The sequence below is a fragment of the Nicotiana tomentosiformis genome, chromosome 4 (genome assembly GCF_000390325.3).
Source record: "Nicotiana tomentosiformis chromosome 4, ASM39032v3, whole genome shotgun sequence".
NCBI classification, from domain to species: Eukaryota; Viridiplantae; Streptophyta; class Magnoliopsida; order Solanales; family Solanaceae; genus Nicotiana; species Nicotiana tomentosiformis.
Genome location: NC_090815.1, coordinates 134,655,978 through 134,795,769, shown reverse-complemented (window position 1 = coordinate 134,795,769; position 139,792 = coordinate 134,655,978). Strand labels below are relative to the sequence as shown.

Below are 139,792 nucleotides of genomic sequence, written 5' to 3'. Positions count from 1 at the left end.
CCGGTCACTCAATCCTCACGGTCACTCAGTCCTCACAGTTACTCAATCCTCCTAATCACTCGGCACTCGCACTCATTAGGTACCTGCGCTCACTGGGTTATGTGCAGACTCCGGAGGGGCTTCTTCAGCCCAAGCGCTATAATCTGCACAGACAACTCACGTGCTATAATATCAACATCTGGATCCGCACGGACAACTCACATGCTGCACGGACAACTCAGGTGCTATAGTATCAATATCTGGATCCGCACGGACAATTCACGTGCTGCAAGGACAACTTATGTGCTATAGTATCAATATCTGAATCCGCACGGACAAATCACGTGCTATAATAAGCCAATCTGGCCTGCTGCGGCGTGCAGCCTGATCCCATAATTATCCTCACAATCAGGCCCTCGGCCTCACTCAATCATCAATCTCTCCAGTCTCTCGGGCTCACAATGTCATGAAAGCTAGCCCAAAATGATGATATGATATATCAATAAATAACAGCAGAGACTGAGATATGATATGCAATGAATGAATATGACTGAGTGAAATTACAGTTTAAACATATAATTCGAAAGTAGAAATGACCTCAGTGGGTCCCAATAATATCAACATTTGCCTAAGCATTATTTCTAACATGAGTCACAGCTCAGTTTCTCTAACACATAAAAATACATGGAAGAATACAAGTTAATTGACTAAACAGCTCTACGGAATCAATTGAGTCTCAATTTCTATGGTGCACGCCCATACGCCCGTCATCTAGCATGTGCGTCACCTCCAAACAATTCACATAACACGTATAATCAGGGTTCATACCCTCAGCTCTAAGATTAGAGATGTTATTTACCTCGAACAAGCAGAATCCAATGTCGTTCAAGCTAAACAACGCTCCAGAAATTTCATTCTACGCGTATCAACTTCCGAACGGCTCGAATCTAGTCACAATTATTTCAATTCAGTCAACACAAATTGTAGGAATTAATTCCATATCAAAATACTAATTTTTTCAAAAATCTAAAATTACACTCAAAAATCGCTCGTAGCGCCCACGTCTTGGAACCTCACAAAATTTACAAAATATGAATGCCCATTAAACCACGAGTCCAATCATACCAATTTTATCAAATTCGGACATCAACTCGACCTTCAAATCCTTAAATTAAACTAAGACGGTTTTCTAAATTTTCCAACTTAATTCACCAATTAAATGTTAAAAACAACCATGAATTAGGGTAATTTGACCGATATTGAGTTAAGAACACTTATCCCGATGTTTTTCTTAAACTTTTCCCGAAAATCGCCTCTTCCCGAGCTCCAATTCGTCAAAAATGGAAAATGAACAATCCCTCGATATTAAATTTTGTTTTACCCAGTTATTCTGCCTCGTTTCATGTGCCAAAAAATCCCTAAACTCTCTTTTGATGCCTCCAATAGATGTTTTGTGAAATTTCAGTCACGTTAGGCTTTTGAATCACCCAATTTGGCTTGAAAATGAGGGAGATATGATATTTTGAAGATTTAAATGAAGTTTGAAAATTTAAGGGATAAAGAAATGATATTTTCGTAATTATTTTACACCAGAAAATCAGCAACGAAAGAATATTTGTTTTAGCACCCAAAACTCATTCGGAATCTCCCGGACACAAACCATATATGCGTTTCAATCATTAAACATGCTACGAACCTGCTCGCGCACTCAAAACACCGAAAAGAGGTGTCATCTTCACCCGATATTGACCATGTTCAAACTCCAAATCTTTAACTTAACTAGTTTCTCAACCAGTGATCTAAAACATACCCGAGCCCCTCGGGACCCCATTCAATCATACCAATAAGTCTTAAAACACGATATGAACTTAGTCGAAACCTCAAATCATATCAAACAACGCTAAAACCATGAATCATACCCCAATTCAAGCTTAACGAAACTAAGAAATTCCAACTTCTACATTCGATGCCGAAACCTATCAAATCAAGTCCGATTGCTCTCAAATTTTGCACACAAGTCATAAATGACATAACGGGCTTATGAAAATTTTCAGAACTAGATTCCGACCCCGATATCAAAAAGTCAACTCCCAGGTCAAACTTTCAAACTTAAATTTTTATTTTAGCCATTTCAAGCCTAATTTAACTACGGACTTCCAAATAATTTTTTGAATACGCTCCTATGTCCACTATACGGAGCTATTGGAATCATCAAAACTCTGTTCCTAGGTCAAATTCACAAAAGTCAAACTTGATCAACTTTTCCAACTTAAAGCTTCCTAGTTGAAAATCGTTCTTCCAAATCAATTCCAAATAACCTGAAAACCAAAATCGATGATTCACACAAGTCATAATATATCATACAGAGCTACTTATGCCCTCAAACTACCGAGCGAAGTGCAAATGCTCAAAACGACTGGTTAGGTCATTACACTGAAGAAATAAGGAGTTTGAAGGAACTTCTTAATCAAAAGGAGGTTTATGCGGGAGAGTTGGTTCAAACACTTACTCAAACTTAGGAAGATCTCCGTGCCTCTACGGATAAGATTCAGTTCTTGAAAAGTTCACTTGCTCTTTTGAAGACAACTTATGATGCCTCTGAAGCTGAGAATGAAGAGCTGAGAGCCGAGATTGACCAGTGGAAGAAGGATTATGAGATTCTCGAGCATAAGCTAACATTAGATGTGAGTTGGGCTTTCCTGAACACACGCCTTGAGACTCTAGTTGAGGCCAACTAGGAGAGTTTTGACCTTAATGCTGAAATCGCCAAGGCTAAAGAAGCAATTGAGAAAACTCAGCAACGTCAAAGCTTTTCCTCACCTGAAGTCGAAGACCTCGGAGGTGATGGAAATGGACTCGTTCCTGGTGGAGCTGATGTTCAAGCCTCCTCTTCTCAAATTAATCCATCTTCTCCCGTTGATGATGTTCCCGTGGATGATACCCCCATAGATAATGCTCCTTAGTTTTTCCTGCTTTTTATTTTGTTGTTTTGTTCACAACTTTTTGGTAGAAAGTTTTTGGGAAGGTTGTTTTTACCGTTTATTTTGCTCTTTGATATTTAAGCCTTTTCTTTGCATTTAAAAATGCTTAAACAGTCTGTGACTTTAATAAACATAATTTTTTATTTAAAAAATGCCCTTTTATATTAACGACACTAATGAAGATGACGTCTCATATTTATATTGGTGTAGATATATGAAAGAAAAAGTAGACATGAAAAAGAAATAATTTTAGGAAGTTTTATGCTTTGAACTTTCGAATTTCGTACATCATTTTCATTTATGCATATAACACTTGTACATCAATTATGCATACAACACTTTCATAATTGCTTTCTTTATAACAGATTTTTAAAATACAAAATCGGGTCTATTATCCCGTGACTAATTTTTGGCCTTAATTTAAAACTCGTAACACGTGTCCTTTTTGCAAGTTTATGCCTTTCCAATTTTTCTTCAAGGTTTTTGATTCAGGCTTCTATATGCATACTCTCCCCAGTGTTGGAGCTTTGAAGTATGAAATCTCGAACACTGGATTACTCCTTATTTGTGGTCCATTTCCTGAAAAGAAAAATACAAACTGGACTCGGATATATATAAATTTAGATGATGATTGCATAACCTCTTTTTTCATCAGAAAGGTTGTAACCTTATCCGAGAATTATTTAGTATTCCGCGTGTCTTTCGGGTCTAATATCATCATTTGGTACAGGCTACCTTTTTGCCTATCATCTAAAATTGTTAGTATAATTCAAAAGAACAAAATAAATTTGTAACTGAGTGATACCTGCCCATGGGTACTTTCTTCATCTAAAAGTAATACTTCTTCAGATGAACAACATTCCAATTTGATTCAGGCTTCTATATGCATACTCTCCCCAGTGTTGGAGTTTTGAAGTATGAAATCTAGAACACTGGATTACTCCTTGCTTGTGGTCTATTTTCTGAAAAGGAAAATACAAATTGGACTCAGATATATATAAATTTAGATGATGATTACATAACCCCTTTTCCATCAGAAAGGTTGTAACCTTGTCCGGGAATTATTTAGTATTCTGCGTGTCTTTCGGGTCTAATATCATCATTTGGTACGGGATAGCTTTTTGTCTATCATCTAAAATTATTAGTATAATTCAAAAGAACAAAATAAATTTGTAACTAAGTGATACCTGCCCATGGGTACTTTCTTCATCTAAAAGTAATACTTCTTCAGATGAATAACATTCCAATTTGATGGTAGTATCTCGCCATCCATGATTTCCAACTCATATGCTCCTTTTCTAGTGATGCCTCGAACCCTATAGGGGCCTTCCCAATTTGGACTCAATTTTCCTGTATTAGCCGCTTTTGTTGATTGAAACACCTTTTTGAGGACGAAGTCCCCAATGTTGAAGTATCTCAGTTTAGCTTTCCTGTTATAATATCTATAACAACCCGGCCGGTCGTTTTGAGTATTATATTTCTGTTCCCCCATTTACTGCTCAAGTTATGCTTTAAAGTTATTTTATGACTTACCGGGTTAGTTGGTTAGGGTCCGGAAGGATTTCGGAGTGAAATGAGACGCTTAGTCTCAAAATTAAAAACCTAAGTTGGAAAAGTTGATCGGATATTGACTTATGTATAAACGACCTCGAATTTAAATTCTGGTGATTTCCAATAGCTCCGTATTGTAATTTTGGACTTAAGAGCGTGTCCGACATATTATTTGGAGGTCCGCACTGGAATTAGTCTTGAAATAACGAAAGTCGAATTTTAGGAAGTTTGACCGGGGGTTGACTTTTTGATATCGGGGTCGGAATCCGATTCTAGAAATTTGAATAGGTCCGTTATGTCATTTATGACTTGTGTGCAAAATTTGAGGTCAATCGGACGTGATTTGATAGGTTCTGGCGTCGTTTGTAGAAATTGGAAGTTTTAAAGTTCATTAGGCTTGAATCTATGTGTGATTCATGTTTTTAGTGTTGTTTGATGTGATTTGAAGACTCGACTAAGTTTGTATGATATTTTAGGTCTTGTTGGTATATTTGGTTGAGGTCCCGTAGGCCTCGGGTGAGTTTCGGGTGGTTAACGAATCAAATTCGGACTTAGAAAAAAGCTGAAGTTTCTGCTTTCTGGTGCAATAGCACTTGCAGAACTTGGCTCGCAGGTGCAAGCTCGCAGAAGCGCTATGGGCATCGCAGGTGCGCAAGGTCCGCAGAAGCGGACGGAAACTCGCAGAAGCGAGTCTGCAGAAGTGACTCAAAAGTCGCAGAAGCGAAGGTGAGGGGAGCTGGGCAAGACCGCAGAAGCGGACAAAGCTCCGCAGAAGCGTAATTAGCCGCAGAAGCGGCAGATTGGTCACAGAAGCGTGTACCACAGAAGCGGCTTAATGAGCCTCAGGTGCGAAAGCACTAGGCAGTGTACAAAACAGAAGGGTCCGAGAAATTTTGTCATTTTTGACATTTCCAAAAGCGGGTAAGGCAATGTTTGAGCGAGAAATCACGGGAAATCTTGAGGTAAGTCACTTGTGATCATTTTTACTTCATAATGTTGAATTATCATCTAATAATCCGACTAGATTACATATTTTTTAGGTGTAAATCGGGGATTTGAACTTAGGGATTTGAAAATAAGATTTGAAGATTTGGATGTCGAGTTGAGGTCGGATTTTAATAAAATTGGCATGGTTAGACTCGTGGTTGAATGGGCTTTTGGATTTTGTAAATTTTTTTGGGTTCCGAGACGTGGGCCCCACAGGCAATATTTGAGCTAAATTTCGGATTTTGTTGGAAATTAGTATTTTCTTATGAAATTAATTCTAATAAATTTTATTGACTGAATCAAATTATATGTGGCTAGATTCGAGGTGTTTGGAGGCCAATTCACAAGGCAAAGGCATAACGGAATAAAGAATTACACGGTTTGAGGTAAGTAGCTGTTCTAAATTTGGTCCTGAGAGTATGAAATCCCGGATTATGTATTATGTGATTGGTTTTGAGGTGACACACATGCTAGGTGACGGGCGTGCACAGTAAGAATTGTGACTTGGTAAAATTCCATAGAACTGTGTAGTTAAATATCTGTTGATATCCGTACATTCTCTACGTGTTAGAGAAAATTGAGTTGAGACTCGTATTTAAAATTATGCTTAGACATATGCTGTTATTATTGGTACCCACTAGGTCATTTATGTGGTTGAATTATATGTTCAAATTGTAATTTCACACTTAGTCATGTTCATTCATTTCATATCATATCTCAGTCTCTATTGTTATTTATTGATACATCATATTATCATTTTTGGGCTGATTTTCATGACATCTTGAGCCGAGAGACTGGAGAGGTTGATGACTGAGTGAGGCCGAGGGCATAATTGTGAGGATATTTATGGGATCGAGCTGCGCGCCGCAACATGTTTCATTGTTATATGCCATGATTGGCTTGATATAGCGCTTGGGCTGAAGGAGCCCCTCCGGAGTCTGTACACACTCCCAGTAAGTGCATGTACCTACTGAGTGCGAGTGCCGAGTGCCGAGTGCTGAGTGATTGAGAGGAATGAGTGACTGTGAGCAAAGAGTGACTGTGAGGTTGGAGTGAATGGGTGGACTGAATGACTGTTACTCTGAGAGGATGCATTGATTTCATTATTGCTGCACTTCAGCTGTCATATATCACTATTTTGGAAATTTCGGAAAAGCATTATTTTCTGTTTCAGTCAAGTTTGATATGAAATTACTGTGGAGTTTTAAATGTTGAACTTGAAAGCATGCCTATCCTTTTATGTTGGAAAGTATTGTATTTGGACTTAGTTGAGAAGCTCGTCACTACTTTTAGTTCCTTATTTATTATTATTACTTGCTGAGTTGGTTGTACTCATACTACACCCTGCACTTCGTGTGCAGATCCAGGTGATCCCGGACACAAAGGGTGTTGATTCTTTCACAAAGTTGATTTTCGAGAGATTCAGAGGTAGCTGTCATGTTTCGCAGACCTTGTCTCTCCTTCCCTATCCTCTTATTTATTGTATTTGGTCTCAGATCATTATAGACCATGTTTTCCAGACGTGTAATGTATTGATGCTCATGTACTCAGTGACACCAGGTTTTGGGAGTGTTTGTATCGGTATTTGCGAGATTTTTGGATTGTGTTTAAACATTATATTTTCAAACTTAAAGGAAATCGTGGGTTATTGATAGTGTCAGCTTGCCTAGTATTGAGATAGGCGCCGTCACGACAGGTTAGGATTTTGGGTCATGACAATATTGCTCGATCATTTGTTTCTGAGCCGCCATCCTTATTAGCGCCGCTTCTCTCCTTTCCTCCGGTAAATCCAAATTCATTCGCATCTCTTCTTCATTTAACTCCTCAGTTGCATGTGTATACCTCGTACTTGGTTCACCTATCTCAACTGGGATTAAGGCTTCAGCTCCATAGACAAGTGAAAACGGAGTCTCTCATGTGCTTGTTTTTGTTGTCGTTCGATGAGCCCATAAAACTCTTGGTAACACTTCGGGCCATTTTCCTTTTGACTCTTCTAATCTTTTCTTTAAGTTATTTATAATAACTTTGTTTGTTGACTCAGCCTACCCATTGGCTACAAGATGATAAGGTGCGGACGTTATTCGTTTAATCTGCCAACTTTGAAAAAATTCTGTAATTTTTGTGCCTATGAACTGTGGGCCATTATCACACACGATTTATTTTGGAACTCTGAACTGACAGATAATGTTTCGCCAAATAAAGTCCGTGACTTCTTTTTCTCGCACCTGTTTAAAAGCTCCTGCTTCTACCCATTTTGAAAAATAATCTGTCAAAACTAATAGAAATCGTACCTTTCCTTTAGCTTGAGGTAAGGGGCCCACGATATCCATGCTCCACTTCATAAAAGGCCACGGCGAAATAACTGAATGTAACAGCTCCGATGGGCGATGCATATTGTTGCCATATCATTGGCACTTATCACATTTGGCTACAAAACTTTTCGCATCTTCTTCTATTTTGGCCAATAATACCTTGCTCTAATTAGAGTTTTCACCAATGATCTTCCTCCAACGTGATTGCCACAATGCCCCTCATGTACTTCTCTCATCACATATTCCATTTGCGAAGGTCCGAGACATCGTGCTAAAGGTCCTCCGAACATCTTTCGGTATAGATTTCCACGACTTAAAACAATACAGGGCAGCTTTTCGGCGAAGTAACTGAGACTTTTTCTTGTCTTCAGGTAAAATTTTGTACTGCAAAAAGTTAACAAATTCGTTCCTCCAATCCCAAGTCAAATTGTTAAACTTTACCTCATTTTTATCTTGGTCGAGAGCCGAATGAAACAAATGTATTACTATAGCATTTTCTGCATTTGTTATTTCCGCAACAGACGCAAGATTAGCTAACGTATCAGCTTCTGCATTTTCCTCCCTGGGTATTTGCACAACCTTCCATAACTGAAACTGTTTGATCAATTCCCGTGCCTTTTTCAAATATTGTTGTATTCATGCCTCTCTTGCTATGTAAGTCCCCTGCATCTGGTTAACCACTAGTTGAGAATTACTTTTGATTATAATCTATTCTATACCAAGTTCTCGTGCTAGTTCCAAACCTGTAATCACAGCTTCGTACTCCGCTTCATTGTTAGTGATGGGATAACATTTTATTGCTCGTCTTATGATTTCACCTGAAGGTGGGATTAGTACAATACCTAAACCCGCTCAGGAACTATATTTGTGCTGAAATCCGCCACAAAATCTGCTAAAAACCTGCAATTTTATTGCAGTTCTAGGCTGATATATGATATCATATTCACTTAGTTCTATTTACCATTTAGCTAACCTATCGGATAGTTCTTGTTTATGCAATATATTTCTTAGAGAAAAAGCAGTTATTACAGAGATAGGATGACATTGAAAATAAGGTCTCAACTTTCTAGATGCCATAATTAATGCTAAAGTAAGTTTTTCTAAGTGAGGATATCGTGTTTCAACATCCAGCAAAGATTTGCTAACATAATAAATTGGAGATTGTTTACCTTTATCTTCTCGCACCAATACTGCGCTTACCGCCATTTCTGATACGGCGAGATAAATGAGTAGTTTTTCTCCGTCTTTCGGTTTGGCCAGTAAGGGCGGATTTGACAAATATGTTTTTAGATCTTTGAGGGCTTGGTGGAATTCGTCAGTCCACTCAAATTGGTTTTGCTATTTCAATACTGAAAAGAATTTAAAACTTTTTTCTGAAGACTTTGAAATAAATCTTCCCAAGGCTGTTATCCTCCATGTTAACCTCTGCACCTCTTTTCTGCTTGTGAGTATATCTAGTATCTCCTCAATGGCTTTGATCTGTGCAGGATTCACTTCAATACCCCTGTTAGAAATAAGAAAACCTAAAAACTTACCTGAAGCCACGCCAAAAGCGCATTTTTCTAGATTTAGCTTCATATTGTACTTGCGGAGAATTTTGAAAGTGCTTGATAGGTGCTGAAAATGATCCCTTGCTTGTGTTGACTTGACTAACATATCGTCAATATAGACTTCCATTGTCTTTCCCAGGTGTTCTTGGAATATTTTAGTCACCAATCTTTGATACGTGGCTCTAGCATTTTTTAGACCAAAGGGCATGACTTTGTAACAATAAGTCCCCATGTCTGTAATAAATGAAGTTTTTTCTTCATCTAGAGGATCCATCTTTATTTGATTATAACCTGAATATGCATCTAGAAAACTTAACAGCTTATGACCTGCGGTAGAATCAATCAATTGATCTATATGCGGTAACGAAAACGAATCTTTAGGGCAAGATTTATTTAGATCAGTATAATCTATGCAAACACGCCATTTTCCATTCTTTTTTGGAACTACCACAGTATTAGCTAACCAGTTTGGGTACTTTACCTCTCGTATAGATCTAATTTTTAAAAGCTTTTGTACCTCATCCTCAATCACTTGATTTTTGAAAGACCCTTGCTTCCTTTTCTTTTGCTTGATTGGTGGGTACGATGGATCCTCATTCAGTTTGTGGGTCATCACCTCTGGTGGTATACCTGTCATATTTGAATGCGACCAAGCAAAGCAATCTGTGTTAACTTCTAAAAATTTGACTAATTTACCTCTAATTTCTGGGCTCAGTTTTGCTCCAATGTAAACTTTTCTATCTGTCCAGTGCTTGAATAGCATGATAGCTTCGAGTTCTTCAGTTGTTGTTTTGATGTTTTCATTCTCTTCTGGCTCTTGAATAACATCAGGTCTTGAATTTACATCTGTCTGTCCTGAAATGCTTTCAGTTGAGTTTTGTATTATTATTTCCTCAACTGAATTCTGTAGTTGTTATTTCTCATCTGCCACATTATTCGCTGTGCTTGAATCCACCACTGAATTGATACTTTTAGAGGCCTGCTGATCTCCACGGATTTGTTGAATCCCCCATTGTGAAGGAAACTTAATAACTTGATGCAATGTAGACGGTACAACGTCCATATCATGAATCCATGACCTTCCAAGAATCATATTATAGGCCATGTCAGCATCAATCACGTGGAATTTTGTATCCTTGATAACTCCCTCTGCAAATGTGGTAAGCACTATTTCCCCTTTTGTGATAACACTTGAGTTATCAAATCCTGACAAAGATCATGCCTTTGGTACCACCTTATCGCTAGCTTGCATTTCATTCACCACCCTTAGCAGAATGATATTTATGGAGCTACCTGGATCAATCAAAACTCGGTTTACATTAGTATCGTGTACAAGTAAAGATATTACTAGCGCATCATTGTGAGGAATTAACAAGCCATCCGTATCTGCATCATCAAATGTTATATTGTCTTCATCCAAAACGTGGCGAACTAGCTTTCTATGAGTGACCGTGACTTTTGACGTCTTTTTTGCAGCTGTATATGTCACACCATTGACCTCATCTCCCCCATTTATCACATTGATTGTTCTCTTTGGAGACGGAGGTTTCGGAGGCTCTTGTCTATTCTTCATATATGATTGCCTACCTTTCTCACTGAACAAGTCAGTTAAATAACCCTGCTTCAAAAAATGCTCAACTTCACCTTGTAATAACCTACAATCTGTTGTTTTATAGCCATGATCGTTGTGAAATTCACACCAGAAATCTGGATTTCTTTTGCTCGGGTTTGATCTCATTTCTTTAGGCCACCGCACCTTATCTCCCATACTTCTTAAACTAGCTACTAACTCGGAAGTACTAACATTAAAACTGTAATCTCCATTCCTTGCATCTGTATTGGAATCAATGCTTGGCGCATCCCGTCCTTTTCTAAACTTGGATGATGAACACTCCTCTCTGTGCCTTGATCTGGAGTCAGATCGTATGTTTTCTTATTTAGACTGTGAATCTCGTCCTGCAGGTCCCATGTAAGGTTCATTCCTATTTTTTCTGGACCTTTTTCAGATTCTGAACGTCTCAAACTTGCTCTTTCATCAACCCTTGGTTGTGTAACCGTATCTTCTTCTATCTGCAGCTTAGTATTGTACCTGTTGTACATATCATTCCATGTTGTAGCAGGAAACTCTCGCAAACTTTCCTTCAGTCTCCTCATAGCTTCTGAACTTTTCTCGTTTAAATTGCTCGCGAATGCCATAGCTGGACAATTATCAGGTACTCGTGGTAGAATCATCCTTTCTCGTTGGAATCTATCCACAAATTCCCTGAGTAATTCTGTATCTCCTTGTTTTATCTTAAAGATGTCTTCCATCCCTTTTTCAACCTTCTGAGCTCCCGAATGTGCTTTTATGAATGAATCTGCATGCTGAGCAAAAGAATCAATAGAGTTTTCAGGTAAAAGAGAATATCATGTTAATGCCCCTTTCGTGAGTGTTTCTCCAAATGTTTTAACCAAAACTGATTCGATTTCCTGCTTAGTTAAATCATTGCCCTTCACGCCGGTTGTAAACACAGTTACGTGATTTTAAGGGTCGGTTGTTCCATCATATTTTGGAATATCAGGTATTTTGAACTTTTTAGGAATTGGCAGAGGAGTCGCACTTGGCTTCCAAGGTTGCTACGAATACTTATCAACATCCACACCTTTTATTACGAGAGGTACGCCAGGTATTTGCTCTATGCGATCGTTTTGCTCTTTCAATTGTTTCTGCAAAGCTAGTACCAAACTTTGTAAATCTGAGTTATTAGGAGTACCTGACTTCCCATCACGAGATTCATTGGGAACTCCTCCACTACCAAAGTTATCGAGCCCCGAGCGTGAGTTTTCTAAAGTCGCCGTATTGGCTGGTAGAGGAGTTTGTGGCGCGTTCGGCAACCCCCTAACAAATGCTTGAAGAGCATTATTCACGTGCTCTGCAATCAATTGCTTTAAAACGTCTTGTTCTACGGTTTGTTCATCCCCTTATTGATCATTAGCGTGTGATGTGGATCTCTCAGGTGATCCTTCACGGGACTGACGAGGATATTCTGTTGGAGAGTGATGTGGTGATGTTTCCTCTTGTGGGTTCAGTTGGTTATTGTTGTTACCAGTTGACATAGTTTAGTTATGAGAAAGAAGAATTTGAAAAGTAAAAAGATTATCAGTTTTTCCGATAACGGAACCAATTTGTTTAACCAAAAATAGAATTTTCAGTCAAAGTCTATATTTAGAAGAAATTGGGTTAGTGATAACCAAATGATACTTTACTTCTTCAACAATCCGTTTGAAAAGAGAGAAATAAAAATAACAATATAAATTAGCAAAAAGAAATAAGAAATGACAGTTAATCCCTCAAATTAAGTAGAAGGCTTTGGTAAAGCAAGAAATTGTAAGTATATTTCAGTAATGCTTAGAACTTGTCCTTACAAGCGATATTCTCTATCCTTATATAGGAATGTCTAATCATAACGTTTTCCCCTATTTATGACGAATTCATTATGAGCATTAATGGTATTGATTGCTCGTTATTGTTGATAACCATAACTGACGTATTCGTAGCTATAAATACCTTATAACGATTCCGATTCCCTTTCCTTATTTATTACTGGTTCATGAATCTTTCCTCCTTTTTGGCCTTGATTCATTCCATTCGTGCCTCTTCTTTGATAGTTGTTTAGGCTCGGTCATCTGTTCTTTACTATCTCGTGGGTGTTTGATCCATATCTTCCTGGCATTCTTAATTTCACTTATTGAGTATGCAAGTTGTCACTTCACCATTGTTCCACGTGTCATGCTTTGTCAGCTCAGTAAGGTTCCACGTGTGACATCTTTTTCCACCAGTACATCTATTGCGGGATATTTCGACGCAAATCTAAATTTGATCGGATCCTAATACGAATATCGAATAGGAGTTAGGAAACCAAAAAAAACAATGTGGGGATAAATTGTTAAAAATCTACAAAGAATGTTTGGACTTATAGAAGTATTTTTGTATTTTCTAAATAAATATTTGAAGACATGAGTCTGTTTTTTCTTTTACTTTTAATTATTTGAAGTGGGTATGGTGGGCTTGTGAATTAAGGAGACAGTAGGAGAAAGGAGCCTTATAATGGATTCGAACATAAAAAACACTTACATGCGCTCAATATTTTGCACCACCAAAATAATATAATGAATGATATGTCTTGCACAATTAAATTTGATCAATTAATTATGAAAATTATTGTGTATTTTCTCTCAATATGCATCAAACTAACAAATAAAAGATACAATTTTTACATACAATTTATCACTTAATTATGATTAATTAATATGTATTCTTTCTTAATTTGTGTTTAATGCTCTTATCGTAGTTAACTTGATTTGGTGCACACACTGACACCATACACGGACAATCCTTTCCCAGATTAGAACCTTTACGCGAAACATGCTTGGCTACTTGTCGTTTTTATTACTACATTTTGTTATTTTCCCAATTCATTAAAACAAAAAGAAGAAGAAATTGCCTCAACAAGGTTGCATACAATTGATAAAATCTCAGTTAGGACCTGAAAAGAACATACGGGCAGAGAGCTGGGTTTTCAATTTTCGTTTGAGGTCTACACCTTGTCCCAAAAAATAAAATAGAAAAAATAGTGTATTTAATAGTACGTCGCATTTTGTTTGGGCGACATAGTTGTTTATGGCATATTACCATAAAACTAACCCATTTGTACAAGGAGTTAATTTTTTCCTTACAACGAATTCGTAATAGATTATGATCATTTTCTTGGAACCTGTTTAATTCTGATAATGAATTAATTATGTTCTCTAACAGCAAGACTTTGGCAAGTCCCAATTTCTATACTTTACTACATTACAAAAGCTCTATTTCTTGCCCCGTTTAAGATAGAAGTTTGTGAAGCATTAACCCAAATAGCCGTCAACCCAACCACTTAAACTAAAAATAACTGATGAAGGTATAAGATATGCATAATTTATGTATTATATGTGTATAATTATGTATAATCAATGTATAAATTATGTATATGACTAGAAAAAGTAAACAATGAATATAGATGGCTATTTACGTAAAGATGCAAAAGTTTGTTAGTGGGCATATTGCTAGCTTTATTGCCTGTTTGGTCAAGCTTATGAAAGGCAAAACATATTTATTTTTTAAAAATGTATTATTTTTGGAAATTTGAGGTGTTTAGTCACCCAAACAAGCGCTCCGCATCTTGGATCATGACCCACTATTAATGATTTGATACGTTTGACCCATAGACGGATTTAGAATTTCTAGTACATCGATGCACTACTAATATATATATATATATATATATATATATATATATATATATATATATATATATATATATATATTAAGTGAGAATTGATCCCTCTTCCTTATAAATAACTCAACTTTCAATCAAGTGCATCATTTAACAATTTTGGAGCATGGATGCCAACAGTTAATATTATACCAATTTTAGAAAATATGTCCATACAATATTTAATTTTGCGAAAAGACCATGAGTTCACGTGCTCCGCATTTTACCCTATGAATCCGCCCCTGGTTTGACCCGAAAAAAGTTGATCCAACTCGCTCATTTGCCACATATAGAGGTTACCAACATAAACCGGACCTTCTTCGTACGATTAACAGTAATGCTCTCTCTGCCCTTACTGAAACCATCTGGTTAATGCCTTACCAGTAAATTTGCTGGATAGTGTAAATGCATTCATATCCTAACTTCGCGTACAAATTCTGTGCCAAATCGTTAAAACTGTTCAAATGGCAATCACATTCACCTAATGAAATGTATAAAAGACTCTGTTTACCCTTAGAAACGGATAACAAATGAATTTATACGCGACTTTAAGGATATGTGGATTAATTCAATACAAGTGATCAATAACGTTAGATTAAGCAAATAAAAGACGTAATGAATGGCCAAACCAATGATAAGAGTGAGTCCGAGCTCGATTATGGCTTAACGAGGAACCCGCCTTCGGTTCCGAGCTTGCACTTATGAAGAACTTATGAACAAAAACAAGAATTTTGAATAACTTTTAGAAACAAAGAGAATAGAAATATATTGCCTCGGTATGCATGTTATAGTGTCCCTAATTAATAATCAGCTTCCCCTTTATATAGTAGGGGAGTTTTACCCTAGGTACAATTTTCAGAAAGGTAAAATCTTCCTTTTCGCTAATTACTGATTTTTTGCCGATATAGGTCGAGATTCAAGTCGTGATATCCGATTGGGCACGGACATCACGACCCTTTGTTAGTCAGGTGTGGTTGTTTGGTAATGCTTTCTGATGTCTTGGGACTCAAACCGGAACCGGAGGATATGGTCCTGATGGCTCCGAGGGCAGGTGTTTTGCTCGGGCCCTGATACGAGAGGCTCCTCACTGTGATTCTGATTCCTGACATCCACGTCCCTTCTTCGTTTGTCTACCCGAAAAATCGGGGTGCTCACTAGGCTCGGTTTCACCCGTATACAGATAGTCCCCTCGTTTCTCAGAGAGTAGGCTTGCCGAAATGATGGGAAATGACAGATGTTCTCCGGTTCCTTCCTTCGTACGTTACGACGAGGGAGCCGAAACGTCCCATCGATCGCGTCGTTCTGACTTCGGGCACGTGTTGCTCATCGGCTGGTTGCCCCCGAATGCGAAGCGTCGCCTGTTTCCCTATAAAAGTCTCCATCATTTGTTTTTTTTTTTACTTTTTGACCAAGCTATTACCTTCGAGCTTTCCGGCTATCACCAAACATCATCCAAACCTTCATATATTCATCCTTGTTCTTCAATTTTCATAGTGATTTCCAAGTTTTTACCCAAATGTTCTTCAAATCTTCATACTTTGTTCTTTATCTTCAAAATCCGTTTTTCCAAAACTTTGTATTTTTTCTTCAAATTTTCAAACCTCTCTGAGATAACAATGACCAAAATATCAAAATCAGTTCCTCACCAAGTTGCCTCTTCATTTTATCAACCGGCCGCCGGTACTGAGGCGGTTGCCCCTGAAATAGTTTCCCTCGAAACGGCTTCTCCCTATGTGGCTGCTAACGAACCGGCCCCCGAGCCTTCCTTGAAAGTATTCATTCTCGTGGGCTGCTCAATTGCAGACGACTTTAAGGTCGAGAAACCCTCACGCAAATAGGACAGGGGTGAAGGAGCATCAAGGTACATATGCTCCGTGACTGAAGACGTTTTTCCCATGGTCCGATAGGACTGCAATTGGGAGGGCAAAGATGTAGTAGTCTCCAGGCTCGAGGACGCCATTACTACCCATATGGAGGGGTACTTAAGTGTTTACACTTACCCATTTATGCTGGACCCGGTTGTTCTAGACTTTTGCAAGAGGTACGAGGTATGCCTTAGGCAAATCTATCCATCGTTATGGAGGATCGTGATCCTCCTCCGTTACTTCGTGAACAAGATCGAGTCTCGTCGGTTCACGATCGATCATTTACTTCAATTATACAGTCCCCGAATTTTTCGAGGGGGATTGATCAAGCTTACTCGCGGGCCATCAGGGCCCTTTTTTCGAGTATTGACGAAGATCGAGACAGGGGCTGGAAGGGACGCTTCGTTTGGGTGAAGACCGAAGTCTCGATTCCCCCTGAGTATATGCCATTCTCTGAGAAGTGGAACGCATCTCGTAAGTGCAATCTCTCTTCAAGCGTCAACGATTTTCTTTTCCTTCAAATTCTTTCTTCTCATTCATGCTTCTGGTTGTGCAGATGTCGCCCGGGTTCCGAATGCGGTTCCCCGGCTAAAAGAATGGATCGAGGGCATCTGTACTCAAATGTCGTACTTCGAGCGCACATGGTGCAGACTCTCAAAGGGCCGATGGGAGGCCCGTTCTCATGGTAAGGCCGCTTTCTGAATAGTTAATACCATGTTTCTATCTTTCATTACAATAACTTCTCTTTCCCTTTGTTTTTACAGTTTTGCCTAAGACCACCGAACTTAGGCCTTTGGAAGGGGACGAGGACGTGCCCCCGTCCGTTGATCCCTCTATTGCAGGGCAGCCCGGGGCTGCCATGGAGGAAAAGAAGAAAAAGAAGAGAAAACCTTTGGGCTCCCCGGGCTCCGAGGTGAACAAACCAAAGAAAGTTGTGGCCAGCAAGACTATGAGAGGCTCTAGCTCCCGGGTGCCGGATTCTGACTCTCTTCTCCGGCTTAGGGACGAGCCGGAGGATGAGCTTATTTTTGTTACCCAAGGGACGACCTTTCCCGGGGAGCAGGAGGCATCTGAGGGGGAGACTCGTGAGGTCGACCTCCCTCAGATTCAAGAAATCGATGTGGATACCCAGGGTAAGACGTTGCTCCGCTCCAAAGGAAGCGTCCGGTATAATTGATATTTTGGGGATGCCCTTCTACACTGAATCCATGCTCGAGGAAGCTTAAGAAAGAAAGGAGAAGTCCAATGAAGGAGTCCACGGAGATGATCCCCTTTATTCCTTTTTCGACAGTGTGGACTCGTCCGCTTTGGAAGATTTCTCCGGGCTGGGCGACCTAGAAGTTCCGAAGAAAGACACATCCTCAGAAGCTGGCTAGCCGAGTTTGAGCCCGAAATTGATCAACAAGTTCCCTTCTCCAAGTGTGGACCCTGGTCGCAAAAGATCGATTATTCTGACCATCCCGGAGGATGCCTAAGTTTTGGCTGCTCCCGAGGAGATTGCTAGCTATCTCCGATTCCTGGTGACCGAGGAGGACCAGGCAATAATGAATGAGGTGAATGTGTCGTACCTTTTCAATGAGGCGCAACAGGCGTTGAATCGGGTAAGGCATCATCATCTTCCTTCGAACTTTTTCTTATGTTTTGATATTTCTCACGTTTTCACCTTTTTTAGGTCAACCAGATCGAGCATGAGGTTAAGGAGCTTGCCTAGAAAAGGGATATGTACAAGCTTCTCAACGAGCAACAAGAAGGGGTCATTAAGAACCTTCAGGCCAAGCTAGATGGGGCTTAGAAAGAAGTATCGGACCTAAGACGGGAGCACGCCGACTTGGTTGAAAAGGTGAAGATCTTTGAAGTAAGAAATGAGGAACCGATTACAATGGCTAACGACAATACCTCGCAAGTCCAGCAAAAGATCGACCAACTCTGAAAGGAGATTGATGAAATCCAAGTAATGGCCGACGAGTGAAAAAGCAAGATGGATCTGCTGGCCTGATAAGTTGAGATTTTGACTACTTATTAGCGCTCTTTCAGCTTTTATTTTAGTCTAAAAATAGTGAATTGTGTTCCCGAAACTAATAAAATGTGCAAAACTACAAGAATATTTGAAGTTGTACTCCCGAGATGAAATTCGACTAAAAAAGGAGTAATCTAAACACAAGGCAATAAAAGGCATATAAGCTTACAAAGGATGGACCGCAAAATTCCATCTGCGGGCGCAAACAATGAAGGAAATCCCAGCAGACTTTCTAGCAAATTGCGGACCGCACAGGAATGGTGTAGCCGTAAAAGAAGAGCTTGAGATCAACTTCCTAGGATGTGCAAATTTCCAAGTTCCAAGTCCCTCAGAATTGCGGACCGCACAAGAATTGTGTGGCCGCAGAAGTAAAGATGCGGATCGCAGAAGACTAGGTAGCGACCGCAGTGCTAAATCTGTGGACCGCAAAAATATTGCTATGCAGTCGCAGAACCCCAGCTCTTACAAGATGAAGAATTGTGCGGCCGCAGAACCTCCCGAAGTGCAGTTTTGTTAGAAATTTCCAGGTTTGTATAAATAGACGAATTTCATAAAATTAGATCAAATTTTGACATCAACAAGTTCTGTAGCTATTTTTCTTTGCCTTTTATTGGAAGTTTTCTATCTTTTAGAGTATTTTACTATAGATTTTATCATTGTAACTTTACAATATGAGTTTAATTAGTATTTCTTCTTCTATTTCTTCAATTTTCAAGCATGAGTATCTAGATGTTTACTAGGGTTGTGACCCAACCCTAGCGTGTAAACCTTATGGGTATCTAATTTAGTTCTTGTTTATGATTGAGTATTTATTATTTAGCCTTGTTTATGATTTAATTTATAAAATTAATGGCCGCAAACATTAGTTCATGCCTATTTGACTTAGTCTCTACTTGAGGAAGAGAGACTTAGTTTGGGAAAACTTGGCTAATAATAAATTGGGTCAATCAAAAGATTGATTAACCCAATTAAAGGGTTCAACCTAGAGATAGTAATAACCCGACTTGAGCTTTTATCAACCGTTTTGTGTGATACCCATTTGGACTTGAGAAAACCAAATTGGTCACAACCACTCTCTGATCGAGAGGTATTGAGTGGATATTTGAGAGTTGATAGCTATAATATATCCCGATCAGCAAAACAAGCATTAAGATTTTTATCCCATTAGGCGAACACCTAGGTGATGGTCATAGCCCTAGGATGTTTACAAACTTGAAAAACAACAAAAACAATTATCCTAGTTTTATTTCCTTACTTTGCAATCTTTAGTATTAAAATAGAAATAGCAACAAAACCATTTTGTGGAAGTGCAAATTAAGATAGTTCAAATTCACACATTAGAATATATATACTCCTAACTCCTATCTAGCTCCATGTGGATTCGATCCCGACTCTTCGTTGGGTTACCATAATTGCAATCTACCATTTCATACCTTGTTTTGAGGTGTACATTGTGCGCGACAGTCAATTTTTGGCGCCGTTGCCGGGGAGTTACAAACGGTGTTAGCTATATATTTGGGTGTGTTTTTGGAATATCTTCTTTTCCTTCCGTATTTTTAACGTGTTGGAAAATTGTAGGTTCAACCATGGCAAGCAATGAGATCGAAAATATTACTTTAGGGGATGTGGACATTGATGATGAGCAAGTGGATGAGGTTCCTATTAAACCTCAAGCCAATAGGAGAGGCCGAGTGCCTCATGAAAATGTGCCCGCTCCACCCCCACCTCCACCATGAACGGATCCACACCGGGTGTTGCCGAATGAAGGCTATGCAAGTGCAATAGTCCTTCCCCGTAATAGGGTGTGCAACTTTTAAATAACCAATGTGATGCTAACCTTGCTTGAGCAACGAGGGTTCTTCACCGGTGCTCCGGGTCAAAATTCATACAAACATTTGAAGGGGTTCATGGATACGTGTTGGGGGAGTAAACAAACAAATGTCTCCGAGGATGTTTTGAGGCTAAGGCTTTTTCCCTTCTCTCTACGGGGGAAAGCTTTAGATTGGTTGGAACGTTTTCCAAACCATTCCATTCATACTTGGGATGAATTGGCGAAGAAATTTATTTTTAAGTACTTCTCTCCCGGACACATGACTATACTTCGTGATGAAATTCTAGCATTCAAGCAAGATCCCAATGAACAACTACACGAGATATGTGAACGATATAGAACAATGGTTAAAGAGTGTCCCGACAATGATATGACGGAGAACATGATTCAACAAACTTTCTATCGGGGGATCAACACAACCAACCAATGTGTAGTGAATCAACTGGCCGGTGGGAACTTCATGACTATGCCTTATGTGAAGGCGTGTGATATTTTGGATGAAATGACAGATACTTTATCGGCGTGGAAATCCCAGGCTAATGTTCCACAAGGTGATCCCAATGTGATTCACCTTCACAATGAGTTGCATGACCACGGGCAAGCCATAGACGAATTGACTACCACCATGAACCAATTGGCAAAAGTTCAACTTCAACAAGTGCAAAATCCGAGGCAGGTCAATGCAATGGAGGGGGTAAGCATGATGGTGAACAAACGGAGAACAAAGAGTTCACAAGTGCAACAAAGAGTGGATAATTTTGTCCAAGAAGATAGTGGGTTTGATAAATATGACTCTTATAATGACCAAGAAGAAGAGGTCCAATATGTGAATAACTTTCAAGGGCAAAGAAACAACTTTCAAGGCCCGAGCCAACAATAATGGCGACCTTAAAACAATCAAGGAAATTGGAGTAGTGGAAACAATCAAAGTATTTGGAATAACAATAACAATCAAGGAAATTGGAGTGGTGGCAATAATCAAGGGAATTGGCATAACAACAATAACAAAGGCAATTGGGGAGGTAACAATCAAGGCTGATGCAATAATAATCAAGGCAATCGGGGGTCGGGTTTTCAAAGGCCCCCGATGTATCAACAACCGAGCAACCCGCCTCCTTATCCTTCCCATGGTCCTAGTTCTTCCAACAATGAAATGTGACGTATTGAGAATATGTTCAAGAAAATGATGGAGAAGAATGATGATTCCGATGCCCAACTTGCCTCACACAACACATCGATCCGCAACTTAGAAGTAAAAATGGGGAAAATCTCTCAAGCTCTAAATTCTCGTCCTCAAGGGGCACTACCAAGTGAAATGGCGGTGAACCCAAAGGGTGGGAACAACACGGGAAATGCCATGGCCATTACTACAAGAAGTGGAAAAGGTGGGAATGCACCCACCTCAAGTCAAACATAACTTGTGGATGATAAGAAAGTAGTAAAAGAAGAAGAGATCCCGAACAATGTAGTACAAGCAAATGATGAAGTGCGGATTTATATTAATGACAACATGGAAGAGACTCAAGAGGAAGTGAACTCGTCTAGGGATCATATTGATGACATACTGGAACTGGTAGTGCAAACGGCTAAGGCACCATTGCCTAAGCCTACTCCTCTATATCCTCAAAGGCTTTCCAATCAAAATGGAGAGAATCAATTCAAAAGGTTTATTAACACGATGAAGAGTCTCTCGATCAATGTGCCATTAGTTGAAGCTTTGGAGCAAATGCGCGGTTATGCAAAGTTTATGAAGGATTTGGTGACAAAGAAGCGGTCGATGAATTTTGAAACTATCAAAGTCACTCATCAAGTGAGTGCAATTATGCATTCAATGGCTCCAAAATTGGAAGATCCCGACACTTTCACAATCCCTTGTACCATTGGAAGTGCCGAGTTTGCTAAAGCTCTTTGTGATCTTGGGGCAAGTATCAATTTGATGCCCTATTCGATTTTCAAGACTTCGAGAATTGGGCAACCAAGACCTACATATATGAGATTACAAATGGCCGATCGTACCATGAAGAGACTGTTGGGAGTGATTGAAGATGTATTGGTTCGTGTTGATAAATTCATTCTTCCGACAAATTTTGTCATTCTTGATTGTGAAGTGGACTATGAGGTACCGATTATTCTTGGAAGACCTTTCCTTGCTACGGGGAAGGCTCTTGTTGATGTGGAAGCCAGAGAACTCACTTTTCGGGTGGGTAATGAAAATGTGATATTCCACGTGTGCAAATCTACGCGGCAACCTAATAGCAATAAAGTGTGTTCTTTTGTGGACTTGGTAACCGATGTAATTGTTGATAATACAAGTGCCATGATCAATATAGGTGATATGTTGGAGGCCGTCTTGCTCAACTTTGATGATGACGAGATGGATGGCTTTATGGAATGTGTGAATTCTTTGCAAGGAATGGGGTCGTACAACTATGCACCCCAAAAACTCTCCTTGGATCTTGAAAATAGGAAAACTCCTCCTACAAAGCCTTCAAATGAAGAGCTTCTGACCTTGGAGTTGAAGTCATTGCCTCCACATCTTCGGTATGAGTTTCTTGGCCTTTGTTCTACTTTACCGGTTATTCTTTCCTCTTATTTGACTAACGTGCAGGTTGACTCCACATTGGCGGTGCTACATAAGAGGAGGAAGGCTATTGGATCGATATTGGAAGATATTCGAGGAATAAGCCCCACATTTTTCATGAACAAGATCAACTTGGAGGAAGACGCCAAACCATCTATTGAACATCAAAAGAGACTCAATGAGGCAATGCAAGAAGTTATCAAAAAGGAGATTATCAAGTGGTTGGATGTCGGGGTTGTCTACCCTATTTCCGATAGTTCGTGGACTTCTGCAGTGCAATGTGTCCCAAAGAAGGGTGACATGAAGGTGGTCACCAATGATAAGAATGAGTTGATTCCTACAAGAACGGTGACGGGTGGAGAGTGTGTATGGACTATCGCAAGCTCAACAAAGTCACAAGGAAGAATCATTTTCCACTTCCCTTCCTTGATCAAATGCTTGATAGGTTGGACGGCCGTGCTTTCTATTGCTTTCTAGATAGATATTCGGGTTACAACCAAATCCTCATTGCTCCAAAATATCAAGAGAAAACAAATTTTACATATCCCTTGATGGTAGGCTTGAAACTAGTGTTTTAACTGTAGTTTGCACTCTAATTACTATACTTTACTGGTGTTTAAGCTTAAATGATGGTGATTTGCACTTATTACATGTTTTATGCCTTGCAGGAAATGATTCCGAGCTAAGAAGATAATTTAGATCTAAATCAAATAATTTGGAGCTTTGAAATCTGAGTAGAAGTCCAAGGAATTAACCCGGGATTGAGTTCGGGACCGAAAACTGAGTATATATGAAAAATAGAAGAAAATTGCTCAAGGTCATAAAAATTAGCCTATCACAGTGTGGCTCAGCGACTGATGATTACGTGCCTTAGAGAATATGCAATTAAATTGCAAATATCCACTTTATGAATGGTTTAATATAGTATTGTTGTCATGCACTATGAAAGGCAACAAAAGAAAGGCAAATAAAGTATTAAAACAATAAGTTTCAGAGGAATTCCATTAGCGCGACGCACGGTCCGTCACCCAGTGCGGCGCGTCAGTGCAAAATATGGCCAGAAATAATTTTGCAACATGTTCTGGAATTTTCCACAAGTGCGCCGCATGCCGCGACGCGACATGCGACGTGGGAGCACAAAAATGTTAGAGTATCTTTCCATTTCCGCAAAAAGGGTAGTTTAGTCCGGGGTTTATTGGGGGATGGCTTAAATACACGGGAAAATACCATTTTCGGGATATTTGGATAGATTTCGATCTAAGGAGGCTAAGGAGGAGTTGGAAGAATACAAGCACAAGTATTTCATAATTCCCTCCTCACTCAAGATCCAAGTTTGGATTGAACTTATGTTTTCCTATACTTTATTTACATTTGTGAAGAACTTCTCCATGTTTATGGAGTAGATCCTTTTGGGGTTTGATGGATTTGGTGTATTGATGATTATTTATGGATTATAACTCTATTTTTATGTATTTGAATCGTTTTTGAAAGATTTAATTGTTGCATCTATATTCATTTGTTCTTGTAATCGAAAGAGGCATAACTTATGATATCTTTGCACTATATTATTTGTTGAGTTCATGGATTCTTTTAAGTAATTGAAAGATGCTAGTTGAATCATTGATTAAATCTAGTTAAGAGAATAATCGAAAGAGATTCTCCTAAAGACCGATCCACTACGCATTCTTGCATAGCTTCGAGTTTAAATTAGTTCATATTGTGAGGTTGAAACTTAATCGAGAGAGGAGTTTCTACTAAATATTTGTACTGATAATTAAGTAAATTCGAGAGACTCTCTTGAAAATTAGAAGTGAATTATCTAGAGTTAATTCCCAGACAATTATCTTGCACTTATTCCGTCAAAACCCTATTTTCTTCCATTGATAACTTCCTTGCTTACTTTTGTTGCGATTGTCATTAGTCAATAGCTGTAGATTTTAGATTATTAATTATATAAATCTCAACTGTTGATCCTCCTAGATAGAAATCTACCTACAAACTACGAGAACACTGTTTAAATCTAATCCATGTAGGCATGATAATTATATTTACTACATTTGACTAGCGGGCACAATTTAAGTATGTGTTTTGCGCTCGTCATCCCTATAGTACTTTCGCATTCAAGCAGATGTCATTCGGTTTGTGTAATGCACCAACGACTTTTCAAAGGTGTATGATGGCTATATTCACGAACATGGTGAGGACTACCTTGAATTTTTCATGGATGACTTCTCCGTGGTTGGGGATTCCTTTGATGATTGCTTGGCAAATTTGAATAAAGTATTGGCAAGATGTGAAAAAACGAATTTGGTGCTAAATTGGGAGAAGTGTCATTTCATGGTCAAGGAAGGCATTGTCCTTGGCCACAAGATCTCTAAGAATGGCATTGAAGTCGACAAGGCAAAGACTGAGGTGATTGCTAAACTTCCACCTCCAACTTCGGTGAAAAGCGTGCGGAGTTTCTTAGGCCACACGAGGTTTTACTAACGTTTCATCAAGGATTTCTCTAAAGTGGTGAACCCGTTGTGCAAGCTTTTAGAGAAAGATGCTAAGTTTCACTTCAATGATGATTTCATGAGAGCCTTTGAATTGTTAAAGTTCAAGTTGACAACCACTCCCATTATTACCGCTTCTAATTGGAGTATCTCTTTTGAGCTCATGTGTGATGCTAGTGATGTAGCGGTTTGAGCTGTTTTGGGAAAACAAATCAACAAGATTTTTCATCCGGTCTACTATGCTAGTAAGATCATGAATGGTGCCCAATTCAACTACACTGCTACGGAGAAAGAGCTCATTGCCATTGTGTTCGCAATTGAGAAGTTCTGCCCGTACTAATGGGTGCGAAAGTTATTGTTCACACGGATCATGCGACACTTTGTTATATTATGAGGAATAAAGATTCCAAAGCTTGTTTGATGAGATGAGTGCTTTTGTTGCCAGAGTTTGATATTGACATCCAAGATCGAAGAGGGAGTGAAAATCAAGTGGCAGGCCACTTGTCTCGTTTGGAGGAGGAGGGGAGGCCGCATGGTGACCTTGAAATAAACGACTCCTTCCCCGATGAGCAAATCTTGGCTATTTCAATTAAGGATGTGCCATGGTTCACGGATCTAGCAAATTTAATTGTGTGTGGAATTATCCCAGATGAGTTCTCTTCAAACCAAAGGAAGAAGCTCTAACGGGATTGTCAAGATTATTATTGGGATGAGTCATACCTTTTCCGAATTTGTACGGATGGGGTAATTAGAAGATGTATACCGGAATAAGAGCAAAGTGATATTCTTGGGGCTTGTCATTCTTCGCCATATGGTGGTCACCATGGTGGAGAAATAACGGCAGCCAAAGTACTAAGTTGTAGTTTCTATTGGCCCACTCATTACAAGGATGAAAGTGTTTTGGTGAAAAGATGGGATGAATGTCAAAGGGCCGGTGGAATCTTGAAGAAAAATTAAATGCCTCTCACTACTATTTTAGAGATTGATATCTTTGATGTGTGGGGTATTGATTTCATGGGTCCTTTTATGAGTTCTTGTAGAAATACCTACATCTCGGTAGCGGTTGATTATGTGTCTAAATGGGTTGAGGCTATTGCTCTACCCAACAATGAAGCGATAAGTGTGGTGGCGTTCTTGAAGAAGAATATTTTCTCAAGGTTTGGTACTCTGTGGGCTATCATAAGCGATGGGGGGGTCGCATTTTTACAACAAGGCTTTTGACACTTTACTTAGCAAGTATGGTGTTACTCATAAAGTTAAAACTCCATATCATCCACACGTTAGCGGTCAGGTGGAAGTCTCCAACCGGGAGATAAAGAGTATCTTGTCCAAAACAGTGAATGCTAACTGGACGGATTGGTCCAAGAAGCTCAATGATGCATTATGGGCTTATCAGACGACTTACAAAATACCTATCGGAATGTCTCTATACCGGTTGGTGTTCAGAAAAGCTTGTCATCTCCCGGTGGAACTTGAGCAGAAAGCCATGTGGGCTCTAAAAAAGTTGAATCTTGATTGGGATGTAACCGCTAATTTGAGGGTTGCTCATTTGAATAAATTGGATGAATTCCGGTACCATGCTATTCAAGTTCGTCCTTGTACAAAGAAAAGATGAAATATCTGCATGACAAATACATTTGGAACAAAGAGTTCAAAGAGGGTGATCTTATTCTGTTGTTCAACTCACGGTTGAGGGTGTATCGCTAAAAGCTAAAGTCTAAATGGAGTGGTCCCTTCGAAATTGTGGGTGTGACGCCTTTTGGTGCATTGGACTTGAAGAGAAAAAATAATGAGGTATTCCGAGTCAATGGTCACCGGGTGAAGCACTATTTGGGAAAAGTTGGTGATGGCCACGTTGTGGCAGTGATTCAATTCAAATGATGGTAATTTGTGTCGTGCCGCAACGTTAAATTAGGCGCTTCTCGGGAGGCAACCCATGCTTCTTTTTCATTTCTTTTCTTCTTTTGTAGTTAGGTATTTTTTTTGTGCTAACTGGATTTGAAGTGCGTTGCAGGGATGAGTGTACTTTACAGAAATTGTGCCCAGAAAATTGCTTAAGTTTGGAAAGAATTATGAACCGCAATTGTATGGTGCGGACCACACAATTATGGTTGCTACAGCAAAAGGTGCTCTACGGCCGCACAAATTGAAGGTGGAAAATTACAACTTTCTGAAGTTGGTCTGTTAGAAAAATGGCCAATTTGCGGCTGCAAGACAAATTCTGCAGTCTGCAACAAAATCAGCGACCATACACCAAATTCTATGGACCACAAAATGCAAGGGCAACTGGGCCCTCGGGTAACAGAGTGCGGACCGCAATTAAAATTTTACGGCCGCACTCACGTCTCATTCCCTTGGCAGAAACCGTTTGGTATAAATAGAGAGGCGAGGGCACTGTTCCCCTTTTCCCTCTCTGAGCTCACAAATTGCACTAACTTGAAATTTCTTGTTAAATTCTCTTCTCACAAGCGTAGCAACTATTGATCACCCATCTCTTGCACTCATTCACATCTGGTATGCTTCATCATGTTGTTAATTTCTTTTAATTTTTAGATTTTTAGTGAAAATTTACACCATTTGTCTGTTGAATCTATTTGAACAATCATGTGGGGTAAATATGTAGTGGGTAGACTGGAAAAGTACTCTAAGGGGAATGGGTAAATCGATTTTTAAGCTTAGATGTTGTTTCCATGACAAAATTGTGCACAATTTTCAAGCCCTAGTAAAAAATGACCGTTTGTTCGCAATTGGCATGGCCCTGCGGCCGCAATGAAAAATGTGCGGACCGCAGAAATCCCATTGCGGCCGCAGAACAAGTTAATTCATGTGATCAGAGAGTTGTCAAAGTGGTGACTCTCAAGTGCGGCCACAAGACAATTTGTGCAGACCGCAGAAAATTGGTTGCGGCCGCAAAACAGCCAATTCTCTGTTATCAGATAGTTGGCATATTGGTGGTATCTGAATTGCGGTTGCAATGAAAAATGTGCAAACCGCAATCCAATTCTGCAGCCACAAAGGAAAATTGTGCGGTCCGCAAAGCCCATTCTGCGGCCGCAATGAAAATTCTGTGGACCGCAACTCCCTATCCTACAAGCATGTTTCTACTGTGTTTCTTAATGTATCTTCTGGTGTATCCCTACATTCATTCTGTGTCTGAACTTGAATTCTGAACTTGAATTGCAACTAGCAATCGCCTTTGCTTGGCACGGAACATGGTTCGATCTAGAGGCAAAGGCGACACTTCAAAAGGAAGGGGTGACCCCTTTCGGGATGAGGGAAGAGACCCTTACCTAGTGCCCAACATCTTGAAATCAGAAAGAAGACAGCATCCGGCAGAGGGAGAGGTGCAGACCTCTTGGAGACCGGTTCTTATCTCCCGTCTAGGGACGTATCAGAGAGCAACTCAGCCTCTGTACATAAGCAGTCGGCCGTCCAATCAAGGCCTCCAAGGAGATATCAGCTCAGGGATGAGCCGTCATCATCACATAGCACCTATGAGGGTTCGGAGAGTGCCAGTCAGGCTTCTGAGCCTTCCACTACACCTCTTCCCCAGGCACCAGAGACATCCGTTCAGGACATCCCTGATGATGGGAGAAGGGGAGATGTTATAGCTGCCGGCCTTGAGCGGTCGAAGAAGAAAGAGGTGTGGGATTATCCTTTCATTAGTTTGGATACTTTCTCTAGCTTCCGTGAGTGGTGGCCAGTTAGGTCGCTCACTCTTGAGCGACATTTCTAGTTGAAAGATCTAGAAAAGTATAACCCTACAGTTTTGAGGCAGTTTCGAGAGTGCAAGGGGTAGATGTGGTTTACCCAGAGCGTGGTGGATGCGAAGGAATACCTTGTGCGGAAATTCTACGCCAATGTGGCGCATATAAAGAAAGGGGCAAAGGTGACTAAAGTGAGGAACCTCAAGGTGCAATTTGATTAACAGATATTAAACACTGACTTGGGTTTTGATGATGTCGATCCCACAAAGTACTTAGAGAAATGTGCACTTGGGGATACAGCTCGACCTTGGCTAGCTGAGATTTTAGCAGTTCCTGGGCTACCACCACCATGGATCACCAAGCTCTGATCTGAACCTTGATGCTTGCTAGCTGTAGGTGCTAGTTCATTCTTCTACGGCTTCTTCTTAGCAAAACGGGAAATGTGAAGCTCGTAACTTCAGTTATGTCTTGAGTAGTCCATATCCTTTCCATCTGCTTTTGCATTTGGATTCACTTCTTTTCCTTTTCTTTTCTTTATTCTGGATTAAGACTTTTTCTTTTGTTCATCTCGAACACTGTGCCTCGAGGTAAAACCTGCTCAGACATCACAACAAAAAACGAACGAAATTTTTCTGCCCCAGTTTTCACTAGGAAAATTTCGTGAGTCATTGTAACAAAATTATAAACTACTTCTTTATTGAAAGCAAATAAAAAAAGTAATGGTGTAACCTGAAAAGGTCATGATAATTTTTTTTATTGTCCCAAAAGAATGTATCAACTAAGGATTTGTGTACCTTATGTTGGAAAACTGTGGTCAGAGAATGAGATACCCTATATTGGCAATGATACCAGGGAGTGGTGTATCCTGCTTTTAAAATCAAATCAACTAGGGAGTGGTGTACCATATGTTGGAGAACACAACAAGGGATTGGTGTACCCTATACTGGTAAGGAAATGTAATCAGGGGATGGCGCCCTGTATTACTGAAAAGGAAATATAACCAGGGGTTGGTGCCCTGTAGTACTGAGAAGGAAATGTAACCAGGGGTTGGCGCCCTGTATTACTGAAAAGCAAATGTAACCAGGGGTTGGCGCCCTATATTACTAAAAAGAAATTGTAATCAGGGGTTGGTGCCCTGTATTACTGAAAAGAAAATGTAACCAGGGGGTTGGTGCCCTGTATTACTGAGAAAAAGAATGTTGAATCCCCTTGGTGAAAAAGTTCTACCTGGGTTAAACTATAAAAAACAAAACTGGACAAATAGTACTTCTACCTGGAAATATAAGCTGGATCCCCTTAGGCAAACTACCTAGGTTAAGCTACGAAAAGCAACCTGAGCGAATAGTACTTCTACTCGGAACTATGAGCTGGATCCCCCTAGGCGAAAAAGTTCTACCTGGGTTAAACTATGAAAAGCAAGCTTAGGCGAAGAGTACTTCTACCCGGAAAATATGAGCTGGATCCCCCTAAGCGAAAATGTTCTACCTGGGTTAAGCTACAAAAAACAGCCTGAGCGAAGAGTACTTCTACCCGGAACTATGTGCTGGATCCCCCTAGGCGAAAAAGTTCTACCTGGGTTAAGCGACGAAAAGCAAGCCTGGGCAAATAGTACTTATACCCGAAAATATAAGCTGGATCCCCTTAGGCAAAAAAAGGTTCTACCTAGGTTAAGCTACGAAAAGCAACCTGAGCGAATAGTACTTCTATTCGGAACTATGAGCTGGATCCCCTAGGCGAAAAGGTTCTACCTGGGTTAAGCTATGAAAAGCAAGCTTAGGCGAAGAGTACTTCTACCCGAAAATATGAGCTGGATCCCCCTAAGCGAAAATGTTCTACCTGGGTTAAGCTACAAAAAACAGCCTGAGCGAAGAGTACTTCTACTCGGAACTATGTGCTAGATCCCCCTAGGCGAAAAAGTTCTACCTGGGTTAAGCGACGAAAAGCAAGCCTGGGCAAATAGTACTTCTACCCGAAAATATAAGCTGGATCCCTTTAGGCGAAAAGGTTCTACCTAGGTTAAGATACATAAAACATCCTGAGCGAAGAGTACTTCTACCCGGAACTGTGAGCTGGATCCCCCTAGGCAAAAAGGTTCTACCTGGGTTAAACTATGTAAAACATCCTGAGCGAAGAGTACTTCTACCCGGACCTATGAGTTGTATCCCCCTAGGTGACAAGTTTCTACCCGGGTTAAACTATGAAAAGTAAACCTGGGCGAAGAGTACTTCTACTCGAAACTATGAGATGGATCCCCTAGGCGAAAAAGGTTCTACCTGGGTCAAGCTACGTAAAACAGCTTGAGCAAAAGTACTTCTACCTGAAACTATGAACTGGATCGCCCTAGCCAAATGGTTCTACCTCGGTTATGCTACGTAAAACAACCTGAGCAAAGAGTATTTCTATCCGGAACTATGAGTTGGATCCCCCTAGGTGAAAAGGTTCTACCTGGGTTAAGCTACAAAAACATTCTGAGCGAATAATACTTTTACCTGGAACTATGAGTTGGATCCCCCTAGGCGAAAAGGCTCTACCTGGGTTAAGCTACGAAAAACAACCTGGGCGAAGAGTACTTCTACCCAGAACTGTGAGCTGGATCCCCCTAGGCAAAAAGGTTCTACCTGGGTTAAGCAACGAAAAATAACCTGAGCGAAGAGTACTTCTACCCGGAACTATGAGCCGGATCCCCCTAGGTGAAAAGGTTCTACTTGGGTTAAGCTACAAAAACCAATCTTGGGCGAATATTATTTCTACCCGGAAATATGAGCTGGATCCTCCCTAGGCAAAAATGTTCTACCTGGGTTAAGCTACCTAAAACATCTTGGGCGAAAAGTACTTCTACCCGGAAATATGAGCTGGATCCCCCTAGGCGAAAAGGTTCTACCTGGGTTAAGCTATGATTAAAAACTTGAGCAAAAAGTACTTCTACCCGCAAATATGAGCTGGATCCCCCTAGGCGAAAAGGTTCTACCTAGGTTAAGCTATGATTAAAAACTTGAGCAAAAAGTACTTCTACCCGCAAATATGAGCTGGATCCCCCTAGGCAAAATGGTTCTACCTGGGTTAAGCTATGTAAAACAACCTGGGCGAAGAGTACTTCTACCCGGAACATGTGCTGGATCCCCCTAGGTGAAAAGGTTCTACCTGAGTTAAGCTATGTAAAACATCCTGAGCGAAGAGTACTTCTACCCGAAAATATGAGCTGGATCCCCCTAGGCGAAAATATTCTACCTGGGTTAAGCTACATAAAACATCCTGAGCGAAGAGTACTTCTACCTGGAACTATGAGCTAGATCCCCCTAGGCGAAAAGTTTCTACCTGGGTTAAGCTACGAAAAACAACCTGGGCGAAGAGTACTTCTACCCGGAACTATGAGCTGGATCCCCCAAGGCGAAAGGGTTCTACCTGGGTTAAGCTACCAAAATGATATGTATGAACAATAGTGATGCATGCTGAAAATAAAAGAAAATGGAGATTTTGCGAAAACTTACCTTTGGTAACATTCGTCCTTTAGGAATCGACATTCTGCACTGCTTTGTTCTTGCTGCAAACAAAGAAAAAATGTGAGTTTAAAAAAGTGGTGGTCGATTTGTGGCCTTGATGTCTTTGGCAGCTTGGCTTTGTGCCCATCTTTATTATGATGACTTCCTGAATACCACGGTTAGCCGCGTGGGACTTAACTTTCTCAACTTTATTTTTACTTTGTGGCATTTCACTATCGACTTCTTTCCTCAACACTTTCAATTTCAGAGCATTGGGGGAACCTTTGGCTTTTCAAACTTTGCCAAAAGGTTAGCCACTTGAGACTTAACCTTTTCAACTTCATTTTGCCCTTGTAGGCACTTTTAATTTGATTTCATCCTTACAAGAGTTTTTGATTTCGAAGCATCGGCCGCCATGGCCAGTCGGGGTCAACTTGATACCCATGCCGAGTCTGGGTGCCTTTTTTTGCATATTAGCTTGTATCAAACCGGAGTCCTGTAAATCAGTCTTGCTATCCCTTCTTTGCCTTAGTTTCAAAACAGAGTTAGACCAAAAGGGATTCAAGAAAAAACAAACAGTAGAATGTAGAATGAATTTAGACAAGAGGTATCCCTTTCGGGGAAAGGAAAGAAGGACTTATCTGGAGTACATGCATATTTCAATGAACATGACATACTTTTTGGACTAGATGCATGATCTGTGTAAACTGTCTGACTCTCAGAAATTCATCAAAACTTTTGCCTCGAAACCGAGAAACAATGCCCAGGACTGTCAATACTAATGGCTGTGAAGATCCTCTTTTTGATCAGTAGTGCCCTTTGCGGGTTTTCACCAGCTAATCTCTCTCATTTCTCTTCTCACCATCTCCTTATAGTGCCCTTTGCGGGGTTTTCACTAACAAGACTCTCTCATTTTTATTTTCTCTGCTCTGTAACGCCCTACGATGGCCGTGAGGATTTTCACCAATAAGACTCTCTTATTTTATTTCTCTCATTTGGTTGTATCAGATCCAAGTAACTGTATCCTCCAATTCTTGAACATTCTCGTTGATTGATCGGAAGGACTTGAAAAGAATTTGGGTAAAAAAGATTTGGATTGAATTACAACTTTGGAACCTTTAAAGCGAAACCATCTTCGACCATCTGTAACAACTGCCCTAGTTTCATTTTCTTTTCTTTTTTTTTTTTTTTTTTTTGGAAATGTTGATTTTTATTTTGGTGTGACTGAACCCCAGAGAGAGGCTGCCTACGTATCCTTTCGGAATCAAGTCGAACGTAGTTCAATTAATATGAACTTGTTTGATTTTTTTTTTGTTTTTTTTTAATTTGTTTTTCTTCTTCTTCTTTTTTTTATTTTTTTAAAATAACATTTTCAGGTTCCAAATAGGGTAATCAAAGAAAGGTAACCGGCTCAAAAGGGTTAGCAAAGAGTTGATGGTGTTTGGATAGCGAGAATGAAAGCCTTCGTCATCACAATCAAAGAGCATTAAAGGTGCGTGAAGGGTCAAACATAGTACCTTTTTGACTGCATCAATTTGGAGCCAATTTCCTTTAGCTTCTTCATGATGCGGGAGGATACATCTCAGAACGAGTTGTCCCATTTAAAATTTTTCGGGTCGCACTTTCTTGTTGTAGGCACTAGCCATTCTTTGTTGGTACAATTGCCCGTGGTAAATTGCGGCCAATCATTTTTCATCCATCAGTGTCAATTATTTCAATCGGTTCTTGACCCAATCTTTATCCTCAATCCCGGCTTCAACAATGACCCGAAGAGAGGGAATCTCAACTTCGTTCCAATTTTCTATTTATTTTCTTACAAGCCTTGTCTTCAAAATATTTTGTTTCTTGATCTATTATTTCGGGGTCTGACAACGTTTTAGGATCTGAGCATGAAGTCCGCAAGCATGTCATGTCATTAAAATCTGCATTAACAGAACTAAAAAGAGAATAAGAAAAGTGATAAGATTAAGAAAAGAAACATTCCCCGACAATGAAATATTAATTTCATTTGATTTTTTTTTTAAAGTTTTTAAGATAGAAGGGTTTACATCAGAAAGCAAAGCAATGAAGTAAAAATATTCGGATTAGATCCTGAAATAATTCGGACGCAGAAAAGATAGCAAGGCCGGCTACCGAGACTCCCATATGACAGAGAACTTTTCAGGTTTGGCGCCCGTTTTTAGGTTTCTCTTCTGTCTCGGCAATGGCTGCAATGGCCTTCAGTGCCAGATCAAATTCCTCATCTTCACAGATCATTCCGATTACTGGCCCATTGGTGTGAATAGGCAGAGAATTGTTCATCATATTAGGGGCCTCTTCATCCCTAAGCACTATTCCCTTGATATTGATGAGGTCTTCCACTGCTCTCTTAAGAGTCTAACAGTCTTCTGTATCATGTCTGACTACTCCAGAGTGGTTTTCACATCTAGCATTAGCCTGGTGCGAATGAGACTCAGGGTTTGGCCGGTTCGGGGCTACTGGCCACAGTAGACCTAGCCTGACTAGCTTTTGGAACAAGATCGAGTATGATTCACCAACAGGGGTAATCCATCTCGGGAGGCTCTCTCTCTTCTTCTTCTTTTTATTTTTTTTGATTTTTTTTTTCCATATCTTGATTTTTTTCTCTTTTTGTTGTTGTTCGCTCTTTGTTTTTCTCTGTTATTTTTTGTCACTTTCTCTTCTTTTTTTTCACTCAATGTTTTTTCGCTTTTTTTTTTTACTCAATTTGTTTATGGCTATGATAGAATCCGATGGGGATTGCCTACGTATCATGACGCCGCATGAATCAGATCATTACGTAGTTCAGGAAGATTAGAAATAAAGTAAATAAACTAAAAAAAATTTCACATACAAAACAGACCACAAAAGCTCCTAACAAGGAAAATATTTTGGATTTTTCTTTATTTTGTATTTTTTTTTTAAAGAAAACTTCTAAACAAAGATTTTTTTTATTTTGCTTTTTTTGGAATCTTCGAAAGAAAGATTCTTTTTAAAACAATAAAGAAAATATTTTGGATTTTCATTTTTTTTGTAAATTTAAAAAGTCAGCAAATATTATTTTTGGATTTTTTTTTTTTTGGGTGAGAGACATTTTTTTTAAAGAAGAAAATATTTTTGGATTTGACATCAAATAAAGACTTCTAAAGAAACAATTAAAGAAAAAATATTTTTTTGGATTTTTGAAAATTGGGGGTCGAAACCGATGAGATTTGCCTACGTATCTCACATCCGTTGAGAATCACATCGGGAATAAAGTACATAAGCAAGCTCTTTTTTTTTTTTTTTACTTTGGGAATTTTTGAAAAGAAGATTTCTTAAAGGAGAAGGGAAATATGTTTTGGATTTTGATTGAATATGTTTTTTTTTCTTATTTGTTTTATCAAATGAAAGACTTCGGAAAAGAAGAAAAAATATTTTTGGATTTAGTTTTTTTTTTTAATGTTCTAAGAAAATAATTTTAAAGAGGGAATTAAGGAAAGGGAAAATATATTTGGATTTTTTTAAAAAAATAAAAATTGGGGCCGGAATCGATGAGGTTTGCCTACGTATCTCACATCCGGTGAGAATCAGACCCGCATAGTTTGGTGGATCAGAAATAAAATAGATAAACTAACTCTTTTTTATGTACAATTAATCCGACAAAATTTCCTAGCAAAGAAAATATTTTTAAAAATTTTTTTGATTGTTTTTTTTTTTTTGGAATTGGTGAAAGAAAAACCTCTACTGTAGAAAATAATATATATATATATATATATATTTTTTTTTTGGATTTTGGGAGAAAGACTTTTTTTTTAAAAAAGGAAGAAAATATTTTTGGATTTTTTTTTTAAAATTGGGGGCCGAAACCGATAAGGTTTGCCTACGTATCTCACATCCGGTGAGAATTAGACCCGCGTAGTTCGGTCAAAATTGACTATGTTCTTCTTCTTTTTTTATTATGAAAATTAATCTTTAAAAACCATATGCACTAAACCACATCATTGTTTCTCTCTTTGTTCAACCGATATATGCTAAAGTCGGTCGATATGCAAGCCTCCCAAATAATGCAACAAGCAGCACATAACATGACATAATAGTCTCAACCAGGTACTTGTCCTAAAACAGAACTCGGCCCATGAGTCGACTGCTGTTAAGTCAAATGCACATGATGCAAATAAAGCGTAGCCTACTAGGGGTATTCATTGCATGTGGCTTGTTCTTCTAAGTTTATAAATCCTAAAGAAGATGGTATCTAGACCTGGCTTACCCGGGCGGACAACCCGAGCCGAGGAGCGTCAAGCATTACCAGTAGTAGAACAGCACTGGCTAGCTAACGGCTCTCCCGCCTAAACATGTGTGACTAAATCCTTCACCAGAAGCTGGTAGGCTAACTGGCTTTATCTCAAGACAGAAATTTTGTGATGCTGGTAGGCAAACACAACTTAACTAATTATCAGAAGACTCAGAGGGATGCGAGAGAAGATACAATTTATATGTACAGTTCAACAATATCAAAACGGTAAAAACTAGACAAGTAACACATTAGACTCAAATAAATCACAATATATACAAAAATTAATAAAGCCAAATAAAGTCAATGTACAAAAGATATATATGTGTTATGTGGATTGTGGGTTAAAGGGTTTTTCCAATTAAAGTGACATTTTGAAATAGGGATTATTTTGTTATTCAGAGTCGCCACTTGGAATTGATTTTTGGTGTTCCAAGTCACCTTTTATTTGAATCCCTAGTCAAAGGAAGGTTTGACTCTTTTATTACTGGTCTGCGAAAACAAAGTCCGGATAAGGAATTCTATTGATCGAGGAGAAGGTGTAAGGCATTCCCCGAGTCCCGTGGTTCTAGCACGGTCACTTTATTGACTTAAACTTGGCTTGAATATCTGAATTATTACATGTTTAAAACTTTGTATGCGTTACCGCTTTAGATTAAATTGTAACCGTTTTTAGTGTTTATGGAATTTGTTTGAACAAGTCGCGATGTCACAACTCGTCTGTTTTTGTATACACATTGCGAATGACGTCACGTGAAACACACCCACGATTTACGTATCGTGACCATGCCACGAGAGTCGGGCCCATAGTCACGATAATTTATTAATTGTGTCTAAAGCAAGTTACGATATTCCTGAGTTGTTGTCCTAAACTAATTTGAGAATTGTTGTGAGGTCTATGAATTATGGGAATCATTTGTGGATGAAGTATGAGACTTGAGTGAAACAAAACAATTGTGTTAGAATCTTAACGGGGAATCTTTATGTATTTGAAAGTTGTTCATTACAATAGCATGTTAAATTAACGTTAGTATATAGGAAACAACTTGCTAGTTTTTCACAGTTATTAAACTAATCCATGAGTCCAAAAAAAATGTGCTGGCACTACTTTTACACCATTTACAACCCAACTAGTAGAAAATTACCATAAATAGTTGAACTACACCATAACAGGAGCCTAAATCCAACATTAAATTAATGAGGGAAGCTAGGTGATTCAATTATACAACTCAAACATAAGTACATGAGATTATGTGTGCATCCAGTGTTCAAAACAAGCTGAAAAGACCAATTAAAAGACTCTCAAATGAAGTGTTGGAGCTCAACAGTGGAATAGCAGTAACGACAACAACCAAAGATTGAATCAAACTTTGCAAACCCAGAAATGATAACTTTGTAATTATTCACAATTTCTCAACAGCCCTCTATGGTTTTCTTTTCCAATCCTTGCGTCATTTGGCCCAGATCCATCCTTTAACTACTTAGTGAACTCATCTAATGACTTAAAGAGGCAAGATACAGAACAAATATTTTTTTTTAAAAAAAAACCATTTTTAGCTCATGAACTCAATTATCAATGAGGAGAATTCCATATTAGACTTATGTCAAACACATGAAGTTATTAATTACCAATTACATCAAGCATTTTAACATCAAATTGCAACTACACAGTTAACAAATAAAATGACTCAACAAACGCCGAAGTAAACACATGGATACAAATTTCATAACACTAACGCTAGAAATAATTATATTATTTTAGACTAAAAATCATACCTCGACAGTAACAATACAGCTCAAAATTATCCAAATGAAACCAAAATGGAAGGTATAAGCTCGAAGGCACAACGAAACGAGTAGAAACCAGAAGTAACTTGACTCGATTTTCTGCCTCTAAGCTTTAAACTTTTGATTGCTTTCCTTTGTTCAGAGTTTTTTTAATTCCAAAAAGTTTGCTATTTAGTGGGTGGGAGTCAGTGCTCCGAGAGGTGTGAGGATGCGGTTGTTACTTCTCTCTTGAAGATGAGAGAATGAGTGAGAGCTCCCCTTTTTCTGGAAAAACGCGGCTAGGTTTTTGTTTTTAGGGAGGGGGGTCTGCCATGTTCTTCTCCTTTCTTTGTGTGTTTTATAGCTGAAAATGGGGTATTGGGTTTGTGATAGGGGAAAAATATGGGAGACAAGAAGTGGGGAACAATGGATAGAGTAGGGAGCAAAGTGTGGGGGAGACAAAGCATGTGGGACAAGCATGGGGGACATAGAAAATTGAGTAGGGACACGCCTGGGAAAGCGGAAAATATTCAAGCACGGTCAAAAATTAGGTACTCACAAAGTCAAATAATACATCACAGAGAACACATGGATTTACATATTACGAAAAAATAAAATAATCAAAGGCAAGTGCAGTCATAGAGAAATATCAACAAAAGGGCACTCCTGAGGTACCGCCTCGTAGTCCCAAATCATAAATATAAACAACAACAATGCCCCAAGGCCATCACAAGTCATCACAAATCAATCCTCGACATAGCTCACCTAGTCTCGCCACGTGCACAATAATAAAGTAAATGCTCGCCTTGTCTCGCCCCATGCGCATAATAATATTCCTACCTTGTCTCCCCACATGCGCAAACTAATATATATAGCCCGCCTTGTCATGCCACATGTGCATATATCAATAGTAACAACTGCACGACAGGAACCTCGTGCAAAAACGCGAACAAACCTCTCAACAATATCACGCTCCAATATCACAACATCTCATAAATTGCACCTCAAGTGCTCAATTATCACAACATATCATAGAAATAAATAATACATTAATTTCCACAATAAGGAGCCCATGCCTCGACCATAATATGTACAAATCGTAACAAAAATGTCCGGGAATGAACAACTCACCAGAATAATATTTCACAATTTAATGCTTTACCTCAATATGATTTACGGCCTTTATAACTCAATACTAATTTCCATAACATGAACTGAAAAATATTTGCCTCCTTTAAAAAATTTGGCAACGCCTTCTTTAATCCAAAATTTTGGCAATTAGATTAATGCCTCCTTTAAAAATTATTTAATAAAATATTTGCAAGTGAATATTCCATAATGAAATTATCTCCAAGAAATATCAACTCAAGAAAAACACAGGATTCACATAAGAATCAAGGTGGCAATCACACCAAATTATCATATAAAAACAAATTCAACAAACAAGGATTTACTATGTTCCAACAATTTTTTAATTTAATACATAAGGGTGCCTACGAATTTCAACCAATGTAATTTGCACATATAAACCAAGTACGTATTAGTCAACTCGCGTACATAGTTTTCAATTACACAATTTTCACATAATACTCAATGTCTAAGGGGTAATTTCCACCACTCAAGGTTAGGCAAGATACTTACCTCAAACAGTGAAATTCTTTACTCTGTTGTGCCTTTGCCTCGCGGATTAGCCTCCAAAAGTCTCGTATCTAGTCACAATTAATTCGATTCAGTCAATACAAATTACTGAAATTTATTCCATATGAAAATACTAATTTTCCAATAAAATCTTAAATTTAACTCAAAAATTGCTTGTGGGGCCCACGTCTCGAAACCCGACAAAAGTTATAAAATATGAACGCCCATTCAACCACGAGTCCAACCTTATAAATTTTACCAAATTCCGATATCAATTCGACCCTCAAATATTCAATTTAAACCAAGAGGGTTTTCACAATTTTTCCAACTTAAAAAATAACCATGGATTCGAGTACGTAAACCTAAATTGAGTTAAGAACACTTACCCCGATATTTCCCTTGAAAAATCACCTACAAATCGCCTCACCCGAGCTATTTAAATCCAAAAATGGGTAAAAATGGCCAACCCCCGAGTTATATGTTATGTGCAGGGCTTTTCGCACCTGCGACTGAATTAGCCCCATCTGCGGTCTCGCAGGTGCGGCCCAAAATTTCGCACTTGCGATGCCCGGCCTCCTCTTCATTTTTGCTTATGCGCTCTTCCCTTCGCACCTGCGACCTCGCAGGTGCAGAAAAATGCTCGCACCTGCGCACTCTGCCTCACAGTTCCTGCTCGCTTCTGCACTTTCCAAGCTCGCTTATGCGGGCTCGCACGTGCGAGCCAATTTTCGCAGGTGCGATTGCATCAGTAGGCAGCAGCAAGCTTCAATTATTCTAAGTCCAAATTTGATCTGTTAACCATCTGAAACTCATCTAAGGCCCCCGGGACCTCAACCAAATACACCATCAAGTCCTAAAACACCATACGAACGTAGTCGAGCTCAAATCACATCAAACAATGCTAAAACCACGAATCATTCCCCAATTCAAGCTAAATAAAACTTAAGAATTTTCAACTTCTACATTCGATGCTGAAACCTATAAAATCAAGTCTGATTGACCTCAAATTTTGCACACAAGTCATAAATGACATAACAAGCCTATTCAAATTTTCAGAATCGGATTCCGACCCCGATATCAAAAAGTCAACTCCCCGGTCAAACTTCCAAACTTAAGTTTCTATTTTAGCCATTTCAAGCCTAATTGAACTACGAACTTCCAAATAATTTTTCGAACATGCTCCTAAGTCCAAAATCACCATACTGAGCTATTGGAATCATCAAAACTCTATTCCAGGGTCGTTTACACATAAGTCAACTCCGGTCAACTCTTTTTTTTTTAAGATTCAAAAATAAGAATTGTTCTTTCAATTAAATCCTGAATCATCCGAAAACCAAACTCGACCACACACGCAAGTTATAATACACATCACAAAGTTGCTCATGACCTTAAGTCGCTGAATGAGACGCTAATTCTTAAAACGACAAGTCGGGTCGTTACAGGCGAGCCTCAACAACTGGATAGATAGCCACTACAAATTGTCTGACTTATCCAATATTGTTGCAGCACAATCCTATATGTCGGCACCTCAGATGCCCCCATCAGTGGAAGACAATCTGAAGAAGCTCCTGGAAAACTAGAACATTATCATGGCTACATTGGTACAACATGGGTCAGTGATCGAGATCCAGAGACATATTACTAAGCTTACGGGAGCGGGAGATATTCCATTTGATATAGTGATTGACCCACAACATCCAGACCCAGATCCTATAGAACCAGTTGGCCAGTCTGAGGAGCCAAACTCTACTGCTGACATTGCTGAGGCAGTGCGTCAGATGTTCACCAACCCAGTCACTCCCAGAGTTGAGGATGATGAGATCCAGTTGGAGGAGACTGAGAGTGGTGACGCTGCTGTGGACACAGAGATGGTCAAGGAGCCATAGGGAGTTTTCTTCACTCTTACCCTTCATTTACTCTTATTTTGTTAAGCATTGGGGACAATGCTTATTTTTATTCAGGGGGAGGGGGGTGTCATTTATTTGATCTGGTTTGATGATTCTGAGACAATTGGTTTGTAATAACTTGACAGTATTTTCTTCTTTTTCCTTATTCTGTATATATTCTCTCTTTTCTTCTCTCATTATGTATATGTCTTCTCTCATTATGTATATCCGTCATGCTTTCGATAGTTTTTGTTTTGTAGCTTTTTATGTTTATTTTCTTATTAGTTAGTTTTTAAATTAGTAGCTTCTTTTTATGTTTTAGTAGATAATAAGCCTTTGGTTTTCTTAATGCCACGGTTCTTTCCAAAGGTAGTTGTTGTGTGAACCGGGTGACTCTTCCCAACGATAGATAGCGCGACAACCTTTTTAAGGGACTGAGTCCATTTTTGGTGTTTAGATAATAATAGTAGTAGTAGTGAATAAAAAGACCTAATTAAGTCATGCTCGAAGAGTCAAACATGCTTCACTTGGTACCAACACACTTAACTACGTGCTTATGGTTAGAAACAAGGTTTTTGAAAGAAATAGCTCTAGTTAGTGACTTTGTGACTCTTGTGTTGACTTAGGCAATCATCGAGTGGTTTAATTGAACCATAGTGATTTTCAATCTTGAATGTGGTCATTGTGGGTCCTCGACTCTATCCTCTTTAACAATATAGTTGTGTGAGGGGTGAGATATTTTGTTGCTAGTCCAAGTACCCATGCGAATGGTCTAGAACTTGCCCCGAATGTATTTTAAAGCGAAATCTTAAGTTATGTTTGGCTTGAGAAGTGATTGTAGGATTTTCTTGACCCGTTTGAATTTTCCATTGCCTACCAATGTCGTTATCCCTAGTCAACCCATTTGAGCCTAGAGCCTTTCTCATTTGATAACCATGTTACAAGCCTTTATCCATTTTGTTGTGACCCTCTCTTGACACCCGATTTTTCCTTAACACTCTTGTAAAACAATTGGCTAAAAACACATAAGTTTGGGGGGAGAGACGAAGAACTTGAAAGAGGTATCAAGGCACAAAAATAGAAAATAAATGATGAGAAGGAAAGGCAAGAAAAGGAAAGAACAAAAAGAAAAATGCAAAAGAAAGTGAATAAGTGGAAGAGTTGATGGGATTCAAAGAAAGGTAATGATCCAAAACATGGAGAAATCAAAGAGGGAGAAAATAAATGTCATGATCAAGATAGAGTGATGTTAAGTCTCTTTAGTTCCCTAAGAAAAAGAAAGTGCCTCAATGAATTGGCAAGGTGTAAGGAAAGGTGTAACCACTCAACCACATTGTATCCAACCCTAACCCAAAAGCCTTTATTACATCCCGAAAGAAGTCCTACCTAATTTCAAGCCGAGTAATCTTACATTAGCGGTGATCTACATGAAGGGAAAGCCTGTGGTACTTGAAGTTATACTTACGACATTCTCATGAGAGAGATGAGTGATTCTTTAATTAAGCCTTTGGATTGATTGCTAAAATTCTTAAGTGAGCTATGCAGACGGAGAGTAGAGGAGGTAGAGTTTGGGATCCACAATGACCTACATGAGAGAGCGAGTTTCCTTGATGAAAAAGTCAACCCTTGATGCTCAAGTGTCACATTAGAACTATATGTGCATAAATGTTTAACTTGTCGCCTTGTTGATAATACATAAGTAGTGTGGGTAATTACTGGTCCCAACTCATATGTGAATGCCTCACCTTTGAATGGCTGAAATGACCCTCAACTTGTGGAGGTGGGAACTACTTTGTTTATTTGAGGACAAGCAAAGACTTAAATTTGGGGAAGTTGATAAGTGGGGATTTTGACTACTTATTGGAGCCCTTTCAGCTTTTATTTTAGTCTAAAAGCAGTGAATTGTGTTCCCGAAACTAATGAAATGTGCAAAACTGCAGGAATGTTGGAAGTTGGACTCACGAGATGAAATCCGACTCAAAAAGGAGTATTCTAAACACAAGTCAATAAAAGGAACAAAAGCTTACAAAGTGCGGACCGCAAAATTCCATCTCCGGCCGCAAATAATGAAGGAAAACCCAATAGACTTTCTAGTAAAATGCGGACCGCACAGGAATTGTGCGGCCGCAAAAGAAGAGCTTGAGATAAACTTCAGAGGATGTGCAAATTTCCAAGTTCCAAGTCCCTCATAATTGCGGACTGCACAAGAATTGTGCGCCCACAGAAGTAAAGATACGGACCGCAGAAGACCAGGTTACGGCCACAGTGCTAAATCTGCGGACCATAGAAATATTGCCTCGCGGCCACAGTTCAGAATTTTGCGACCGCAGAACCCCAGCTCCAGCAAGATGAAGAATTCTGCAGACCGCACATGGAATTGTGCGGCCGCAGATCTCCCAAAGGGCATTTTTGTCACAAATTTTCAGCTTTGTATAAATAGACGATTTTCATAAAATTGGGTTAATTTTTGACATCGACAAGTCCTGTAGCCATTTTTATTTGCCTCTTTTGGAAGTTTTTGTATTTTAGAGTATTTTACTATAGATTTTATTATTGTAACTTTACAATATGAGTTTAATTAGTATTTCTTCTTCTATTTCTTCAATTTCAAGCATGGGTAGCTAGATTTTTACTAGGGTTGTGACCCAACCCTAGCGTGTAAACCTTATGGGTATCTAATTTAGAGCTTATTTATGATTGGGTGTTTATTATTTAGCCTTGTTTATGATTTAATTTATGAAATTAATGGCCGCAAACATTAGTTCATGCCTATTTGACTTAGTCTCTACTTGAGGAAGAGAGACTTAGTCTAGAAAAACTTGGCTAACAAGAAATTGGGTCAATCGAGCGATTGATTAACCCAATTAAAGGGTTCAACCTAGAGATAGTAATAACCCGACTTGAGCTTTTATCAACCGTTTTGTGTGATACCCATTTGGACTTGAGAAAGCCAAATTGGGCAAAACCACTCTCTGACCGAGAGGTATTGAGTGGATATTTGAGATTTGATAGCTATAATATACCCCGATCAGCAAAATAAGCATTAAGATTTTTATCCCATTAGGCGAACACCTAGGTGATGGTCATAGCCCTAAGATTTTTACAAACTTGAAAAACAACAAAAACAATTATCCTAGTTTTATTTTTTTACTTTGCAATCTTTAGTTTTAAAATAGAAATAGCAACAAAACCATTTTATGGAAGTGCAAATTAAGATAGTTCAAATTCACGCATTAGAATATATACTCCTAACTCACATCTAGCTCCTTGTGGATTCGATCCCTACTCTTCGTTGGGTTACTATAATTGCAATAGACCGTTTCATACCTTATTTTGAGGTGTGCATTGTGCGCGATAGTCATGGCCTCAGAAAGGGAAACCGCCCAGACCAAGCTGGCTTCAGTAAATTTCAACTTTGGGTAGCGAAGGAGAAGGTTGATAAACGGGCTCAACAGAATGAGGAGCTCTGAACATAACTGGGCTCGACCACCGCTGAATGGGACGCTCCTGGTAAAGAGCTCGAAATAACAAAGTCCAAGTTAGAGATAACCTCGGCCGATGCTGACGAAATGATGGCTTAATATAGGGCCGATGTTGAAGCAGCCGAGGCTCACCTGAAGACCACTGCTGAGTATATGAGGCGGCTATCCTGAAGGGAGACCCTCAAAGAAATCCATGCTCGAGGCTTCGACTTGTCTGCTGAGATCGAGGAGGGAAAAAAACCTGAGGTTGAGGCGATGAAGCTAGATGAACCCGAAGGTGAGGAGGGCTCTGAGGGCTCCGAAGAATCCGAAGGCCTTGATGGTTCTGGTGATGAATCAAGTTCCGACGAAGATCGGGCGTAAACGCCTTAGGAAATTTTTGATTTTGTATACAGATCTTTTGGTCAGTTTGAGGTCATTTTTGTTGGGCCTTTGTTTTCACGTCTCTACTATCTCAGCATTTTTTTATAATTATGAATATTTCTAATGCCTTAGCACATAATCAGACGTAGTGATAAGTCATTTATTTTTCGGAGGTCCGAATAGAAATTGACCTCGATGCAATTTTTGCTCGAAACTTTTGAAAACTTAGACGATGCCTTCGCCGAGGGTAACCTTTTAACAGGTTTAGAATGTTGTTGAAGGACTTACATTTTGATTACAGTCTTCGGACATCTCCGAGATATTCTTTAGGGCGGCCATAGCCTTTTAGGTTTAGGTAGTACCTAATAGGTTTTGTGCCACCGGGTTTTGATGACCCGAGCCAACCAAACTTGTTTCGGACGACAGTCCCTGAGTGGGGGTAGCCCTTTGGTCTCGGATAGGGGTGGACATTGGGCTCGATAATCCCCGAGTAGGAATATCCCTTAGGCTCGACTTTAAGAAGCAAAAGTATGTAATAGCAAGGTAGAAACTTCCTTTCATTTCTGTGTGTAATAAGATTGAAAGCGTATAAAAGCTTATATTATGGCTAAGGTGGCCTATGCGGGCATGGTTTACTTGGTCGTTTGACCCTTACAATAATCCTAACCACCGAGCCTAGACTGTTCAAGCACAAAGTTTCCTTATTTCCTTGCTAAGAAGCTTGACTTGAGGGTGATGGCCCCCTGTATTCGAGGTCGATCTTGAGAGGTCTTAGATACTGTTGATGAGACCATTGACTTCGATTTAAAGCCGGTCTTCGATTCTAAGTTAGCACGATTTACTGTTGCCTCGTTAAAAACCTTACCGGAAAATCTATTTGGGACAAAACTGGTTCAAGGGAAAAAGAGTACAACGCATGCTTTCAGAACTAATAGTCACATTCTCATTTGGTTATTGCCTACAAGTGTTAGTCCGATTCGTAATATTATAAAAAGGTGAATGAGGTCGTACCTTAGCAGTATTACTAGTTTAAGTGTGTCATGTTCCAGTTGTTCGGTAGATGTTCACAATTTCCTATTTTGAGTTTGTACGAACCTTTACCGGTAATCCCGATGACTCGATATGGTCCTTCCCAGTTCGGTCCCAGCTTCCCCTTATTCGGGTTCTGGGTGTGTAGTGTTACTTTTCGTAACACCAAGCCCCCGATATTGAAGTGTCATAGGTTGGCTCTTTAGTTATAATATCTCTCTATCCGCTATTTTTGGGAAGCCAACCGGACTAGGGCGGCCTCGCGCCTCTCATCCAATAGTTCCAGGCTCGTGCTCATATCCCCACCATTTGATTATTCGATCGCATATCGGAACCTGAGGCTCGGTTCTCCCACTTTGACCGGTATTAGTACTTCGACACCGTAGATTAATGAAAACAGAGTGTCCCCGGTACTAGATTTCTAGGTTGTACGGTATGCCCACAAGACTTTGGGCAAAATTTCCTTCCATTTCCCTTTGTCATCGGTCAACCTTTTCTTCAAGTTTTGAAGTATGATCTTGTTTGTAAATCTTTCATGTCCGTTCCTACTAGGGTGATAGGGTGTTGACAAGATCTTTTTGATCTTATGGTCCTCAAAAAAAATATTTACTTTGTTGCCGATAAACCGCTTCCCGTTATCACACACTATCTCGACCGGTATTCCGAACCGGCATATTATGTGGTCCCAAATAAAGTCAACGAGTTCTTTTTCTCGGACCTTGTCGAACGCTTGAGCTTTGATCCACTTAGAAAAATAGTTGGTCATAAACAGTATGAATTGAGAATTATTGGGTGCCCACGGTAGGGACCGACAATGTCCATTCCCCACTTCATGAACGGCCAAGGTGACAAGACCGAATGTAGTAGCTCTCCGGGTTGATGGATCAGTGGTGCATGCCTCTGACAGCCATCGCATCTCCGTACAAAGTCCTTTGCATCTTTCTCCATGTCGATCCAGTAATAGCTGGCTCTGATTATCTTACGAACTAAAGATTCTGCCCTTGAATGGTTTTCGCAGGTGCCTTCGTGAACTTCCCTCAAAACATATTTGGTGTCTCTCGGCCCCAAGCATATGGCGAGTGGACCATCGAATGTTCTTCTGAATAGAGTACCTTCGGACATGCTAAACCTGTCCACCTTCGTGTGCAGAGCTCTCGATTCTTTAGGATTCGAGGGCAACTTCCTAGTCTTCAAGTAGTCTATATACTTGTTTCTCCAGTTCCAAGTCAAACTTGTTGAGTTTATTTCGGCATGGCCTTCTTCCACTACTGATTTCATAAGTTGTACGACCGTTCCTAAGCTGAATTCATCGTCATCAACCGATGACCCCAAATTATCTAGAGCATCAGCTTCGCTATTTTGATCTCAGGGTACGTGTTGTAGGGTCCATTCCGTGAATCGATGCAGTGTTACCTGTAATTTGTCTTAGTACCTTCGCATTCGTTCCTCTTTTACTTCGAATGTCCAATTGAATTGATTTACCACAAGGAGGGAGTCACACTTAGCTTTGACCACTTCGGCCCCAGGCTTTTAGCCAATTCGAGACCTGTAGGCGACTTCAACACGATACCGAGTCTGGAACTTTTCACGTTCGAGACACCATCCGTAAAGAGGGTCCAGATTCCCGAGGAAGTCCTCAAGGTTAACAGCAATTCCTTTTCGACTTTGTGTATTAAGACCAGAGTAAAGTCGGCCACAAAGTATGCCAAATTTTGAGATTTGATGGCAGTACGGGGTCGATATCAATATCGTACCGCTAGTTTCTACGGCATATTTGGACAACTGGCCTGAGAGCTCGAGTTTGTGCATTATGTTCCTTAGTGGGTAAGAAGTTACGACGCATATGGGGTGGCATTGAAAATACGACTTTAACTTTCTGGAGGCGCTTAGAAAAGCGAGCACCAATTTTTCTAGGTGAGGATACCTTGTTTGGCCTCACCTAGAGTTCTACTAACATAATAGATAGGAAATTACGTACCTTCCTCTTCCCGGACGAAGACTCTACTTACTGCTATCTCGGATACCGCCAAGTACATGTACAACTGCTTGTTTGCCTTCGAAGTATGGAGCAAGGGTGGATCCGTAAGGTACCGTTTGAGTTCTTCCAAAGCTTGCTGGCGCTACGGGGTCCATGAAAAGTTATTCTTCTTCTTCAATAATGAGATGAACCGATGGCTCTTATTGGAAGACCTCGATATGAACCGGCCCAGGACAGCTATGTGCCCGGTTAGCCTCTCAATGACCTTGACACTGTCCACCATGGTGATATCTTCTATAGCTTTGATTTTATCGGGATTGATCTCGATCCCTCGGTTGGACACCACGAATCCAAGGAACTTCTCGGATCTGACCCTGAATGCGCATTTCTCTGGGTTCAGCTTCATATTGTATTTCTTCAGTATGTTGAAGGTTTCCTACAAATGTTTCAAATGGTCATCTGTTCGCAGGGACTTAACTAATATGTAGTCAATGTAAACTTCCATTAATTTTCCTATTTATTCTTCGAACATCCGGTTTACTAGGCGTTAATAGGTGGCACCGGCATTTTTTAGTCTGAACGACATTACGTTATAACAATAGGTGCCGAATTTAGTGATAAAGGAAGTTTTTTCTTGATCGCCCGGGTCCATCTGGATTTGGTTGTACTCGGAGTAGGCTTCGAGAAACTTGAGTATCTCGTGCTCGGTCATTGCATCGATCATGCGAATCGATGTTAGGCAAAGGAAAAGAGTTCTTGGGGCACGCCTTGTTCAAGTCTTTGTAATCTATTCACATTCTTAATTTATTTCCCTTTATAAGCACTATTACTACGTTAACCAACCAATCCGGGTACATAACTTCCCAAAGGGAACCTATTCTAAGGAGTTTGGATACCTCGTCTTTGGTGAATACATGTTTGACTTCGGACTGAGGCCTCCTTTTTTGTTTAATCGGGTGGAACTTTGGATCCAAGCTTAGCTTATGAGTGGTTATTTCTGGCGGGATCCCTATCATGTCAAGATGGGACCAAGCGAAACAATCCACGTTAGCTATAAGGAATTGAACGAGTTTTTTCCTGAGCTCGGGAGTTAACCACGTGCCCAAGTATACCTTCCGATCGGGCAAGTGTTCGATCATATGACTTGCTCCAGCTCCTCGACAATTGATTTGGTGGAATCGGAATCGTCAGGGGTGATGAACGACCTAGGAACTTCATAATCATCATCTTTGCCTGCTTCTTGATTCTCTAGCTCGGTCAGGGCCAGTGTCGATGATTGCTATTTAGTTTCTTCCTTTCTAACCGACTCCGGGTTCTTTGATATCGAGAGTGCGCAAATCGGGATCACCTCATCAAACGCGAACATTTCTTTTGCGATCGGCTTCTCTCCGTAAACCGTCTTGATCCCTCCGGTGTGGGGAACTTTAGTGCCTGGTGTAGTGTCGAGAGTATCTCCCTCATGTTGTGAATCTATGGCCTTTCGAATATACCATTATATCTCATATCCCCTTCAATCACATAGAACTTCGTTTCCTGAATGGTCCCGGTGGTGTTCACCGGCAGGGTCATCTCCCCTTTAGTATAGTTGCATGCCATGTTGAATCCATTTAAAACCTGAACTGCATGCACTATTTGGTCTTGTATACCCAGCTGCTCTACGACCCTCGATCTGATGATGTTGGCCGAGCTACCTGGATCAATTAACACACGTTTAACTCGAGATTTATTTATGAGTACAGATATTACCAGTGCATCATTATGCAGTTGCACGATGCCTTCAGCATCCTCATCGCTGAAAGAGATGGTCCCCTCCGGTATGTAATCTCGAGTTCATTTTTCCATCGTAATGGACACCATAGTGCGCTTTAGCATTGGCCCCTGGGGGACGTCGACTCCACCAAATCATGTTAATGATGTGTTGAGGTTCCTCTTGCTCGGTTTGTTTGTTGGAGTCCTTATTCCTGAAGTGATTTTTGACTCGATCACTCATAAATTCCCGGAGGTGCCCATTATTGAATAATCGTGTCACTTCTTCTCTTAGTTGTCGACAGACTTCGGTCCAGTGGCCGTGAATGCAATGATATTTTCACATCGAGTTGGGGTCTCTTTGGGCAGGATCAGACTGCAATGTCTGAGGCCACTTAGTATCTTTGATGCGTCCGATGACTGATACGATGCCGACAACATCAACACTGAAGTTGTATTCCGATAATCTCGGCGCCTCCATGTCCCCGAGTGACCTGTCAAAACCGTTTTTACTCAAGAGTCCTCAGCTATTGTGGACTCGGTCGTTTCTCTTTTTCATTTCTCGCAGGGTTACATCCGGATCCATTACACCTTTGATCTCCGCTATATGGTTGATACCGATCTCTGTTCGGTTTTGGTTCATGATCGACGAATCTTTTAGACCTGTCATTAGTTCTGATGGGATAAACGGACCCGGAGGGGGCCCGAGCTGATCATCCTCGGCTCTGATTTTTGATTGGTATATGTTATGGACGTCAGCCCAAGTTTCCGCCGGCTACTCTATTAGATTCTGTTTCAGCTACTGTGAAGCCAATGAGCTTTGGGGGTTGAGTCCTTGAGTGAACGCCTGAACGGCCAAATCGTCCGCAACCGGAGGCAGGTCCATTCGTTCCATTTGAAACCTCGACACGAATTCTCTGAGCATTTCGTTATATCTTTGTTTCACTTTGCAAAGGTCTAATTTTCTGGTCTCGACTTTGATGGCCCCGGCGTGAGCTTTCACGAAGGCATCTTTAAGCATAGCAAACGAATCAATAGAATTAGGGGATAAGTTGTGATACCATATCATTGCCCCTTTCGACAGGGTTTCTCCAAACTTTTTCAGCAAAATCGACTCGATTTGGTCATCTCTTAAGTCGTTTCCTTTGATGGCACATGTGTAGGAGGTCACGTGTTCATTTAGATCCGTGGTTCCGTTATACATTGGAATTTCGGGCATACGGAACTTCTTCGGGATTGGTTTCGGTGTCGCGCTAGGAGGGAAAGGCTTTTGGACATATTTCTTAGAATTCAGGCCTTTCAATATCGTAAGTGCTCCTAGGATTTGATCAACTCTGGAGTTATAGGCCTCTACTTTTTTGTCGTTGGCTTCGATTTTCTTTTTCCCTGATTCCACCCATTTTGTCAGTTCCTCAAGCATCTTTATTATTTCAGGGTTGGTCCCGGGTTCAAATTCACCCGGCTTTTCTGTGGTTTGTTCATTTCTTCGGGTGTTTTTCCGAACGGTTCGGGCTCAACTCTGCTGGGGGCGCGGCTTTAGTTCTGGAGCTGCACTATCGTCGCCTGTTGAGCTTGTAACATTTTAAAGATCACCCGTAAATAAAAGACGTAATGAATGGCCAAACCAATGATAAGAGTGAGTCCGAGCTCGGTTAATAGCTTAACGAGGAACCCACCTTCGGTTCCGAGCTTGCACTTATGAAGAACTTATGAACAAAAACAAGAATTTTGAATAACTTTTAGAAACAGAGAGAATAGAAATATATTGCCTTGGTATGCGTGTTACAATGTCCCTAATGAATAATAAGCTTCCCCTTTATATAGTAGGGGAGTTTTACCCTATGTACAATTCTAAGAAAGGTAAAAATCTTTTTTTTTCACTAATCACTGTTTTTTTGCCGATACAGGCCGAGATTCAAGCCGTGATATCCGGTTGGGCAATCACATCCCTTTGTTAGTCGTGTGTGGTTGTTTGGTAATGCTCTTCGAGGTCTTGGGACCCGAAACGGACCCGAAGGACGTGGTCCTGATAGTTCCGAGTACAGGTGTTTTGCTCGGACCCTAATACGAGAGGCTCCTCGCTCTGATTCTGATTCTTAACATCCACGTCCCTGCTCCATTTGCCTCCCCGAAAAATCGGGGTGTTCACTAGGCTCAGTTTCACCCGTATACATACTCAACAATAAATAATTGGATACTCCTATAGTTTAATAGACGTGCTGTACTTTATTGCGCTAAATTAAATTTTTGTATAAAGAAGAAATGATATTTCATTAATATAATCTTGTTGGTGTAGGTCGCACACATTGATGAGTATTAAACCGTGGACGACAGGGTTCTTAATTGGCGCTGGCTTATGCCAATACGAATAACTGACCGAGTCTCCAAATGGAAGGAGACAATCACCAAACTAAATTAATTCCCCTACTTTGGTAGATACAAATATTGCAACAAAAAATCTAGCCCTTGTCATTAATGTCAAAACCTTCGACAACACTGCACACTGCACCGATTAACACAATAACATATTCAGTGGGATTCGAGGGGATAAAGTGTACGCCGACCTTATCTTTACTTTGTGTGAGGTAAATCGGTTGATATATAATCAGACATCTCTATAACAACATTCATATATAACAGTCATTCACTATAAAAACTTTTTTTTTCTTTCTTAAAACTGATTTTTATGTTATGTTATAACATATGTTTTCTATAATATTTCACTATAACAGTCAAAAAATATCGAAACAAATTAATAAGATTGTTATAGAGAGGTTTGACATTATATTGTAATTGTAGTAATTACGGTCATTTTTCTTTTCTCTAAACTTTGTTGAGTTCATGATATTATGTTTCTTATCATATTGTATGGAGTAACTATGAGTGTTGATTCCCTTATTTCTTTTTACATTTTCTTGTGAATAATGTTTTTACATGCCTTTGTCTGTAAAACAATAGTATAAATAATACCTTATGAATATTGGGTTATCAATATTCAATGCATTATTGATTCGAAACTCGTGTTAACTCAATGTATCAATATCCACAAGTGATTCTTGTGATCCTTTGTGTTAAGTGACATCCACGTCCAAATTAGTATTCCCTCCGATCCAAAATAAGTGATTTTTTGACTGTTTTCACACAAATTAAGAAATTCAACTTTTAATATTAATTAGCAATAAAATTTACCATATTATGCTTTACTATCTCTTATATTTGACATAATGTCATATTGGGATTTGGGACGTGATTATTATCAACTCTCATTAAACATTGAATGGAGCAAATGGCAGACGAAGCATTGGCAGAACATTGAAAACTTTGTGATTTCAACTTTTCAGCTAGAATCTCAATTTGTCATATATTTCTATTTTAAAACATCAACAAAATATAAAATGGAGCCAAAAAAATTCAATTTCCCACCAAGAATTCTCTTATAAAAGAAGGTTTAATTTTCTAAAATGATGAAATAAGCATGGCTACAACACAAAATAATCAAATCTCATCACATAACATAGATCTAAACATTCCTTTTGAATATGAGAATGAGTATGTTGGTAGGGAACAATTGCCTAATCTCAATGTTGACACAAATACTATTGCCTCTCCATTTTTATACTAACAAGTATTCCATAGTTGAAGAGTAAGAGAAGTGGAAACCTGAATCTCATCGTATGGAAGAATTCAATTGCATTGGAAATAAACACTCGTAACGCATACTCCATAACTATTTACTTCAAAGGCAATGTGGGAAAAAAAATAATTAACTTATTCTTGAAATCTGAAAAAATCACTTATTTTGGACCGAAGGGAATACGATTTAATAGCAAAATTCTAGGAGCTAGCTTAACTCCCGTAAGAAATGAATCAACTTTGCTACTAATAAAAGAAATTTGACTTAATGCCTCTGCTTCAAATTCTTCTACCTTCTTTCTAATCTAGGATTCATATTCTACTATATATTAGAAGTGCGAGTGCACTAGGTGAAGCAGGGTGGTCGACACACCTGCTTTACCTAAAATATATTTGCCACTCCTTTTGTATATTATTACCCCAATTGCCATCACAAAGTTTTGTAAATATTTGAAACTTCTTAGGCATTCTCGGGGCCCATATTGTCAGCCTCATTTGTGTTGTATTTCCCTGAATGTCTGCTTTATAGAAAATATCTTTGCCCCTGCTTTTATATATTATTACTTCAATTGCTATCGTACATTTTGGTATATAAAGAAAATATTTGAGACATTTTTAAGGCCCAAATTGCCAGCCCCAGTTGTGTTGTATGTAGAGATTTTACTCCACGTGAAATAAAACATTTGCTCCGTATTTTTGAAGCTAAGCTTAAACAAAAACAAGAATAGAAAGATCCTTAAACTTTATTTGAAATGAAAAAACAATGACGAGAACCTGGTGGTAACCGTTGAAAGACTTATTAATACTTTACCATTGTTTTAACTCTTCACCCATTAGTTCTTAATTATAACATCAAGCAAAATTAATAAAAAGGGAAAAAGATGATTCATTCTTAATTTAGTATGCTTCTATACTTTATCGTATCAACTTTTATATACTCAAGCTTAATTATTTATTCAAATGTCTACTACTAAACTTAAAAATATAGTCATCTATTAGTTCCTAATTAGTGTTATTTGTCAAAGCTTTTGATAGAGTTGTGAACTTGTGATACTAAAGCAACTAAGCTACACAAATGATTTTTTAGAATGGTCATGTCCAAATGATTTCACTACCTAGCAATAAAATGATGAATTGGGTAATTATTGATTTCTTTCAATTTTGAACGTACTCAAAATATTTGATGAATTACTTAATGTAAGTTATTAATTTTAATATAAAAATAATATCTCCTCGAAATATATCTTACATTCACTTATTATTTATAACTATCTTTAATATCATACTCGAAATTTAAATATAATAACTCTATCTAAAAACTTAGCTAAAATTATTGAATCGCCAAATAATATGTAATGTTCAATCTAGAGAAAGTTGACACATAAAAGATATTTCAAATAGTACTTATTCATTAGCAAATATAGACAAAGCACACCTAAGCAGTTAAATATTTTGTGAAGTTTCCCTTGATGCTTGAGAACATTGATTAAAAATTAATATTTTTTACACAATATGTTCTATGAAAACAACACTTAAAATAGTATAATATTAGAACTTTCTTATTTTTATCACAATTTTAATTGTAATGTTGGGCTCGTGCGCAGCACGGACTTTACTGCTCCTGGTACTATATAGTTGCTATGGTAAAATAAATATTTATTATAAGTATTAAATAAAATCAATTTCAGATTTGAGATAAATTTGTAGTTTTGAAAAAACAAAAACAAAAAGAGTTGGGTTATTTAGAATCGAAATTAATATCAAAGTATTTATACTTAATAAAAAAGCATTCCCAAGTTTGGAGTAACTTATTTATGCATTATGCTAAACTTATTTCTTTATAAGAGTTAATTTTATTAAGCATAATGAATTTAGTGTAATCAAATAAAAAAGTAAAGTACTCAGAGTTTACAAGTCTATAATTAATTCAAAATTCGCACTAAATAGGCTTACTAAGAAGGTACAATGTTTCCTACAGAAAGGTTCTCTGCTTCAAGCTTGAACCAGAGATATTTTAGTTAAATATGGAGAAATCTAACTCTCTACCATTTGTGGTAGTAGGAATAATCTAGATTTAATGAATTGTACTCCTCTATTTCATTTTTGTATATAATTTTTTATTAGACTGTTTAAAAAGAATAATATATTTAAATATTTTAAAATAATTTAACATTAAACTTTTCATTTTACATTATTGAAAAGCTTTTATAACTATTCATATGTCATGTTTAAATTATAAATTTAAATTTTTTATTGTCACACAAATAAAAATATAAGATCATAAATTATTTTTTCCCCCTTAAATTTCTTGTTGAATTAAACTATCATTTTTTTTTAGGTGAAAAAGAAATTCAATTGTTTTTATGGAATTAAGATGTCATTATAAAGTCAATCGACGACCCCCGCCTCGAATCAAACAAAAAGGTGTCCTATGACATGTGATCGTTAGAGTTTGAGTGTGCAAAAACGCGATACACATTGAAAAAAACTGAAACAAACAGTGATCACTTTGATTGCAGCAACTAACACAACCTATAATTTTGAGTGGTATTTTAATTAAGTGAGCAGTGAAAAAGAAAAGTGTCAGCTGCTTTTATGTCACAACACTTTTGCTTTTTTCCCACTTTCCTCAATAATTCTTCCCCTCACAATCATAGCAAAACTGCAATAATTCTACATTATATAAATTCTTCGTTATCACACGAATCACATTTTCCCGTTGTTAAAGCAATTCCTTTACTCTAATCGCCGGCCGGCGAATGGCGAGTTTACCGTCCGACGACGATGAGTTCGATTTACAGAGCGAGCGTTTTGATGATAGTTACAGCCTAAGTGCTGACGTCAGCGAGTCGGAAACTTGCAGTAGCACGAGTACTTTCTCTTGCCGTCAACAGGATGCTTCTACTTCTCTGTCGTCTTCTTCTACGCTTCATTTCAACTCCAATTCCGGTTTCGGTGAACCGCCTACTGTTATGTTGCCAGTTGTCGGACACAGACACGTCATCATTCCGGCTGAGAAACCGGATAAACTTGAGACCGCTGAGTTATCAGGTTCATAGTTTGCTGCCTCTTTTATATTCTCAGTTTAGCTTTATAGTACTAATTTGTATACGATTCAGATAATAATAACTTACAACAGCATATAATTATATATAGCAAATCTAATTTAGTTACTCAGATAATCGACTAATTAAATATCTCATGAAATTCTTTACACTAGTGTATATAAATTTAATCCTATATATATATATATATATATATATATATATATATATATATATATATATATATATATATATATTGGCGTTTTTGTTTGTTGAATTGAGCATGTGATTCAACACTGATAACGGTTTGTTTCTCTTCATGGTTTTCAGTAGCACATTTTTCATCGTTACATAATTTTTGGCAGTTGGCACGCGTAGTATTCTTTCTGTATGTTAAACACACATTGAAGTAGACCTAGTGGCTACTGGTATCAAATAGAGCAAAAATCAGTAGGCATTAATATTCGACCACGGGAGAATTGAGTTGATCTGGAGAAATATTGATGTACTTTGAGCCTGAGCAATAAACTTATAGTAGTGGATAGGATAAAGACGTTGTCATGGCAGGTGCTGATGAACTAATTACTTTCAGCTCAAGCTATACATTTTATAGTGGGAATTCTGTTTTTTAGATATAAACACCTATACCTACTAGTCTATATCCATTCTCACAAAGGAGCAGTGGTTGCAGTTCCTATTTCACTTTCGACTCCTTACAGGGACTAGGGAGAGGAGAATACATGAAGGGGTTGTAGGCTCAATATTACTGTTTCTTGTTTTTGTTATTGTTCAGTTAGGTTGAAGAATCTTCCCCTCTCTGCTATTTTAAGAGAAGTATTTTACAATCATTTTGTTTGGTTCATTCTTTGACTGCTCTGCTCCCCCCCCCCCAAAAAAAGCCAAAAAAAAAGTCATTGATGGTGTTCTCCCTTGTTAAGTCAGCTCTAGACGTTAAGGACTTTTCTTCAATTATTGTCATTTCTTGTGGTTTAGTATAAGCTTGTCGATAGTTCTTTTAGGCGGAAAAGGATTAGAAAGGATGCTATTTTGTGCCAGTTATGTGTAATTTAGTTCTTGCTAATAAATTTATGTTTATGTATAATTTTGTGTGAATTCATCAGCTCCATTATATTGCCATGCATGATGTTCTTGTGATTGCAGAAGTTGAATTAATGAAAGAGCGGTTTGCTAAACTGCTGCTAGGAGAAGATATGTCTGGAGGAGGAAAGGGAGTCTGTACTGCTCTTGCCATCTCGAATGCCATCACCAACCTAGCTGGTATGTCACTTCACTTCGTATTTGAAGAGCTTCGGCAAAATTTCCTGTAGGATTAACATTGTGCATATTCTCTCCTTCCAATTGCAGCCACTGTCTTTGGGGAACTCTGGAAGTTGGAGTCATTAGCGCCACAAAAGAAATCGATGTGGCGTCGAGAGATGGAATGGCTTGTCTCTGTCAGTGATTCGATAGTAGAACTTGTACCTTCTGTGCAAGAGTTTCCTGGTGGTGGGAATTTTGAGATTATGGTCACTCAACCACGGTCAGACCTCTATGTAAATCTTCCAGCACTCAAGAAGCTAGATGCAATGCTAATTGGCATGTTGGATGCCTTTTCTGGTTGTGAATTTTATTATGTTGACCGAGGGATACTTGTCGCCGATGGAGAAGATTTTGAAGCATATCCTTGTTCCCCCTCCTCTCATAGACCTTCCATTAGGCTTGAAGAGAAATGGTGGCTACCATTCCCAAAGGTCCCACCAAAAGGTTTGTCAGAAGAGACAAGGAAACGACTGCGGCAGTGTAGGGAATGCACAAATCAAATTTTCAAGGCAGCTCAGGCTATCAATGCCAGCACACTATCTGAAATGGAAGTACCAACAGCTTACCTGGAGAGCTTGCCAAAGGTAAGTGTTCAAAATTGAAATGGTAATTGGTCTTTGACATAACTTTTTTCTCTTTCTTTATCAATTACTAAGATATGTTTTTACTTGGACTTATATGGACCTGTACATTCATCTTAAAGAAAGACCAGTGACTCATTAGTTGCTAGGCACCAAGTAAGTTCAATACAAGGTTATTATGTACAATCTCTTATCTCCACCCATCTTCTCTGCTGATACAGTGGTGCAACTGAGTTTCTTCTCTGCCAATCCTTTTATATGGTTCTGATCATAGCAAAGCAACAACAGTAACAAGAAATACGCCTCAGCCCCAAACTAGTTGGGGTCTGGCTATATGAATCCTGTGATCATAGCAAAGCATGCCTTCAATTTCCAATTTTCCCACATCAGACAAACAAACAGCTTTCGTTGCTTAATGAACATATAGATTGCTAATTCCACTGTTTCTGTTCTCTTGGATTTGTATCTTAGATATTTATCAGCTCCTAGTATATTTGTCCAGGCTATGGCACTTTGGTGCAATGTGATTGCCTAAATACCACCCACTCGCCAACTTTGTTCCGAGATTTTTCTGCTGAATCAGTATGATATCTGCACGCTTAGGTCTTAATAAGCTTTTAGCGTTGAACTTCCTCTGTATCCTTTGGACTAGTTCTGGATGTATATTACATAATGAAATAATTTAGAATTACTTTTATGCATTTGGATTATTGCTCTACCGTTGTCTAAGTCAGTATATACCATTTTCTCCTTTTTTCATTCTACAGGCTTTTCAAGCTTTGATTTCCTTCTTTTTTTTAATTTTTATTTTTATTTTTTCATTTGGACATGAAAAGTACGTCGTTGTTATAAACATAAAGAAAGCATCTTGAATATGGTCTTTGAGGCATGCGTTATCTAACATACTTCAGAAAGACAAAAGAGTCTTCCAACTTGATCTTCATAGTCTGTCCCTTTTATTTGTTGTGTTATTGCCCCTTTGGGTTTTGAAAAACTGTATTATCATTTTTTCCCCCAAATATGTTATTGCTTTAGTGTGTTATATAGTTCTCTTCGGTCTAAAACTATTACACATGTTGCTTTTGTTTTATTCATCTTTGGCCTGTATCTTTCAGGGTGGGAAGGCGTCTTTAGGGGAAATCCTCCACCGATATATTACTGCTGATCCGTTCTCTCCAGACTGCCTACTTGATTACTTGGACCTCTCATCAGAGCATACGACTTTGGAGATTGCGAACAGGATTGAGGCTGCTATGCATGTTTGGCGGCAAAAATGTGAAAAGAACGTGAACCAGTCCAAATCTGGAAAGTCCTCCTGGGGTGGCACCGTAAAGGGGCTTGTTGGTCTTAAGGAAAGATATCAACTCTTGTCACAGCGAGCTGAGAACCTGCTGAGGAACTTAAAGCTAAATTTCCCTGGCCTTCCTCAAACTGCATTGGACATGAACAAGATTCAGTATAACAGGGTATATTCTTGAGTCTCTTTACTGTTCTGCTGCTTTTCAAGTCAGTGTTATTCACTAATGGCTGAAAGTCAAGTAAGTGAACTGATCACTAAACTCGGTTGAACAGCCTAGTTGAATTGCTTATTCGACATATCAAATGCTGCTTAATGAGAAAATGATCACAGCAGACACCAAAGAATTCCGAAACTGGTCAAGTTGGCAAAAATGGGGCCTGAGTGGGGCTTAAGAACCCTTCTAAGTATGACCCAAATAAGATATCACAAAAAGCTGACCTTTGAAAGTTGATGCTACAATTTTCTAGTTTGATACTACCGTTTGCATGAAGCTTCAAAAGCCTCGTCTCATGTTAGCAATATGATTAATTTCACCGCTTCAATCTAAATGAAAGCTAGTATTTTGGTGACAATTGCCACCTAAAATAGTTAATGTGGTCGGGTGCCAACCTTTTGTTTGACATAGAAGGTCACTAGAAGGACAAACATAAAGCTGTACTAGCATACGTTAACATGTTGCATGAATCACACTTTATTTTATCCAAGGCAATCTTAAATTTGCTTTACCTTTGTTTTGACCAAGTCTAATTTTTGCATTACAAGATCAGGATCAAAAAATCTGAGCTGCAATTTTCATGTTCATGTATGCAGGATGTGGGACATTCGATCCTTGAGAGCTACTCTAGGGTGTTGGAGAGTTTGGCATATAACTTGATGTCAAGGATTGAGGATCTACTATATGTAGATGATGCCACAAGACGGCGTGCAGCTGAAGAGTCAGTAACAATGCTCGACCAGCAAAGACTCTTTAATAACACACGTTCCCTACAGAATCAGGTTCCTTCTGGTTCCAATTTGGTCCGAAATATATCTCTTCCGTCTTACCCAAAAGCACTCAGTTCCTCAGACATAGTAGCTGAAAGCCTCAAGAGAACACCTCAGTCAATTGGACATGTTCTTAGATCTGAGAAACACAAAGCACTAAGTTTTTGAGGACTCAGAAAGGTGATAGTATAGGCGTAGACTACAATGACAATTGACTACGACTTTGATGATCATAGTATCTTATGTGCTTGCAACAAGGCTAGTAAGCACTTGTATTTGCAGTTCTAGAGAATTAGGGGAAATTAGCGTTTAGAGAATGGTTACATCAGTCTAACTGTTTAGGTATATAGCTGGTACTTAAAGTTTCTAGATAATGAGAAAACCAAATGATTAAGATGTGGTAGTGGGATAATTTCTTGAAGGTATATTCTGTATCTGGACATATATATGTGTACTGTTAGAAAGAGCTTGTATGATATCCATCTAAACTTCGACCTTCTATTCCACTAAGCACCCACGTGGGTAAAATTTTGACACTGAAGGAGTATAAAAGTAAGACTTATGATTGTTCTTTCAGCTTTTATTGTATTAGTTTCATGACGTGGCATTAAGTCTGCAAATATAACGACCTTCTCCTTTCCAGTTTATGCTTTGTGCTGTTCGCTGTTGGTATGTTGGTAATGTGGATAATCCTTTTATAATCACAAGAATCATTCGCTCAAGTCAAAAAGACAAAAGTTTGAACCAAGAAAACTCTGCAAATAAGCAAATATGACTCCAGAGAACTTGACAACAATGCTCATAGTCCATAACGTAGCTCATCTTGTTGTTTCTTGTTCGAAGGAAAAGAATTTTAGTCAAAATAAAATATTCGGATAACTAATATTTAACTTCCTACTTTGCACTTAATAGAATGCCCACTGGAAGGGTACTATTATACACAAAAATTGTGTTAAAATATTATATTGTTTTTCAAACTTTGTAACTATTCAAATCGTGTCAAACAAATAGAGACGCCAAGAGTAGAGTTTTAAAATCCAAACTTCTACGAGCATAGTTGACATTTCAAAATTTTAACAGGCTAAATTTTTCTGAAAGGAAAAAGAAAATGAACTAGTGACATTATTGTTCAACTAAACTCTCGAAAATATAAAATGGATATTTAAAATGCCAAAGAAAATTTAGTTGGTGTTCTTAGAGGCGGGGGCTGGGGGCATTTCAAAATTTAAAAAGAAATGGAATGGAAACATTTGCTTGGGGGAGATTTTAAGCATCATTGCTTATCTGTTGGGCAGAGTAAAATTCTTCTCATTTGGATAAAAGATAGAACACAAACATCATTTGACTAAGTGGGCTGTCATAAGTCATATTTTCTGGTATTGAAATGATTTTAAGATTCAGATCTATTCCAATCTTGATTATGAATTATTAGCTTAAGAAACTGTTATTTTAGAATGTTGTTAACATGAGACATGAATTTATAAAGACAAGACATCAAAACGAACAGTAGAGGTGGTCTTCTTATGCAGACAGAAAACCATTAACTGCCTTACAATAGATATAAAAATATTCATAAAAGAAAGTTCAACAAGAAATAATATTGTTAAAACCAACATTATGTATGCTACCATTCTCGACAAAAGTAAAGGTAAAATAACTAGTTTCACTTGTTATAAGTAGTACCAGTAATGTTGTAGGTACTTTGGTAGGGTTCTATAACCTTCTCTAAGTCACTTGTGAAATTACACTGAATTTGTTGTTGTTGGGGTGTCCATAAAAATCCGAAAAATCGAACCAAACCGACCAAAAAACTCGATATTTTTAAGGTTTGGTTTGATTTTGGTGTTGAATTTTAAAAACGATCAAATTTAGTTTTATTTTACACTGGATTTGGTTTTGGTGTTGAATTTTTATATAAAGTTTCTAAAATTTTATGGTACATATTAATCATTTGTATTTTTAGTCTAGTTCTTTACTATTATAATAATCAAATTCTTACTTTTATATTCTAGTTTGATTGATATTTTTCTTCTGCTAAGTACAGGAATTTATTTCATTTTTAAAACAATCGACTTCTAATTGACTAATTAAATTATTCATCACTATTTGATTCAATTATCATCAATATATCTTGATAAATGATAGATTTCTCAAAGATCAATTGGTTGATAGTGTTACGTTGAAAATGTGGTCGCCAGAATATGTGTTTGGTAGTGTATGTCTCATATTTAAAAACAAATCGATAAATAACCGAAAAAATTGAAAAACCGACAAAACCGAATCGATAAAACACCTACTTAATTGGCTTGATTTAATTCTAATATTTGAATAATCGACTTACTTAGTTTAGTTTCTTTTTAGGAAAAAATCGATCCAACCGAATCATGAACACCCCTAGTTGTTGTAGTTGTACCCCTTCCCACCCCACCCCCAGAAAAAAAAAAATACCCCAACCGCACGGTACTAGAAAAAACAGAAAAACAAGAACGTTTAAGGTTGAACACAGTTTACCTCTTTTTCCAAGAAATAATCTTAAAATTGCAACACATCTGCCCTTTCTTCAAAAATTATTTTCAATTACAAGGATGTGGCGTTGTAATTCCACTGATATATCAGGTAAAATTCACTTACTTTCATATGATTACAAATATAAGTTTATAACCTTATACAGTTATACTGAATAAAGTTTAATGACCCTCCACAAAATTAACTTTATTAACAAAAATACTAAAACAATTTCCCCAACGCATACAAATAACGGAATATACAACATGAACCACATATATATTGCAAAGGAATTGAACCCATACGATAATCCTCAACCCACTTTGGTATAATTGTTGAATTTTCTTTCATTTTCAGAACAAAATTAACACTGAACGTACTGCACATTCCTGTGTCCACTCAAACATCTAAAACCATAATCATGAAAAAATTAAAATCAAAGATAATACCATAGGGAGTTGCTAGAAACTAATTGATTCATTAAAAATGCCATAGACCATAGGGGAAAAGGTACATTCTATGAAGAGAACCGAAATTATTCATAACAGCTTCGTCTGAAGTAAATAGTGAGCGTGGTGGTAATTAACTTTATTTTTTTTATTTTCACCCGGTGTCCGATATCCGTATTGGACCCCGACTATATCAAGATTTACGCCGGATAGGGCTATGGCTACATTCGGGGGATAGCGTTCCCTACTAAGAATTTTTCCATACCCGAAACTCGAACTCGAGACCTCTGGTTAAAGAGAAGCAGTCACATCCACTGCACCACATACTTTGGCGGTGGTAATTGACTTAATGGTAGGTAGCATTAGCATGAAAATACTAATCGTGCTTCTCAGAACACGAATAAGAGATACAGTTTTAACAATAAATACTCAACCACAATAAATGTGAGCAAATAAAATAAAAAAAAAAACAATAAACCTAGTATAATCCCACAAGCGAAATTTGAGAAATGTAATATGTACGCAAACCTTACTCATTCCTTAATAAGGAAAGAGACTATTTCCAGTAGACCCTCGGCTCAAGAAAAAATTATAAAAACAAACAATAACAACAAACAGTAACAACAACAACAACAACAACAACAAAATAATAAAAATAACAACAAAAATACCCATAATTCCTTGCGATGAACTTTTTCAACTTTTTTTTTAATCTTTTTTTTTTACCACTATTCACACCATAGAATTAAGAAGGTTTACAGCTATGTGTATAGAGAAAAGTAGGTTCGATTCTTATTCCCAAATTAATTCATATACAGAGAGTATTAATTCATTTGGTCCGCTTTAATAGGAGCGTAGAAAAAGGAACTTTCGCCATAATTTAATGGCAAAATGTCAGACATCAATCATTTCTCTGCCCTTTACAATCTTCAATCTACTCTTCTTCTCCATCACCAACCGGAAACGCAAAAGATATTCACTCCAAAAAATAATTAATTAACATTTTATAATTTTTCATATATACATTTATATATTTGGTCAAAAATACTGAAATTGGTTAACCTGAACTCACAGCACTGCACTTTTACTACCGAATCAAAAGACAAAACCCTAGTAATTCCAGTGTCATCTTCATCTTACCTATACTATTTTCATGTATACTTTTTCTACACATATTTACACTAAGCAGATAAGTTTTCTATACTATTTTACACAATAATTCTTTGTTTTCTATACTATTTTACACAATAATTCTTTGCTATCACTTTGGCACTACTAATTACCTGAATGGATAACAATAATCATAACTCAAAAACTCATAGTACTAGTTAGCAAGATACCTAAACATCAAGTAAAAAGGAGTGGTAACAAAGATCGACTGTCAAAAACATACAGAAAAAAAATAACCCAGTATAATCTCACTAGTGGGGTGTAAAAAGGGTAGTGTGTACACAGACCTTACCCCTTCCCTGACGTAGAGAGGCTGTTTTCGATAGACCCTCGACTCCCTCCTCATTTTGTGTCATACATACACAAAATGGATTCAATAAAAGTCATCCATTTGAAAACATAAATATAAATCTTTTCACTTCAATGTTTGAGTCAAATGGTAATGAAATAAGCAAAATATATACTTTAGTTTATAGTTATAAATAACCACATGGAGAACCTCCTCTGTCTTTCTGGATCCCTTTAACATGCAACTTTCTTTTCATGGGTAAGCAATAATAAGCATGGTCAGAACAAGAGCTAAAACTGATTATTTTTAAAAAAAAATTTAAATCATATATAGGAAATTGTGGAATTAGTATACCAAAATACCTAAGTATATAGGGATTAATAGGAAAGTAAAGAAAGTAACCAGAGATGAAATTTAGGGTTTTTGAGTTCCAAATAGGCATTTGAAGTGTGAAATTGCATGAGATGGATGATACAATAACAAGAACTGCTACTCAATTTGGAATAAGTTGGAATCGGCTATATAAATGCTCACTTCTCTATTTAAACTCAATCTATGAACTGAAAACAGACAACAAAAGAAAAAGATAAAAAAGACCTAAAACTGAATCCAAATAATGAAGATTTGTCTTTTTGCTACCTCTGAAATTCCAAAACCCTACTTATTATCAGCGCAAAATCTGGGGGAAAACAAAGCAACAACATGAAGAACGTGTTATATAGATAAATCACGAGGGTTTCGCAAAGAGAAACCAACAGAAATCTGTTGGCAGTATGCCCACCTCCATAATTTTACACTTTACTCTCATCGTTTCAAACTACGTCACATAAATTAAAACGAAGAAAATATTATTTTTTTTCCATTCTAAAAGGAGATCGAGGAGGTGGACAGAATGCCAAAGAACTCTGTAAGGAACCCTTTGTGAAATCTCCATGAAAAATATGAAGATAATTACTTCATAATATCCTCTTCTGATTTACTAATTTGTAGTAGTAAGATGATATATGTATATACAGAAGCTGCTTACACAAAGTGGGATAGTAGTGAGAGTATTTTCAAAAAGAGGGCAGTTGAGCACTATTTAATATGGTTCTTGTGCTTGTGCTTGGCTGTAAAAATAATTAATAGGAGTACTGATGTTGTAAACTGGAAACTGTAGAGAGAGAGACAGAGAGAGAGGGGTATATTTTCTAGAGGGAGAGATCATAAATCAGATTGGATGTTTCATTCTTACCTTTGAAGAGATTAGTCATACTTATTCTTCCATCCCCCGTTTTGGTACAAGATAAGGATAAATAATTATGAGATTGTATTAATTTCATATTTGATTGTAGGTAGTTATTAATTCCAAGACAAAATTTACACTAAAGTAGTGGGGGTTAACTATCCTATTTAAAATGTGGGATAACTCTCATGGAATATCTTTATTTATTATCCCTTCCTTTGATTTTTAGGCACGGATGATATAAAAATTATTTAATAATTAAATAATTTTAAAGTTACTATAATTGAAGGTACCTTATTTAATTACATTTATTAATAAATTATAATAAGTGGTAAATAAATTTATTAGTTATAGCAGATTAAATTACACGAATATAAAAAATATATTTTATTTTCGGTGTAAAACTTAAAAACTCAGAGAGTTCATGTGTCATGAAATACAAGAAAATCTCATTTTTGTATAAAGTTTTGTATTACTATTATACATTAAGTGGTTTTCAAGGTAAAATCTTGCTTACCTTTAATTTTCGTAACTAGTGCAATAGTTAGTTTTCGGCATGAAATTTTGCATAAGTTATCCGAAGTTTATGCGGAAACCAATTATTTACAAAATTTATACAGAAATTTATGTATTATAGTACTAGATAAAGTATGCGATTATAAGAATGTAATTAATGCATTAGTAATATGTGGATAAGAGAGTATAAAAATATGCTTAAATTAGAAAATTCCTACATAGCAACCGGCCATATACTATTAATCATGATATATAATAATCTTTGAAATTAATACTCACCGCATAACAAATTCCACTGCATAATAATCTTTAATTATTATTCACACTTCTTACTAATAGGGAAAATTATAAATTCTACAACCCGACAATTATAAAACTATAAGAACCTGAGTTTGTGTTTAAGCAGCTTTATATTGTCAATGAAATTCCTGGCTTTTCTCTGGCTCAATCTTTATGTTTTTCCACTATCTTTCCTCTTTAATTATACACGTAGGAATTAATGTATGAAACAAAAAGAGTTAATATAAATCAATGTGAAAAAAGAAATAAAATAAGTGAGAAATGGAAAAATAAAAGAAGATCAACTCTCACAAAAGTAAAAAAAAAAAATGAAGAGCAAAAACACTTTACTAGAGATAAATTTTAATACAAATACAGAATTTGAGCTAAAGTTATTATTTTTATGTACCCGTAACTTGTTTCGTAACTCCATCTCCAACAAAAAGAAGTCGGTGTTAATGCTACAAAAGGCATCAAATGATTCAAGAGATAAAATTATCATAGTCCAAAACTTCTTAGTTACGAACCTAAATGTGCTCCCCAAAAACCTAAATTTGCTCCCATAATGACCAGACATTAATTAGAGATTATTGTGTTTCAAGATTTGCTATGATACCAAATTGCTATGATACTGAAAGCTCGATATTTGACCCATCAAAGGATCTATAATCAAGTTTTCAGGATGAGTTCTCATTTGGTTAGTTGTATTAGAATAATTTATTTCAGCATAAATACGAAAGATTAATTGGTTTCATAAGAAAAATTATTTACATGGCTAATTCAATCTTTTGACCGTATAAGAAAAATCAATCTCTGAATAACTAATGCAATGCATACGATAATTGACGTACTTAAATATGAAGGCCCTTAAAGTAAGTAGTTCATATACTTTTATCTATTGGGTTTGTCATCAATTACTTTAACGCAAAAAATTAAAGAATTATAATACTTTTTGGGGTGGTATTTAACATTTGACCCTCGTTTGCCTAATAAACATAACTTTAAGGTCAAGAATTAAAAGTATTGACTACGAGACAAATTACTTTAATGCAATAACTTACAGAATTATAATACTCTTTGGGGGTGGTCTTTAACTTTTGATCCCGTTTGACTAATGGACATAACTTTTAAGGTTAAGAATTAAAAATGTGGTCTATAGAACAAACAAGGAGCAAATAGACAACACTTGTCAAGCTTGAAGTTTTGTACCGGACTTTGAGAGTTATTTGTGTAATTCACCCGGTTTAATGTGTGAGACAGATAGAGTGTGTGAGATAGAATGTGAAATGCTAGTTGTGGGGCAGGTTTTTGCAGTGGCGGAGCCGCCTTATATGAAGGGGTATCAAATGATATTCTTTCACGGAAAAAATACATTGTGTAGTTAGGTAAAAAAAATAAATTATATGTATATATACTAAGTATTTATTTTTCTTAATTTTTTAATATATTTACTTTTATATATTTTAACACCCCTTAACGAAAATTTTGATTCCGCAGCTGGATTGTTGCCCTATGAAAGTGGCATCCTAGGTATATGCTGCTTAAGGCTAATAGGTCATGGGAATGTGAAGAAGCTTCAAAAATCAAATGATAAAGCTTTGACCTACTTACTGAGAAGGGTAAAAAGGTGAGAAAATTTGAAAAGGTGAAAAGTTGAAAAGTTGGACAAAGAAGCAATTATTACACAAGTAAAATAGAAGCTGATTAGAGAGAAACAGTATGGTCAATGGCTTCAATTATACTATTTCTTCACACCTCACATGCAGCAGTGTTCTCTCATGTCAAACCCTTTTCCAAGACCAAATTTTCTTACTATTAAATTACAAACTCAGTGTAAATTTTTAAAAATTACGAGCAAAGAGTAAAATCCATTTCCACCCTTTTGTCTAGTGATATGTCGCACTCATGATGCCCACAACCCACTACTATTCTCTCTGTGTGTAGCCCCCCCCCCCCCCCCAAAATTAATTTATTTTCTATTTTTAAGAAATTGAGTGAGTACTATACAGTTTAGCAAGCACTTGCCAAAAAATGATAGGTGAGTGATGCTTCATCCTTTAATTAGAAGTTTCGGGCTCGAGCTCTGATTATAGAATCGTCTTTGTTAGAAAATATTTTATTCTTATTATTTAAAGCAAAATATGCTAAACTAGTCTAAATACACTCTTAATATGGTGTGATATTGTCCGTTTTGAGCTAATCCCGCACAATTTTTCTCAAAAGTCTCACACCATTAAAAGATCATTACACTTTATATGCAGGCTCCTAATTTTTTCAGCTATCAATGTGAGACTTTGTTCGCCCACCCAACAAATACAATAATACTGTACATGTTATTGCAAGTTATTTGCATCATCTTTAAATTAATAATTTCACTTAATTATGTGGTTACTTGTTGTATTATGTTTTAGACAATGTGATAGTGTAAAAAAATAAATTAATTTTTTTTTTATACATAAGTAGTACATAACTTTGCTCATTTTACCCCTTTGACCAACAGTGTAAACAGCTAGCCATCCCTATAACCCTATTTCACCATATTTATTGCTTGAAAACTGCAGCCCACCAAACGCCATTTGGTTTGTGTAGAATATTTATTGCAAAACAAGAAAACAGAAAGAGGGAAAATCAGAGTAGCAGTTGTAGGATAGTAGTAGTAAGAATTATGGCAATTCCAGTTAACCACTGTGATTGACATTTGTTCTTTCTCCTTCTCTTTTGTTTCTCTTTAATTACTACGACCTTCGTTTTCTTTCTGTAACTGTGTAATAAGCCATTAAATTAGTGTTTCTTGGAGGTATACACAGACCAGTTGGCATACCTCAGTTCTTGTCAGAGTGCCATGATTGAATCATTGGGACACTCATAAAATATCTTACTTTTTTACTTTTACTTTCCAAGTTTTTACTTTTTTTTTCCAAGAAATAATAAATAAAGTGTATAATTTACCATGATATTCATATTAATTGATGCATATTTTATTGGATTTGAGAAAATAATTTGAAATGAGTAATAAATAGTGTGGGTATAACAAAAAAAAACTGTCATTCTTTTGATATGCGTAAAGTGACAAATAAAAATAAAAATCTATTTTTAGTATATATACAAAGTAAAAGTGAACGGAGGGAGTAAATTTTACTAACACTATACCATTTATTTTTATTTTTATCGTGCTCGAATCAATTTGCGTGCATCTTTACTATAATATCGAGTACTTTGATAGTACCTTTTATTAGTATAAGTCAGTGGTGGAGCAAGAATTTTTCATTAAGGGGAGTCAAAATATAAAGAAATAAACTCATCAAGAGGTCAAGAGGTGTCATTATATAGTGTATATACATATTTTTAAAAAATATTATCGAGTTATATAATGTAATTTCCCAGCAAAGAGGCGTCGATTGACACCCCTTCAGGTTATAAGTATCGAATAGTTATGTGCATCAAAACTGGACAGACGAGAAGAATTACCTAATATCTTTGTCTCCGTCAAGATTTGAACATGAGATTGTACGATTTTTCTCGATTTTACTTTATTAATCACTAAATCATAACTAGGAGTGTTTTTTTTTCTTTTCCTTCTCGTTACTGGGATAAATTAGTTATGGGGTCCTAGGCTTTAGCTTGTAAACTTTTTTGTGGTAATTTTAACCCTAAAATAAAAAAATCCAAAAGAACGTACCTTTTCTATTTCCTTTCCTTTTGTATACCATACCTTAGGGACGTTTTGCATTTAATATGCTAAAAGATTGGTCCCAAAAATATTGAAATCTCAATTCCATGGTAAAATAATTAATTATCTTCACATCCATGGTAAGATTGAAGCTCAAGTTGTTAAATAACGCTACATTTTTCCCGTAAGATTTATCAGTGGACATTATTTATTGTATCATTTTCATCAGTAGTAATTCATTTGTAATCCTTTGATAATTAGAAATTTAGAAAAAAATATTCATTTCTATCCGTGAATTATATGTTGCTAATTTTACGAATAAATTTGGCGATTAATAAAATCCAGTGGTAATAATTATTTTTCTTGTAGTGTTGAGGCTATCCTAGCATCATGCTTAGCACAATTAGAAAAAGGAAAATGCTAAGAAAGACAAAAAGATAATAAAAAAGGCATCCATTTGGAGAAAATAAATTGACCTTTTGGAGATAAATCGAGTAGCTGTAATTTGGGCAGGCAATTTTGGTGACACGAAAAAACTTTACAACTTTTTAGACATGGTTTTTTTCTTCCTAGTACTCCATAATTTTGTGGTTGTTGTCCATTAATTCTCCACTATATGAAATTATGAAGTGCCTCACTTTAGTGTAGCATCTAGCATGCATTAACTTTTGCCTGTCTTATAACCACTAATATTACTTACACCACCATCAATAAATATTTAAACAATTTTTACTACTAAGTGATGCTATATAATGTGCATGGTCAGAGACGGATCCAGAATTTTAGGTTTATGTGTTCCTACAAAAATTTTGAGTTAATATACAATACTAAATGGATGAACGGATTGAGTTCCAAGTTAAATATTCTTATATATTTAATGAATTTTTCAATACAAATACATACTCTAGACAAAAGCTATTGGGTTCACGGAAACCATAGCTATTGAACTGGATCCGCCCCTGGGGATGGTGATGCCAGTTCATCATTTCTGGAATGAGGCAAATTTGATTGGTTATTCGATCTTTAAGATTCTGTTTATTTTACTTTTAAAATTTGCGTTGCAATTTAATATTTGTTGAATTTTTTGTGAGTTGTCACATAAAAACTTGTGTTTCACATCAGAAATATTGGGTTCAGATAAATTTAGTGACGAATCTACCCCTGATTAGTCACACATGACCTCTGGACTTTAAGTGTATTTGATATCAGAGTAACTTGGACATCAAAATTTCAGACACCAACATAACTTAATTCTTGTAAAACCACTACAAAGCCTAAAAAAGGTCAATTGATGTGGCTCTTTACAAATTTATTTTTAGTTTTATGACCTTATCTCTTTTTTTTATACATGAGAGATTTACTTTTACACGTAAGAAATTTGTCTTTTACACATAAGAAATCTAAAAAGGTCATTTTTTTAATTTTAAAACTATAAAGGGCCCTGATGTACCAATGTGACAAAACGAGTGTGGTTCTTTTTCTATATACTTTCCTATAAAGTTCATCTAATTCTTATGGTGAATTAGCATTATAATTTGTATCTGTCTTTTCAGGAAAAGAAACAGCAAAGAAGGTCATAGATTACTCTATCTTCCAATTTGCTCATATATGATCTATTCCTCTCAACAATTCTTTTCATTTTAACCTTTTTCAGGTAATGATTTGTAAAGAAATTAAATGCCTCGACCCACTAATAAAAGACCCCTTTACCTTTTTTTCCTAAGTTTACTTGGCTCCAAATCTCTACTTTTGATATTCTTGACGAAAGGTTAATTTAGTTTTAATAACTTAATGGCTTTGCCTCAAATCATGTAAACGAATTAAAAACATAAACATATTAAAGTACTATTTACTATATAAATAAATACAGATAATATATTTTGAACTCAATAAATTAAATGGGGAACTAGACTGAGTTTTCTCGAGACATTACATCACATAAGATGCCCCAAATTAAAGATTTTCATGATTATGAACTACCCCCACTATACTGTATACTGGGGTTTCCTGCAGGGTCCAGGTGAGAGGTGTGTTTAATGAGTCAAAAAGTTTGGAAGCAATTGCTTTTGCTTAATAAACTACTTTCTCTCAAGTTTCTCCAAGTTTAAATAATAAAGTTGTTTCTATGATCCAGTTCGAGCAGTAAAATTAACCATTATGTACGTTAGGGTAAATATTTTTTTTTTTTGATTTTCCACCCGGTGTTCAGTACCCACATTGGGGCCCGATTAAATTCAGATTCGCGCCAGGAAGTCTCAAATTGGGGATAAAATGCTCCCTAACAAAGGCGACTCCATACACAGGGATTCGAACCCGAGACCTCTGGTTAATGATGAAAGAGTACTTACCACTCAACCACAACCCTTGTTGGTAATAAACAACTTACATCACATCCCTTAGATATGGTCCTTGTCAAATCCTGCGTGAGCGCGAAATATTTCGTGTACAAAAGTGTCTCGCTAGCTAGTCAAGTGTTCCTTGAAAAGATGAGCTACAAGTGACTTGAGTTAGAGCGGCCGTGTATAGTGAATTTACTGGTGTGACTGTAGAGAGCTAATATTATTGCTTTAACAAAAAAGCCATCTTAATTACTCTGTAGTTGTTATTATTATTGATTAAAACAAATCTTACATTCAAATTGCACCAGAATTATCCCTCCATGTCTTAATTAGTTTCATTATTTAACATTCTAATCGTTTATATGCCTATATGGCATTGTTTTGTGAATCAGAAAAAGGTTGTTGACCGACAAAGAGAATTAGAGTTACCAACTCTTTTCCTTTTTCGTTTTCCTTATTTTTTCTGATAAATAATAATATATGCCAAATAACTGATACTTGAGATTATATATTTGACCAATTTAGTGCACATAATGATTAGGAGTTGCCCAAAACGTGGTGCCATTAATTTAAAGAACCCATGCATGCACTGCAGAAAAATACTATTTTAATATTTTACTTGAACATAGATTTAGGAGCATCTTCAACTTCGAGATAAAACATGATGTAACTCTGCATGTAATTTAATTTCTTAAAACAATTAAGAAAAAAATTTGCTGGCTTCAGTAAAATAGGTTTTATAGTACATTGGACAGCTCAGTGTGCAATCGCCTTTTATATCGATTCGAGATTCAAAGGCTGACTATGTTTCGCTTTGTTTATGCATGTGAGTTACTATAAACAATAAGTTCTCACGTACATGAATTATCATTAATTTGTTTAATCTTTCCCTTAATATCGACCTTTTAGATTGTCAAATATCAAATGGCACTCAGTTCATATCTTTAAGTTCGATCATTGACAAGGTTCAAAGAAAGGGTGGGCCATTGATAAAGAATCGATGGAAAACCACAATGCTAGCAGATGGCGGGCCTCCGCTTTTCTTTTCATTAATGAAACCCGCCAGTTATTATGAACTCAAATAAAAAAAATTTGGATTTAGAAGGCTTGTTCAAAAGAAAAAAAGACGTGGGTGGCATTATGACTGGGGTGTCAGTTAGAAAGGTTCTTACAATGTTCGTTCAATCAAGCAGCATTCTTTTTTTCTTAACTTAAGGAGAGGGAAGAGGGCTTTCTAAGAAGGGCTTGGGACCTATGAACAGAACAACACAACAAAATGATGAAATGAAGAAGAATGAACGGGAGGCATCGGAGGAAGGACTGACGAACTTCCGCTATTGTCGTGGTGAAGGTTATATATACCTCATAAAATCAGCGAAACTAATATTTTTTTATATGTTAATCCTTTTGATCGGGCGAGAACTTACGAGGAAGGCCTTCATTGAGTTAATTGTCGGAAAAGCTTGAGTTATGTTACTTTTTGCTTTTGGAAAAATATTGTGGATATTTAAATTAAAATGTATTTTTAAGATCAATCCGTTGGGTTTCACTTCTGGAAAAAAGTTTGAAGTATTTTCCTTAACCAAAAGGGCACAAAATTTTCAACCCCATGTTCTACATCTTGACTTATTACCTAGGTAAATTGTTATAATGATTAAGGAGAATAAACTTCTTTGATAGTGAACCATGATAAATTAAGTTGAGCTATAGACTATAGATATATGATAAGGTAAAACTGACGTTGGGAATAGAAGCTAGGGGAGATATGATCATATGACTAAAATATACTACTTTACTCAAATGATGATGGATGATATATATTTCAAATAGTGTGCATCACGTGATAGAGAGACAGGTGAGAAATGGAAAATAATTACTATAATTATGCTGTTTTGGGTCTCTGTTTGTTTGGTAAAAAGAGAAAAAAAGGAAAAAGAAAAAGGAAGAAAGAGAGAGAGAGAGAAGTGTGGCACGGGGAGAAGAAAAAAAGAATGCTAGGTGATTTCTATGTTTCGGTAATAGTAGTTTTGTTTTGATAGATTATTTGATGTTTGTGACGCGGAACGAAAAGTCAAACCAAATCGATTAAAAAATTTGACTAGGTTTGGTTTGATTCGGTTTGGTATTGAGCAAAAAAATTCGAACCAAATCGATATATAAATATATAATTTTTTATAAATACTTCTAAGACTTTATATAGAATTTTGTTTAAATGATGTCTAGAAATATTTGAGATCTTTAATAGAATGTAGTATTTAATATAACTATAAAGTTTATTTATTTTTATTTACTTTAAATAATGGATTGTATCACTTTCTTATTAAATATTATTGAAATGTGTCAATCATCTCTTTGTTCTTTCATATTCATATGTCAAAATTTCTTATATCTTTTTCGAATTTAAAGTGGTATTTCGATAATCTAAAATTACATAGAACATATCATTATTTAGGTATCATATTAATTTAATTATGTTTAATTATTAAATTCGGTTAATCTTGAAAGCGTACATCAACCAAAAATTATTGTTAGACGACTAAGAAAATAAACTATTATGTGTTACTAAAATAAATTCTCCCATAAGAATACTTTAATAGATCATGTGTTTGTTAATTTTTTTTTTTTTTTAGTAAACATATATTCACTTATCAAAACTTTATCTATAAGTTTAATAAAGCAAGATTAGAATAATATTCATGTAATAAAAAAACCCGAAAAACTCAAAAAATCCGACAAAACCGAACAAATTCAAACCAATATAATTGATTTGGTTTGGTTTTGATAAAATCCGAATCAACTCGGTCCATGTACACCCGTATTTGTGACAATAAAGAGTAGTAACAGATGTTCAATAGAATAATAAAATGACGAGTTAACTCAACTGTTATATTAAAAATTAAAAGTAATGAAAAGTGAATTGGGGGAGTATTGCAAATGGAGATGTTGATGGGGTCTTTGAGTTTCAAGGTATAAATCATGAGAAGTATGACGATTGCTATGATATTGATGTGAGGAATCTCTATCTTTTTTGATTGACACAACGCCATGTGATCCCCTCTCGTCCACTTTTTTGATAATTTTACCTTATTTCAGTTAATCACTGTCATTAAAACTTCTAAATATTTTTATTGGAGCTAAAAAGATTTTCTAAAAGGATAGTACAATGTGGAAAACTTCTATTATTTAAAGCCTTATAACTTTCAATTATAGAAGACAGTAGATTCATATCTAACCCAAAAGCAGAGAAATTCACTTCTTATGAATCTCATCTGCAACAAAGTAATGAGTACAGAGCTTGTAGGATGTCACATTTTTTTGCTTTCAAAGATCCAAACCATGTAACTTTTGATTATCAAAAGTGTTCTTTTATCAGAAAAGACAGTCCGATGCACTAATGTCTTGCTAATGTGCGGGTGTGGAGAAGGACCGGAATCTTACGTATGCAGCCTTAGTTTGTATTTCTGCAAGAGGTTGTTCCGTGACTGAACCATGACCTTCTTGTCACATGGCGATAACTTTTATCGTCACGCCAAGATTGACTTTTAAAAGAGCAACCCGATGCATAAAGCATCTCGTGTTCATGCAGGGTCCAAGCAGCCCGTGTATTTTATCTTGTGATACTAGAAAAAACACAACTATAATTTCTTATTATCCTAACATAAAAGCAGAGAGCCAAAAAAAACCTTTAATATCGTTACATGAAATGACACTATTCCCTCGTACAAAACTATAATTGAATTAATAAACTCCCTTATTCCATTGCATTCAAGAACTCTTATTAGTAATGCTACATCCCATGCTAAAATTTCTAATGAATGGGAAAAACACTCATCTCTCCATCCTAGCCCCCAGAGGCGGATCTAGTATTAGCAGTAGGTGCACGGGCTTGAAACACATATATTTAGACTAATATTTTTGCGAAAGGGAATAACTTTGCTCTACCTATAACTTCTGCCAGACTGCATAGCGATAGCCACTGGTTGCAAGCTTCCACTTCTTGCCCGTAGGACACCATGATCCGTCCCCGATCTTCATGCTAACCTTTTCTCCAATGGTTGCAGCATATAAGTTTGGTTGTGCCTCAAGAATCTGTATAGATGAACGGCTGTGTATGCCTTGATGCCTCCGGATATCAATCTAATGTGTAAATTTGAAGCATTAGAATTGTCCAGCTTTGACTGTTCACTCACTTTGTGTCTATATAGTTAATTAGATTTGACATACCAGCTTAACAATTTGGTCATGCGTGGAATTACCCCAATCGTAGAAATGGTCATAGAATACTGATGGCATCCCTGGATGTGTTAGAATGTACGCATAGCCCTGGAGCGAGGCGCAGTGATCAGACCAAATGCCACAAAACATGATCAGGAAAAATAAGATCTAAACACTTGTATAGTACTGCTGAAGACGGAATTGTTGCCAAAAAATATAGTAGCTTACAGCCTAGAAAGTAACAAGTGAAGGAAATACAACCAATGAAAAAGAAATAAAGCTCACAAGTCAAGCATTTAAAGGTAATGAATTAGATGTCGAAATACCTCCATAATATGATTTGAAGGGAAAGGCCAGTGTGCCTGCAAGTTGAGATCATTAAGTTAGTTAAGTAATGAGGGAACATAAGTTCAGTTTCCATGATTAGAAAAACATCAAAGAGAGTAAATGATCCAAGATGATAACTTTAAAACAGATCAAAAGAGTGAATCATTTCATAATCTAGCATATGGTATTCAGTGGCGGACTCAGGATTTTGTGCAAGCGGGTTCAATCTTAGAAGTATATAAATTTAGTAGTAAAATAGTAGTTATTAAGTGGGTTCAAATAAAATATTTATGCAAAATTTACACAGCTTTAATCCTAATTTATACATATACACAGTATTATTTTTTTGTGAAGCGGGTTCAGTTGAACCCGCTGTCCACCACTGATGGTATTCCTACCAGCAGAGAGAAGCATAAATGGTAAAATCATTAACCTATGTTACTGCAATAACGAAATTATACAGTAGAATGGTCGTGTAGAATAGGAAATCAAGCATCCAAAACCAAAGCAAAGATTAATAATCAGCTAGATGTAGATCAGGAAACATCAAGAACCTGAGTGGATCCAGTGTCGTGATTATCAATAAAAGTCACAGCCCTTGAAGGCCACCATCCCAGAACTCCTGGTGGCTTCCCATTAGAGTCACGCAAACGCCAGAATTCTCCTTTGACTGCTTCCTGCAAATGTATATATATAATATAATGGTTAACACTAATTTATGGTATATACTCATTGAATCACAGACAAATCTTTGAATAAGTTCCTTTAACAAGAAATAAACATGTCATTAATAATTTTTGGATTTACTAATACAAGTAGTCTTAGATACTAAATATGGGGAGAAGAGGAGCCACTGTTTGTTTTAGGATCTTAAGAGATACCATGATTTTAATGGATACCTGAAGGATTGCTTTGGTTGTAAAATCAAATGCAGATGAAAGTTGCCCCGTTTGATCAATCCAATTGATGATTCTTTGCCTGTGACTATCTGCACATAACAAAGAAAGCTACCTTAATACATAGACAAACAAAGACAGCCTAGAACAGGAGAAGCAAGGTACAGATATGCTCTGCCTCCACACATGCTTCATGCTACTAGATAAATGGCACTTGGCAACCAAAATTCAAGAAAAGACATAGCAGTAAAGGTAAAAGTAAGCCCAATTTTCCAATTAGCCATCCCTTATGCACTATGGCAAAACAAGTGCAGCCTCCATTACCATATAAGTTCAACAATGATGATTCAAGAAGATTGTGAAACTTGGATCACGATACCACTTAAACTCAACAGTGATGATTTAAGAAGATTGTGAAAATGTATCACGATATTAGCTTCCTGTTAGCAAAGTTGACTTTGTTGAGGCACTTCATCAGCCTTGTCTATAATGTTTTATAGTCCTTTTCTTTATCGTCCTTTTTACTTCTCTTTTTCTCTCTTTTTTTTTCTTGTGTTGGAGCTTCACAGGTTTTAAGAATTTTAGAGACCTTTAATTATGACACTGCATGAACCCAGCATTTTCACATAGTTAAGTTCTCTTGCTGCCATGGTCAAAAGCTTGTTTGTCTTTCCTTGCCTAAAGAAATTCAACATCAGTGTAGCCAAATGTTAGAAAGGTGAATATATTTCATCACTGTGAGTTGAACTAATCAAAGATTTACTCCTATGTACTTTGGGTCTATGTAAACTGAGTTTAACGCCAATCTTCCTCGCCAGAGAGCAAACGAGGGCTCAATAATAACATGAACGACTACAGGTACCAGCTAAATTGAGAGACATCTTTATAAGTTGCAGGGGAAAGTCGGTTGTACAAATTTACTAGAGAACTATAATACCTTGATTGCAATCCAAATAGCTGCCCTTGTAGTTGCAAGTGTCCCAATATTCCCCAACCGAAAATATTGGCTTAGCTCCCTCGATATATTCCTTCACATACTTCGGAGAATAACTAAAGTTGAGAGAAGGAAAATTCAGCTGTTGTTACAAATGGATAGACAGTAATCGAAAAAAAATAGAATGAAAATCCAGCCATTGGGGGGGAGGTTACATGGAGAACTTCAGAAAGAAAGTGCAAATTTACCCTTTAGCAAAATCGAAACGAAAATCTTGGAAGCCAACAGAGGATCTTAGCCACCGCATCCAGTCAGTGAGATCTCTCCGGACAAAGGATTGTGTATGATCTATATTTGGAACTCCATTAAAGTTGTCTCCAGTGCTTTTGTTACCCTGGAATACATCCTTAAAAGTTATGAGTACACCCTCATGGTTGAGAAACCTCTGGCCACAGAGAGCCTTATAAATAAAGTTTCACCTTAAATGACTAGTTGGAAGGCAAGCATGTCATCTGAGCAATAACACTGACTCTAAAACGGTTAGAGATATGAAGAGTCAATAACATTATATATAACGGAATTAAAGAGGAGTCTTAAGTTTTAGTTGAGGAGCTCAAACTATCTTTATTTCGTCATTGAGAAATGATTATATAGCAAAGTTACTCAAAGGTTCAGCTAATTTAGCAAGTTCGGTTCCTATAATTTATAGATTACTGATGAAATGCTGATTTTAGTAAAGGCTAATGCATAAATGAACATGAATCAAGCTTAATATGTTTATATATACAGTTCATGCTTTTGCTAATGTAGATGTCACAGCTTCAGGATCCTTTCTGGGGAAGGGGTCTGTCCATGCCACTCTAGCTAAAATCAAAGAGTTCATGAAAAACCTATACATCCTATATTAGAGAAAACTAAATTAATTAATTAATTTTATGATCAAGTTGAGGCAGATGAAAAGATAAATAAATGTCTAAAGCTGCTTATCCTAGAAACATGATTTTGGTTACAGTATCCTTACCCGGCCACCAGTGCAAGATGTAACAGCATGTTCATTCCAAGGCAAAGGAATTCCATCATAGCGGTTGTACATTCCGCCGTGCCCTTGGGTAGTCCCAACACGATGGTTAATGACTATGTCCGCCATTGCTCTAACTTTGTACTGCTTCATCTTGTTAAGTAAAGCTTTTAAGACATGCTCAGAACCATATGAAGAATTGAGAGAATAAAGGTTCTGTGGAAGGTAACCTATCATGAAAGAAAACAAAGAGAGAATTAATGACTATCAAAGAGGAGCTGAAAGAGAGGAGAGACATGACTCGAATTATATCACTTCCAAACCTTCAGGAGACAATGACTGACTTGCTGGAGGCAACCATGCTGTTGTGAAGCCAGAATTTGCAATATCAGGAACTTTTCTATCTAAATTTCTCCACCAGTCATGTTTATGAGATTCCCAGTTGAAGGCCTGCAGAGGCAATGATTGGCAGTTTCTACTTATGAACAGAATTGTTGACACAGAAAAATGTTAACTTGTCTATTTTATTCCCCATTTCTTTAGGTTTGAGATGATCTTTTCTAGGAAGAAATGCATCAGCATTCCGATTTTAACAAATTGTTATGTATGAACTACGAACTCTTTAAAATTTCTTCCTAGCCAACTGATAAAGGAAAAATAATATCACCTGCAATATGATTTCCTTCCCATTGCGTATCACAACCACTACAAGCACATGAAAACAATAAATCAGTTAGCATTCATCACTATAATCTCCCTTCAAAAAGCTAAGTCTTATAAAATACTGTGATTGCTAGAACTCCTGATAAGAACTAAACTATCAACAAAACTAATTTGACATAAAATAAGGCGTGCAAATTCCACTTATTTACTCTCATAATTGCTAAAAGTAAAATGAAAATAAGAAATGATTCAGTTAAAATATCAGCAGTTCTTCAATTCAAATCTCAGTCTTTCTTTTTAGTTTGATGTATATATAAAGGAAAGAGAGTCGTACATGGATCCGTCTGCTGACTTTCATCAAATCCCATAATAAATCGAACCTGAGATCAAAAAGTAAGCCCCAAGAGGTCCTGCTAAAAAAAAATAAAGGTAAACAAAAAGGGAGATTTGAGTCGACAACAACCTGAAGCCATTCAGGTATGCCACTATATCTGCATAATTGAGTCATATGTGCAGCTCATTAAAGAATCTAGATGCAGTAATTATCCACTTTTTTCAACCCAAAGCAAACATTAGCTGATCATAAGTGATCACGTCCTGTGTCGACCTGATATCATTTACATACTAGCAGAAATGTAGCGGATAATTATATCACACAAAGCAGAGTTCAAGAGAAACTATAGCTGATTATCAGAAAAATAAACAAAGATTCAAAATAGAATTAAAATGAATATAACGATTCACAATGATCAAAAAAACAATATGACTACCATTTTATGTTACATATACTAGTTCACATGTATCTATCCATTACGGTGTGTAAATAACCTATTCGGTGCTGCAGTTTTTCACCAATTCTTCATATCACTCATTTAATACGGATACTAGAAGATGTGACGGAGCCAGAATTTTCGTTAACTGGTGTCAAAATATATAAAAGTAAACCTACCAGGAAATTCAGTAGTCAATACATAATATATATATACATATATTTTTTTTTGCCTATATTTTTCCGGCGAACCTTCCTATAGTAGAAGGATCCATCAAATACAGCTGCCACTAAAAACTCAAAGAATGGAAAGAATGACATGCACATGATCATGTACTTATAAAATAAAAAGAAAAAAAAAAAAACTTGCATGCCTAATATAATCTCATATTTAAGCATAATGAGCAAGAAAATAACCAGCCGAAGAAACTTAGTAGTAAAGACAGAGAAACATACCGCGTTTGATCGCTACGAAAAAGTCGATCTCAGCTTATAATAACCTCTTCAACTTACTCTGGTATTTATACAGAGACGAAATGGGCAAAAGCTGGGAGTAGTCAAATTAGATTGATTCCTCTGATATGGGCTTCTAAATTCTCAACCGTGAAATTGAGACAATGGAAAAAAGGCAATTGAAGAAAGTAAGAAAGGGCGCCAGCAAAAAATATGTAAAATTCGATGACCACATAAACCAGGAATATAAAAATAAAAAAAAGAACAAATCCTTTTTGCGAAATGGAGTTCGAACCGGAGGATTTTATGAAAGGCAGACCACTTTTTCGGATTCGATTCGCTTCGAAATCGTTCTGTCGTAGGAGTAAACAGCGAGCAACACGTGGCAATCCTTGATTGGAAACATGGAATTGACGGCTGCAGATGGAGGATGTGACGAGAATGGTGAGGTGGCGGTAATGGTGGTGTCCGTCCATTGACGTAGTGACATTTCATACGAATTGCAGACGAAGCGACGGAGTAAGACGGAAGTGCTAACGTGAAGTGTGAACATTGGAAATACTGACAATTTGAAATGATAATCAATGATCAATTAAACAACCAATTATCTACATTGATAATTTCACTTCAGTATTAATTAAACAAATTGAGGTGATAATGATGAAAACCTTTATACTCGTCAAAAATTAAATTCCCATACAGACCTTAAAAACTGTGATAGAACTTTGTAATCTATCGTTATTTTTTGTAAAAGTGATTTTTAAAAAAGTATTTTTTTGATTAGAAACTATTTATTTTTTTTCTGCTTCTTAAAAATAATTCTATTTTTACTCAAAAATAATTTTTTACCCTCTAAATACTTAGTCAAACATGCTGACTTTAAAAAAAAAATACTTTTGGCCAAAAAAAATCTTAGCCAAACAAGCTAATATTTAGAGGGAGAGAGAAAACTAATCGAATAAAATGCTAAGGAGATCACTAATGGGTCGTTTGGTACATGAGATAAGAATAACAATTTTGGAAAAAGTTTTGGATTAATTTTATCTCATGTTTGTGTATTAGTAAAAAATAGACTCGCCACGTGGGTCTATTAAATGGCGACACATGTCAGCAAGTTAAGAAAAAAGTGAAGAATGACATATAAAGATGACATGTGAAACACTCTCGAGACTAAGCATACTCGTACCGTGCTTGTTAGTCTCGCAAATGACCATCATAGAATAGCTCTGGATCAGTTGCGAGAGAATAACTCATAATTACAAATGAGGAAATAATCAATTAATCCTGAATTACATGGGATTTACCATCATTATGCCATTAGTTACAAATCAATTATGTAACATACAATAAATGCAATAAATGGTTGTAACAGTCAGAACAAGGCAATCAATTACGAGATTGACTCAACAGATGCGGGATTGACTCAACGGGTATGGGATTGACTTAACAGGCACGAGATTGACTTAACAGGCACGAGACTGACTCATCAGTTACATAATTGACTCATCAGTTACGGAATTTCAACATTTACTCAGTTGTTACAAGTCTTCCAAGAGTAACAGATGGATTAAGTAAATGCTCTTAATGGACCCATAATTCAAGAAGAATGGTTACTTAGATTTAGCCCCGTAAATAGACACATTTTATCACCATTTGTGGTAACCTAATTGTTTTTCTCTATAATTTTATACATTGTAATTCGTAGCATCTAGCTCCCAATTTAGCCATAGTTCAGCCCTTCAAGCTCTGTTCGACTCATCATCCTATCAAGGATCATTCAATAAGAATTATTTCTTCTCTGCTTTATTTTTAATATATTATCTGTCATTCAATTTATTTCTCACTTCTCTATCATGTTGTATTAACGAAAATTAATATCTTTTGGATCGAATCGGTTGTTTGTGGCCCATCATATAAAATTAATTATTTTGACCTTGAAAATTATTTTTTGGGTTAAATAATTTTGAGTTTTGAGTTTTCTTTCCCTGTCAATTATTTCCATTATTCGTCTTATTCTTCAGATTACCAAGAAAGTGAAATAGTTTTGATTATCAGTAACCCGATTTCTTCTTGATATTGACTTTGACCGAAAAATTTATTTTTGGATTAAACAATTTAATTTTGGGATATTAGCAAAGTGAGATTAACTATCCCATATAAAAGTAATCCCATATCCCACCATTGTACTCCTGAAATTCAAACTCATAATACTACTTTATCAAACTGCGACTTCTTTGACTACTAAAAAGTGACAAACTAACTAATTAAATGGAGTATCACATTATTCGCACCTTTTTATTTTTTGGTAACCAAAACCTCCGAGGTACTATGGCTCATTCACATGGTACAAGTAGGAGCAGCATAGCATTTCCCTATCTCTTGCCAGCGTGGCGCCGGGGCAGTTGATCCTAGGGTTTTATCAAGGTTTGATACGAGTTCCCATTTTCGATTAACAAACCGCTCTGTAATGGCCACCTCTATCATTCCCAGAATTCATAATTCCCCCCAAAATTGACATCAAACATGGAGAACAAAATCGCCCCTTTATCAACTATCGACGAACCACAACCCAAAAAGCAAAAAATGTCCACCACCACCTCCGACGATGAAGAAGCCGCAACCGCCGCCGTCGCCGGAGATGGTCCAGCACCTGAGAGGAAACCGAGATACAAGCGTCGAAAAATCGCATTATTCTTCGCTTATTGCGGCGTTGGTTATCAGGGTATGCAGAAGAATCCTGGAGCTAAAACAATCGAAGGGGATTTAGAAGAAGCACTTTATCAAGCAGGTGGTGTGCCTGACCATGACAAGTGTCAACCCAGAAGGTATGATTGGGCTCGTTCTGCTCGTACTGATAAGGGAGTTAGCGCCGTGGGTCAGGTCGTTTCGGGTCGGTTCTACGTCGACCCGCCTGGTTTTATTGATCGGCTTAACTCGATCCTCTCTCCTCAAATCCGGATCTTTGGGTTTAAACGGGTAACAAATGCGTTTAATGCTAAGAAGTTCTGTGACCGGCGTAGGTATGTGTATTTTGTTCCTGTTTTTGCTCTTGACCCATCCTCACATCGTGATAGAGAGACTGTATTAGCTAGTGTAGGATCTGGGAAAGAGCTTGTTAAGTGTTTGGAGTGTTCGGAAAGGGGTCGTAAAGTATTTGGAGTAATGGGTAAACGCGTTTTCGATCCGATAACTAAGTCGGTAATTGTTGTTGCTGAACCATGCAATATGCCGAACACTGGAGATGCACAACTAACTTTGCAAAATACAGAGAGTAATGTTAATGTTAATGCAAATGATGTGATCACTGAGTCAAATATGGTAATTGAAAATGGAGCTTCTGTAAGTGAGAAGGTTGAAGAAACGAAGGAGGAAGTTGAGAAAGGCGATGAAAATGCTAAAACAGTAGAAGAACAAGTAGAAGAGTCTGTGTTTTGCTATGGAGAGAAAGAAAAAGAAAGATTTAATAGAATTTTGAAGTACTACGAGGGAACTCACAATTTTCACAATTTCACAACAAGAACAAAAGCTGATGATCCTGCTGCCAAGCGATATATCATTTCGTTTACTGCAAACACTATAGTTAATGTCGAAAGCATTGAATTTGTGAAGTGTGAGGTTGTAGGTCAGAGCTTTATGCTTCATCAGATCCGTAAAATGATTGGTCTTGCTGTAGCGATCATGAGAAATTGTGCTCCTGAATCCTTAATTCAAACTGCCTTCCGAAGGTACATGTTACTCTTTGTTAGTTATTCTGTTTTAAGTGTAAGTAGGGTAAGCATGTTTTAATGTGATACATTTTGATCAAATCAGGGATGTCAACATTAACGTTCCCATGGCGCCTGAGGTTGGATTGTATTTGGATGAATGCTTTTTCACCTCATATAACAGTAAGTGGAAGGACACTCATGAAGAAGTGTCTCTGAAAGCTTATTCAGAGGCAGCGGAAGAATTTAAAATGAAGTATATCTATAGTCATATTGCATCGACGGAGCACAAGGATGGAACAATGGCTCTATGGCTGCATTCCCTTAATTATCGTAATTACCCTGATTTGCGTGCTGTGGATAATGGTAATTCTGCTGGTGCTGGTGATGGTTCAAAAGCCGTTGAAGCTGTTGTTGAGGCTGGTGTAGGTGCTGTCAAGAATGGTGAGAGCACCGAGAATGTTAATTCTGCTGGTGCTGTTGATGATTCAAAAGCTGTTGAAACTGTTGTTGAGGCTGGTTTAGGTGCTGTGAGCAATGATGAGAGCACCGATATTGTTAATTCTGCCGGTGCTGGTGATGGTTCAGAAGTTGAAACTGTTGTTGAGGTTGGTTTAAGTGCTGTCAACAATGGCGAGAGCGCTGATGCCAAAGATGCTGAGGCAGGGCGTGATGCTGATTTAATCAACTCATAGGCTATGCTCTGTCGAACAACTCTCGGCATCTCTTGGCATGAATATCATGTAAACTTTTCCATCTGTGTTCTATCATTTATGGTGTTCTATTCTTTGAAGGGAACTCCATTGAGCAAAGACAGAAAGTTCTTGATCCTACTTCTAGGACATGTCAAATTAAGTCTTGAAACTTTGTTAATTTTGTTGATGTGCTTCAAATGTGATGTTGAAGTGAAGCAGATGCTTTAGTTTTTGTTGAAGTGAACAAACTGTAATATGATAAATTACACATGTTTTTATTTGACATTGACAAGGCAAGCAACCTTTGAAGTAGCTATTAGCAGTGTTGTCCAAACTATCTACATGTTTAATTCTTACAGTCTAATAGTTTATAGTTATGTATGTTTTCCTCTCTGCGCTAGCGTTAATGGAGGCTTTGATCTACTCTCTCTGCCGTCAGCTAGGTATTTAAAGACAAATTTTACTGGTCAGGGAAATGTATTGTAGCCGTAAATGTGCAGATTCCTAACTAAATAAGCCAATTTGCTTAGGCATCACTGGTGATAGGAGTAAAGATTCTTTGGCTGCTAACTCGAAGTGACTCTGAATGCTAACTCTAGTATGTGTCACACAACAAAATTACAAAAACGTTTAGATTTGTGGTTGATCACTTGATTTGGTCTTCGCAAAATGCAGCTCTTAAATTCTTTCTGTAGTTGATATCATAGTATGCGAGTTTCTACTTTCAAGTTAACATTTCACCCCTGTTTGTAAGCTACCGACTTTTATATAGGATCAAATTTTGGGCCATTTTCAGTCTTTAGGGCTGGTGGCAACTTTAGCTTAAAAGAAGTTAAAATTTACAGGTCAATTAAATTACGTATAAGCATAGACAAACCTTGTGGTAGATTACGTATAAGCATAGACAAACCTTTGGAATAAATATATTTAATTTTACTCTGTTAATTTTTTTCAGTTACCAACATAGTTTGAACGCTTCCAATTCAGCATATTCCCCCCCCCCCCCCCCCCCCCCCAAACACCAATTAGCTTATTTTATTTGACTTATAAATGGCTAAAGTATGTGATGCAACTATCTTATAAAATATTTTGCTTATATCATTTCTCCTTTATTTTTTTCCTTTTTTGTCCTTATCATATATTTTAGATAATAATTCTCTGATTAAGTTGACATGGATTGCCGGCATTTTCGGGATTAGAATTAATAAGTCTTAAAGCAGAATTGAGCTTACTTTCAAATATCTTTTTTCCTTTTCTTTGTTCCCGGCATTTACTATTGCTCCAATTATCCAATATCTCCATTCTCTAAAATAGCAGCTAAAATATCCTCTAGGCCATTCTCTGAGCCATGTCGGTTGACCATGACTGGTCGGAACTTCCACCGGAGCTTCTCGATACGATCGTGAATAAGCTAATTAACCTCCGCGATTACCTCCGTTTCCGAGCCGTTTGCTCCAACTGGCGATCCTCAACGCCGGCGACTCCCAAATACCTACCTTGTCAATTCCCATGGTTAATGCTCCCAAAAAACCGGTCGAACCGGCGTGGTTTCTTCAACCTCCTTGATAACAAGCTCCACTTCCTCAACCTTCCCGAAGCTTCAAACCGCCGCCGTCGCTGTGGCTCTTCTCACGGCTGGCTCATCATCGTCGACGAATCGCCGTCAATTTTCATAATTAATCCGCTCACAAAAGTGACTTTTAATCTTCCGCCTCTGTCTCAGCTTCCTAATGTGGTAAATTTCGATTTTTACAGCGTAGGTCGAGAATTTACTATCCAATCTCCCGACGGCGAGGTTTACACTCGTAATTTAAAGGAAATGCGTGACTTGTTTATTAAAAAGGTTGTCCTTTCTAATAGTCCTTCACGTGATCCGAATTTTATTGCGGTAGTAATCCTTAACGAAACAGGCGAGCTTGCTTACTGCAAAAATGGAGAGAATTCATGGAAATTTATTGATGAAGCACGGTTTTTTGCTGAGGATGTTATATATTTTGATGGATTATTTAATGCTGTTCATAAACTTGGATCAATTGCAGTTTGTGATGTTAGTGGTGATTCGCCTAGGGTTTCGTTTATTGAAACGCCTAGGCAAATTGGGGGTGATATACAGTATTTGGTTAAAACAAATGATGAACTTTTACTGGTGACTAGGTGTTTGGAGCTTGATACTGATGCTGCATATCATCAGCTTGATGTTGTATATAAGACAGTTGAATTTCGTGTGTTTAGGTTGGTTTTAGAAGGGCCAAGGTGGGAGAAGGTGGACAGTTTGGGTGAGAAGATGTTGTTTTTAGGAGAGAATTCTTCGTTGGCGTTGTTGGCTTCTGATTTTCCTAGATGTGAAGGAAATAGGATTTACTTTACGGATGATTATTGTGAGGCTAATTATGATGGTGTCAATGGGAATCATGATTTAGGGTATTACAATTTAGAGGATGGTAGGATTGAAGCATTGTCATGCTATCCTCGCAATTCACATTCTATGCTTCGTTGGCCTCCTCCAATTTGGTTCACTCCGAATCCATGTTGATAATGTAAGTCTGCCTCTCTTTTACATTTTCTTGTGTACAAATTAGCTTAGATCTTTGGTTTTCATGTAATATAAGTTATGATAGGAATGTTAGGTTGTCGTTTCACTTTGTGATTACTGCATTTCTAGTTTGGTCACTGGTGTAATGTACTGTCCAACACTCATGACAATTATGCATTTCTTACTCCGGCGAAATTAACAATCAACTTGAATTTCACCAAAAGCTAGTCTGATGCTACTGTGAGATATTTAAAGTTTGAAGCGCAACTCGACCAATATAGTGGAAGTAGAGATTGTGCACTACTAACTCTCTAAAACTTATTTTGAGGTAATTGTACTTGCAATACAACTGAAGAGTGGTCCTATAGTGCGAACTTAAGACTGCAGTTGGGAGTGACTTTAGGGTCATTCTTGACATCGGTGACCATTAGTTATTTCCCTATGAAACCTCCCGTTCTGATTATGTTGAGGCAAAGAAATTACTTTCCCTAGCCTAGAATATAAGCTCGTGTCAATGTTGTGAATGTGCAACATATAGGGACTCTTCCGTTAAGATGAAGTAACGTCAAATGCAGTAGTCATGTATTTACTCATCTATCTGAATGAAGTTAATTCCACATGAAATGGACGGAGATTTGAGTTTCTCCAACTCCTTGTAAACCATTTCTTGATGCCTCCTATGATAGATTCTTTTTGAATAGGCAATTCATGTGCTTTCCGAAAATCTCTTCTACCGGTTACTGGGTTAACCTAATGGGAAATTATGGTTTTTAGCTCGACCATGTAAGGTGTTAATGAAAATGTTCAAGTAAAATAGCCATTTGGAGATTTGTATAAATTTAATGTTTATTGTTTATTGCTAGTGAGAAAGGTGTATAGGTCAAAATCCACTATGGAACATTTAGGGTGAGGAAAAATCAGTCGAGGTCGATCAGGAAATGGCGAAGCTCGTGGTCGGGATGCTTATAATGGTCGAGGACGAAGTCCGCGGAAAGAACCGTAACGACTAGTTTTTAGAATAGAATAATAGAGGTGATATTCTAAAGAATATTCTCTGCACATGTACTATTAGGGTTTACTAGGGATGTGTCCCATATAAAGGAGAAAAAAGATAAGGACAAGGGGATGTAATATTGATCTGATAAGAACATTTTTCTAAGAAAGATTCTCTCTTTGGCAAAGATACAAACATTATCTTTTCATCAAGATTCTGGTTCATGTTATTCCATACTTTTCCGTCAGATCCGAGAATAGTTCGAACATTCTAAGATTTGTCTGTCACTCATCATTGTCAGGAGTAACAATCACCTAGTCCATTCTTTATTGGGTGAATCACTCCTCCTATTTACTTAAATGCCATTTATTGCTATTTATTGCTAGTTACTACTCCATTATTGCTCATATCTTATGAATAATTAGCGCATGTCATTATCAATCTCCTATTAGATCTATCCCACATTATCCACGCTTTCAGGATCCACATTTAGAGATATTATCGTTAACTAGGCTTAACCCATAATTTTATATTTATAATAGTTTAACCGAAAACCGTACTTTTTGGTCAAACAAAAGGTTCTTTATGCATCTGTTCATCTGTCCCTATTTTGATTTCTCCTTGCAGTGTATACTACCTCTTGATTCATGATATTATCTTGTTGCAGTGCATTTGGTGAATTCCTCCAGTGAGGTGGTTTGTGAATATGTCTCTGGCCAGAGTTCGCTTTGATGGAATTACTTTGTATATGAGTTGCAAATAATCAATTTGTGGTGTGCTGTAAGTAAACCTGTACCTACATTTTCTTGATGCAATCTGTGACCGCAACATTCTCAGCAATCAAATATCTGTGTGCTGTAAATAAACCTGTACCAACATATTTATTTATGCCAACAGCTTTCCATGTAAATATGTAATTGGCATCTTGCTGCATCTGTTTTATGTTTCTGTCAACACCTTCATTCTATTCTGAACAACTAAGTAGCTGGAATAAAATATTTTGCACTTTTGGAATTATGGATACTTTGTGTTAAGAATAGTCTGTTGGTTGAACTCGTAGCAAACATGCTGCATCCGCCTCTGACTGTCTTGCCCTCCAATTCTATCTCTCATGTCTTGTGTCATCCAAGTGAATGATGCCTTTTCGCGGGAGCTCTCTAAGCTAACTAGCTAAGCCTTCAAGGTTCAGTATATGCGTAACCACTTCCGTCAGCTGATGTATTAAACGATTAGACAAGAAGAAATTTTTGATAACCCACACAGTAAGGCGATTGTCAAGTTCCTATTTTGCAGAAATTTTTGTCAGACGCGCAGCTCTTTGAAGACAACACGGAACAGCATATATGGGCAGCACAAGAGATGCTTGGGAGACAAATTTGTCTGACTTTATTTGAACAAAAGAGAAAACAAAGCTTGTAATTAGCACCAGTCACCTATTCCAACTCCTGCATCTTAAAATCCATTGCTGTTTCTAGAGAAGAAATGAGGAAACAAAGCTTTGTCCGTTTGGTAAGTGATGCGAAGAGTTACTGAGTTGGAATATTAAATCTCTTGCTGTTATTAGCGAAGAGAAAAATCTAATGCTGCTCATTTGGTTTTTAGTTTTAGAGTCTAAACAAAACTAAAATTTGGAATACCACAGAGTACTTTGCAGGATTGAGATAAAACAAAGTGACCTAAGAGGCCGGCACACATATCAGTTCAGCCCATCTAAGACCACCTAAAACAGTTTTTCCTCTTTTTTACTACTAAGCAATACACCTCATTGAGTACATTGAAACTGCAGATTCAACAGTCGAATCAATATAAACCCTTGGATGATCTCCCTCCATTCCATAATCCGTCATCGGACGGTAGTCATCCAGCTCTTCTTCAAATTCATACACGAACTCTGGCATTTCTATCTCCTTTCTCTTTACGTGTTCCCACAAGAACTCTAACCTAGTCACGTAATTCAGCTTCCAATAAATCCTGCAATCAAATTCCACTATAGAGTAAATTACATGCTCTCAAACAGGGGCGGCCCAACCTTCGGAGGCCTAAAGTAAAATTTTAATAAGAGGCCTTATATATATATATATATATATATATATATATATATATATATATATAATGAACATCGTTTTTAAAAAATTAGACAAGTGAGGATATGGAATTAAAAAAAAATGAGAACTTAGTTTTATAAAATACAGAAAATTAAATGAATTTAACGTTGATTGCATCACAACTGAAATGGGAGAACCCAGAAAACATAAGTGACTCCTTTTTTTTAGTAAGTCCCTTTCTATATTTGGTAACAATTCAACTTTAGATTTTTCCTTTTACCATTAATGAGATAATTTCTAGCCCAAAAACTTCTATGATTTATTTAAGATTATAAGTTTCAAAAACCTTCCTTTATTTCATAAAATCCATGTCCAGTCAAATACTTTCATATAAATTAGGACGGAGAGAGTATAATTTATGTAAGAAAAATAAATAATAAGTTAGATTATTAGATATAGTTACGTGACCAACTAATGAATAGAGAAATATAATTAAGTAAAAAAAGTAAAACAAAATTGACAGAAAACTATTTTAGTTATATTAATTAGAGGAAGAAATCGAGTTATTAAAAATTAATATGACAATAAAGAAATAAATTTATCAATAATAAAAAATAATTATATAAATAATATACTACTATATATAAAAAAATACTAGTAATTTTGGAGCCCTTAAGTATTTTGGGGCTCACTTGCTTTAGGGTTGGGCCGCCCCTGCTCTCAAATCAGCTAAGTAAATATAACAGTAGTACTAATTAATCTTTTAAAATTGAAAAGAGATTACTTATTTCAAAGTTAAGTGGCTTAGAAAAAACTAATTACCCTCCGGTGAAGAGGAGACGGCCAAAAAGGGCAAGGAAGAGTCGAGACTGTAGGCTTGGGTGAAGGAAATAAACTGCTTTCAAATGATCTTTAACGTTCGCCGGCATAGCATCACAGATCGATCGGAGAGCTGCTATTCCGGGGAAATTTTCACTTCTGTTAACTCCTGTATGTGCGTACACAATTGAGAATTGTCTCTGCTCTAAATTTGGATAAATCTTCTCCAGTAGATACTTGTTTACTGCCTCCACACTTATAATCCTTGCTGATAATCATTGAATCAACCAGTAAAACAAAATATCAGAATTAGGATACAGAAACAGGAAGAAAAAAAAAAGGTTGAACAACAAAAAAGTCCTAAACTTTAAAGGACAGGTCGACGCACGAAGCGTCATTCACGCAGGATCCGGAAAAGGGCTGCACCCAAGGGTGATATGTAGACAATCTACCCTAATACAAGGGTGAGTGGTTGATTCCACGGCTCGAATCTGTGACTTATATGTTACATGGAGATAACTTTACGTTGCTCCAAGGCTACCTTTTAAAAGTTCTAAACTTTGACACTGTAAAATTAATATGTTGGCTTTGGCTTTAATTAAAAGGAGCCTTGATACTTTCAAAATTAATATCTAGACTGAGAGTCAGAATTTTCACCAAAGAAATTCAAAATAACACACTTGGGTTGAGTCAAGGAGATTCAACACCTATTATATATTCCTAAAAAATAATTCTGCTTTTGTATGTACAGCATAATATTTTGACGAAAGAGACTCAGATGAACCACTTATGCTTACGCCCCGATCTCCGCCCCAGTCTAGGCTAACAAGAAAAAAGAAAATACAATTACAGCAATCTGTTCAAGTTTACTGCTTTCTACACTTCCTCTTATAAAACTAACAAGAGTAAGATTAAACTTAAAGAAAGAAAGAACTAACCAGGGAAAAGTTTGCCGATGATTCGAAGGATGGTGCAGCCACGTTTATCTTTACCTTGAATCTTGAAGATTTGGAGTTTGTCTATGAGTTTTTCTTGTTCTGGTTGGGAGATGTTCATCAAACAAGTTGGAGAATTCATAGTGTTCTTTTGCAGACTCCTGACTTGAGCTAAAGAGAGTAGTTGATAATAAACTGTTTTTGTACTACAAGTGTCTTTTTAAAAAGAGAGTATGGGGCCTATGTAACATAATTGTGGTTTAAAGAAAAGACTTTGGGTAGTTGAGAATAGATTTCATTTGGGTTTGGGTCGTTTCTTGCAAGTTTATGCTGGATCAGGTTGAAGTGGTAAATGTTGTGTTGAATGAAATAATGAGTCATAACTTAATCCGTCTATCATAATTCAATCTCCCTCCTTTTTTCTTTTTTTTTTTTTAATTTTGTGTTAATGTATTTTAAAAAATTATTTAATTTTTTTCAAATTTACATAATTTGCATATTTCCAAATCTGATTTCGTATATTTGAGTTCAGATTGCATTTTGACTGTTAGGTTATACCGTATGATCCTTTCTGACCCAATAACTTGATGAGTCATTTTTGATTTGCAATCCGTTGAATCAAGTCAATAAAAAAGTTATAATTCAACTCATTTAAATGTAAATAAGCCTCGATAAATAGAGTTATTCAACACGCTATGATATCTCATAAAATTAATTAAAATAATACACACAAGCTGATTCGGACACGATAATTATCTAAAGAGGTGAATTACTAAGAATTGAGTTGATTCTGGGGCAAAATATTAAATTGATTGATCGGCCAATATTAATATATATTATTTTTTAAAACGGGTAAAAATATATATCTCTATTTTATTGTCACAGTTAGACACCGGGGCAGGGAACCTGATAGTTTGAGTGCATGGGGCCTTATCTGTTTTGTGCTAGAGCCAAACCGATTGATGAGAGATTTGTGAGACTGAAGGTATATTCTAAGGCATCTTCCTTTTTCTGGGATTGCGGGAAAGGGGAATATAGATGAGTCTGGACTTAAATGGCTTACTATAACTGCCACGTTTCTCTCTCGATTTTAGATGATCTTAGAAGAAATTAGTTGGATTTTTCCTATAACTTGTTGGTCATAGGACTGTGTTGGGTGTGTACTAAATTAAGCAATTAAAACATGAGCTACTAAATTAATATTAAAAAACAAATCACTTAACTATGATTAAGTAGCAAAAAAATCATATAAGTGACATGTATCATGCATTTGGTGTTTTGACGCAGATAAATTCTCTTCGCTAAGTATGACTGAGGGGTCGTTTGGTTCAAAGACAAATTATGCTGGGATTGATTATGTTAGGATTAGCTATATAGAGATTAGTTATGCTAGAATTAGTTATTCTAGTATTATTTATTATTGATTGTTTGGTATATTGTATTAATTCTGAGATTATCAATTTTACTCTTTTATCTTGGGATTACTATTCCACTCTCTGGTAGGTAAGGGTGTACAAAGAAAACCGATAAACATAACCAAACCGATAATTCGAGTCAAACCGGAAAAAAATTCGATATGGTTTGGTATTGAAAAATAAAACCCGATCATAATTGGTTTGGTTTGGTATTAACTAAAAAAAGTCAAATCGAAACCAAACCATCCCGATAGTACATTTATATAATTTTTAAAAATATTTATACATATAAATATTTATTGTAATGTAATTTATAAATATTTCTTAAATTTTTTTTGCAGTTTTATCTTTTAACGTATTATTTCAAGTTTAGACTTAACATTCTTGAATGGTAAATAAATTTTAAAATCCATAAATGTAGTAACTCAAACAAAGTTCAAATCAATACTAATGCTAACAAAAGAAATTCAATTCAATATTAGGAATGACGACATTGTTGGATAATTATTTTAGTTTTACATTGGTTTATAATGAAAATGCATACCTTAGTTTATCTTTTTCTTTAGTAGTTATGTAATTACTATTAGTACTTATTAGCTATACTTATTTTAGCATGACCTATATATTATTTTTAGATTATGTTAATTTTCATTATGGCTTATTAATTAGCAATATTTGTTTTATGTAATTTTATTATTTTATCTTTGTTATTGAATATTTTAGTATAATGTTATGACTTATCTCATATTATTGTGTTAGTTTCTTGGAAAATACATTATATAGTGGTATTTTACTAAGACTTAAGAAATATTTAGAGTACAAGTTATATATTTTATGCTACGAATACTTTATCGAAAAAAAATTTAAAAATCAGAAAAAATCCGAAAAACCCGAGATTGAAAAATCCGATTTTATTGGTTTGATTTAGTTTATAAATTTAAAAATTCGATACTATTGGTTTAGTTTAATAATTGAAAAATACGAATCAACCTGACGTGTATGTTGACACGTATCGAAAGGTATAAGTTTCTAGAAATTTCTTGTTTGCTAAAGTTGGAACCCGAGATACTCCCGGTTCTGCTTAAGGGGAAAAGCAAAGAATTAAGGCCCACGGGGTTTGATTGCTATGGCCCTTTCTTAATTATTTGAGAGAGACATAATGCTTATCAAAGAGGTATCATTATTTCATATTATTGAAGGGGCATTTCATCTTACTTTTTTATTTTTATTTTATTGAGACGAATGGACCCGTTTGCGATATTTAAACTTCAACTTTTCTAGCGAGAGAATGATAAAATATATAGTACGAAGTAGAATCGGTAACCTCAAAAAACGTACTAATAGTCTTTTAGAATATATCAGACTACATTATATTGAGGGTGTTCTATGAGTGTTAGTCGATCGGTACGGTATAATATTTAAATATTTTAGTTTGATATTTTAAATATTCGGTTTCTTAAAATGCTATATCAATACCGTACATAATTAAATTCGGTATGGTTCGGTTTTTCTCCTTTCGGTTTCGGTTTATTCGGTTCGGTAACTTCGGTTTATTCGGTTCGGTAACTTCAGTTTATTGGATTTGAATATTAACTAGTGCATAGAGTCATAGACTGTAATATTCTTAATTAAAGTATTCAAAAGTACAAAACTAAAAGTGTTTGTTGACAAAAGTTTGTCCAAAATCAGCAAATATCAACCCAGAGAGAGAAAATTGTACATAAATGAATAAATTTGATCAATAGAAATGTCTTGTTACTTGCTTAGAGTTAATTGATGAACTTGGAGAATAAAGGAAAGTAAATTTTTAGATTTTTTATATTTATATTATAATTAATAATATGTGCATTGTGTAATACAATATATATTTCGGTACGGTATCGTAAAATATTAAATATCATACCTAACACCAATTTTTTTATAACTTAAACCAAATACCATGCCGAATACAAAAATATCAAATATCAAATACCAAATTTTCGATTTCGATACGGTAATTCGATATTTACCAAATTATGCATAGCCCTAAAATGTTCTTGCATAAGTTCTCTTAAATCAATAGTAACATAGTTTTTCCTTAAAAAAATTGTCTTGGGTAATCTTGGGAAATACTTCCAATTAGCGGAAGATATTATCACAACTTGAATTTGAATTTGAATTTTATTGATTTTAAGGCCTTTTTTTGTTACTGAAGTTATTTTATTACCAAGTAAAACATTATGTACAAGTAAACATCTTCCCAGTTGCAAAACTAGTGTGATATCTTTCCTAATCAATCCATCTACAGTATATTGCATAATTGTTGGATGGCCCGCTGTCATGAGGTTTGAAGATAAAAGTGGGCCATAATGTGATAATATTAAATAATAAAAAGATTAACTTAAATAGTTACTCACCCCTAGTTTAAATTAATAATAATCAATAAATATATAATATATGTATAATTATATATAATTATTATGTAATCTATACATACTGACTAGGAAAAACAAATAGTGAATTCAACCGATTATTATAATTCTTGCTAATTTGATCCAGAAGATGGGGGAGGTGATGTAATTTAGCATTTCCAGAATTGAGTAATTGAGACAAATGAAAATAGCTATCTATAAACATTTAGAAACCATATACTGTATGAAGTAATTTATATTGTAAATTTTCTCATTAAAATAACTAAGTAATTCATTTAACATAAATAATTAAAATTCATTTAATTTGAAACCAAAAAACAAACAAAAAAAAATAGTGTCCGAAGGAGCACAAGCAAAAGGGAAGCAAAAGGAAGTATATAAAATAACATAGGGCACAAGATTTTGATCAGCTAAGTGGGTCCACCGACCTTATATCTTATCTTATCTTGTTCTGAAGTAATACCGTTCTTATTTTTTTAAGTAAAAGTAAACTTGATTCTGGAATAAAACGCCAACGCATATTATGTAAAGGTGAGTGCCGTGGTCAAGAAAATAAGGTTATAGTTTATCTTGGAAAAGAATTACTATATGTTTATGAGCTATGTGATAAGATAAGTGACGCACTACATTTGACAAATTTTAGAGTGTCATTTTTTTAAATTTAAAAGCTATTCGGAGAAGGATCGTACTCTAAAGGGTGTGATGTAGATAGTATACGCTAATGCAGACATTAGTGGTTGCTACCACGGCTCATACCCATCACCTATAAGCAGAGTCGGACCCATGATTTGAGCACGACAAGGGCATCACTGTGTGCTAATCACTAGAAATAAAATTCGGCGTACAACTCTTTGAAAACTTAATGATTATAATGACTTATCATCCAAGTATAAACAAATTAAAAAAAGTTCTAAAAAAAAAAGAAGCACCGAACAAAGAAAGATCTCTTCGTAAAATGGGTGGTATGAGAAGGAAAATGTTTGATTAAGCATGTTTCGCACTTTAAAATTTCTAGTTTTTTTTAATAAAAAAGAGGTCAGTGATCAAAAGGGCGTTCAAACTTTAAAGAAATCAAGATTAAGGGTATGTTAATAGTAAAAAAAATTAAAGAGTAGTCTTAAACTCTTAGTTTCCATTGGTGAGTCGGAGTCAAAGTGATTGATGAAGAAGGTTGTGGCGTAAAGATTTATATTTTTTTATTTGTGAAGTGATAAGTTTCAATTTAAAACTTTTAATTTTAAGGGATGAATTTGAAGAAAAATAATAATTAACTATTATGTATTAGAAGTTAAAACTAAACTATAATTGAATTCAAAAGAAAAAGAATAAAGAAAAAATTTAAAGCAATTTGTTATCAAGTATATAAAGCAAGTACGTTGTATTCAATGAACTAAAAAAAACTCAAGGCAGGAGTCGAACTTGAATCATCTAGCAAACAACAGAATTTAAGCGCCCAACAAAACCCCTTCTTTCGTCCGCCTTGTTGTGTCTAGGAGCACAACTAAAATATTTAACGGGTTCTATATATATATATATATAAGGTTTTTGTCGAGATTAAAGGGATCCTGTGACCCCTCTACATGCAACGTAGGTCCGCCTCTGCTTGTAGGATACACAAAGAAAACTTTATTGTTGCTCACCATTTAGAGCTGCACCATTAGATTGGCATAAAGATATGTACCTCTGGACATGGCAAAATTTTAAACCACCTCTCTTTTTATCCTCAAGTGTGTTTACTTTGCTCAAAGAAAAAATAAACGAATTGGCTATTAAAAGTGGCAAACTAGATTACTCCTCGGTTTCAAAAGATTGACATTATTACTTTATTAATTTGTTTTAAAAAATTGATATTTTTTGATATTTTTTTAATAAAAAGTATTTCTAGCCATACAAACAGGTTTCAGACCATAAGTGTCAAAAATTTTACAACCACACAAATATTATGACTTATTTAAAACCACATATCTCAAATATTTTCTTTTCTTTATTAAATTTTGTGTCAAGACAAATTAAGACAATTTTTTGTAAAAGTTATCACCAACTATAAAAAGATTGCACTGATAACTTTTTCTTCTTGGCGGGGTTAAGGAATTGCACTTTAATATGGAAAAGGACAATGATAAGATACAAGAGTAGGTACTGAAAAGTAATTAAGATATTAATAACTACTACATAATTGGGTTTCTATGAAATATATACTGTCAAATTACAACAAAAAATCAGCAAAAAAGGCATCAACTCATTATGTACACAACTCCTCAAAACAAAGACATTAGTCCATCCACAGTGATGACTGATCAAAAATGCTTGCCATCTTGCAATTTTCAAGATTTACACTGCTGCATCAACAAACAACTTACCTTTCTATAATGGTCTCTTGTGAATATCAAATGAGTGACCATTTCAATCAAATTAAGAACAAATAGACCAGTTCGAGGGGACTCTGCTCGACGACAACTGTGGCATATTACGAACGTTGACATCAAAAGGCAGCATACGATACTCGATATCTAACTCTTTGAATATCTTTATCATTTCCTCAACTAAGAGAGCTCTCCTTGCCCATCTCTCCCCCATGTCTTGGAAATTCATTGTGTGCGAAAGCCATATTGACCACTTTATCCTGTTCAAGTCTTCTACATCCCTTAACACAATTGCTGGAGCTGGATACCAATGATCACTTTTGTTCTCAACATACCTGTGCCAGTACAGAAGCCATTACATATATTACTAAAATGGGAAGAATATTAAACAGTGTCTTGATTACACTGAGAGGCAACTCAAAAGGGAGACCTGTTTCGGCCATTGTACCAACATCACACCAAACAATACCTTACTACTTGATATGATAGCGATTTATCTCCACATCATCAACTATTAAAAGTAATATTTTCGTGAAAGAATAAGGAAATATGATTTGTTCTTAGACTACTAAGATGAGTGTATTCATATGTTGAGCAGTGGCAGAGCCACATGGCTCGACGGGGTGTTATTGACACCCCTTTAACGGAAAATTACAATGTTTTGATAGGTGAATTTTTTTGTATGTATATATACTATGTGTTTGGATCCCCTTGACTTCTTCGTGTGTTTACATTTTTAAGTTTTGACACCCTTTAGTGAAAATCCTAGCTCCGCGGTTGATCTTTGAGCATCATAAAAGAGCAACTTAACCAGTATAACTTGACATCTGAAAATGAAACAGCTGAAATTTATCAACTGAAGATGAATAGTAGCATATACCTTGAAATTTTCTCTTTCATCATAGAAATTTTTTCCATAGGAGTTGAGATATGAATGCAGAATTCAATTGCATCTCCCATGTCTGGACTACGGTAGTAGTTACTTATCGGCTTTGTAGATAAGACACTGTTTGGATATATGATCTTCTGGTTATCGTATCTCAGGAAAACTGTTGTCAAGATATTCATCTCTTCTACTACCATCTGAAACCGAAATATCAGAAGAGGTGCTTCAATATACAAATCAGAATACTATCTGAACGTCTACCTTAGAGTGGAAGAATTTCCCACCTGAGTTCCGTCAATTTCAACACGATCACCAACATCAAATGGGTGCATCACAAATAAAAAGATGATTGCCTCAAATGTCGTCTTGGCCGTGTTTCCAAACATGAATACAACCAGAAGAACCTGAGAACTCAAAAAGACCAAGAAATGTGTAGTGGCAACTTTCAATATAAGCAGCCAGACAACTAGGATGATAACCCCCACTAAGACATTCAACATGTGATGCAGTTTGTTCACAGCAGTCTTTGTGTCATTCAAAGACAAAGCAAGAGCTCTCCGTTCTCTAAATGCATTCACCTGTAAGGAGAAAAGACCAAATACATGAATATCCTAGAAAGAGGATTCCCAAGTATAGATCCTTATTTCACAGTCAAACCGTGAGCAATTGTGCTACCCCCTTTCTGATGGGCGGCAACTTTTCAGAACTTCCACTTAAATTTTTTGTTCAACTCATTCAGCTACATTCAGCTAGAGGCATTTCTTTTGGGAGACAATACATCTCCACAATGAACTGTAAAAGTAAAAAACCTATGTCTATGCATTGAGATGAATTCCAAAAACCATCTTTTGACTAAATTTTGGGGTTGAATTCCTATTGTTGGAATTTGGAGATAAGAGAAAAATAAGCTTTCTAAAAATTCATGGATAATTTGCATGTCTGAACAAATATTATGCACCAGGAGTAGATTTAAAAAAAAGGCTATATGGGGAGAGAGAATATTGAAGCAAATTGGCCATATACCCACCATCCAATTTTTCAACGCACGTTTGCTAATTCCTTTGGCTTCAGTGCCACCTTCAAAGAGCTGCATTGTTTTCAAAGCTTCATCTTCTCTCATAAAACGCATTATATCCTCCAGATAGATGAACCTGATGGCAGTCACACAAAATAAGTAAATCAATTAGATCCGAGAATTAGAAGCCACAAAATATAAAAGCTAAGGGTACAAGGGATGATTGTAGGGAATAAGCTTGAACTCATATATGAGTGCAAACATACTAAAAGGGCAGTAAGTTGATGCAACCACAAAACAAAATCAGAAGAAAATATCTGGCCAACACCTAAACTGCACTTTCACATCTACTTCATGCTACTTGAAGATTAACAATAAAGCAAATAAGCTACGATTTACATTGTCAAATCAGCAAACGAAATGCTAAATAAGTTGAAATGAGGAACATTACTTATAAATCTTAACAGAACAGGATACTTACTTAGAGTCAGTCTTAGCCACATTGTTAAAAACCTTCTTGGCAGCGATTTTTGCCTGTTTCTCGCTTGTGATTTCCACTGCAGCTTCATCATCATCACTCGACTGCTGAAGCTGCTCATCCAAAGTTGACAACACACCTTTACGGACAATATTAATCAACCTTTTCATATTCCAAGCTGAAACATTCTTCTGATTCAGCCTATGCAGATGATCTATAGTTATGCCTCCCTCTTTTTCTTTTTCCTTTCTAGACGTCGATCTCGAAAATGTAGGACTCCTTGGCGTAGCAGCAGCGGTGGACTTCCGTGGCGTTCCAATCGGTCTCTTTGGAAATATAGTGGCCTTGAGATCAGGAGGCAATGTAGCCCCAGCACTCTGAAGCTTCTGCACCTCAGCCATAACCCTCTCCTCCTCTTCTTGCTCCATCCTAATCTCAACCAATGGCGGTCCAGACAACGCCTCGATCACATACTGAGTAAACAAAGCTTCTTGAATCCGATCAAAGAACGCAGTAACGTGAAACGACATAGCCAAAACCTTCACCAACAGTGTCTTCAGCAACCAAATAAACGTTCCCACCAATAAACACACCCAAATTCTTGAGACATACCTTAAAACCTTCGTATTAGTAATGCTCTCAACCTTCTTATCAAAAATACATTGCCACGCGATCAAAACCAGACTCAACCAAATGCAATTCTGCACTGAATTCCTCAATCCATACACAAAATACAACACCCTTTTCCTTAAAACAAAATTCCTCTCAATCAAGAACACCCCTAACCTGATCCCCCAACCAGAAACCAATCTCCCACATATCAAAACCAACACCATTAGCTCCCATTTCCACAATGGAAGCCCGAAAATACTCCTCCCTTTAAATTTACTAATAGTAAGACTACACACGAAAGCTGCAATAATCAAAATCAAACTCAAACTCTGAAGAACAGTCCATAGATTAAACTTCATTTTCTTATACTCTTCAGGAAAATCCTCATCTGAAAAAGGGTCATCATCGTCATTTTCACTACCTTTCCCTAAAACTCCAGATTTCATAGTAATTTTCTGTGACCTCTGATCTTGCTCCGGTGGGTCCACTAACCTAGATTTAGTCCTAGTAACTAAAAGATTCGACTTTCTCCTAAACGAAGAACTAGAACTGCAAACTAAAACCTCGTCCGGTCCACCACCCGGTCCAAAATTACTCACATTGGACCGGCGGCGAACCGATCCGTGACCGTTACGGTTCTCGTTAAAAGAAACTCGAACATCTCTCGGCGTAAGCACCCCGCGGTTGGGACTCTCTTCTAGTACCCTAGATAACGGCGATCGCTGTGAAAATGGCGATTCCGTAATAAAGTCAAAATCTTTATTGTTATTATTATCCCTTTGTGCTCTCATAAATGCATCGTTTGAGAAATCGTAACTTGAATCTCTATATATCTTGTTTGCAGCATTCTCATCATTGGTATTCAACTGGGTTTTTGAAGTAGAAAGTTCAGTTTCTTTAGGGGTTTTGGGGGTTTCTCTGCTGTTTGTTTTAACGACGACGTCTTTTGCATCGGATGCATCCATAGCTGGAGAGCCCATGGCGGGAGAAGTGCTGGGTATTGGGGTTTCTTTCAAGAGATTTTGGCGTTCTTCTATTGGGTGTGAAGGTGAGTTAGCACGTTGAAGATGATGAACTGGAGATAGAGATTTGAAAGATTTCAGCTTTTCCATTCAAGAACTGAAGTGGGTTTAGTTTCACTAAAAGGGAAAGTACAAATAGGAGTCAGAAAAAAATGAATATTTTAATGGGGTTGACAGATGAAGATGGTGTAGGATATGTGACGGTGAGATTAAAAAAAACAGAGCTAAGAGATGGAGGAGTGCAGTGAATGCTAAAAAAGTGAGCTTTTGCAAGAGAAAGGGGAGAGAATAGAGAAAAAGTTGGTCTATTTTGTAGAGTTTAAAACTTGGACTAAACTGGAAAGAGGATGGACCAATGTTCCAGTAATGGAGGAATCAGGCAAGTGAAATCGAGACCGTACAGTTTGCATTGCTCCATGTTTGAGTTGTTATCAATTTGGACAGTAATCCTTTTACTTTATGGTATTTCTATTTTACGGTCTTTAACAAATATTAATTAGAATGAATTTTTAATTATTTTATTCTTATTTATAGTACTTCCTTCGATCCACTTACTTTATGTGATGTTTTTGTAGTTAAAAAATTCACCTTTTAACATTTATAATATAATTGACCATATTAGTCTTAATTTATTCATGAAATATAATAAATACTTTGAAAAAAATTAAATATTATGAACCACAAAAAAAAAAATTAAATCATTTAAAGTAGACCGGAGGGGATAATCTATCTTTATTGAATATTTATTCTATTTATGTGTCATCTCCATCTTCAAGAACAATTACTACTAAGGGTAAAATGAGACAAAAATAATTAATTTTATCTTAAACTTCTAAAATGACAAATAATTTGAGACAACTGTTTTAAAAACTATGACAACTAATTTGAGACGGAGGGAGTATACTATAATAATTTTTGGTTAATCCGTAGTTTAGATGAGGATTTTATTTCAAGGTGTTAACTCGAGACCTTAATTAAACTTGTAGGAATTTTTATTGTTCCATCACATCCCTTGACGATGTATTAAATAAAGATTATGTTGGGTTTTTTAAGCTTAAATGTAGCTTAAAAGATGGTGAATGGGAAATGGAGAAAAATTAAAAATATTTGAGTTTCCCTCCTTGACAAAGGAATATTGTCCCATATTGGAAGAGGAAAAGATTTTGATGGGCATATATACAATTGCACTTCTTATAGCTCTTAAAGAGTTAAGAAGAAGGCAAGTCTCGTGCCGTCGTCGTCGCTCGCTCGCTCGGCTTGGCTTCGGCTTCGGCTTCGAGTCAAATGATCGATTGATTGATTAATTTTTTGGACCAAATTTATTTGTTAATAGTAAATATTAACAGAATTGTTATTAAATATGCTTCGGATTCGGATTCGAGTCAAATGATCGATCGATTGATTAATTTTTTGGACCAAATTTATTTGTTAATAGTAAATATTAACAGAATTGTTATTAAATATCTGGTTTTTGTAAACGGAATATTAATATTAAATCCAAACGTAATAGTATATGCTCTTCGCTTTTTGTAAAAGACATTTACAATTTGCACCTCTTCAGATTTGAAGAAACAGTTGGCACCTCTTTGGATTTGAAGAGTTGCACCTCTTCAGATTGAGCTCAACATTGGCTATAAATACCAGTCCATTCTCTCAGATTTTCCATACGAATTTTTGATTTCTCCTCCTTTCTTCTGCATTATTTTAACTACAAACAAAGCATCAAAATGACGAACGACAACGGGAACCAGACTGTTCATATGGTAACTGCCAACGCATCGACAAGCCGAACAACACCGGCACTAGCACTGGCAGAAAAACTCAAAAAAATTTCGGGATTGACTTCAAGCGCTGGCAGCAGAAAATGTTCTTCTACTTGACGACTTTAAGTCTGCAGAAGTTCATTACGGAAGATGTTCCTGTTCTGCCCGACGAAACTCCAGAAAATGAACGCTTTCTCGTGACTGAGTCGTGGAAGCATTCTGATTTTCTATGCAAGAATTACATTCATAGTGGACTAGAGGACAATCTGTATAACGTCTATAGTAATATGGAGACGTCAAAACAACTGTGGATAGCGCTTGAAAGGAAATACAAAACGAAAGATGTCGGGTTAAAGAAATTCGTTGCCGCTAAATTTTTGGACTATAAAATGGTAGATAGCAAGTCTGTTATTACCCAAGTCCAAGAATTGCAAGTGATTATTCACGATCTTCTTGCTGAAGGTATAAGTCAAATTAATACTAATGTTGAAAGTATTAATTATATTATTTCTACTAACAGAATTTTCGCTGAAGGTCTTGTCATCAATGAAGCGTTTCAAGTTGCAGCAATGATTGAAAAGTTGCCTCCTTTGTGGAAGGACTTCAAAAACTACTTGAAACACAAACGAAAGGAGATGTCCCTTGAAGATCTCATTGTTCGGTTGAGAATCGAAGAGGACAATATAGTTGCTGAAAAGAAAGGACGTGGAAACTCAACAATAATGGGACCAAACATTGTTGAGGATAGAAAGAGGAAGAAGGCTTATGGAGCGAAAAGCAACCCAAGCAAGAAGCGGTTCAACGAAAATTGCTACAACTGTGGAAAAGCTGGACACAGATCTGCAGATTGTCGTGCTCCAAAGAAAGACAAGAAGAAGGGTCAAGCAAACATGGTTGAAAAGCACGAAGATATCGATGACTTGTGTGCTATGCTTTCTGAATGCAACCTGGTAGGAAATCCTAAGGAGTGGTGGATTGATTCTGGAGCCACTCGCCATGTTTGTGCGGTTAGAGAAGCATTTGCTACATATGCTCTTGTTGGACCCGAAGAGACGCTTTCTATGGGAAATTCTGCAACGGCAAAAATTGAAGGATCTGGAAAGATATTTATGAAAATGACTTCTAGTAAGGTGGTGACCTTGAACAACGTCCTTCATGTTTCCGAGATTAGAAAGAACTTAGTCTCTGCTGGACTTCTTATTAAGAATGGGTTTATGTGTGTCTTTGTATCTGATAAGGTTGTAATAAGTAAGAATGAAATGTTTGTAGGAAAAGGTTACCTCACTGAGGGCCTTTTCAAGCTGAATGTAATGGTTATTGAGAATAATAATAAAATTTCAGCTTCTTCTTACTTACTTGAGTCAAATGAATTATGGCATATACGTTTGGGTCATGTCAATTACAAAACCTTGCGAAAAATAATTAATTTAGAAGTATTGCCTATGTTTGAATGCGACAAATCAAAATGTCAAATATGTGTGGAATCTAAGTATGTTAAACATCCTTATAAGTCAGTTGAAAGGAATTCAAATCCTTTAGACTTAATTCACACAGATATTTGCGACATGAAGTCAATACCATCTCGCGGTGGAAAGAAGTATTTCATAACTTTTATTGACGGCAATACTCAATATTACTATGTTTACTTACTTGATAGTAAAGATGAAGCAATAGATGCATTCAGGCAATACAAAAATGAGGTTGAAACGCAACTTAACAAGAAAATTAAAATGATAAGAAGTGATAGGGGTGGCGAATATGAATCTCCTTTTCAAGAAATATGTCTAGAATATGGAATAATTCATCAAATAACTGCCCCTTACACGCCCCAATCCAATGGGATTACGGAAAGAAAGAATCGCTCATTAAAGGAGATGATGAACGCATTATTGATAAGTTCTGGTTTGCCACAGAACTTGTGGGGGAAAGCCGTTCTTACGGCTAACCGGACACTAAATTGAGTACCCCATAGCAAAACACAATCCATTCCATATGAAAAATGGAAAGGAAGGAAACCCAATTTGAATTATTTTAAAGTGTGGGGGTGTTTGGCAAAAGTGCAAATTCCTAAACCCAAAAGAGTAAAAATAGGACCGAAAACCGTTGATTGTGTTTTCATAGGATATGCGACCAATAGTAAAGCATATCGATTTCTGGTTCATAAATCAGAAAATCCCGACATTCATAATAATACGGTTATAGAATCAGATAATGCTAAATTCTTTGAAAATATATACCCGTATAACAAGAAATGTGTGTCGATTGGTGAAGGATCTAAACGACCTCGGGAAGAAACAAAAGAAAGTATATTTAATCAGGAGGATCCAAGACGTAGTAAACATCAAAGAACGTCTACTTCATTTGGACCAGATTTTGTGACTTTCTTATTGGAAAATGAGCCTCGAACATTTAAAGAAGCTATGTCTTCTTCGGAATCATTGTTTTGGAAAGAGGCAGTCAATAGTGAGATAGAATCCATATTGAATAACCATACATGGGAATTGGTTGGTCTTCCTCCTGAAAATAAACTCTTGGGTTCTAAATGGATTTTTAAGAGGAAAATGAAAGATGATGGCACTATTGATAAATATAAGGCAAGACTTGTGGTCAAAGGGTATAGACAGCGAGAAGGTCTTGATTATTTTGATACATACTCTCCGGTTACAAGAATTATGTCTATACGAATGTTAGTGGCATTAGCTGCAGTTTATGGTCTTGAAATTCATCAAATGGACGTTAAGACAACCTTCTTAAATGGAGACTTGGAGGAAGAAATCTACATGGAACAACCTGAAGGGTTTGTAGTTCCTGGTAAAGAAAATAAGGTATGTAGACTTGTTAAGTCTCTTTACGGACTAAAACAAGCACCCAAATAAAATGGCATGCGAAATTTGACCAAACAATGTTGTCAAATGGTTTTAAGATAAATGAATGTGATAAATGTGTGTACATTAAAAATTTTCCAAATCACATAATCATTATTTGCTTATATGTGGATTATATGCTGATAATGAGTAATGACATTGCCAACATAAATGCGACTAAGCGTATGCTAACTAGCAAGTTTGATATGAAGGACTTGGGAGTTGCTGATTTAATTCTGGGAATTAAGATCAATAAGACTCCTCAAGGTCTAGCATTGTCACAATCTCATTATATTAAGACAATACTTGAAAAATTCAAGCACTTAGGGTTTAAAGTTGCAAAGACTCCAATTGACGTGAATCTTGCATTAGCAAAGAACAAAGGCCAAAGCATATCACAATTGGATTATGCTCGTGTGTTGGGATGCTTAATGTACATCATGAATTGTACACGACCAGATATAGCTTGTGCTATAAGCAAATTGAGTCGATACACGAGCAATCCAGGTCAATCTCATTGGATGGCAATGAAACTAGTTTTGGGATATTTAGAACATACCCAGGAATTTGCTTTGCACTACAGTAAATATCCTGCGGTGATTGAGGGATATTGTGATGCAAATTGGATCACCGGTTCAAATGATTCTAAGTCCACAAGTGGATATGTATTCACTATTGGTGGAGGAGCGATATCTTGGAAGTCGTCTAAGCAAACTTGTATTGCCCGCTCTACAATGAAAGCTGAATTCATAGCCTTAGATAAAGCCGGTGAAGAAGCTGAATGGCTCCGGAATTTCTTAGAAGACATTCCATTTTGGCCCAAACCGTTGACACCAATATGCATACATTGCGATAGTCAAGCTGCAATTGGAAGGGTTGGGAGCGTGATGTATAACGGTAAATCTCGTCATATACGACGAAGACATAAAACCGTTAGGCAATTACTCTCTAGAGGAATTATCACGATTGACTATGTAAAGTCAAGTGATAATGTATCGGATCCACTTACAAAAGGCCTAACTAGAGAGGTAGTTGAGAAATCATCGAGAGGAATGGGACTATGGCCGAGAACAAGCCATTGTGGAAGTAACTCTACCTAGAAGACTGGAGATCTCAAGATCTAGGTTCAAGGAGATCAAACAAAGTCATTAATGACGGTTCAACATTATCAACTAAAAGTTTGGTCCATTCTCGTGATGAGATAATGTTCAGTACCAAGGATAAAGCATTAAGGCTTTTTAATGATTTCTAAATTTGATACGGGGTATATCAAATAGTGTATCTACGGGATGACACGTTTAGGAATCACCTATGTAAGTGTGAAGTGTTAGCCGCTTCAAGGAGAATTTTATAAGGCCATTTCTCTACGCACTTATTAAACCAGGCGGTGTTCATGGCTGAAACGAACACAACAATGAGAGCCAAAGACGGTTAAGAGTTGGTTGTGTGACTTATGGTTGTCTAGGTATACACCAAAGTTCGATGGTTCAAAGATATCAAATCTACCGATTGACCGAGTATATCCGACATAAGTTCACTACGGAAAGTTCAAAGGAAAACCTACCTATCCTAATACAATTAATCCTTGCTTGCGAATCACACATTTTTCGTGCATATTTCCGTAATATAGCCATTCCCATTCATGTGGGGGATTGTTGGGTTTTTTAAGCTTAAATGTAGCTTAAAAGAGGGTGAATGGGAAATTGAAAATATTTGAGTTTCCCTCCTTGACAAAGGGATATTGTCCTATATTGGAAGAGGAAAAGAATTTGATGGGCATATATACAATTGCACTTCTTATAGCTCTTAAAGAGTTAAGAAGAAGGCAAGCCTCGCGCCGTCGTCGTCGCTCGCTCGCTCGGCTCGGCTTCAGCTTCGGCTTCGGCTTCGGATTCGGTCAAATGATCGATTGATTGATTAATTTTTTGGACCAAATTTATTTGTTAATAGTAAATATTAACAGAATTGTTATTAAATATCCGTTTTTGTAAATGGAATATTAATATTAAATCCAAACGTAATAGTATATGCCCTTCGCTTTTTGTAAAAGACATTTACAAAACAGTTTGCACCTCTTCAGAAGAACAATTTGCACCTCTTCAAATCTGAAGAGTTGAAGAACAGTTTGCACCTCTTCAGATTTGAAGAAACAGTTGGCACCTCTTCGGATTTGAAGAGTTGCACCTCTTCAGATTGAGCTCAACATTGGCTATAAATACCAGTCCATTCTCTCAGATTTTCCATACGAATTTCTGATTTCTCCTCATTTCTTCTATATTGTTTTAACTACAAACAAAGCATGAGTAAGTGTGATTTGCTACCGATCTTTGTGTTCGCTGAAACATTGGTGTTTGAAGTATCGCTACACCAGTGTGTGATTCGTTCTATCCTGGGAGGAAATAATTCAAAACTTTGGGTACTAGGAGGGGATTAAATTTCTTAAGGAAACACTGTGAATTCAGTAGACTCGGATTAAATTCTGTTTCTTTTACATTTATGTTATTTTATCTTCTCCGTATTTATTTTACAAATACAGATAGATAACAGATTATACATATCATATTGGTGCGTATGTTCTTTACTAAATTCGATTACTGAAATGATAGTGTTAATTGCTCTCTTCTTTTCCTTGTGGCTTCTATTAAAATGTTTAAATTTTGTTATTGTATCATTGAATTTGAGCAACAACTGTCATTTGTTAAATTATAGTATTTTTATATCCTTTATATTAATAAATCATTTTGCATTTGTCTTTGATATTTATGGAGTACCTGTGCAAAACGGGTAGACTTTATTCAAATTTACTCATCAACTTGTGATCATAGTTTAAAAATTGCTTTTAAGTTAAACTCTGCTACGAGTTAAGGGGAATAAGGAGGTTGTTTTGTAACGACAATTTTTTTCCCGAAAGACTTCAAATAATACGAGGGTAAATTTGATCGGTTTTCCTTGAACAATTGGCAGACTCACCTACATTACAGTCGGTATCATGTACTCATTTCTCATAAGGAAGAGAGCTAAACAAAGGAAGAGAGCTAAACAACAGTTTGCAAGCATTGGTAAAGCTTTTCACGTAGTTTCTTTTTCGCAAAATAGATAAATTTGATAAACACGGTTTAATGAAGCTTGAAAAATAGGAATTCAGCACGATTTTCAATTTTTCGTATACTAATGTACACGCCATCTTCATGAATTCGGGTGACGGGCTTCGAATTGCTAAAGTTTTGTGGGCCCATCAAAAATGACCTAATGAACAATAGTCCTTGCTTCGCCATGATTGTTCCTCATTTTTTTAGCATTTTAGAGCCATAAAACAGAAATTTAGTACGGTTTCTAATTTTTCGTGTGCTAATATCCACTCCATCTTCATGAATTTGGGCGACGAACTCCGAATCGTGTTAAATTTTGTGGGCCCATCAGAAATGACCTAATGAACAATATTCATTGCTTAGCCATCACCGTTTCTTATTTTTTAGCGTTTTAGGGCCATGAAACAGGAATTCATGATGATTTTCAATTTTTCATGTGCTAATATCTACTCCATCTTCATGAATTCAGGCGACGGACACTGAATCGCCTAAATATTGTGGGCCCATTAGAAATGACCTAATGAACAATAGTCATCACTTCGGCATGACAATTACTCATTTTTTGGCATTTTAGGGCCATAAAATAGGAATTCAAGAAGATTCCGAGACTTTCGTGTGCTATAGTCCACGCCATCTCCATGAATCCGAGTGACCGACCCTGAATCTCCTAAAGTTTTGCAAGCCCATAAAAATTGACCTGATAAACAATAGTCATCGCTTCGCCATGACCATTCCTCATTTTTTGGCGTTTTGGAGCCATAAAACAGGAATTCAGTATGATTCCCAGATTTTCATGTGCTGTACTCCACGCCATCTGCATGAATCCGGGCGACCAACTCCGAGATGATTTTTCAATTTTCGTGTGCTAATCCATGCCATTTCCATGAATCCGAGCGAATGGCCCCGAATCGTCTAAATTTTACCGGCCCATAAAAGAATCTAATGAACAATAGTCATCGTTTTACCACGATTGTTCCTCGTTTTTGGCGTTTTAGGGTCATAAAAGAGGAATTCAGGACGATTCCCAGATTTTCGTGTGCCATAGTCCACGCCATCTGCATGAATCCAGGCAACCGATCCCGAATTGCCTAAAGTTTTGCGAGCCCATCAAAGACGACCTACTGAACAATAGTCATCACTTTGCCATGACAGTTCCTCATTGTTTTACCATTTTAGGGCCATAAATAGGAATTCAAGATGATTCCGAGATTTTCGTGTGCTATAGCCCACGCCATCTTCATGAATCTAGGCGACCGGCCCCGAATCCCCTAAAATTTTACGTGCCCATAAAAATGACCTAATGAACAATAATCATCGCTTTGCCACGACCGTTCCTCATATTTTAGCATTTTAGGGCCATAAAAAATGAATTCAGGACGATTCCTAGATTTTTGTGTGCTATAGTCCAAGCTATTTGCATAAATACAGGCGACCGGCTTCGAATCATCTAAAATATTATTTGCCTATCAAAAATGACCTAGTGAACAAGAGTCATCGCTTTGCCATGACCGTTCCTCATTTTTTAGCATTTTAGGGCCACAAAAAGGATTTTAGGACGTCTCCTAGATTTTCATGTGCTATAGTCCACGACATCTCTGTGAATCCAGGCGACTATCCCCGAATTTTCTAAAATTTTACGGGCCCATAAAAAATGACCTAATGAACAATATTTATCGCATCACCATAACCGTTTCTCTTTTTTGGCGTTTTAGAGCCATAAGACAGGAATTCAGGACGATTCCCATCGGGGTGCTATAGTCCACACCGACTTGCACTGGTTGGAAAACTTAAGTGTATGATTACTTAATACCGGTGATGGAGGAGCCACAGTTCGAAATACTGCGGAATCCTCGTTAGTAGCTGAAGTAAAAACATGACAGTTTGATGATCCAACCTTGGTGAAGATAAGAGGAAGTGTCCCCTTTCAAAAGAAGCAAGTGTTCGAGTTATCCGAGGATGGGGTCCTTAGGTGCAAGGGCGGCTATGTGTACCTGATGTCGGGGGACTCCGAGAGCAGATCATGGCGGAGATTCACCAATCCCGATATTCTATTCATCCGGGGTCAACCAAGATGTATCACGATCTTCAACAGCTATACTGGTGGAATGACATGAAGAGGGACATTGCTGGATACATTGCTCGGTGTCCAAATTGCCGACAAGTTAAGGTTGAATCAGAAACCGGGAGGGTTATTGCAAAACATAGAAATTCCAACCTAGAAATAGGAAGTGATCAATATGGATTTTGTTACTGGATTACCACGATCATGCCATATATATATATATATATATATATATATATATATATATATATATATATATATATATTCGTACCCGGCCTAGTAGAGAACTCGGTCGTACCCGACCACACAAGGGCTCGGTAATATTACTTATCATACCCAACTGATCAGTGGTTGCACAATAGGTGTCGTACTCGAGGCCGGGTACGACCGAGTTCTCTACGAGGCCGAGTATGATAATGTGTGATGTGAGGTTACCAAGTCCTCTAGAGGCCGACTATGCCAAATTTTGCGAAGACCGGAGACAACCGAGACCTTCTGAGAATGAATACGACCCAGTCCTCTACGAGACTGGGTATGGAGTAATGTGTGATGTGAGGTTACCAAGCCCTTGTGTGGTCGGGTATGACCGAGTCCTCTAAGAGTCTAGGTATGGAGTTATAAAATATGCCCCAAAGAGTGGCTGAAGATATGTAAATATGAGTGTAATCAATAATGCATGGCCCCAATGGGTGGCTTGATTTTCTTTACAAAAGCATGCATACTGATAGCATCCTAGTAAGCTCAACTATATTCAAGGACAAGGATGAAGATTTGGAATCTAAAAGAGGGCCTTTAACAAGATGTCAAGCTAAAGAGTTGCAAAACAAGGTCATTATACTTCAAGTGCAAAGAAAAAAGTTGTTAATTGGGAGGAAGGGCTCAAGGATAAAGGATGTGAATTGGCTAGGTGTTACAATTATTTTATGGCCCAAATTTATGTCCGAGAAAAGGAGTATTGGATCTCAAGAGATATCCTTTGAAGAAGGTCCTAATCAGTCCACATTTGGACCATTTTGGCACCTAAAATGTGTCCAAACTTGCAGTCCAATAAGTCCTACATGAAGTCACGTTTCTATAACATAAAAAGGACTTACTTGATGTCAAATAAAGGTACAATAGTCGTGTTAGAAGTTGAGTGCAAGTTGGTGCCAAGTTGCTTGCAAATGTCCTTCAAGATTTTCAAGATTTCCAAGATTCTATCCAAGATTGATTTTGGACTTTTAATATCCTATCCTAAGGTAGTTGGACTTTTTGTCCGAAGTAGTTAGCACTTACTTTCTTTTCCAAGATTTTCAAGATTGGATTTGGACTTTCAAGATCATAGGATCCTAAGGTAGTTGGACTTTTTGTCCAAAGTAATTAGGACTTTCTTTCTTTGTTTTTTGGTAGAATTTCGTGACTCCCTCTCTATATAAAGGGGTGTCTTCTTTGTTTTTAGGGAGATTATGATAAACAATATCAACAAAAATTGTGAGATTTTTTTTGCACTCTTGTGTGTGGCTACTCTTGGATTTATTCTTCAACCTTCAAGAATCAGCTTAAGGTGGTAAGATTAAACCCTTTTCGAAATCTAAGATCACTTATAGGTATTCAAGAAAGATGATAAGCTTAGGCTTATTGTTGTTCTTGTTATTCTAAAGAGCCGAGTTTCACAATCTATCTCTTGTTTTTAATTATCTACCAAAGGCGATTAGTTCTTCGTTAGCTAATTGTTGTTACTAGGATACAACTTCAAGAATAGACTTCTTGAATTCAAGAATCTCTTTCTTGAATTCAATATCTCTTTAATTTCTGTTTTCTTTTTCGTTTCCCTATTTTCTTTTAGCTTCCGCATGTTTCTTGATTTTTTTATTTTTCTTTAGTAAATTCTTGAATCCCCTATCATGTTGTTATCATATACACTCTTGAATTATGGTTTATAGTTGCCACGGATTATGTTCCCGGTGGCTTGTCCTTGGTATCCAAGTTGAGATCACGTACTTGTTAGTCTTACATACTCAGTATATTTTTTGTACTGACGTTGTGTTCATGCCCACAGGTACAACTAGACCTAGTGACGTCCCTCCCCAGTAGGGTGCTATTCCAGCTAATTTGGTTGTTGCTTTCCAAACCTTCGGAGTAGCCGTTCAAAGGGTCGATAGGTACTGAAGCTCATGTTTTGAATATTTTGGGTACGTTGGGCCCCTGTCCCGACCAAGTTGTGTATATGTAAGACTCTTTTGAATTCTCTTAAAGGCTTGTAGACTAGAGTTAGTTGCATGTAAAAAGTTGAAAGTATGACTCTGTTACAGTCGTAAATATGCATAGAAAGTCAATGCTTCTTTTGCTAAGCAGTTGTACATGTTATAGTTCTGTATTATTACTTGGAGGCCTCAATGGACCAGTTCAATGAATAAAAAGAATGTAAGTACAGACGTCCGTTCGCACGGGCCTCCAGGCATCGTGCACCGATCGCACCTCCCAAGGTTGAGGTATGACAGCTCGGACCCAAATTGCCTAAAATTTTGCCGATCCATAAAAAATGACCCAAGGAACAATAGTCATCGCCTCGCCATGACCGTTCCTCATTTTTTTTATTGTTTTAGGGCCATAAACTTGAATTTTGCCCGATTCCAGATTTTTATGTGCTATAACACACGCCATCTGCATGGATCGTTCCTCATTTTTCGGCATTTTAGGGCCATAAAATTAGAATTCCACCCGATTTCCAGATTTTTGTGTGCTATTGCCTATGCCATCTGCATGGGTTCGGTCACCCAAGCCTGAATCGCCTAAGGAACGATAGTCATTGCCTCGCCATGACCATCCTTAATTTATTGGCATTTTAGGGCCATAAAACTGGAATTCCGCAGGATTTCCAGATTTTCGTGTGTTATAGCTCACACCATCTATATGGGTCCGGGGCCTCCAGACCCTAATCACCTAAAATTTTGTCAGCCCATCAAAAACGAACTAAGGAACAATAGTCACCGCCTGGCCATGACCGTTACTTATTTTTTGGCGTTTTAGGGTCATAAAATTGAAATTTTGCCCGATTCCTATATTTTCGTGTGCTATATAGCCCATACTTTCTGCATGGGCCTCGACGATCCGACTCGGATCACCTAAAATATTTTCGGACCATAAAACATGACCTAAGGAACAATAGTCACCTCCTTGCCATGATCGTTACTGTAACGACCTGGCAGGTCGTTTTGAGAATTAGAACCCCGATCCCCTAATATATGCTTTCCCCATATTTGTTTCTACTTTTGGGACTTGCCAGAGTGATTGGTTATGGAATTCAGAGAGTTTTGGGACACTTAGTCCCTAGTTGTAAGTTTAAGCCTTAGAGTTTGGACCGTAGTCAGAACTGTGTGAAGATGGATCCGGAATGGAATTCCTTCAACTCTGTTAGCTCCGTTGAGTGATTTTGGGGTTAGGAGCGCGTCTGGAATGTGTTTTGGAGGTCTGTAGTAGATTTAGGCTTGAATTGGCGAAGATTAGTTTTTCGGCGATTTTGATCGATAGTGGAAATTTTGATAATAAGCTCAGAATGGAATTCCAAAAGTGGCTGTAGGTTCGTAGTGTCATTTGTGGGCTGTGTGTAAAATTTGAGGTCATTCGGATTAGATTTGACGTGTTTCGGCGTCGTTTGTAGAATTTGGAAAATTTTAAATTCTTATGCTTGAATCCGTGCGTAATTCATGATGTTGTTGTTGTTCGATGTGGTTTGAAGGTTCGACTAAGTTCGTATGGTGTTTTAGAATTGGTTGGTATGTTTGGTTGAGGTCCCGGGGGCCTCGGGTGTGTTTTGGATGCTTAACGGAATGAACTTGGACTTAGAGGAATTTTTGGAGTTGCTGGTTCTGGTGTTTTCGCACCTGCGGTGGGGAGTCCGCAGGTGCGGCCTCGCAGGTGTGCTTTTAGGCTAGGGAGTCAGTGGTCGTAGATGCGATGAGTGAGCCGCAGGAGCGGAGCCGCATCTGCGGAAGGGCAGTGGCAGATGCGGAGGTGAGAAGGACCCAAAGTTCCGTAGAAGCAGATGTTTGAGTGCAGAAGCGCATCCGCAGGTGCGGGCTCATGCGCGCAGGTGAGGACGCAGCCCAAGTAAGTGGACTTCGCACCTGCAATGGATTGTTCGCACGTGAGTGACCGCAAATGCGGTCCTAGGGCCGCAGGTGCGAAAATCGCTGGGCAGAAAAGAGGATTTCGAGGGTTTGAAATTTCATAACACAAAATTCGATTTAGAGCTCGGTGGGAGACGATTTCTCGAGGGATTTTGAAGGAGAACTATTGGGTAACTAATTCTAACTCTATTTTAATCATAATATATTAATCTATTATTGTTTTATTCGTCTAATTAAGGAAATTGAGGGTAGAAGTTTGGAAATGGGGGAAAAGGTTCCCCAATTGAAAATATGAGATTTGAATGGGAATTTGACGTCGGATTTAAATGATTTTTTGTTCGAGTGAACTCGTGAGTGAATGGGTATTCATCATTTGTAATTTTTACCCGATTCTTAGACGTGGGCCCGGGGAGATTTGTTTTGGGCATTTTTCCTAATTTCACGCTTTAGCTTCGAATTAATTAGCTAAATTAGTTACTTGTAGTTATATTTATATTATGCAACTAATTTGAATAGATTCGGGCCATTTGGAGTCGGATACTCGTGGCAAGAACATGATATCGAGTCGATTTGAGCGGTTCGAGGTAAGTGGCTTGCCTAACCTTGTGTTGGGGACTTTTCCCTTAGGATATTGATATTAATTGATGTGTGGACGTCGTGTACGTGAGGTGACGAGTACGTACACAGGCTATTATTGCAAAAATCCCATTTTTCTTTTCTAAATCATAAACTGTTTTTCCTTATTAAATTGCACTAATACGTTTAATTATTAAACTTAGACTAGAGAAGCATGCTTACGTGTTTTTAATTGCCTATTTGACATTCTGTGCGCCATGCTTAGTTAAGTCCCTACTTTCCTTATATGTGTTCAGTATAAACTGTATAACTCGATGCCATACCTGCCATTTCATCTTGCGTTGCATATTTACTTTGGGACTACAGACGTATTCCGGGAGATCCCTTTGTACTGCATATTTACTTTGGGACTACGGACGTATTCCGGGAGATCCCCCATCACTGCATATTTACTTTGGGACTACGGACGTATTCCAGGAGATCCCTAGCACTGCATATTTACTTTGAGACTACGGACGTATTCCGGGAGATGCCTCTGTACTGCATATTCATTTGGAACTACTGGACGGTATCCCGGGAGATTCCCCACTGTGTTTACCTTGTTCTGAGCCGAGGGCTCCCTTAACTGTTAAATTTTCGAGAGCTTCTTTAACTGTGTTACCGTAAATTTTACTTATATCTTATATTGTCTAATTTATTATATTTACTCTGGTAGGGCCTTGACCTGACCTCGTCACTACTCGACTGAGGTTAGGCTTGGCACTTACTGGGTACCATTGTGGTGTACTCATGCCCTTCCCTGCACATGTTTTCGAGTACAGATCCAGGTGCGAGCTATCAGCCTCGGGTTTAGTGTATGCTGCTGATTTTAGGAGACTTCAAGGTACTACTGCTTGCATCCGCAGATCTTCGGAGTCCCCTTCTACTCCCTCTCCTTGAGACTTTCTTTATTATCTTCAAACTTTTTTATAGAGCTACATAGATTATAGCAGCTTGTGACTTAGTGATATTTCAGGTCTTGGGAAGTTATTTTGTATATGCTGTTTATCTTTAAAATACTGTGTTTTCTTTATATTTTTCGTAATATTAGGCTTACCTAGTCGTAAAGACTAGGTGCCATCACGACACCTTACAGAGGGTTAATTTGGGTCATGACAAGTTGGTATTAGAGCACTAGGTTCATAGGAGTCGCGAGTCACACGCCGGTTTATTAGAGTCTCGTGGATCGGTGCAGAAACGTCCGTTATTATCTTCGGGAGGCTATGTAACTATTAAGAACAATCACATTTCTTTGATATCTTTGTCGTGCGAGTTATTGACATAAAAAATTCTAAGATTCTATTCTATTCTTTCTCACAGATGGTGAGGACCCGTACTGGGAGGACCGACGATCAGGCACCCAAGCCCCCTGTCAGAGTCGCCAAAGGACGGGGTCGGGGTAGAGGACGACCACGCGGTGTAACCCGAGCACCTGCAAGAGCTGTGTTAGAGGAGCCCCCGGCAGCTCTAGCTGGAGGGCCAGCATCGGAGATCCCTATTGCTACTCCAGCCCTCCAGGAGGCTTTAGCTCAGTTTATGAGCATGTTCGGCACCCTGGCTCAGGCTGGACTATTTATGATAGCTCTCGCTATATCTCAAGCCGGGGGAGGGGCACAGACTCCCGCAGCCCGCACTCCTGAGTAGAGGGTCTAGGTTGATCAGGCCCCAGAGTATATTCCTATGCCCCTAGTGGCTCCAGTTCAGTATGAGATCATGGTAGCTACTTCTAAGGCAGAGCAGCTCATACTTGAGAGGTACAAGATGTACCACCCACCTACTTTCAGCGGACTAGCTTCAGATGATGCTCTGGGTTTTCTTGAGGCGTGTCATCGTATTCACTATGGGCATTATGGAGACGAGTGGGGTTTCTTTCACCGCTTTCCAGTTGAGGGGAACGACATATCAGTGGTGGCGTGCCTATGAGCTGAGTAGTCCGGACGAGGCAGCCTCACTCACTTGGACTTAGTTTTTAGAGATGTTCTTGCGTGAGCATGTTCCTCAGAGCCTCAGGGATGCTTGGCCCGCAGAGTTTGAGCAGCTACGTCAGGGTGTTATGACTGTGTCGAAGTATGTAGTATGTTTTAGTGATTTAGCTCGCCATGTACCGGCTCTGGTTGCTACAGTCAGAGAGAGGGTTCGTCACTTTATTGAGGGACTCCACCCCAATATTCGGACCAGTATGGCCAGGGAGTTGGAGATGGACATCACTTATCAGCAGGCAGTGAGCATTGCTAGGAGAGTGGAGGGCATGTTCACCCGGGACAGAGAGGAGAGAGAGAGAGAGGCCAAGAGGTCTCGAGACACTGGTCATTATTCAGGAGCTCGTGTGCCAGCAGCACGCTATGGTAGGGGTTTTATGAGTCACCCTATTCATTCAGCTCTTCCAGCAGCCAGCGGTGTTCCAGCTCCTCCTAGACCTCAGGAGCCCTATTATGCACCGCCAGTATCCAGTATGTCTCCTACTCGAGGTGCTATTATCGGCCAGTCCAGCAGGCCAGGTTTGAGTCAGTCTCAGCCGCCGCGTCCTCCGAGAGGTTGTTTTGAGTGTGGTAACACTCGTCACATGGTTAGAGATTTCCCAGAGCCAGGAGGGGTACACCTTCACAGACTTATCAGCCTCCACGTGCTCCACCGGGTCCTCTGGCCATTCTTCCAGCACCAGCTACCACCCAACCTCCTCAGCCAGCTCGAGGTGGAGGTCGGGGAGGTCGGGGAGGTCGAGGTCGCCCTAGAGGGGGGGAGGCCAGGTACTATGCCCTTCCAGCCCGTTTAGAGGCCGCTGCTTCAGATTCAGTCATCACAAGTATCTTCCATGTCTGTCATAGGGATGTATCAGTATTATTTAATCTAGGCTCTACGTATTCATATGTGTCTTCTTATTTTGCTCCGTATCTACTCCCGTGGGAGATTCTCATGTTATGGACCGCGTATATTGGTCGTGTTTGATTGCTTTTAGTAGTTTTGAGACCAGAGCCAATTTGTTATTACTTAGTATGGTAGATTTTGATATTATCTTGGGTATGGACCGGTTGTCGCCACATTATGCTATTCTTGATTATCACGCTCAGACCGTGACGCTGACTATGCCATGCTTGCCAAGATTAGAGTGGAGAGGTACCTTAGAGTATACTCCCCATAGGGTTATTTCATTTGTTAAAGCTCAACGAATGGTTAAGAAGGGGTGTGATGCGTATTTGGCCTATGTGAGAGTTACGAATGGTTAAGAAGGGGTGTGATGCGTATTTGGCCTATGTGAGAGTTGTCAGTATTGATACCTCTACAGTTGAGTCAGTTCCAGTAGTGAGGTACTTTCCAGATGTATTTCCAGCTGATCTTCCGGGCATGCCGCCCGACAAAGATATTGATTTCGGCATTGATTTGTTGTCGGGCACTCAGCCCATATCTATTCCTCCTTACCGTATGGCTCCTCTTGAGTTGAAGGAGTTGAAAGAGCATTTGCATGAGTTGCTTGATAAGGGTTTCATCACACCCAGTGTATCACCTTGGGGTGCTCCGGTGTTATTTGTGAAGAAGAATGATGGTTCTATGCGTATGTGTATTGATTATCGGCAGTTGAACAAGGTTACAGTGAAGAACATGTATCCTTTGCCTCGCATCGATGATTTATTTGATCAGTTACAGGGTGCCAGGGTGTTTTCCAAGATTGACTTGCGTTCTGGCTATCATCAGTGGAAGATTCGAGAGCCGGACATCCTGAAGACTGCTTTCAGGACCAGATATAGTCACTATGAGTTTCTTGTCATGTCATGCCCCAGCAGCCTTTATGCATTTGATGCACAGTGTGTTCCGACCTTATCTTGATTCCTTCGTCATTGTGTTTATTGATGACATCCTGGTATATTCCCTATCTCGGGAAGATCATGAGCAGCACCCGAGGACCGTGCTTTAGACTTTGAGGGAGAAGAAATTGTATGCAAAATTTTCTAAGTGTGAATTCTGGCTTGATTCAGTGGCATTCTTGGGCCACATAGTGTCTTGTGATGGGATTAAGGTAGATCCGAAGAAGGTGGAGGCAGTGCAGAATTAGCCCAGACCGTCATCAGCTACGGAGACCCACTATTTCCTTGGTTTGGCAGGGTATTACCGATGCTTTGTGGGGGGATTTTTATCCATTGCAGCACCTATGACCAGGCTGACCCAGAAGGGTGCCCCGTTCAGGTAGACCGAGGAGTGTGAGGAGAGCTTTCAGAAGCTCAAGACAGCTTTGACCACAACCCCAATATTAGTATTGCCTACAGGTTCAGGGTCCTACACTGTCTATTGTGATGCCTCGGGGATTGGCCTTGGAGCGATATTGATGCAAGATGGTAGGGTGATTGCCTACGCGTCTAGATAGTTAAAGGTGTATGAGAAGAATTATCCGGTCCATGATCTCGAGTTAGCAGCTATTGTTCATGCCCTAAAGATCTGGCATCATTATTTGTACGGTGTTCCTTGTGAGATCTACACTGATTGCTGGAGTTTGCAGCACTTGCTCAGGCAGAAAGACCTTAATTTGCGTTAGCGGAGGTGGTTGGAGCTACTTAAAGACTATGATATCACTATATTATACAACCCAAGGAAGGCCAATGTAGTGGCCGACGCCTTGACTCGCCGGGCAGAGAGTTTGGGGAGTTTGGCATATCTTCTGGCATCTGAGAGGCCCTTAGCCTTGGATGTTCAGGCCTTAGCCAGTCAGTTCGTGAGGTTGGATATTTCAGAGCCTAGCTGGGTATTAGCTTGTGTGGTTGCTCAGTCTTCTCTTTATGACTATATCAGGGAGCGCCAGTATGATGATCCTCATCTTCTAGTTCTTCAGGACAAGGTTCGGCGAGGTGATGCCAGAGATGTGACTATTGGTGATGACGGTGTGATGAGGATGCAGAGCCGGATTTGTGTGCCCAATGTAGATGGGCATCGGGAGTTGATTCTCGAGGAGGCCCACAGCTCGCGGTACTCTATTCATCCCGGTGCCACGAAGATGTACCAGGATTTGAGACAACACTACTGGTGGAGGAGGATGAAGAAGGATATAGTTGGGTTTTTGGCCAAGTGTCTCAACTGTCAGCATGTCAAATATGAGCACAAGAGGCCGGGTGGATTACTTCAGAGGTTAGAGATCCCATAGTGGAAGTAGGAGTGGATCACGATGGACTTTGTAGTTGGACTTCCACGGACTTTGAGAAGGTTCGATGCTATTTGGGTGATCGTGGATCGGCTGACCAAGTCAGCTCATTTTATTCCAGTGTTGACCACTTATTCTTCTGAGAGGTTGGCTGAGATTTATATAAGAGAGATTGTCCGCCTTCATGGTATTCCAGTATCCATCATTTCAGACAGAGGAACACAGTTCACATCACGGTTTTGGAGAGCCGTACAACATGAGTTGGGTACTAGGGTGGAGTTAAGCACAACCTTTTACCCTCAGACGGATGGGCAGTCCGAGCGCACGATTTAGATTCTTGAGGATATGCTCCATGCCTGTGTGATGGAGTTCGGAGAGTCATGGGACCAATACTTTCCACTTGCAGAGTTCACTTACAACAACAGTTACCAGTCCAGCATTCAGATGGCACCGTATAAGGCTTTGTGTGGTAGGCGGTGCCGGTCCCCAGTGGGATAGTTTGAGCCGGGCGAGGCCCGATGGTTGGGTACAGATTTGGTCCAGGATGCCCTGGATAAGGTGAAGGTGATTCAGGAGAGACTTCGCACAACCCAGTCCAGGCAGAAGAGTTATGCAGACCGGAAGGTTCGTGATTTGGCATTTATGGTGGGTGAACGATTTTTGCTGCGGGTATTGCCTATGAAGGGCGTCATGAGGTTCGGGAAGAAGGGAAAGCTGGGCCCGAGGTTCATTGGTCCTTTCGAGATATTGCGGCGAGTTGGGGAGGTTGCTTTTGAGCTTACCTTGCCTCCCAGCCTAGCAAGAGTTCACCCGGTATTCCACGTGTCTATGCTCTGGAAGTATCATGGTGATCCAACTCATGTATTGGATTTCAGCTCAGTCCAGTTGGATAAAGATCTATCTTATGTTGAGGAGCCAGTAGCCATTTTGGACAGGCAGGTCAGAAAGCTCAGGTCAAAGAATATTGCTTCAGTAAAGGTCCAGTGGAGGGGTCAGTCGGTCGAGGAGGCGACTTGGGAGACCGAGCAAGATCTGCGCAGCCAATACCCTCATCTTTTCACAGTTTCAGGTATGTCTTTATACTCGTTTGAGGACGAACGATTGTTTTAAGAGGGGGGATGTAACGACCCGGCCGGTCGTTTTGAGAATTAGAGCCCCGATCCCCTAATATCTGCTTTCCCCATATTTGTTTCTGCTTTTGGGACTTGCCGGAATGATTGGTTATGGAATTCAGAGAGTTTTGGGACACTTAGTCCCTAGTTGTGAGTTTTAGCCTTAGAGTTTGGACCGTAGTCGGAACTGTATGAAGACGGATCCGGAATGGAATTTTGTTGACTTCGTTGACTGGTTTTGGGGTTAGGAGCACGTCCGTAATGTGTTTTGGAGGTCTGTAGTAGATTTAGGCTTGAATTGGCAAAGGTTAGTTTTTCGGCGATTTCGGCCGATAGTGGAAATTTTGATATCGAGCTCGGAATGAAATTCCGAAAGTGGCTGTAGGTTCGTAGTGTCATTTGTGGCCCGTGTGAAAAATTTGAGGTTATTCAGACTAGATTTGACGTATTTCGGCGTCGTTTGTAGAATTTGGAAAATTTTAAATTCTTATTCTTGAATCCGTGCTTAATTCATGATGTTGGTGTTGTTCGATGTGATTTGAAGGCTCGACTAAGTTCTTATGGTGTTTTAGGATTGGTTGGTATGCTTGGTTGAGGTCCCGCGGGACTCGGGTGTGTTTTGGATGCTTAACGGAATGAACTTGGACTTTGAGGAATTTTTGGAGTTGTTGGTTCTGGTGTTTTCGCACCTGCGGTGGGGAGTCCGCAGGTGCGGCCTCGCAGAAGCAAGGCTGGGATCGCAGGTGTGCTTTTAGGCCAGGGAGTCAGTGGTCGCAGATGCGATGAGTGAGCCGCAGGAGCGGAGCCGCATCTGCGGAAGGGCAGTGGCAGATGCGGAGGTGAGAAGGACCCAAAGTTCTGCAGAAGCAGACGTTTGAGTGCAGAAGCGCATCCGCATGTGCGGGCTCATGCGCGCAGGTGAGGACGCAGCCCAAGTAAGTGGACTTCGCACCTGCGATAGATTGTCCGCACGTGAGTGACCGCAAATGCGGTCCTAGGTCCGCAGGTGCGGAAATCGCTGGGCAGAAAAGAGGATTTCGAGGGTTTGAAATTTCATAACACAAAATTCGATTTAGAGCTCGGTGAGAAATTGAGGGTAGAAGTTTGGAAATGGGGGAAAAGGTTCCCAAATTGAAAATCTGAGATTTGAATGGTAATTTGACGTCAGATTTAGATGAGTTTTGTTCGAGTGAACTCGTGAGTGAATGGGTATTCATAATTTATAATTTTTACCCGATTCTGAGACGTGGGCCCGAGGGGATTTGTTTTGGGCGTTTTTCCTAATTTCACGCTTTAGCTTCGAATTAATTAGCTAAATTAGTTACTTGAAGTTATATTTATATTATGCAACTAATTTGAATAGATTCGGGCCATTTGGAGTCGGATACTCGTGGCAAGAACGTGATATCGAGGTGATTTGAGAGGTTCGAGGTAAGTGGCTTGCCTAACCTTGTGTTGGGGACTTTCCCCTTAGGATATTGATACTAATTGATGTGTGGACGTCGTGTACGTGAGGTGACGAGTACGTACACAGGCTATTATTGCAAAAATCCCATTTTTCCTTTCTAAATCATAAACTGTTTTTCCTTATTAAATTGCACTAATACGTTTAATTGTTAAACTTAGACTAGAGAAGCATGCTTACGTGTTTTTAATTGCCTATTTGACATTCTGTGCGCCATGCTTAGTTAAGTCCCTACTTTCCTTATATGTGTTCAGTATAAACTGTATAACTCGATGCTATACCTGCCATTTCATCTTGCGTTGCATATTTACTTTGGGACTACGGACGTATTCCGGGAGATCCCCCTGTACTGCATATTTACTTTGGGACTATGGACGTATTCCGGGAGATCCTCCAGCACTGCATATTTACTTTGAGACTACGGACGTATTCCGGGAGATCCCCAGCACTGCATATTTACTTTGGGACTACAGACGTATTCTTGGAGATGCCTCTGTACTGCATATTCATTTGGAACTACGGGACGGTATCCCGGGAGATTCCCCACTGTGTTTACCTTGTTCTGAGCTGAGGGCTCCCTTAACTGTTAAATTTTCGAGAGCTTCTTTAACTGTGTTACCGTAAATTTTACTTATATTTTTTATTGTCTAATTTATTATATTTACTCTGGTAGGGCCTTGAACTGACCTCGTCACTACTCGACCGAGGTTAGACTTGGCACTTACTGGGTACCATTGTGGTGTACTCATGCCCTTCCCTGCACATGTTTTCGAGTGCAGATCCAGGTGCGAGCTATTAGCCTCGGGGTTAGTGCGTGTTGCTGATTTTAGGAGACTTCAAGGTACTACTGCTTGCGTTCGCAGATCTTCGGAGTCCCCTTTCTACTCCCTCGCCTAGAGACTTTCTTTATTATCTTCAAACTTTTGTATAGAGCTACATAGATTATAGCAGCTTGTGACTTAGTGATATTCCGGGTCTTGGGAAGTTATTTTGTATATGCTGTTTATCTTTAAAATGCTTTGTTTTCTTTATATTTTTCGTAATATTAGGCTTACCTAGTCGTAAAGACTAGGTGCCATCACGACACCTTACAGAGGGCTAATTTAGGTCGTGACAGTTACTCATTTTTTGGCATTTTAAGGCAATAAATTAGAATCCCCACCCGATTTTAATATTTCCGTGTGCTATAGCCCACACCTTCTGCATGGGCCCAGGCGGCCAGACCCATATGGCCTTAAATTTTGTTAGACGATAAAAAATGACCTACGGAATAATAGTTACCGCCTCACAATGACCGTTACTTATTTTTTGGCGTGTTATAGCCATAAAACTAGATTTCCGCCGGATTCCCAGATTTTTTTGTGTTATAGCCCACGCATTCTATATATGCCCGGGCGGCCAGACCCAGATTTCCTAAAGATTTGCCGTATCATCAAAAATGACCTAAGTAACAATAGTCACCACCTTGCCATGACCGTTCCTCGTATTTTGGCGATTTAGGGCCATAAAATAGAAATTCTGCCTCATTCTCAGATTTTCGTGTGTTAGAGCCCATGCCTTCTGCATGGGCCCGGGCGGCTGGACCAAGATCACCTAAAAATTTGTTGGAATATCAGAAATGACCTAAGTAACAATAGTCATCATCTCGCCATGACCGTTACTCAGTTTTTGGCACTTTAGAACCATAAAACTGAAATTTCACCCGATTCCTAGATTTTCGTATGCTATCCAAGTCTTATGCATGGGCCCAGGAAACCGGACCCGGATCGCCTAAAATTTTCCGGACCATAAAAAAAGACCTATGGAACAATAGTCATCGCATCGCCATGCCGGTTACTTATTTTTTGGCGTTTTAGGGCCATTCAACCTAAATTCCACTCGATTCTCAGATTTTCTTGTGCTATAGCCCAAGCCTTCTACATGGGCCCGGTTGGCCGGAGCTGGATCGCTTAAAATTTTGCTAGACCATAAAAAATGACCTAAGGATCAATATTCACCATCTCGCAATGACTGCTACTCTATTTTGGCATTTTAGCGTCATAAAACTGGAATTTTGTCCGATTTCCAGATTTTTATGTGTTATACCTGACGCCTTCTGCATGGGCTCGGGCGGCCGGACACGGATTGCCTAAAAATATTTTCGGCCCATAAAAATGACAAAAGGAACAATAGTAACCGCCTCTCCATGATTGTTACTCGTTTTTGGCGTTTTAGGATCATAAATCTGAAATTTCGCCCGATTTTCAGATTTTCATGTGCTAGCCCATGCCTTCAGCATGGGCCGAGCGGCCGAACCCGGATCGCCTAAAAATTTTCCAGACCATCAAGAATGACCTAAGGAAAATAAGTCATCGCTTCTCCATGTCCTTTACTCATTTTTTGGCATTTTAGAGCCAAAATACTGGAATTTTGACTGATTGTCAAATCTTCGTGTGCTATAATCCACGCCTTCTGCGTGGGCCCAGGCGGTCTGACCCGGTTCATCTAAAATTTTGCTGGCCCATAAAAATGACCTAAGGAACAATAGTCATCGTCTTGCCATGATCTTTACTCATTTTTTGGCGTTTTAAGGCCATAAAATTAGAATTCTGCCCGTTTCGCAGTTCTTTCTATGCTATAGCCCAAGCCTTCTACATGGGCCCGGGCGGCCAGACCGGGATCGCCTAAAAATTTTCCGGACTATCAAAAATGACCTAAGGAACAATGCTCACTAGCACGCTATGACCGTTACTCGGGTTTTCGCGTTTTAAGGCCATAAAATTGGAATTCCGCCTGATTCTTAGATTTTCTTGTGCTATAGCCCACGCCTTCTATAAGGGCCCGGGCGGCCGGACCTGGATCGCAGAAAATTTTGCTTGACCAACAAACACGACCTAAGGAACAATATTCACCGCCTCGCTATGACAGTTACTCATGTTTTGGCATTTTAGACCCATAAAACTAGAATTCCACATGATTTCTAGATTTTCGTGTGCTATAGCCCACACCTTCTGCATGGGCCCTGGCGGCCGGATCCGGATTGCCTAAAATATTGTCGGACCATCAAAAACGATTTAATAAACAATATTCACTGCCTCTCCATGACTGTTACTCAGTTTCTGGCGTTTTAGGGCCATAATGTTTATATTCTGCCCGATTCTCAGATTTGCGTGTGCTATAGCCCATGCCTTACACATGGACTCGGACCGCCTAAAAATTTGTCGGAGCATTAAAAACTACCTAAGGAATAATAGTCACTGCTTTGCCATGACGGTTACTTATGTTTTAGCATTTTAGGGCCATAAAACTAGAATTCCTCCCGGTTCCCAGATTTTTATGTGCTATAGCCCACGTCTTCTGCATGGGCCAGGACGGCCGAACCCGGAACGCCTAAAATTTTGCCGAACCATCAAGAACAACCTAAGTAACATAAGTCATAGTTTTGACATGACCGTTACTAGTTTTTTATCGGACCATCAAAAATGATCTGATGGACAATAGTCACCGCCTCGCCATGATCGTTACTAGTTTGTTGGCATTTTAGGGAAATAAATCTGGAATTTCGTCCGATTCCCAGATTTTTGTGTGCTATAGCCCACACCTTTTTCATGGGCTCGGGCAGCCGGACCTGGATCGCCTAAAATTTTGCCGGACCGGCAAAAATGACCTAAGGAACAATATTCACCGCCTCACCATGACTATTCCTCATTTTTAGCGTTTCAAGGCCGTAAAACTAGAATTCCGCTCAATTCCCAAATTTTCGTGTGCTATAGCCTATGCCTTCTACATGGGCTCGGGTGGCCAGACACGGATCGCCTAAAATTTTGCCGGCCCACAAAAAGTGACCTAAGGAACAATAACCACCGCCTATCCATGAGCGTTAGTCATGTTTTGGCATTTTAGGGCCATAAAACTAGAATTTTATCTGATTCCCAAATTTTCATGTGCTTAGCCCATGCCTACTGCATGGGACCGAGCGGTGAACTTGGATGGCCTAAAATTTTGTCAGGCCATCAAGAACGACTTAAGGAACATAAGTAATTGTTTCACCATGACCATTACTCGTTTTTTGGCGTTTTATGTTCATAAAACTGGAATTCCGTCCTATTCCCAAATTTTCGTGTTCTATAGCCCACGCCTTCTGCATGGTTCCGTGCGACCTGACCCGGTTCATCTAAAATTTTTTCGGCCCATAAAAATGACCTAAGGAACTATAGTCACCATCTCGCCCTGACCATTACACGTGTTTTGGTGTTTTAAGGCCATAAAACTGGAATTCTGCATGTTTGCCAGACTTTTGTGTGTTATAGCGCAAGCCTTCTGCATGGGCCCGGGCGGCTAGACCCGGATCACCTAAAATTTTGCCAGACCATCAAAAATAACTTAAGGAACAATAGTCACTGTCTCGCTATGACTGTTACTCGCTTTTTGGCATTTTAGGGCTATAAAACTGAAATTTCGTCCGATTCTCAGATTTTCGTGTGCAATAGCCCTCGCCTTCAACATGTGCCCGGGCGGCCAAACCCGGACCTCCTAAAAAATTATTGGACCATCAAAATGGCCTAAGAAATAATAGTCACCAACTCACCATGACTGTTACTCATTATTTTGGCATTTTAGTGGTGACATGAAACTGAAATTGCGCATGATTCCCAATTTTTTGTGTGCTATATAGCTAATGCTTTTTGCATGGGCCCGAACGGTCGGACCCCAACCGCCTAAATTTTGCTACACCATCAAAAAGGAGTTAAGAAACAATATTCACTGCTTCGCCATGACCGTTACTCGCTCTTTATTGTTTTAAATCCATAAAATTGGAATTCCGCCCGATTCCTTGATTTTCGTGTGCTATAGCCCACGCCTTTTGCAAGGGCCCGGGTGGCCGGACTCAGATCGCCTTAAATTTTGCCGGACCATCAAAAATGACCTAAGGAACAATTGTCACCGCCTCGCCATGACTGTCCATAAAACTAGAACCCTGTTTGACTCTTAGATTTTTGTGTATACAAGCATACACCTTCTGCATTGGTTCGGGCGGTCGGACCAAGATCGCCTAAAATTTTTCCGGCCCATAAAAAATAACCTTAGGAACAACAGTCACCGCCTCTCCATGACCGTTACTCCTTTTTGGCATTTAAGGGCCATAAAACTGGAATTCCGCCCGGTTCTCAGATTTTCATGTGCTATAGCCCACATCTTCTACATGGGCCCGGACGACCGAACCCGGATCGCCTAAAATTTTACCGGACCATCAAGAATGACCTAAGGAACGTATGTCACTGCCTCGCCATGACCGTCACTCATTTAAGGGCTATAAAACAGAAATTTCACCTGATTCCCGTATGCTATAGCCCATGCCTTCCGCAAGGGCCCGGGCGGCCGACCCCATATTGCCTTAAATTTTGTCGGACCATCAAATACGACCTAAGGAACAATAGTCACTTGCCATGACATTTACACGTTTTGTGGCATTTTAGGGCCATAATGGTGGAATCCCGCATGATTCCCAGATTTTCGTGTGCTATAGCCCACGCCTTTTGGATGGGCCCGAGCGGCTAGACCCGGATCGCCAAAAATTTTGTCGGATCATAAAAACTGATCTAAGGAACAATAGTTAGTGCCTCTCTATGACCCTTATTCGTTTTTGACATTTTAGGGCCATAAAACTGGAATTATGCTTGATTCCTAGTTTTTCGTGTGCTATAGCACACGCCTTCTACATGGGCTCGGGCGGCCACACACGGATCACGTAAAAAATCATGGTACCATAAAAAATGACCTAAGGAACAATAGTCACTGCTTCGCCATGGCCTAACACTTTTTTGCATTTTAGGGCCATGAAATCTGAATTCTGCCTGATTCCCAGATTTTCATGTGCTAGTCCACACCTTCTGCTTGGGCCCGGAGTGCCGAACCCGAATCGCTTATAATTTTGCCGAGCCATCATGAACGACTTATGTAACATAAGTCACCGCTTCACTTGGATCGCTACTCACTTTTTGGTGTTTTAGGTCAATAAAACTAAAATCGCGCACGATTCCCAGTTTTCGTGTGCTACGCCTTCTATATGGGCCCGGGCAGCTGGACCAGGATCGCCTAAATATTTTTTGGATTATCAAAAATGAGCTAAGGAACAATAGTCACCGTCTCGCCATGACTGTTACTCATGTTTTGGTGTTTTTGGGCCATAAAGCAGGAATTCCGCATGATTTCTGGATTTTCGTATGTTATAGCTCACGGCTTCTCCATGGGCCCGGGTGGACGGACCCGGATCACCTAAAATTTTGCCGGACCATAAGAAAAAACCTAAGGAACAGCAGTCACCGCCTCTCCATGACCGCTACTCATTGTTTTGTGTTTTAGGGCCATAAAATTGGAATTTTGCCCGATTCTCAGATTTGCGTGTCCTATAGCCCACGCCTTCTGCATGGGTCGGGGCAGTAGAACCCGGATCGCTTAAAATTTTACCTGACCATCAAAAATTACCTAAGGAACAATAGTCACTGCCTCTCAATAACCGTTACTCCTTTTTTGGCAATTTAGCGCCATAAAACTAGAATCTCGCCCTTATGCCAAATTTTGTGTGCTATAGCCCACGCCTTCTACGTGGACCCAAGAGGCCTGACCTGGATTGCCTAAAATTTTTTTGGACCATCAAAAATGATCTAATGAACAATAGTCTCCGCCTCGCCATGAACGTTACTCATTTTTGGCATTTTAGGTCCATCGAACTGGAATTCCATCTGATTCAAAGATTTTCGTGTGCTATAGCCCACACCTTCTACATGCGCCCGGGCAGCCAAACCTGTATCGCCTAAAATTTTGTCGGACCAGTAAAAATGACCTAAGAAACAATAGTCACTGCCTCGCTATGACTATTCCTCATTTTTAGCGTTTCAAGGCCGTAAAACTAGAATCCCGCCCGATTCCCAGATTTTCATGTTCTATAGCCCACGCCTTCTGCATGGGCTCGGGCGGACGGACACGGATCGCCTAAAATTTTGCCGGTCCATCAAAAATGACCTAATGAACAATAGTGACCACCTCACCATGACCGTTACTTATTATTGGCATTTTAGGACCATAAAACTCGAATTCCACCCGATTCCTAGATTTTTTATACAATCTAGGAACAATAGTCACCGTCTGCATAGCCCGGGCGGCCGGACCCGGATCGCTTAAAATTTTACCTGACTATCAAAAATTACCTAAGGAACAATAGTTACTGCCTCTTAATAACCGTTACTCATTTTTTGGCAATTTAGCGCCATAAAACTAGAATTTCGCCCTTATGCCAGATTTTTGTGTGTTATAGCCCACGCCTTCTGCATGGGCCCAAGCGGCCTAACCTGGATTGCCTAAAATTTTGCTGGACCATCAAAAATGATCTAATGAACAATAGTCACACCGCCTTTCCATGAACGTTACTCATTTTTGGCATTTTAGGGCCATCGAACTGGAATTCCATCTGATTCATAGATTTTCGTGTGCTATAACCCATGCCTTCTGCATGCGCCCGGGTAGCCAGACCTGGATCGCCTAAAATTTTGTCGGACCAGCAAAAATGACCTAAGGAACAATAGTCACTGCCTCGCTATGGCTATTCCTCATTTTTAGCGTTTCAAGGCCGTAAAACTATAATCTCGCCCGATTCCTAGATTTTCATGTTCTATAGCCCACGCCTTCTGCATGGGCCCGAGCGGACGGACACGGATCGCCCAAAATTTTCCCGGTCCATCCAAAATGACCTAATGAAAATAGTGACCACCTCACCATGAGCGTTACTCATTTTTGGCATTTTAGGATAATAAAACTGGAATTCCACTCGATTCCTAGATTTTTTATACAATCTAGGAACAATAGTCACCGTCTGTATGGGCCCGGGCGGCTGGACTAGAATCTCCTAAAATTTTGTTGGATTATCAAAAATGAGCTATGGAACAATAGTCAACGTCTCGCCATGACTGTTACTCATATTTTGGCGTTTTTGAGCCATAAAATAGGAATTTCGCTTGATTCATAGATTTTCGTATGCTATAGCCCACACCTTCTGCATGGGCCCGGGAGGCCGGACTTGAATTGCCTAAAATTTTGCCAGACAATTAAAAATGATCTAATGAACAATAGTCACCAACTCGTCATGACCGTTACTCATATTAGGGCCATAAAACTAAAATTCCTCCTGATTCTCAGATTTCGTAAGCTATAGCCCATGCCTTCAACAAGGGCCCGGGAAGCCAATCCCGGACCGCCTAAAATTTTGTGGTACCGTAAAAAAATAACCTAACGAACAATAGTCACTACTTCGCCATGATCGTTACTCGTTCTTTGATAGTTTAGGGGCATAAAAATGAATTTCACCTGATTCTCAAATCTTCATGTGCTATAGCCCACGCCTTCTGCTTGGGATCTGATGGCGAACCTGGATCACCTATAATTTTGTTGGATCATCCAGAAAAAACTATGTAATATAAGGCACTGCTTCGCTATGACCGTTACTCATTTTCTGGCATTTTAGGGTCATAAACTGGAATTCTGCCCGATTCCAAGATTTTTGTTTGCTATAGCCCATGCCTTCTGCATGGGCCCGGGCGGCATAACCCAGTTCACCTAAAATTTTACTGGCAAAAACAAAACGATCTAAGGAACAATAGTCACCGCCTCACCATGACCATTACTTGTTTTTGGCGTTTTAGGGCCATAAAACTGGAATTCTACCAGTTTCCCAGATTTTTGTGTGCTATAGCCCACGCCTTCTGCATGGGCCCAGGCAGCCGGACCCGGATCGCCTAAAATTTTGCCGGCCCATAAAATATGACCTAAGGAACAATAGTCATCGCCTCAGCATCACAATTACTTATGTTTTGGCGTTTTAAGGCCATAAAACTGGAATTTTGCTTATTTCCAAGATTTTTGTGTGCTATAGCCCATGCCTTCGGCCTGGGCGGTCAGACTCGGATCGCATAAAATTTTGCCGGACTATAAAAAATAACCTAAGGAATAATAGTCATTGTCTCTCCATGATCGTTACTCGTATTTTGACGTTTTAGACCCATAAAACTGGAATCTTGCCCGATTTCCATATTTTCATGAGCCGTAGCCTGTGCCTTCTGCATGGGCCCGAGCGGCCAAATCCGGATCACCTAAAATTATCCCAACCATTAAAAATAACCTAAGGAACAATAGTCACTTCCTCACCATGACTGTCCATAAAATTGGAACTCCGCCTGATTCCCATATTGTTTGTGTGACAGCCCACGTTTATTGCATAGGCCCGGGCGGCCGGACCCAGATCGCCTAAAATATTTTCGGACCATAAAAAATACCTAAGGAATAATAGTCATCATCTTGCCATGATCATTAGTCGTTTAGGGCCATAAAATCGGAATACCGTCCGATTCCCAGATTTTCGTGAGTTATTGCCCACACCTTCTGCATGGGCCTTGGCGGCCGGATATGGATAGCCTAAAATATTACCGGACCATAAACAAACGACCTTAGGAACAATAGTCACCGCCTCACCATGATGGTTACTCATTGTTTTGGCATTTTAGGGCCATAAAACTGGTATTCCGCTTTATTCCTAAATTTTCGTGTGCTATATAGCTAACGCCTTCTGCACGGGCCCGGGTGGGTCGAACCCTTATCACTTAAAATTTTACCGTACGATAAAAAATTACCTAAGAAATAATAGTCACCGCCTCGCCATGACCGTTACTCTTTTTTGGCATTTTAAATCCACAAAAATGGAATTCCGCGAGATTCCTTAATTTTCGTGTGCTATATAGCCCACATCTTCTGCATGGCCTGGGGCAGCCGGACCCGTATCACATAAAATTTTGCCGGACCATAAAAAATGACCAAAGGAACAATAGTCACAGCCTTGCCATGACTGTCCATAAAACTGGAACTCCGCCCGATTCCCAAATATTTGTGTGTTGTAGCTTGTGCCTTCAGCATGGGCCTAGATGGCCGGACCCAGATAGCCTAAAATTTTCCCAACCCCTAAAAAATAACCAAAGGAGCAATATTCACCGCCTTTCCATGATAGTTACTCGTTTATTGGTGTTTTAGGGCCATAAAACTGGAATTCCGCGCGATTTCTAGATTTTCATGTGCTATAGCCCACGTCTTCAACATGGACCGAGGCGACCAGACCCGTATCACATAAAAAATTTTCGGACCATAAAAAATGACCTAAGGAACAATCGTCACTGCCTTGCCATGACTGTGCATAAAACTGAAACTCCGCCCGATTTCCAGATTTTTATGTATTGTAGCCCACGTCTACTGCATGGACATGGGCGGCTAGACCCAGATCACCTAAAAAAAAATTGGACCATAAAAAAGACCTAAGGAATAATAGTCACCATCTCGCCATGATCATTACTCGTTTTTTGGCGGTTTAGGGCCATAAAGTTGGATTACCGTCCGATTCCCAGATTTTCGTGAGTTATTGCCCACGCCTTCTGCATGGACCTTGGCGACCAGATCCGGATAGCCTAAAATTTTACCGGACCATTAAAAATGACCTTAGGAACAATAGTCACCGCCTCACCATGACTATTACTCATTTGTTTGGCATTGTAGGGCCATAAATCTGGTATTCCCCTTTATTCCCAAATTTCCGTGTGCTATATAGCTAACGCCTTCTACATGGGCCCGGGCGGGTCGAACTCTTATAGCTTAAAATTTTGTCGGACGATAAAAAATGACCTAAGAAATAATAGTCACCGCCTCGCCATGACCGTTACTCTTTTTTAGCGTTTTAAATCCATAAAAATGGAATTTCGCTATATTCCTTATTTTCCGTGTGCTATATAACCCACACCTTCTGCATGGCCCGGGACGGCTGAACCCGTATCACATACAATTTTTCCGGACCATCAAAAATGACCAAAGGAACAATAGTCAACGCCTCACCATGACTGTCCATAAAACTAGAACTCCGCCCGATTCCTAGATTTTTGTGTGTTGTAGCCTGCACCTTCAGCATGGGCCTAGATGGATGGACCCGGATCGCCTAAAATTTTCCCAACCCCTAAAAATTACCAAAGGATCAATATTCACCGCCTCTCCATGATAGCTACTCGTATATTGGTGTTTTAGGGCCATAAAACTGGAATTCCGCGCATTCCTAGATTTTCATGTGCTATAGCCCACGTCTTCTACATGGGCCGGGGCGACCGGACCTGTACCACATAAAATTTTGTCGGACCATCAAAAATGACCTAAGGAACAATCGTCACCCCCTCGCCAAAACTGGAACTCTGCCCGATTCCCAGATTTTTGTGTGTTGTAGCCTACGCCTTCTGCATGGGCCTGGGTGGCCGGACTCGGATTGCCTAAAAGTTTTTCTCGGCCCATAAATAATAACCTTAGAAACAATATTCACCACCTCATGATGACCATTACTCGTTTATTGGCGTTTTAGGGCCATAAAATTGGAATTATACCCAATTCCCAGATTTTCGTGCGTTATAGCCCACGCCTTCTATATGGGTCGGGCGGCTTGACCTGATTCTCCAAAGATTTTGTTGGCCCATAAAAAATAACCTAAGAAACAATAGTCACCGCCTCTTCATGAACGTTACTCGTTTTTGGCGATTTAGGGACATAAAACTAGAATTTTGCTTGTTTCCCAGATGTTTTTGTGCTATAGAGCATGCCTTCTGCATGGGCCTGGGCGGCCAGACCCGGATTGCCTAAAATTTTGTTGGACCATCAAAAACGAACTAAGGAATAATAGTCACCATCTCGCCATGACAATTACTCATTTTTCTGCTTTTAGGGTCGTGAAACTAGAATTTTGCTTGATTCCTAGATTTTTGTGTGCTAGCACACGCCTTCTGCATAGGCCCGGGCAATCGAACCCGAATCGCCTAAAAATTCTTTGGACCATCAAAACATTCCTAAGGAATAATTGTCACCGCCTCTCCATAATCGTTACTCAGTTTTTGATGTTTTAGGGCCATAAAACTTGAATTCCGCCAGATTTCCAGATTTTTATGGGCTATAGCCCATGCCTTCTGCATGGGCCCGGACAGCCGGACCTGGACCGCCTCACAATGACCGTTACTATTTTTTTGCATTTTAGAGCCATAAAATAAGCATTCCGCTCGATTTTTAGATTTTTGTGTGTTATAACCCATGCCTTCTGCATGGGCCCAAGCGGCGAGACTCGAATTGCCTAACCTTTTGCCGGCCCATATAAAATATCCTAAGGAACACTAGTCACCGCTTCGCCATGACCGTTACTCATTTTTAGCTTTTTAGGGCTATAAATGAGGAATTCCGTCTGATTCCCAGATTTTTGTG

At 38.1% G+C, this 139,792-nt stretch overlaps 7 protein-coding genes across 9 annotated transcripts; 3 read left to right on the top strand and 4 right to left on the bottom strand.

Moving 5' to 3' along the window:
* Positions 1–10,273: 10,273 nt before the first annotated feature.
* On the bottom strand, positions 10,274–11,098 carry LOC138910549 (uncharacterized). Its single transcript, XM_070201791.1, has 2 exons — positions 10,654–11,098; positions 10,274–10,566 (listed from the first exon to the last, which is right to left on the bottom strand). The coding sequence occupies exons 1-2, from the start codon at positions 11,096–11,098 to the stop codon at positions 10,274–10,276; spliced, it is 738 nt and encodes a 245-aa protein (XP_070057892.1).
* Positions 11,099–57,039: 45,941 nt separating this feature from the next.
* On the top strand, positions 57,040–62,148 carry LOC104086619 (rop guanine nucleotide exchange factor 1-like). The gene is made up of 5 exons (XM_009590938.4): positions 57,040–57,469; positions 58,624–58,740; positions 58,828–59,366; positions 60,479–60,829; positions 61,474–62,148. The coding sequence occupies exons 1-5, from the start codon at positions 57,178–57,180 to the stop codon at positions 61,813–61,815; spliced, it is 1,641 nt and encodes a 546-aa protein (XP_009589233.1). The 5' UTR covers positions 57,040–57,177; the 3' UTR covers positions 61,816–62,148.
* Positions 62,149–77,822: 15,674 nt separating this feature from the next.
* Positions 77,823–83,506, bottom strand: LOC104086627 (probable alpha-amylase 2). Of its 2 annotated transcripts, XM_033653532.2 has the most exons (12): positions 83,368–83,506; positions 82,477–82,552; positions 82,147–82,184; positions 81,803–81,929; positions 81,483–81,709; positions 80,710–80,855; positions 80,465–80,577; positions 79,531–79,619; positions 79,186–79,308; positions 78,631–78,666; positions 78,314–78,412; positions 77,823–78,226 (listed from the first exon to the last, which is right to left on the bottom strand). In XM_033653532.2, exons 2-12 carry the CDS (start codon positions 82,508–82,510, stop codon positions 78,032–78,034), a joined length of 1,227 nt encoding a protein of 408 aa, XP_033509423.1. In that variant the 5' UTR covers positions 82,511–82,552; positions 83,368–83,506; the 3' UTR covers positions 77,823–78,031. The 2 variants fall into 2 exon arrangements, with proteins under 2 accessions (XP_033509423.1, XP_070056392.1); XM_070200291.1 differs by lacking the exon at positions 83,368–83,506 and having other exon boundaries at positions 82,477–82,640.
* A 2,164-nt stretch (positions 83,507–85,670) lies between these two features.
* LOC104086636 (uncharacterized) lies at positions 85,671–88,079 on the top strand. The gene is made up of 2 exons (XM_009590954.4): positions 85,671–87,089; positions 87,175–88,079. Exons 1-2 carry the CDS (start codon positions 85,888–85,890, stop codon positions 87,761–87,763), a joined length of 1,791 nt encoding a protein of 596 aa, XP_009589249.1. The 5' UTR covers positions 85,671–85,887; the 3' UTR covers positions 87,764–88,079.
* A 904-nt stretch (positions 88,080–88,983) lies between these two features.
* On the top strand, positions 88,984–92,307 carry LOC104086646 (F-box protein SKIP23-like). 2 transcript variants are annotated; one of them, XM_070200290.1, is made up of 2 exons: positions 88,984–90,300; positions 91,918–92,307. In XM_070200290.1, exon 1 carries the CDS (start codon positions 89,112–89,114, stop codon positions 90,294–90,296), a length of 1,185 nt encoding a protein of 394 aa, XP_070056391.1. In that variant the 5' UTR covers positions 88,984–89,111; the 3' UTR covers positions 90,297–90,300; positions 91,918–92,307. The 2 variants fall into 2 exon arrangements, with proteins under 2 accessions (XP_070056391.1, XP_009589258.1); XM_009590963.4 differs by having other exon boundaries at positions 88,987–90,300; positions 91,958–92,200.
* A 595-nt stretch (positions 92,308–92,902) lies between these two features.
* LOC104086654 (uncharacterized) lies at positions 92,903–95,324 on the bottom strand. The gene is made up of 3 exons (XM_009590975.4): positions 95,093–95,324; positions 94,158–94,422; positions 92,903–93,261 (listed from the first exon to the last, which is right to left on the bottom strand). The coding sequence occupies exons 1-3, from the start codon at positions 95,229–95,231 to the stop codon at positions 93,039–93,041; spliced, it is 627 nt and encodes a 208-aa protein (XP_009589270.1). The 5' UTR covers positions 95,232–95,324; the 3' UTR covers positions 92,903–93,038.
* Positions 95,325–101,048: 5,724 nt separating this feature from the next.
* On the bottom strand, positions 101,049–105,534 carry LOC104086664 (mechanosensitive ion channel protein 6-like). Its single transcript, XM_009590985.3, has 5 exons — positions 103,661–105,534; positions 103,192–103,315; positions 102,449–102,742; positions 102,159–102,361; positions 101,049–101,613 (listed from the first exon to the last, which is right to left on the bottom strand). Exons 1-5 carry the CDS (start codon positions 105,379–105,381, stop codon positions 101,328–101,330), a joined length of 2,628 nt encoding a protein of 875 aa, XP_009589280.1. The 5' UTR covers positions 105,382–105,534; the 3' UTR covers positions 101,049–101,327.
* Positions 105,535–139,792: the final 34,258 nt, after the last annotated feature.

What these genes read in the sequence shown, in the direction of transcription:
- LOC104086627 (XM_033653532.2), bottom strand. Translation starts at nt 82,510, where the DNA reads ATGGGATTTGATGAAAGTCAGCAGACGGATCCAT. An exon ending in CAACCAAAGCAATCCTTCAG is followed by an intron (nt 79,309 to 79,530) that starts GTATCCATTAAA and finishes ATACATTTGCAG; the next exon opens with GAAGCAGTCAAAGGAGAATT. An exon ending in ATGACCAAATTGTTAAGCTG is followed by an intron (nt 78,227 to 78,313) that starts GTATGTCAAATC and finishes TTTACACATTAG; the next exon opens with ATTGATATCCGGAGGCATCA.
- LOC104086619 (XM_009590938.4), top strand. Translation starts at nt 57,178, where the DNA reads ATGGCGAGTTTACCGTCCGACGACGATGAGTTCGATTTACAGAGCGAG. An exon ending in TGAGACCGCTGAGTTATCAG is followed by an intron (nt 57,470 to 58,623) that starts GTTCATAGTTTG and finishes TTGTGATTGCAG; the next exon opens with AAGTTGAATTAATGAAAGAG. An exon ending in ACCTGGAGAGCTTGCCAAAG is followed by an intron (nt 59,367 to 60,478) that starts GTAAGTGTTCAA and finishes TGTATCTTTCAG; the next exon opens with GGTGGGAAGGCGTCTTTAGG.
- LOC104086654 (XM_009590975.4), bottom strand. Translation starts at nt 95,231, where the DNA reads ATGAATTCTCCAACTTGTTTGATGAACATCTCCCAACCAGAACAAGAA. An exon ending in CATCGGCAAACTTTTCCCTG is followed by an intron (nt 94,423 to 95,092) that starts GTTAGTTCTTTC and finishes AATGATTATCAG; the next exon opens with CAAGGATTATAAGTGTGGAG. An exon ending in CGTCTCCTCTTCACCGGAGG is followed by an intron (nt 93,262 to 94,157) that starts GTAATTAGTTTT and finishes ATTTGATTGCAG; the next exon opens with GATTTATTGGAAGCTGAATT.
- LOC104086664 (XM_009590985.3), bottom strand. Translation starts at nt 105,381, where the DNA reads ATGGAAAAGCTGAAATCTTTCAAATCTCTATCTCCAGTTCATCATCTT. An exon ending in GTGCGTTGAAAAATTGGATG is followed by an intron (nt 102,743 to 103,191) that starts GTGGGTATATGG and finishes TTCTCCTTACAG; the next exon opens with GTGAATGCATTTAGAGAACG. An exon ending in TTGAAATTGACGGAACTCAG is followed by an intron (nt 102,362 to 102,448) that starts GTGGGAAATTCT and finishes TTTCGGTTTCAG; the next exon opens with ATGGTAGTAGAAGAGATGAA.
- LOC104086646 (XM_070200290.1), top strand. Translation starts at nt 89,112, where the DNA reads ATGTCGGTTGACCATGACTGGTCGGAACTTCCACCGGAGCTTCTCGAT.
- LOC138910549 (XM_070201791.1), bottom strand. Translation starts at nt 11,098, where the DNA reads ATGAGATCAAACCCGAGCAAAAGAAATCCAGATTTCTGGTGTGAATTT. An exon ending in CCGAGTTTTGATTGATCCAG is followed by an intron (nt 10,567 to 10,653) that starts GTAGCTCCATAA and finishes GATCTTTGTCAG; the next exon opens with GATTTGATAACTCAAGTGTT.
- LOC104086636 (XM_009590954.4), top strand. Translation starts at nt 85,888, where the DNA reads ATGGAGAACAAAATCGCCCCTTTATCAACTATCGACGAACCACAACCC. An exon ending in ATTCAAACTGCCTTCCGAAG is followed by an intron (nt 87,090 to 87,174) that starts GTACATGTTACT and finishes TGATCAAATCAG; the next exon opens with GGATGTCAACATTAACGTTC.